Source organism: Gordionus sp. m RMFG-2023, chromosome 1 (assembly GCF_954871325.1).
Source record: "Gordionus sp. m RMFG-2023 chromosome 1, tfGorSpeb1-WG-v2, whole genome shotgun sequence".
NCBI lineage: Eukaryota > Metazoa > Nematomorpha > Gordioida > Chordodea > Parachordodidae > Gordionus > Gordionus sp. m RMFG-2023.
In genome coordinates this window covers 70,934,906-71,060,568 of record NC_088775.1, presented here as the reverse complement: position 1 = coordinate 71,060,568, position 125,663 = coordinate 70,934,906, and the positions used below count along the sequence as shown (strand labels likewise).

Here is a 125,663-nt window from a genome sequence, read left to right as displayed (position 1 = left end):
GAACTGATACACTGAGATAAATTTGTAAACTTTATTTTTTTTTCAATATATTTAAAATAACAGGGTCATCATAAAACATTTTATTCAATAGCTTCAACCTTTCGAGTTTTTAAATTTGCGAAAAATCATAATTTTCGCAAAAAAATTATCGAAAATTAATCTAATAACGAATATAATTTTCTTATTTTTCATATATAAAAAAAAATGTATCCTTCAAAACATTATACATAAAAATCAATTAATCCTAAAAATAATATAATATTACAACACGCCTCTTTAGGACAGAAACCCGGGGCAAAATGATTCATTTATCGAGTAACTATAAATAAAACAATCTGTATAAAAATTCAATAAATAACTCACATATATTTCAAGAATTATTTTTATGTTTATTCTTTTTGCACCGTTTCATAAACCCTTTCTGATCTTTAATAGTTGCCGTATCAGTATTATTGCAGTTGAATCTGTGAGTCGATTATAACGTTACTGCCTACTTTTTTGCCTTGCTTTTATAGTAGCAGTCATAGATTTGTTGTTATCTTAATATTGCGTCGTTCATCTTTTACGTTATCGGGCATAGAATATTCGTGGTCATACGGCGGTTTGACATTGATTACCGATTGTTTTCATCCTATGTATTGGTTGTTTATTATCAGTAAGATTTGGGTTCATCCGATGTATTTTGATTATCAGTAAGTTTTGGGTTCCTCCGATGTATTAGTTGTTGATTATTTTATTTTAGATCTTTTATTATTTACAATTCTCACCCAAAAAAACTAATTATAAAAATTTTATAAAAAACAAAAATTTTAAACTAATTATTTTATTTTACTCTTATATATCTTTTATTTCTAATCTCTTTTCATTTTTCTGAACAAACTAATTTCAATTTTTTACCTTTTAAACATCCCTTTATTTTTAATCTCTTTTCAATTTCTTTTAATAAAAAAAATTGCATCAAGTGAACATTAATCACCTTTTTCACAACAAAATTTATTTCTAAATCCATTTAATGATTACCCACTGATTTTTTTTTTAAAAAAAAATAAAACAAACCTCGATCCCAAAAATATATTTCCCTCAACAACATATTTCTCCTTTCATTCTTCCTAGTTCCTATAACCTATTATTTTTAATCATTAAATTTAACATGTAAACTAAATTTCAGCTATTTCTTTTTAACAACCCACAATATTACAATACTTTTTGTTAATGAATTTTATTATCCTTATATTCCATCGTAAATTTTAAACAATTATACTAATTTTAACCGAATTTACTTTAAGTAGTTTACTTTACAATACTTTTTGTTAAAGAATTTTGTCCTCGTAAATTTTAAACAATTATACTAGTTTTAACCGTATTAACTTTAAGCAGTTTACTTTATGATCCACTTTATCAATTTCTACCGAGATAACTTGAAGCAGTTTAATATGAGAACCACTTATACTTGCAAAATAACCCCGAATATATATATATTTCTTCAACTTTAATAATCTCATATATATATTTTTTAAATAATTGGCCTGTCATAACACTAAAGGAAAATTTGGCTCAGAGTATTTATTTAACTACTTATCTTATTTGACTCGACATCTTAACTGATCTCTATGGCGACGTACTTCCTCATATCTTCCGTTCTTATTTTGCACAATTTAGTACCTAAATTCTCTATAATTATCCCCTTTTCCCATTTTTTAACATTCTCAAACATTCTAACCCAAACCGTTTGACCTATTATATATTCGTATTCAATACAATTTTCATTTTCAAATATCTAGGGAACTGGTAACATATCTAAAAACATATAAGTTTTTCGTCCCAACATCTTTTCCGATGGAGATTTACCATCCCTTCCTACCCCATTATTATAATACATATGAGCTATCCAAATTTCTCCTTTGGCCTTTTTTAACAACTGACAACAACCTTTCTGCCTGTTCATTAGAACTAGGGTGATACGGTGGCGCCAACATATGCTGCACATTATTTTTCAAACAAAAACCGAATATTTCACTCACGAACCCTGGACCACCATCCGAAACCACCCATTTCAGAATTCCAAATCTAGACCATATTTTTTTTAAATGTTTTATAACAATTCCCATAGTTAAACATGTACCTCTTCAAATTCAAGACTTTGAAAAAGCATCTACACTTAAAATGAATTTTTTATCATTACACTCAAAAAAAATCAATATGCACCCTTTCCCGAATCTATTTACTCTCGGCCAAACACTTTTCTTATCCTAGCACGGCATGCTCGCCCAAACGTTACAGACTTCACAATTCTTTTCCACTTTTTCAATCTCCCCATTCATTCCAGGCCACCAAATATACTCTCTTTCCCAGTTTCATTAGCGAAGCCCCTTGATGCCCTGCGTGTAATATATTAAAAACTTTTTCTCTCAGTCGACTCGGTATAACCGCTCTATGCCCTCTCATAATGCAACAGGACATCACAGATAACTCAGTTTCGATACGTTTGAATTATAATATATGATATATTTTAATTATAAATTTTTGATTATATTATATGTAATGCAATTTGAGGCAAATAAAGTTATAAATATGTTTAGAATTATTTTATCAAGTAACTTCGAAACAAAATTTAACTAAAGGGTTAAACAAAGCTCATTATTCCAACCACTTCTCAATTTTAAATTAACATTATTTCATAACTATTCATTAAATTAAAATATGATGATATTAATGTTAAATTTGTTCAATTTTAGCCATATAAAGAGTGATAACTCCTAAACCCATGTTCATCCCAGTAGGATTTTACAAATATAAAGTAGTGTGATATCTATCTACAGAAAAAAAAAATTAAAAAAATAAAATACCTTTTTTTTCTATGGCCATTTCCGGTTTTACACATCTGGTTTTCGATATTAATAAAATGCCCATCCTATTTATTTTTATGTCATTTTAAAGAACTTTTATTAAGCTACAAAATAAAATTTAAATTATTTTTCTAACTTAATTATTTCTCGAGATATTTGAAAATAAATGAGGTAAATTTTGTCAAAAATGTTCCATTTTTCCACGCTTTAAACGGCCATTAGCGGGTAAACAGTGTTGGAAGGTAAAATTTCATTTTTTTCTTAGTTATAGTATATACTACCAGTATACAAAATTTAAGAAAAATTGAAGGGGGTCGGGTTGAAACCTTGGTTTATTTGATATGGAATTCACCATATATATAAAACAGTTATATTTTCATCTTTTTTATGTACCACACAACAATATAGAGGCCGATTTCATTTTCTGTTTAGGAATATTACTTACCTTTTATATAAATTAAGTTTATTTTATTCTATTTTATATTTTTCACACCATAATAAGATATGGAATAGAATGAATTTTACTTGAGGCACCATGTAAAACTTCAGTCATTAAACTTTATTCATTTCATAAGACAAATATATTTAATAAATAATATCATAAGGTATATCTAAAAAAAAGGTTTTAATATAATCTTCTTTCGATCTATATATTTGTTATAAAATTTTAATGGCTAAGTTAAATATAAAATAACAAGGTTACATACATCCAGGGGCGTCGCTAGCCTTTACAATCTCAGGGGTCTCAACTTAAAAAAATTTTATGGGGGGTTCGCCCCCCATACCTTCCAATTTGTGGGCCTTCGGCCCGCTTTTGCCCGGCCTTCGGCCGGATTTTATATTAATATATTATACTTTTTTAAAATTAGTTAACTCTGAACAATTATTCTGATTTTTATATTTTGTCATTTATTATATTATGCATACAAAATAAACTGGCATATAAAAAACCACATAATGCAATAATATAATTCTTAACAACCTACATTGACAAAAGGTTATCAAACTAGTATAACTCTCTATTACCATTTTAGACAATGTTTTATACAATAAACTAAAGGAAAAATTTTATAGGCCTCTACCAAATCAACAATTTTTAAAGAAGAGAGTATAAACGACCAATCCAAATCATAAAACTATATGATTGTTAGAGCTTCCTTTTAGATGACATGATGGAAGCTAGATAAGTAATCGAGAAAATTATCGTGAGATAATAAATTTAAAAAAATTATCTTCCATTTTAAATGATATATAAACGACTACACAGTTGACCATTATTGTTTATCTAAAATATGCAATCATATTCTCTCAGCCGTTGTTGTAATAATCTTAAATTACATAGCAACACAAATAATATACACTGGTTAATTTGCAGTAATAGCCATGACACTCACGATGTAAACTTATATCAGAATTTATTATGTTGGATAAATTGATAAAATAAAAACACTAAAAATTTTGAAAGAAATAATTATGCAAATATATTGCAGCCTGGAGTTATTTACACACAGCAATGCCATATTAGAAATGAAACATTTTCTAACTATAAAATAAGGACCAGAATGATATGATGAAACAATTAAGATTTTATATATTGTCGATATTATATCTTAAAATAATAGTAGTTTGTAATCATTTCAAAAATATACTTGTATTAAAAATTTAATTCAAAACTGTTTTCGAAAAAGAAAAAATAGAAAAGAGAAGAAAAGATATCAAATTTATTACATCTATTGCAGAATGAATAATAAAATGTCTAATTTTTATAATTATTTATAACTAAATAGATGGCGTTAAATACTTGAATGCATATTGTTACTATATTTATTATCAAAACCATTTATTATTAAAATTTATTATAATATTAACTGTAATATATTATATAGTTGTAAAATACGTCTATAAAAGTGGCTTTTTATCTAATATTTTATAACCAACTGTACATAATAGAGGATTATAAACTATATCTCTATTTATTTACTTTTTATAAAGTAATCTCTTATACTCAATTGGATTTTGAAAATATTTTTAGGATGAAAATTAAATTTAAAAATAAATATACAGTTGATTAGTCATTTTGAACTCGGCATTACAATATTAAATTTATTAATTTTGAAATAATATATGATTATTATTTAATTAGGGTTATATAATAATTTAAATAATAAAAGTCAATTAAACTTCAACTGTTAAAGCTAAATTAAAATTTAGTGAGTTATTGATATTATATTTTTAATACAGAATTTGATTGCAAGTTGACATAGTGAAAATATAATTTATATGTATTAATCTAATCTAATAATTAAAATAGTATTCATTTAATAAAAATATAAATAGTCTTATTAATTTCTAAATAATAAAATTAAATCTATATATTACTTAATGGAATTATAAAAGAAATCATTCAGGGAGCTATCAAAAAAATTCATTTTTAGTGAAGGGATATTAAGGAGCCATTAAAAAAAAAATTTTGATTCAGGGGGCTCTTCAAATTTTTCAGGGGGCTCGAGCCCCTGCGCCTCCCCCCTAGCGACGCCACTGCATACATAATATAAAACATTAGTTAAATTTGAATCTCATAACATTAATTATTGTAAATATTCATTCAATCTTATTTTATAAATATTTTTATTAAAACTGTTAAAATTTGTATATAGTTATGCTATGTTCTTAATAAAATTTTTATTTTATAAACTATTCTAATTCAATTGGTAATGATAATTTTATATAAGTATCCTGATATTTTAAATAAGTTAAAGATCTATTTTTTGCTATAGTTGTAAGATTATTTTTCCTGAGGACCTACCCAACTCTGAATATGATGCATAATAGTTTAATAAAATATATTTAAAGAAAAAAACGCCTAGCAATAAATATTCTAGTTTTTTAAATTACATTAACATTTATAAAATAAAAACGTATAAGGAACCCATTTAAACCTGTTTATATAATTCATAAATGTTTAAAAAGGTACGGTTAGCTTCTTTAGAAAAATTTCAAAAAGGTTCGGTTTATTAAAAAATATCAAATTATATACCAGTTCGGTTAGACACGAGCGAAATGAAATAAATACACACTATAAAAATTGTTAATTTTCAGAATGGATGCTTTCAGTCGTAGTAATCTTAGATTGCCAAAATTGTTAATAACTATTCCTTTTATACTGGCTACTATAGTGGCTAAAACATTCATGAGCACTAATAAAGCATTCATAAGCACTAATAAAGCATGAAATATTGGCTAAATTTTAGAATTAATGCCTCCGATTGATCTGTTAAATGGCCCGATTAAGAATTTAGCCAAAATAATATATAAACCTGGAAATTTTGCTGATATATGGTAAGTTAGATATCCATTTGTCAAATCTCGAGGCATGCATATTATTTTTAAAATTTTAATCAGGTGGTTTTTAAAAACCGACGTAAATCGTGCCATCTAACATTATGCCAACTTTAATGATGATATAAGGATGTCACATATTTCAAACGCAAAATAAAAACTATGAAAAAATCAATAATATCTGATCATAATTTTTCACGGAAGACCAGGTGTAATTTTTACACCACTCTTGGGTTAATGGTGGATACGCCACCATTTATAGTAAGTAGGATAAGGCGGTGGGTCTATTTATCGCTCGGCTAGAAAATATCGCTCGGCTAACCACATAATAAATCATTTATTACTAAATGTCGCTCGACAAACCACATGATAAATTATTTATTACTAAATATCGCTCGACTAGGAAATATCGCTCGGCTAACCACATAATAAATCATTTATTACTAAATATTGCTCGGCTAGTAAATATCGCTCGATTGGGAAATGTGGCTCGGTTAACCACATAATAAATCATTTATTATTTAAATTACGCTCGGCTAATTACATAATAAATTTTTTATTACTAAATATCGCTCGGCTTTTATTTATGTATTAAATTTCCAAACATTTTCCAGTGGGTGTTCACTTTCCTAATATTAATTGAGAATTAATTAGTTTATAAATAAGATAAAGGTTTGGACAGGTGTAAAAAATTATCTATTAGATATTTTAGCTTCAATACTTTTATAAAATTAAAATTGCTCATAACATTTTTTATTTATTAAAGTAAAAGAAATAATATTCTATCCGCTAGATGGCGTCCATATATTTTTTATTATAAAATTTAAAAATAATATTTTTGAATGTGTTTAATAAATTTCGCCATATTCTATCTTGATGACTAAAATATTTATGATTTTTTTTATAGCATTATCTATATTTTGGTAAAAAATTAGTAGTCTTTTTTAAATTTTGCAATTTTTATTAATCAGATAAATTAATAACGATGGTAATTCATTTTATTCATTCATATATAAATCATAATTATTTTTACCAAATTGATATATAATGTTATTATAATATAATTATTGCGTTCATAAAATATAATTTGTTCGGCAGAGAAGATTTAAATATACATTTAGGATAATAAAATTATATATATTGATGAAATAGATTATGAGCAGGGGAAAATTGGGGAAAAATAAGGAATTAAAATTTATAAAAAATATTTTATCGAGTCCTTCCTGCTTTAATTCTACGTCGCTGATGTGGTTTTTTTGAGCCTTTTGGTTTTAAAACAGATAAAGTTTTATCTAATGAATGTAATTTATCTTTGCTTTGACTATTAAGTAAATTATTTAATGTATCATGACAATCTATCGATTCGGGTATTAAATAATTGCGATATTCATTATCTAAAAAATATTCTCCTTTTCCTGAGAAGGATCTTTTAAATTCTTTTTCTTGTAACATTGTGATATCCTTAATTTTTTCGATTAATTCTTTTAAAGGACGTTGTTTCCAGTTTATATATGATTTTAAAACATGGTTCATAGATTCGCAGTTGTTATTTGTCCATAAACAATTTATTATTTTATTTTTTAGGGGAATGTAAACATGTTCATAAATTACTTTTTGAAATTTATTTTTTATATATAGCAAAAAAATATTTAAATTTTCATTATAACAATAATTGTATAAATCGTTTAATTTTTCATTATATATTTGGTCATTCCGAGAAAATAAAATCCCATTAAAAGAAAAAATATCCTGTATAATTTTTTTAGACATAACAGCATTTACACCTTGTTTTTCCGAAAATATTTTCTTATATTGTCTTTTAAATGACGTGTGCATATTAAATGAGTATTAAATTTAAATATTTCCTGAATAGGTTTTACTATAGCCTTTTCTTGGTCACTACCAAATATGATATTTTTAATATTTATTTTATTTTTTAAAAATACAGAATGCAAATGAGAGAAAAAAGTATAAGTGGTCATATCAGAATCTCCATGCAAATATATTGGTCCTAAAAATATAGGGGATTCATCTGTTTTATATCTCTTAACTGCTATATGTTTAAATACTATAGCAGTTAAGTATATCACCCAAATTAAATGTTTTATCAACGCCTAATATACAGAAGTCAGATTGGTTTGACAAAAACTTAATAGTTTTAATAATAAAATGAGTATAACAAATTATCGATGGTGTTTTCTCTTTGATGTGAATTATTGATTGGATAAATGGCGAAATATGTAGATCATTAGTAATTTGTAAAATATTAATCGCAAAATTTAGAGGTACTTTTGTATCTTTTTTAAGTTTATAATTTAAGTTATAAATTTGTTTTAAATTTTTTGGTTTAATTGGGTCTTTTTGAAATATATAATTATTATAAATATTGCGACATGTTTGATTGTCCTTTATTTGATTTCTAATGTTTGATAATAACTGATTTGAAGTCCGTACATAAGGATTTACAATTTTTTTGGAATTCCCATGGCAAGCGGGACCTGGCCATTGTCCTATATATTCAACTAAATATATATCTTTGAAATCGTAATTAGGCTTTTCAATATAATTAATTTTTAAAATTCGGCGTTTATACTCTTTACTTCTCTTTAAAATACTATAGTATTTATAAAGAACAATTATATTTTTGGTTAAAGGTTGAGGTTCTATTTTTTTAAAAATTCTAGAACCACCTAGATGAGTGTCCTGCCTAAATAGGCCATCTTTAAAAATATACGGACCTTGAACAATATCATTATATATATTATAATATAATTTTCTTGAGCTTGATTTTGAGCCTGTCCATGGCCCACAATCATCTATATATAAATTTTTATTCTTATAATTTGTAAAATTATTATTAGAAATTAAAAAATACATATTATATTTTATACCTAAAGGTATTTCGTGCAATATATTATTGGGAGAAAGCAAAATTTTTATGGATTTTACAATGTTTAAAAAAAACCCATAGTTTGGATGACCTCCTTCGGCTATAATATTGTTTAAAAAAAAGGTAAAGATTTTAATCGGATATCTTCGCTACATGGTTTTTTAGAATATTTTCTATCGAAAATGATAAATCTTTTATGATATTGTTGGACAGTTGGGGTTTTTTTGTTAATGTATTAATATAATTATTTGGTATGAGAGATACAAAGTGATTGATTCTAATATTAAATATATCATTTGGACATATGGTAGATGTCCACATGATTAAAATATGAGGCTTTAAACTCTGGCTTACACCCCTGCCATAAAGGATATCGGTAAAAGCCTTTAATGAATTTGATGGGCATTGGTTTGCCAAGAGCAGCACTTAATGCGCATATATGAATTTGCTCAGCCCAAACATTTATATTTAGAGCCGAATCGAGTATCTCATAATACTTCATTCACCCATATATTTGGATTAATTTTATAGTTTTGGAAAAAATCAGGATGGTTTTTATCATAATATTGAGGATTTATAATTATTTCTATTGCCGTTATCAGTCTTAAAAAAATATGAGTGTTTGTGGTTTATATAACGACATTGAAACCGCCCGGTAAAAGCAATTACCATCAGATTCAATTTCCTGCGGAATATAATTTTCTAAGATTGGAGATTGCGCCATTTGTATAATTTTTTCACTTAACGTTATTGGTTGTGGCTCTCTTAATTTATTTTTTTCTATTAAGGCCATAGCTGGATCTCTTTTTAATCTGCAAAAATAGAAAAAATTAATTTTTTTTCAAGTGATGAATCTTGAGTAAATAAAAAGAACGAAGATAACCCTAAATCAAATAAGATTTTTATAAAATGCAACCATATCAAGGTTTTATTAAAATTGACTAAATAAAATTTCCTGATATCAAATAAAATTGCCAAAATCTTTGATTTCCAATTTGGATGTATGAAAATGTGAGTGCTGTCTGAACCCTTGTGCGAATATTCAGAGTCGGCACACAACATTGGGTAAAATTAATATTTTTTAAAACAATTCAAAAACTACCCTACCAGTCTAATTTCCTAATAAAAACAGCGATTTGTCAAATTTTATTAAATTATGGCCCTAGAATGATATTATATAGTTCCATATTGTTTTTTTAAATGATGGTCACCAGAACTCCAAATGATAAATATTTTTACGGTGAATTCTTAAACTAAATATAAGATTAATTTTAATAAAAAATTTGTATCTGTTATTTTAACTAAATTAAGTTTTTTCTGGGCACCGAACCTGAATCCCAACCTGGTTCAGATATTTTTTGCAAATAAACTCGAACCCTTTTTTAATAGGGTCACAGCATGTAACAACCTATGTATCTTTATTTGAATAAAAAGTAAAAACCATAATAAAATAATTGACTATATTTTGTGAATCATTTCATAGGTAAAGAAAATATGAAGAGTAAATGAATATTAACCTTAATATAGCATCCTCCATTGTGAATATGAATTCGAAAAAAAATTGATATGTAATAAATAAATGATTATATTTTGAAGTGAATTGTGATTGTGAATATGTATTCGAAAAAAAAATTTATGATGTGTAATAAATGATTATTTTGAAGTGAATTGTGATTGATATTATGTTATTTTAATTTTTAACTATTAATACTTTTTGAATCCTTTTGCCGCCTGGCTGGCATCTTAAAATTTGAGTTTTATTTTTTTTAATATTAATAACTTCCGTTTTTACATATTTTTTTTTCTCATAATAGCATAACTTTCAATTGTATTTCCCTCCCTTTCCTTTTTTTCCCCAAAAGAAATTAAATAATAAAAATATTATTTGTTTCCATCTTTTTTTTCAAAAGTTGAAATCATAATTTTCATCTATTTCTATAAAAATCTATCATGTTTTCTTTCCAAGATGTCACAAATCTATACTTTTTATGTTATCTACAAAATTATAAAGTATCAAAGCTACCAACCGATTTATCAATTCTCATATTTTGAGATTGCCCTATATCGCTTAGAATTAAAACAGAAATAATGCTAAAAAAAATCCTCAAACGTCGAGAATAAATACTCAACTTTCAGAAAATACTGAATATAATTTTTTAGAAATATTTCCGTTATTTTAGCGGCAGAATTATTTTTGAAAATACAAAAATTATTTGGGAATTTTTTTCCGGTTTTTTTCAAGGATTTATTTTCCCCTATATTTAATTTAAAACTTAAAAATGGGTGTATTTGCATCTAGATCCATTTAAAAAATGTATTTTAACAACTCTGGGGATCATATATATAAAATAATAGTTTGTATAATTCTTTATAAATTTGATAATATATAAAATATTTTTAAATATAGAATCGGCTCAAGCGGCTTATTGAGCCGCACTAGTCTGAGCCGTTTTTTACGACTACGGCTCGAGTTCAGGGTCAATAAAACTCGACTATTTAACTATACTACCCTGAACCGGATTCAGAGATTTTTCACTGAACTCTCACCCGAACCCATTTTTTTAGAGGGGGGTTTACAACTCTGATATATATTGATGAAATATATTCGATATTCTAGAAATATTGGATAATTATGATTATCCTATATAATTTCTTAATACAATAAGGCAAAATTTATTAAGCGCATTCAAAAATATTATTTTTATATTTTATAATAAAAAAATTAAAAATATTTAATAGAATATGGCGATATTTATTAAACACATTCAAAAATAATTTTTTATATTTTATAATAAAAAAATTAAAAATATTTAATAGAATATGGCGAAATTTATTAAACACATTCAAAAATATTATTTTTAAATTTTATAATAAAAAATTTAAAGACGCCATCTAGCGAATAGAATATTATTTCTTTTATTTTAATAAATAAATGAGCAATTTTAATTTTATAAAAGTATTGAAGCTAAAATATCTAATAGATAATTTTTTACACCTGTCCAAACCTTTATCTTATTTATAAACTAATTAATTCTCAATTAATATTAGGGAAAGTGAAAACCCACTGGAAAATGTTTGGAAATTTAATACATAAATATAAGCCGAGCGATATTTAGTAATAAAAAATTTATTATGTAATTAGCCGAGCATAATTTAAATAATAAATGATTTATTATGTGGTTAACCGAGCCACATTTCCCAATCGAGCGATATTTAGTAATAAATGATATATTATGTGGTTAGCCGAGCGATATTTAGTAATAAATAATTTATCATGTGGTTTGTCGAGCGACATTTACTAGCCGAGCGATATTTAGTAATAAATGATTTATTATGTGGTTAGCCGAGCGATAAATAGACCCACCCAGGATAAGGAGAGCTAAATTCATAGTAAGAAATTGATTTTAAAAAATAGTCGTTACCAAATTTTCTATATAAGTTAATCATACTTTACCGTCACCTTTATCCATCCTAACCAATAACACTCCCTTTGTCTGTAAAAAATTAAGGTTGGATAAAAATACCCCTTTTCATTTTAAGGCTTATCAAGAATTATATGAAAATATCCAAATAAAAAATTAAAATCAAATAATATTTTTAAAAATTTTTATTAGTTTTTTGCCTGATAGTAATTTCTTATTTAATATCTACTAAAACCAAAATGTAAATTGAAAAATTATTCAATTGTCTATATTTATGGACATTGATTACCAAAAATAGAATGTTGACTTTATTTTTACGTACGTTATAAATTTTGCGGTAAGATGTAAAAAAAAATTTATATACTAAATAAAATATCTGAAAATATAAGTTATTTTTAAAAAATCCAATTATTCATTATTCTATTTTCTGGAGGCCTAATTCTATCCATAATCCACTTGGATAGGGGTGATTTTTTTCAGGGTTTAACATTTTGTATAGGGTTCTTAAACATGCATCTTGTTAAAATTTTGAAATTTAATCATATTTTATTTTAGCTATTTATAGTTTTACTCATGTAAATATAACCTAAAGCAGCTCCTTTCTCACTACTATAAAATACACATGCACCTGCCGCTAAATCTAACGTCGTATTTTATGACTCCAGTGGTAAAAACTAGATTTTTTTAACACTAACTACAAAATACACACAAGCAACATTTGTTAAAATTTATTAAATTTTTAGGTATTATTAGGGTCAATATCAAATATCGGATCAGATCGGCACCGATTCGATACCTCTCAAAACCCCAATCCAATCTTTTTACTTTTCTTTTTTTTGTTATTTTATGTTATGTATATTTATTTTACATTATTATAATATTTTTTTTAATTAGTCTTTTGTAGAAATAAAAAAATTAAATTAAATGGATAATTCGATTTTTTGCATAAAAAATATTGACTTCTTAATTACATTTGGATCAAAGGGGGGAGGTGAAAAATCAGTATAAATATCAGATCGGTATCGGATTTGAACTAATATCGAAAAATATCAGATTGGTGAAAAATATGTGGATCGGCACAGCCCTAGTATTTATAATGCAAAACAGTCATTTTCTCAATCTTATTCTATTAAAATTGTATAAAAGATTTTATCTCCACATCTTTGAGTTTTCAAAAAATTTACAGTTAAAAAAATGAATTTGCCATAATTTAAGTATATCTAAAAATTTTATAAAAAAATTGTCTATCAAGGAGAGTTTGGTGTTTATAAAAGTGCTTTGCTAAAAAATCGATTAGAACCTTAAAATAATCAGGCAGTGTTATAATATATGGTGGCTATTGGGGCCGTAAAACCAGGGTGATGAAGAAGGGGGCCTGCAAAGCCAGGGTGCAGAGGAAAGCCAATGCAATTTTTTAAATCCGTCTCTGCTAAGTGAGATACCGTCGAACAGGTACTAGGTAGTAGTTATATATTATTTTAATTACTTTTGAGCTTTTGTTTCTTTATCAATGCCATTCTAAATATATAATTGATCTTTATAACGCCTTTATATTATTATTTTAAAAAAAATTTAATATGAACTATTTGTACAAATATAATAAGATATTAAAATTACTTTATATTTACATTTACAAATTATGAAACAAATAAACGGCATATACTTTTTAATATATAAAGTATCTGTATTCAAAATTATTATATATTTTCAGACTAAAAAAGATATAATATTGAATATCTAATTGGAAAATAATATAAAATGAATGGGCAATTTCAAAATAATATATTTTCTTGACTATATACAAAATTATAATTAAAATCTTCTATCACATATAATTGAACTAAGATAATTACCATTTACGACCTCCGCCCCCACCATTTTTGTGATCGCTGCTTCTATGGGGTGGAGGGGGTGGATAATGAGCAGATGGGCCTCTTCCGCCACCCCCACCTCTAGAATCATAAGAAGAGGGTGGCCAGCGTCTGTCTCCCCCAGATGAACCTCCCTCATTCCGGTAAGAGGGAAAGGCAGGTTGTGGTCTACCTCCTCGACCCCGTTCACCTCCACCACCTCCGTCTCTTCTATTAAATGAGCCGCCTCTCCTGGAGCCCCCACCTCTCCCACCCCCATAAGATCCACGTCTACCACCATCATCTCGATGATTAGAATTTCCATACGACCTTCGACCACCCGAACCACCCCGAAAAGGAAAAGATGGGGTTGGTGAAGATCGATCCGTTACCTTGCTAGGATCTATGTCAGCAAAACTGGCTGAGCCTGTGCCGAATTTGTGGTTATTCTGTAAAAATATAAATATGTTATGTTGTAAGGTAAAAATAAATTTGATATAATACTTTTTAATTTGCGTCCTTTTTCATAACTAATTAGGTCTAGAGTAGTCACTTCCATATTGCAAAAGGATACAACATGACAAATTGTTAATCGATTTTAAAAAGATCGAAAATCCTTCACGATCTTTTCAAAAAAAAGGATAGAAATCCAGGGAATTTTTTTAAAAAAAAAACGCGATCACGATCCTTTTCTCATTTAAATTTCTGAAGGAAATTTTGATCGATGCAAAATTAACTAATATAAAAATAAATTAAATATGGTGTAAATTTATGTAATTGAATAATATCATATAACAATTAGATATACATTTATTTATAATTAAAATTAGTATTAAATATTTTCTAAGTTATTATCATTTAAACATCCATGTCTTTCATTAAATATAGGTAGATCTGTACACCGCCGGTATTTTTATTCACGCCGGAAAAGCCGCCGATTTTTATTATGGCGGCGGCGCGGCGTGTTTAATTTTTAGAAAGCATATTAATTATATTTATATATTAAATTATTATTATTTTAATTTGAATACTAACATTAATAAAATTAAAATATGAATTGTATTCTATTGCTATATATAATAGACTAGTGTATATCATTTACATTCATTCATACATCATTTCCACAAACAATTCATATTAATTTTTTTAATGGACTTCCGCATTTTAAACCACCCTTATACACTTATGAAATAATAACTCTCTACTAATCATAAATCAAGTTATGTCTGGAGGTACTTTGGAAATCTTATTTCGAAGAATGAAAATAAGAAAAGCACAATAATGCCTGATTATATTTATTATGAACCTTGTTTAAAATTGGCGAAAAAGATGAGGAAGAATCGAATAAACATAATTCATTTTCACAGTAATTTTTTTTAGACTTATATTTATATATTTTTTATATTTTAGTTATGAAATAAAATGTTTTAGTAAAAATATAAGTAAAAGTAATCTATCTCAGCACTTAATTAATTATCACAAACTATCAGAAAAAATGAATAATAATAAATCCACTCAAAGTCTAAAAATGTTTTTAAAGCCAACACCAAGCAGCAACAATATAAAAGATAAAAAATGGCTCTTAGGTTAGTATTATTGTTTATTATTATTCATTTAAAATTTTATTAATTTCATTAATCTTTTTTTTGAAATTGCCAGCTCTATTTTGAGACCTTTTTAATATATAAACTTAATATATAATTTATTAAATTAATTATGTAAAACTTTATTTTGAAAGTTACTACTTCAAATTCATAATTTGTTTCATTCCAACTATAATTATTATGTTTTTTAAATGTCTTTTTAATGTATAAACTTAATATATAATTTATTAAATTAATTATGTAAAACTTTATTTTGAAAGTTAAAACTACATTTATAATTTGTTTCATTCCAGTTCTAATTATTTTGATGTTTTTTAAATATCTTTTTAAATTATTACTTAATATATAATTTATTAAATAAATTATTTAAAACTTTATTTTAGAAAGTTAAAACTAAATCAAATTTATAATTTGTATCATTCCAGCTCTAATTATTTTGAAATATCAATATAAAGTATAAACTTAATATATAATTTATTAAATTAATTATGTAAAGCTTTATTTTGATAGTTAAAACTAAATCTAATTTATAATTTGTTTCATTTCAGCTCTAATTATTTTGATGTATTTTAAATATCTTTAATGTTTAAAATAAACATGAAATCTAATAGGGCGAAATTATGTTTCGATGTGCTGCTTAGATTTAATGCCATTTGATTCTATAAACAATAAAGGAATGACAGATTTTCTAAAGGTATAAAATTTATATAAAATGATTATTAAAAAATAAATTGCCTATAAAATAGAAATATAAGATAATTGATTCCTCGTGAGAATTGCTAAATAGGACAACCATTAGTCGGGGTACTAGAAGATGTTTATTTATCTATAAATGGCCATGTTTTAAATCTGATTGATTCTGGACCAAAATTTTGTTCTATCACTTTTGATTTATGGACCGATCATTTCAAGCGTCGAAATATATCACATTTAGTCTTCATCATTTAGATGAAATTTTGATTTAAAATATTTTACCTTAGCAACTAGAAATGTGACTCAAAAGCATACTGGGGAACAATATTATCTGAGATTGATGGTATTGATGAGGAGTTCCATTTAAAAGCCAAAATAATACAAATGGTAACTGATGATGGGGCCAATATCAAAAGAAGCGTCAGATTAGCAGATTATGAGCATCATTTATGCTTAGGGCATGGACTTCATAATTTGGTTACAGTTGATGGCATAAAAAAAGTTATCAAAATTGATATTCTCATTAAAAAAATTAGAGAAATTATTTCAGCCCTCAGATATCGAGTAGCTGATTTGGAATGTGAAATTAAGGCTGAACATCGTAAATGTCTGCAGTTAATTTATGAGACAAGTAATATCTTGGATATTGATGAATCTGATCCAAACCTTGATGACCATTTTGATCAATCTAATTAATGCAAAAACTTTAAAATTAAATTGCCCTACCCGCTGGCATAGCATATTATGCTAGAAAGTGTTCGCAGTGTAAACAAAATTCCTATAAATAATGTTCTAAATAAAATAGGAAAACAATCTTTAAAACTCTTTAATAATGAATAGGATATGATTGATGAGCTTTACGCAGTATTAAATCCATTCCGAGAGTCGATCGAATTTCTTTCCTCCCAAAAAGGATCGACAATAAACTTAAGGTTATTATTTTGCAGTGAAATAGAAGCTCATATACAAATCAATTGATCCGATTGCTCAGATATTATATGTAAGAAAATATCAAAAAAAAGTTTGACCATAGGTTTCCCATTACTGAACTTCAAGTTATTTTATATTTTTATTAATAAAATTATATTTTAAACATTAAATATTAGCAACTCTACTTGATCCCAAATTTCAAAATTATAAAGTTGTTTCAGAATATTTAAATTCGAATTCTACATCATTGCAATTTTTCGACATTTAAAACTTATAGAGCATGATAGAAATGCACAAAGTGAAATTCAAGTTGAGGATAATGGTCAAACATCAAGCTCTTATATAGCTAAATTAGCTCGTAAACATTCCCTTCCAAACCATTATAACAATATTAGTAATCTAGAACAAGACTGATTTTGCTCAGCCAAAATAATATCCCAGAAGAGGAAGCATTAATATTTTGGAAGAAAAAGTGACTGGAACTTCCTATGCTTGCTAATTTAGCTAGGAAGGTTCATTGTATACCTGCACAGCGAAAGATTTTTTCCCATTGCTGGTTTAATACTCAATGTTAAAAGGACTTCTTTATGTCCCACAAATCTTGATAAAATACTATTTATTCATGAATTATATTTTTGCTAAATCTGAATTCTGACTTATTATATTTCATACTTTATATTTTGCTTGCATTCCAAATTTATTTTAATTATAATAAAAATCAATATAATATTTCTTAAATGTGTTGTTGATGTGACTCTGATCTGAGTAAAAATGCAATTTCTGAGAATGAGAAAATACATAAATTTAAATTGGAGTGAGACAGGAAATAATTTAAGATCAATTAAACTATGTTAACAATTTATTAGAAAAGATCGCCCAAATAAATTATAAAAAATGTAATACATTAATTTATAAATTAAATTCATTAAAAAATAAATTGATTTATAAATTAAATTCATTAAAAAAATTTTAAAATAAATATTGCGCCGCCGCCGCCAATTTAGTAGACGGCGGCGAAATCGCCGCCTCGCCGAACGCCGATAAAAAATTTAAAAAACTGCCGCCGTTGATTGAGACATCGGCGCACAGGTCTAAGTATATGTTTAGCTTTATTAAATAAATTTTTTAAAATTCACATAAGTAAAATATTAATTGAATCAGCATTTGATTTAAAAAAATTATTAATGGAATGGGTATTTTATGAAGAATTTTTCCCAAAAAGGTATATATTTCATCCACACATTCATTAGAAGCATTTGCATGTGGTTGATCCGGTAAATTTTCTAAAGGGGCTTAACCTTTCTTTTACCAACAGATTTTGTGGCAAATTAAAGTAAGGCCAATTTAGCTTAAATTTTGGGTGAATGATTGCTGCTAATATTACTGACACCATACAGTAAATGAAATCTATATTAAGAAATGATAATTAATTTATTATTAAATAAATGTTCATTCATATAAATCAATCAGGTTTGGCCTATATCTGTATGGTATTTATATTTGGGTCATATCATAATGATTAAATTTAATATTATATTTAGACATAATATATAAAGAAAAAAGCATAATTGTAATATATTTTCAAAGAATATCAAAATATTAGCTCAAAATTCAAAAAATCTATTAAACTATTTATGCCTGTACTGGGCCATTAAAAATATTTTACTAAATTTGCCAAGATTGGAATTTTTTTAATAAATTTTTCAGATCTCTAATATCTATCAATATAACATAAATGCATAAAAATTTATTACCTTCTATCAATATCTCTAAAGAACACACTTTACAAGGGGTTGTCAATACCACAAGTAGCTAAATTTCCTTAATTAATCTATCAAAATGGTTAAAACTGGGGTTAGATATCCCTAGCCCATATTATCCTACCTTTAGAAGATATTTAATGTTGCCAATGGTTCCATAAATCATAGTTATTTAAATAAAAATATTATTGTATTACTGGTGCATATTCTTTAATAAGAAACATTCCTCTTGCCTAAACATTGTGAATCCAATTTGATCACAAACTTCTTCTATTTCTGAAATCTTTTCAGAGAGCATCTTGGCTATTAATTTTATTGCCTGGAAGTAGGAGTTCCATCGAGTCTTGCTGGGAGTTATAAGATATTCCCAATTTCTCCAATAGAATATCAGCCATTTTAGGGGACATATTTTGTTTGTCAATTAAAGCAAAATATTTAGCAAATGTTGATGATATTCGCTTAAAATTGATATCATTTTCTGCCTTCTCCGCATCTGTAGTTGCAATAAGGTTCAGATTATGACAAAAACAACGTTGATGTTTTGGTAAGTAGGATTATTTGGATTAATAATAGATAATATGTCATCCAAATTTATTAATTCCAAATCCTATCTTCTTTATTTTTCCAAAAACTCTAGAAAAAATATATCATTTACTTTAAATAATTTTAAAATATAAATATCATTTAAAAGCCTTGACAAAGTTGATGCCATTGTCGGTCACCAACCTTATTATTAATTTTATAGGTTTTGCTAATATCCACGTTTGCTTTCCAATTAATTGCCTCAGTGCCAAAGCTTACTGATCTATTCTTGATGCTTAATGGTCAAACCAATGGGTAATAACTTCGATAAAAGCCCTAAAACCATTATAAAATTAATATAAATATAATACACCTTTAATGACCACTCTAACAATCAGTAGTGGTGCATACATATGAAATTTCCGACAAATCTCTTATAAGATTTGTGGTCATATCTGTAAACGCAATAGATATTTTGTTGCCCAGTGCTTGACGACACATTATTTTTGAAGTTGGAGAAAATGTTTTAATCATTTTCTCAAATGAAGGATCATCAACCAATGACAGTGGTTAGAAGTCGTCAATAATAAATTCCGTTATAACCTTTACAGCTGTTTTTTGTGATATGCTGGCATGTTTAGATTATAAAAATTTAATTTTTGTTTGTTTGGATTTGCACACTTTGGATTTGGAGATTTATTAGTTTTGGGGTCATTCCATGTCAAATGAGCAAAAAAATCAAGATTTTCAGCCGACCCCTTTCAATTTAATAAAAAGCTGTAGACTGGTTATATATGTTCCCATTAGATCATAAACGAAATTTTAGCGCATTAGCAATTATATTGTTCAAAAAACGTCTTTTTTTGCTTTTTATTGATGTTAAATAATTAGTTTTGAATTTAAAACTAAATATGATCAAATATCAATAGCTAAGTTAATAATTGATAATTATGGCAAAAACATCAAAATTAATTTTTTATAAAATATGGGTCATCTTATGGTCAGTTGAAAATTTGAAATTAATATTTCGAAATAAATATGATCTCCAATTTTAAATTTTTTAAAGAAATATTATCCTTTTACTATTTTTTAATAATTTCTTCAACAATTAGCATGGCTGGATATTTATTTAAAAAAATATTGCTATTTTTATACTTTAAAAAAAATAGAGGGCGCTATATATAATAGTTTTAATATGGATTAAAAATATTTTAATGTATAATTATCATAAAATTCGATTATATAACTTTGTAAACCTTATTCCCCTGAGATATTCGCAGGATAAAAAATTTTAATAATTTTATTTCAATGTAAATTAAAAATAATTAAAAAATCCGATTAGCATGCGAACAAAAAAGCAGGATTAAAGGAGTGCATGAAAATTATAAAGGGAAAAATCGAAAATCACTTAATTACCCGGCCTACCCCCCATTCCCCCCCCCAGACTAAGTCATACCCATCAAGACCAAGAATGTTATGAAATTGTCATTAACCAGAAAATTTCAAAGATTTTTAAAAAAATTTTAAGCAATATAAATAACAAAAAATTAACTAGTTATAAAATTTTGGGTATCAATGAATTTGAGCATTCTCTATAAAATTTTTGATCAAAGTCTTTGAATTTTGAGCATATGTTTAACACTGAAAAAATTTATAAAAGTAAGTCAGCTGTTTTTATCTTTTCTTAAAATTATTAAAAATAAACTGATTAGCAAAATTAATTAGCGAATTTAATCGATAAATCACAGTTGCTAAAAATACAAATTGATTTCTTTTTCACAAACACCAATTCATTTCTTTTACATTTTTCTAATTGATTAAAATTATTAAAAATAAACTGATTAGCAAAATCAATTAGCGAATTTAATCGATAAATCACAGTTGCTAAAAATACAAATTGATTTCTTTTTCACAAACACCGATTCATTTCTTTTACATTTTTCTAATTGAAAAATAACTAATTTTTTATATTTTTACTTGTCGTTAAAAATAAATAAATTTTTCTAAATGAAACCTTTAAAAGATAAGCTAAAGTGTTGCAATCCACTGAATAAACCAAAACAAAAAAATTTTAAAAAAAATTTAAGATCAGTTCTTCCATGGATGCTTAATATAAATAATGATTTATATCTTCAACAAAAAATATGTAATTCGTGCCGATACCAGTTAAGTAAAATTGGTCCACACATTCCCGAAGAATTTATATCCCCAATAACCCATAATCAGGATGCCTTTGAATCGATTAATGAAACATTACACAATATTGGAGAATTACCAATTAGAAGAGTTTAATGGAGAAAAAATATCCTAAAAATAAAATTCAAAAGATTGAAAAAGCAATAAAGAGTAAGGTTTTAGAAATATCTGATTCCGAGATTGATAGTCCAATGAAAGAGGAAATTCTTATTATATTAAAGGATAACTTTGATAAATTATCAAAAAATCAACAATATCAAATTCTTACAATTTTGCCTCAAAGATGGAGTGTAAATAAAATTCAAAAGGAATTCAACGTAACATCATACATAGCAAGAAAATCTAAAATGGTGGTAAAAGAAAGTGGAATTCTTTCATTCCCAAAACATAAGGTAGGAAAGACACTAAACGAAAAAAACATTTAAACTCGTCAAGGATTTTTATAGTTCTGATGAAATAAGCCGACTCATGCCTGGAATAAAAGATTGTGTATCTGTTAAAGGCGAGAAAGAACCAGTTCAAAAAAGACTTATATTAAATAATCTTAAAGAAATATTCAAGATGTTTAAGGAAGAATACCCAAATATATCAATTGGATTCTCTAAATTTGCCAAACTTAGACCAAAAAACTGTATTTTAGTTGGAGCTAGTGGCACACACACTGTTTGTATCTGGGCTATTCATCAGAATGTGAAATTAATGACAAATGTAATAGCTGAAATTACAGCAGAAGATTACTGTATAAATTCTTACAACTATCTTTTGGCACAAATTATTTGTAATCCATCTCAGCCAAAATGTTATTTAACAAATTGTGATCAATGCCCTGGTATAGAATCTCTTAAGGGACAATTATACCAATTGTTTCAGAGAAAACGTATAGAATATGTCACGTTTAAACAATGGATCACGGTGGATAGAACAAATCTTGAAACTATTATAAAGTCCGTTGATGATTTCATCGATTATTTATTAGAAAAAGTTCAAATTTTACTGCGTTACTCGTTTATAGCTAAACAACAAAGTTTATTTTTGAAGAATTCCAAAGAAAATTTAAAAGATGGGGAATTTTTAACAATTCTAGATTATTCTGAAAATAATTCCTTCATTTTACAAGATGAAGATCAGGGATTTCATTGGAATAACGTGCAGGCCACTATACATCCATTTGTAGCATATTATAAATCTGGAGAAGATTTAAAAAATATAAATTTTGTTATATCCGAATCATTAAACCATAATACTAGTGCAGTCCACCTTTACCAAAAAATTTTTATTAATTTCTTAACAGCCAAATTTAATTCTAAACCAGAAAAAATAATATATTTTTCAGATGGAGCCGCGTCTCAATACAAGAATCACAAAAATTTTCCGAACATATGCTTTCATAAATACGATTTTAATATTCCTGCCGAATGGCATTTCTTTGCTACTGCTCACGGCAAAAATGCATGTGACGGTAGAGGAACTGTCAAAAGATTAGTTGCCAGAGCTAGTCTTCAAAGGCCAAATAAAAATCAAATCCTAACCCCATTAGAATTATATAATTATGCTAAAGAAAATATTAATGGAATTCAATTTGAATATATATCCAATCAAGAATATATCAAAGGGGAATTAGCCCTTCGTAAAAGATTTAATTTTGCGCTGCCCATACATGGGACCCTAAAAATTCACGGGGTTATTCCCATTGATCAAAATAGACTAAAAACCAAAATATATTCAAATTCTAAAAAATATAATATAAAACAAGTTTCGTTTTTAAATGAAAAAATTATATTTAAAAATATTAATGGATATGTAACATGTGTATATGATGATAAATGGTGGTTATGATATATAATCGATAAATATGATACAAATGAAGAAGTAAAAATCCGATTTTTACACCCTTGTGGACCTTCAGCCTCATTTAAATTTCCCCTGAAAGATGATACTTTAGTGTTACCTAAATCTCATATTCTTTTGCTGGTCAATCCTTCTAGAACATATATATTATCTCCTGAAGAAATCTCACAAGCTAGCCAGGCTTTGTATTCCTTTAGATGAAGTAAGATTTAATTAATTTATATGATATATATATATTAAAATATTTTTAATCAACAAAAAAAACGAATTTTAACATAATAAAACTTATATAACGCCATCTATTTTTTTTAAAGTATAAAAATGGTAATATTTTTTAAAATAAATATCCAGCCATGCTAATTGCTAAAGAAATTATTAAAAAAATAGTAAACGGATAATATTTCGTAAGAAAATTAAAATTTGGAGATCAGATCATATTCATTTCGAAATATTAATTTCAAATTTTCAACTGACCATAAGATGACCCATATTTTAAAAAAAATTAATTTTGATGTTTTTGCCATAATTATCAATTATTAACTTAGCTATTGATATTTGATCATATTTAGTTTTAAATTAAAAACTAATTATTAAACATCAGTAAAAAGCAAAAAAAGACGTTTTTTGGACCTTTAACCCCGATTATCTCCGCTAATATAGTTGCTAATGCGCTAAAATTTTGTTTGTTATCTAATGTGAACATATACAACCAGCCTACGATTTTTTATCGATGGCCCTTTGTTGTTTGGCAATGTCATTTTAAAATTCATTATGCTTTCTCTTTATAAAAGAAAAATAAAGTATGTATTAATTAATATGTTGACATTAAGATTAGCAAATAAAAAATTAAAAGAAGTAATTTTACTTCTAAATGCCTTTTGAGGCTTGAACTAACTAACCTTTGAAGAATATGTTCTTCTTGCATAAAGAGCATGTCGCAATTATAATGATTTAGTTACTTCATCAGTTTCATATAAATTAAAATACTTACGTAGCTTATGAAAAAGTAAAAAATTATCACTATGTCACATCAAAAGTAGATGTATTATCTTATTAATTTATATTGGACATTATTAAAACCTAGAATTTATTTATATAATTAAATTATAAATAAAACTTGTAGGTAAATCTCGTAAATGTTCTCGATAAAATTTGTGAAATATAAAATATGGCTGGGGATGATATATGATGTAGATCGATATTTTTAAAAAAAATTATATTTAAATTTAATTTAAAAAAATTTAAATTTTATTTATTGCTTTTTAAGTAAAAAATTAATTTTTAAAAGGATTGAGATCGTATATTAAACAAAATGATCTCGATCACGATCCTAAAAGACAAGAGCATAAATCCGGGAAAATTGTCAAATTTGTGATCAATCCATGATCGTCGATCTTTTGATCTAGATCCTTTAACAATACTATCTATAAGTATAAATTACCTCATCAACATGAAGGGCTCTTTGTATTGTAGTCGTCTAAATTCCTTGTCTATATAATAGTATGTTTAAGAATTATATAAATCTCCATCTGATTCTTGAGGTAATTTATTATAGATATTCGAAATTATGCCTGAGAAATATCGTCTATTAAGTATATTATTTATTATTTATTAGAAAATATATAGAATTTGCACGATTTTATTATTGTCATCATTATGACAATTAAAAGATATAAAATGTTAAATCGATATAACCTTCCTGACATTTACACTTAATCAGGATGTATAATATATATCAGAGACCTGCAGGCCCGGCCCTAAACCCGGATTTTAAATTTTTTAAATATACCCGGGCCGGGCCTAAAAAATATTTTTTTTAAACATATCCGGGTCGGGCCTGGCCTAAAAAATTTTTTTTTAATATATCCGGGCTGGGCTTAAGATTGATAAACCCGGGCCGGGCCTTAATATTTTTTATAAAAATTTTTACATTATGAGTTAATGGTTATAAGATTATATTATATTATAGTTATGATTAATATAATATTGGGTGATGGTTAACTCTACCTAACAATCCACAGATCGATCTAATTATTAATTTCCTGCAAATTTATTCAAAGTATTAATATATTTTTTTATAATTCATATCTAAATTTTTACAACATATTTTACCAAAATAATCAAATAAAGGAATATCTTAAATAAGCCCCAATATTCAAGTATTATTAATATATTATTTATAATTCATATCTAAATTTTTAGAATATATTTTACCAAAACAATCAAATAAAGGATTATCACTTCTTAAAGTTTGTAATTGATTTTACTTAATATAAAGCATTTTTTAATTGAAAAATTTGTTTTACACTAGTATCATTTTATTTCTCTTTTTCTCTGTCCCAAATTCAAGCAATTACGTATGTAGTCAGGGACAGATCGCAAAATGACGGAAAACTATATAAAAGATTATATTAAATTACAAGAGGCTCAGGAAGTAAATGAAATACCATCGACCAGTCAAATTACGACTGTTGTTAAACAAACTGAATCGTTTTATGACAAATGGGGCGATGGTAATTCTGGTAATATGTCAATACCCGATGATGAATATTATAATTACATAAATAATAGATAAAACATTTAAGGTGGATAATTTGTTAGAGTGGTGGGCGGCTCATCAAAGCGAATTTCCAATTTTAGCAAAATTGGCAATTCCTACTTTAAGTGCAAGCTGTGAGCAGAATTTTTCCACTACTGGGAGAATTCTTGAAGAAATAATCTTCAACCTGAAAAGGTAGATATGCTTTTCTTTCTTCGTGATAATTTGTGAATTTTTAATATCTTTCTTGAGTATAGGGTTTCGTCAATCATGCTGGTTTTTTACTTTGCAAACTGTCAAATATTTATTGCATTTATTATATTTACCTTGAGTCATGAAAGTTTTTAATCCAACATTTTTCATTATTTTTTTTTACAATATTATATAATACAATTATCTTCTTTTGTTAAAAATTTATATTATAAAATAAATTATATTAATATTGTGCAATTAGATTATATTTTCAAAATACTATTTATTATACATGCATTTTTTTTAATAGCGATTTATTTTATTTTATAAATTAAATACAATATATTATATTCTCAAAATATTTCCCATTTTTATAAATTAAATATTAGTTTGTTTTTTTTAAATGTAATATAAAATATAGTATATGACAAATATTATTACCATTTTTATGAATATTAGTTTTATTTTTATAAATGCAATATAAAATATAGTATATGCTCAAAATATCCATTTTTATAAATAACAGTTTTATAATTTTTATAAATTCAATATAATATTCTCAAAATATTAGCTTTTTACATGCATTTTTTAAATAATAAGCAATAATACTCGCTGAAAAATATGGTAAAATACCTCATAGGTGAATTTTTGTATATACCAGGTCGAATATAATATTAAAAAATTCCGAGCCGGGCCTGAAATTTTTAAATCCGGGCCGGGCCGTAAAAAATTTTTTTTTAAATATCCGTACCGGGCCTAAAAAATTTAAAACCGGGCCGGGCCGTGCAAATGGTACCTCTGCAGGTCTCTGATATATATATAAACAATAATATTCAAATTAATTATAATAATAGCATGTTAAAAAATAGAAATGTGAAAAAGAAAAAACAGTTTTTCTTAAAAAATTGAAATTAAATTTTCAAAAAAATGATAAAATGTTATTAAAATTGAACCTACATTAAAAAATCTATTAAAATAAAACTTTTTGTTTCTCTATTTTCTACATGGTGGTAAAAAAATATGGAAAAGATAAAAGAGTAAAGGGATTCAAATTTAACACTATTGACTATTTCTTTTCATGATGAAACGTTTCCACATTTAAATAATGATTCCAATGGTGCCATTTTATTAGATATAAAATAATCAGACTTAAGGGGAGGGGGGACAATGTATTAAAACATGATAGAATATTATAATTATCTTGTGTAAATCTTCTAAAAAACGATCTACAATAATTTCATAATAATTCTTTTTTAAAGAACTCCAATTGGATTTCATAATCAAACTGCACATTGGGATCGCCTAAAAAATCTTGATTTGGAGGATTTCAAAATCATAAAAATAACAGAGAAAGTTTAGCCCCCTTCACAATACACCCCTGATAAGAGAGTATGTTATCTAGTACTTTGAAAAGACCTTCATCTCTGGAATAAATATTATTATAAGTATACATTTATTGTAATACCTGCATTCTAAAAATAAATGCATCTTCCTACTTTCAGAGTCAAATATTAAAAAAAATATAAAATAAATATCCATCCAGTCAAACATTTTGAATATTTTAATATGTCTTGTTTCTTTTAAAATTTAAGTTTTGAAACTTTCAAAAATTTTATTAATATAACAATAAATGTAATAAAAAGTTCCAATAAATTTAGACTTATTTATTGCTTTGCTAGTGAAAATAACTTTATTTGACAGTAATCTAGCGTTATTAAATGGCTGGATTTGAGCCAATTTTTAAAAAAAGCTAACTTAACATTATAGCCAGGAAAACATTACCTAAGCATCAAGATTTAGCCAATAGATGTTCAATCCTATATGCCATCTATGAGCAAAATCTTTGGGTTTGCATAATATTTTTCTGGATAAAATATTGAGTTAGCCATTTTTAAAAATCGGCCCAAATTGAGCCTTTTAAGAAACCAAGAAAGACAATTATTGTTATAGTGGAACATATCAGGTAAATAAAGCGTGGAAAAAACAAAAATTAGCATTGTATTGTTTTAAACTATTTATTTTATCAAAATATTAGTTTTGGAAATACCAATTCAAATATATATGAAAATCCTCATAAATATATAATTAAGGTATAACATAAGGAATATTCTCAATATAGATAATAAAATCTATAACTAGTCTAATGGGAAGGTGCTATAACTGCTTAAATTGTTAATTATTTATTAATGATGATATGCTTATATCATTCTTGTTATAAATGTTTTTTCTAAAATAGTTTTTTAAATAAATCTAAAAATTTCATATTTATCATCTTTAATATTTTAACAAAATTATAAGTCTCACCCTTTAATATTTTCTGAGATTATATAGCAATTTAAAATTTAGAGTAAAATAGTTTCAATTAGAGAATTAATGGAGTCTTTTCCCACTTAATATTGTAAAGGGTTGAAAAACTGAAAGAATTTATTAATATTATATTTAAAAATTAGTTCTTTATTTTTGCATTATTATTTTATGCTAAAAATTCAAAACTAAAATGAATAAAAATTAAAATATTTCCATAAATAATTAATTTAATTTAATAAATAATAAGGTAATTTATTTTAGGAATATAGCCTACTTTAGTAGTGATAAACTCTCCAAACCCCATTGTGTCCAATACATCAGAAGCTTCAACAATAAGTTCTATATAATCACCTTCTAGACCTGATAAATTTAATAGAATTTTAATCAAATCATTTATATACTCTTTCGCCTAAGCGGAGATTCACTAGAAGAGTTAGATCTGCTTCTTTCAGATCGGCTCCTTTTGTGTGGAGATCTACTGCGACTTCTATGATTCTGTTCTGGTCTTAATTATATACAAGTTTAAATAATTTATAAATGCTTATACTGAGATTCCTCTTTGTCTACTACTGGAGAATTTTCATCATTGTTGTCTATCATATAATAAATATTTTGTTTTATTTTATGTTATGTTATAGAACTTTCAATCTCGGTAGTGCTCATATTCAATAATGCTTATAATTTGAATTGGTACAAAATGAGCAGAGAAAGCTCGGATTAATAAATAAAAGTTTTAATTTTGAAAAAAAAATCGCCTTTGAAAATATTTGATAATTAGAAAATAGAAATCATAAATTTATTAGAATCAATATTTAGTATATGAATAAAATATATTCGCAAATTTCAAACATTTTTTTGTGCATAAATGGGTAATAAATATTAAATATAAATTTTTTATCAGCTTTTTTAATTTTTATATACTTTACCCTACCCCCTTACCCCTTCAGAAAAATTGTAGGCAAAACGTTCTAATCCTTCCCAAAAAAAATTTCGTTTAAAGGTTACATGTAGGCAAATATATGCAGATATCGGTTGATTCAGAAATTCCACTTTTAATCGAAAATTTACTTTTTAAAAATCCAAAACTAGGACTAAAAATAAACCAATTTATAATTTTTCAAGAAAGCATCATGTATTCTGTCTATTGGGCAGCTTTAAATGAGAATAAAATATCTTAAAAATTCTTTCCAGTATATTCAAAAAGAAATCGGCTTAAGAACATAGATGCGCTAATTGGTGAAAAGCAAATAAATCTGCCAAAGATTCAAATTAGATGAAGAATAAATATAATGAGTTTCGATAATATATAAATGTATTCAGTGGCGTAGCCAAGATTGATAAATGGGGGGGGGGGGGGTTAAATTTTTAAAAAGGAGGCTTCGCCCTTAAACCGCATTTTAAAAATTTGACAATCTTTTGTGCTTTATTAGTGTCTAATCACTATAGAAGAGCCACCATAAATGAAAAAAATATTACCAACAAAATTTTGGCTAAATTTATGATTTATACGCGACTGAAGGCATTATTCTGAAAATTTTATCAATGTTTAGTCAATTATAAATTAATTCAATCCATTCGGTATAGAAAGAAGAATAAAATCGCCCCTCAAACCTCACATTTTTTATGATCACTCAATATATCTTATTCTATGTTAAAAATATTTATTTTAATTAAATTTTTGCATATAACAAAATTTTGCAAAAAATTTCATTATAGATTTTACTTATAAAATACTTTAGTATAAATAACACCTCTTTATTTAACTATGAATTTATTTTAATGATAATATACAATATAATAAATTTCAAAATGTAGAAATTTTATACCAATTATAATAAAAATTTAATCTAAATAACTATATTTAAAAAAAATTAAAATTACAATAAAATAAAATATGAGTAATTCTTGTACGGTATTTTAAAAAAATCTAATTTAAGAATTATAATTAATACAAATGAGTATATTAATGAAACATAAAAAATTCTTATTAGAGATCTGCAAAAGTAGGAAAATCGGGTTCGGGCTGTTCGGGCCTAATATTTTTAAAGAAAATTCGGGCCGGGTTGGGTCTGGCCATGTAAATATTTTTAAATATATCTAAATATATCAATTTTATGTTAAATTTTCAATGTAAAATAAAAATCTTTGATTTTATTTATAAAAACTAAACCCCATATAACATATATCTTTTATTTTGAGTAATTAGAAAAATGAATTTCTATATTTAAATAAATTCGGACCAGAACCGTTTTTTTAAATATAATTATTCGCATGAAGAAAAAATTTTTTTAAATAATTTTAAAAAAAAAATTTGTAAATTAAAAAAAAAAATTTTTTTTTTTTGGGGGGGGGGGGGAAGGGTTTAACCCCAAACCCCCCCCCCTTGTCTACGCCACTGGATGTATTAAATATTTTTAAATATCTCTTGTGTGTGTTTACTGTTGTAGTTGTGTATACATTATATATATAATTTATATAATATCCAATGTCAATCAAATAATGTTTAAATTTAGTGTTGTTAAAAAGCCGAGTTAGGTCAGACCCGAAAAATTGGCTTAGGCTCAAACCGACTCAGGAGTTGATTCAATTCGGCTCAAGAGTTGGCTCAAGAGTTGGCTCAAGCTGGCTAAGGAGTTGGCTTTTTGAGCCAAAATTTAATTATTAAATATTTTAAAAGAATATCTTAAAAATCTAGAATTCGAGTGCCATGCCAAGTTCTTTCAAATATATTTTTTTTAATTTTATTTGCCTAAAATTTTTTTTAAACAAAATAATTTATTTTATATTATGAAAATGGATTTATTTATTTGATGTTTTTTTAATAAAAAAAATGATTTACTGCTATTGTAATATTCTTTTTGTTACAATTCACGCCCAAAATTTTAAGTAAAATATATTTTATGAAGTTCAAAAAGAATTTTGAAGATATTTTGATTTGATACGAATTTTAAATCTTGTTTGTAAATAAATCTATTTTGATGAATTATTTGTGATCTTTTATAGTTTTTTATATCATTTTTGTAAAATTTTGAGTATATTAAAAGAGGTAATTTTTTCTAAATAGTTCTTTTTTAAATATTTATGTTGAACTTTTTTATGTTATTTTATATGATCTTTTTATGGACAATATTTTAGTGTGACAATTGTCATATTCGTGATTTTTTAAGATAATTAAAATTTTTTGACGCAAAAGGGTAAAAATAATATTTATATTGTAAAGATAAATTATAAATTCAATAAAGATGCTATGAAGCTAATGTATTTTGCCTTGTGTATCGCTATAGCGAGTCATTGTCTTAAGAAGAAACCTTCACGAGGTTCACCCGTAAGTTGGCGAATGTGAGAGTCAAGTTCCTTGAAAAAAGAAAAGGCATCCAAAAAGTTGTAAGGGTAATGGAAATGATGGGAATGAAAATGTATTCTTGATAAATTTCAGAATATTTCGCTATTTTAAGTGACTCCTTTTTCTCAATAATATTAAAGGTCTGGTTGGATGGTGCAAGTGGATCAATACACGAGTAATCCCAGATCAAGAATTTACCACGCTTCCAAGGAATTTGAGAAATTCCGTCAGGCCGCTTTCCATCAGATCTGGAAAGACCGGAAGGTTCAAGAATAGAGGGGATTTGAGCAGATCTCAAAGCTCTAAGGATAATTGAATTGCATTTACTATGTCTAACAGTACGACTTTTACACGAAGGACAGTAAGGACTATGTCTACCATTACCCAAAACGACAGATGTGCAACCTCAACATGTGTGGGGTTGGGTAATTATACAATTTAACCTAATGCCAATCGCGTGAGTGAGCTCGTTTTGATTCAGTTGTAATTGCAAATTAACAGAAGGAATAGCTTCAAGGAACTCATGACCTGAACCATTAAGCAGTGAGAAGAATAAAGGACGGTCAGATAATTGCATTCTGGAAATGAGTGATTCAACGCAGAATGAAATAATAGGCATCCCAGTCCTTCTGCTTATTCAATTCAGGAAGAGGGTGATCAGCAATAATTCGTGCCTTTGATTAATGATTGCATCATTATAAGAAGAGTCATATTTTAACGAAAGAGAATATATATATTTTTTGTAAAAAGACAACTGTATATGAAGGCTGTTAAGAGATCGGATGGAGATCTGATATCAAGACTTCCCATCTTGGTGAGTAAATAGGCTTGTGTCCATGCAATTTCATATAATTTAAGGTTTAGAATATTTTCGATAAGGGCTTTAATCCCATTTTCATAAACGGAGGGGAGTAGGGAAAATAAATCAGCCAACTCAAAAAGTGTTTCAAGTGTGGACTGAAGGAAGGAAGATATACCAGAGTTACCACCAACAGGGGAACCTAAATGATAAAGTCCATCAAGGGTAGTTAGTTTGAATTTGATTGAATTAGGTTCGATAAAATTGATTGGGATAACAGATTTCTCAGGATTGATAGAGAGTCCGATAGAAGACCCAGCCTCCTTGATAATATTCACAGCTTTATTGATTTCATCATTGGAACCGGATCTCCCTGTTGAATACCCTCAATGGAATGAATTTTAAAGGTATCAAATTGTATGGTGGAAGGCTGTTGATAACAAGAATGAAAGAACTTGGTGTAACTGGGAAAAAGAGTACTAGAGGAAGGATTTCCGGGAGAGTGTAAAAGCATTAGAGAAGTCTATTTTGGGTATGACTAAATACTGCGTTGCAAAACTGGGTTGCTAAAATGCCTTGCTAAAAAGCAATTAATCATAATCAATCATATTTTGATTATATAATATCTTTTAAAAAAAAATTTTCAAAAACATTTTATTTATTTTACATAAGTCAATTTTTAATTAAGTAAAAAATTGATATTAAATATCAAATAATTTAAAATTCTATTTTTACTTAATATTATTGGAAAAAAAATATATTTACTAGCTTATTACAACTTAAATTTTATTTTTCAATTACAAAATTTAACAAATTTATATCCATAAGAGAGCGTTAAATGCATAAATATGAAAATATATTCTTAGGAAACCAGAATAAATATTGGATAACGCTTTTTTTGTATTTGGGTGTAAATACATGTGAAAAACCTAAAAAAAAAATTAAAAAATAGAGGTTTCTTTGACGAAAGTTTGTAAGGAACATATTGCTGGCGTTATTGATCAAAATCTCTTCATTTTTGGTTTATACGTGTATATTTAGGTGTTAAACATTATCCTAAAAAATATTTTGAAAATATTATGATTTGACCGAATGCCGAGCTCAAAACCGACTTCTTACTAAATATTCGATCGACCAAATTTGGTAGTAATATTATTTGGAAAATGTTTATTTTTGGTTAATTTATCTATAAATACGTGCAAATCATTATCTCAAAAAATATTTTAAAAATATCGTGATTTGACCGATAACCGATTTGAAACCGAAATACTGCGTTGCTGGCGCTCTCCATGGAAAATTATTCATTTTAATCAGATTGGCCTTCATCTCAATTGGTGAGTGTTTTCTTTTATTTAAGATAGGCTGTGACATTTTGTATTCATGAAGATGAGGAGTCTTAATCAAAGCAGCATCCTTGATTTGCTGGGTAAGGGATTTATGTGATTTTTGTCAGGCACTCTGAAGGTATTATATCCATAGAATAGGAATTTTAGCCATTCATGCTCATTGCTAAAGTTTATCATTAAAGAGGATAGACATTCAGCAAAAGATTTCGTAACAGGCAATCTAGCACCTTTGGGGATCCTTGAAATAATATTTGGTTTGGGGTGGTCAAGAAAAAAAATCTGAGAAATAAAATTTGAATTGTGGAGAGGTTGACAGAATTTACTGGAGGGATAATCGAAAGATTGATAAGAGACAGAGGAACAGAGCCAGAGTGTGGAGATCTGAGTGAAGGAGGTCCATGAACATGTAAGCATTCATCTTTTCTAATATGTATAAATTTTTGACATGAGGGACAGATTTGTGGAGAAGACATGAAGATGATGATAAATTAATGATACATGTTGTTGAAATAATTAATTTGATTTTATGAATAAATATAAGAACCGAAAAACATTTTTGAATAATGAAATTATATCAGATTATTTTTGAACTATTTCATAAATAAAAATAAGAATTCAAAAACATTTTTGAATAATAAAAATTATATCAGAAAATTTTGTTGAATAAGATAATCCTGAAACATTGAAAACAATATACATATATAAATAAGAATGATCAAAGTTTTTGAATAAAGAAATTATAATTGGAAATTTTGTTGAATAAATACAACTTGAGTAAATGATTATATTTTAACTTATGTAGGTATAATAAAAAATAAATGATTCATGTTGTTGATATAATAGATTAGATTTCATATATAGATATAAGAATGATCCTAAACATTATAGATTAAGGATATTAATACAGGAATATTTTGTTTAATAAATTTATAGGGGTTAAAAAGAACATATTATGTTTAGTAAAGAATGATCCAGGTCTAATTTTTAATTATATGAAAAAAATGAATATGGAACGTTGATAAGGTAGATGATTGTATAAATACTATATTATATAATATGAATATGGAAAGTCTTATAATCTTATAAAGATAATAATAATTATCAGCTGATTTTGAATTCATAGTTAAATACTACTAAAATGATAATATAAATTATCAACAGATTTTGAATTTATAGCATACAATGGCAAAAACCTTTATCAAAATATGGAAGTAAGAAGAAATTTTTGTTACTTATCTATATTTTACAAGTGCTTTTAATAAAATATTAAAAAATTAATATTTTTATTTAAAAAAAAATTATTTATAAAAAACCACCTCTTTTAATATACTTAAAAAAATAGATATTTTACAAAGATGATAAAAACAACCATAAAAGATTTCACCTAAAAGATTGTTTATTTATAATAAAATTTACAAAAGAATTCCTCAAAAATGATTTATTTAAAGAAAATTTAAAATTCTTATCAAATCAAAATATGTTCTAAAATCTTTTTGAACTTGAAAAGATTTTTTTTTGCTTAAAATATTGGGCATGAAAATCACTAATAAATTGTAGCAAAAATAATATTACAATAGCAGCATATATTTTTTTTTATTAAAAAAACATCAAATAAATAAATCCATTTTCATAATATAATAATATTTCATTTCATAATATAATAATATAAATAGGCTGGTCTGAGCCTGAATTAATTTTTCGATTCAAAAACTGTTTGAGTTTAGGGCTAAGCTGGCTTTTCTCAGCCATTTAACAATGCTATTTACAAATAAATAAATTTCGGTTCAAAAGTCGGCTTGAGCTATTCCTGAGCCAACTTGAGTCAGCTTCTGAGCAGACTCGAGCCAGCCGACTCATATGGCTCAATGAGTTGGCTTGTTCCTGATCCTGAGTCGATTTTCGGCTCAAAAACTAGCTGAGTTTTATGATAAATCGGCTTGCCTAACACTATTTAAATGTAGATTCGTAGATTTAATATATAATTTTATACAATATCATATGACAATCTTATAAGTTATGCATGTCATATATTAAACGTGTCAATCAATTTTATTTAAAATAGGGAATGTGTTAGATTTTGACCGACGGGTCCCACCGTCAGAGAGGGGAAAACCCAGTCTGTGATCGGGGGTCCGGGATGGTCGATAATGGGATCCAGGGGGCCGGGTTTGGGTATCGATTATGTCATGGGATTACGCGGACAAAGTAGTGTAATAAAGGTAACTCGAATTTATTTTAAAAGTTAATCAAAAGTAAATAAAACCGAATTAAAGTAAAACGAATTTATTTCAAGTTAAAAAAAGAAGATAATACCATCATTCATAAAAAAAAATCACGATCCTGAATTTCATTTTTCGTGGTCTTTATATAGATAAATTAAATTTAAAAAAAAGGAATGTTAATAATCCAGGGCCATCTCGAAAACTGGCTAGAACCAGTTTTGAGGATGAAATCAAAACAAGCTTGGTATATGTGAACAAAGAAAAAAAAAGATATACATGATAATGAGAAAAACACATCACTTCTAATTGAACAAAGAAAACAAAAATATAAATGGTAAAATAAAAACATATCACTAGAACAGCGTCTACATGACAGGATTTTCACTGGATGCAAACCCCCATCAAAAACCTTTCCCTACCCCCCTAAAAAATATCATTATTTTTACCTATTTATTTATTGATACTCTTTTCAAAGAATTTATAAAGATAACTTAAATTAATCTATATCTACTACCAACTATCTATATTTTTTGATTATAAATAATTTATTTTTTAGATAATAAATTCAATTAAAACCTCTACTATTTACAATGAATTAGTTATTATGGCATTATGAGCTTGCTAAAATATCTAAACCTTTTAAATGTAATTTAAAAGGATAGTTTATTTGGAAAACAATGTGTATGATTGTTTGCAATATATAGATTTGGTCGATGAATTGTATTATAATAATACTATAATAAAAGTATAATTTTTACAGCAATAAATTTTGTCCTATTTCATCTCAAAATTTAATAGATAACCCCCCAAAAAATTTATCCTACCTCCAATAAAGCAGCTTACCTCCTACCCCCTCAAAAAAATAGGATGCAAACTGTTCCTACCCCTCCCGCTTATGTAGACGCTGCACTAGAACAAAGACATAATAACTATTATAAAATAGTTAAAACACAACAAAATGGGATTTTGATTCCCTTTGTTTTAATCTGAAAACAGGGGCGTCACTAGCCTTTACAATCTCAGGGAGCTCAACTCCGGGTTTTATATTAATATATTATACTTTTTAAAAATTTGCTACCTCTGAATAATTATTCTGAATTCATATTTTATCATTTATTATATTATGCATACAATAAATTAGCATATAAATAATTAAAACAATATAAGACATTTCTAAAAATATTTTTTTTAATACAAAATCTATTTATTACAGTATTTCGATTGCTGATATAAAAAAATTTTGCGTCTAAAGAATTACAAGTGATAAGAAAAGTTAATTATTTCATACATATGCCTCAATTGATAATGGTTTTTAAAATCTACATATTATAAAATTAGCAACTTACATTGACAAAAGGTCTAGAAACTAATATAACACTCTGTTACCATTTTTAGACAATGTTTTATAGAATAGACTAATAAAGAAAAATTTATAGGCCTAACCAAATCAATAATTCTTGGAGAAGAGAATATAAACGACTAATCCAAATCATAAAACTATATGGTGGTTAGAGCTTCCTCTTAAATGATATGATGAAAGCTAGATAAGTAATTGAGAAAAAAATTGTGAGATAATTTCTAAAAGATTATCTTCCATTTTTAATGATATATAAACAACTAACAGTTGACCATTATTGCTTATAAAATATGCAATCATCTGCTCTCAGCAGCTGTAATAATAATCTTAAACGAAGCGTCAAGTTCTCTACTAGGGAAGCAATCAAAAAAAAATTTATTTTTATTTTGGTCAAACTCAAACCATAAAAACATTAAGATTTATAAATAAATGGTATTCGTCTTTGTTTTTGAGTAAAATGTTAGTATTGCATTATAAAAGTTATTGCTAGATTTTAAATTTTTTAATAATTTTTTTTCAATCGAAATCAAAGATAGATTTGATAATCGATTTTGGCTCACAGCAATGATTTGATTCTTTTTAAAGATGAAAAACTCCGTTCTGCATTTGCTGTTGTTGAAGCCAAAGTTAAGATGAATTTGCATAATTTAAAAAACTCTTTAAAACTTTTCATCAAATCGGTGCATAAATAAATTCAAGTATTTTATTAACATTCTTTTTCTTTCTAAATTCAACATCCCGAAACACTACCTTTAATTCGGTTTCCAGCTTGTGTAAGTCAAAAAATTGAGAATAAGTGTCGTTTAAATTATCTCATAAATATTTTGGGAAATTTTGATTATTTGGAATTTACATATATCTAACAATTCGAATTTAATATTTGGTGTAAGACATATGAAATAGAATTAATCAAATCATTTTGAATATCGCTTGATAGTCCAATAAAAACTTCACTAATTCCAAATGATGTATCAATAGTAAATTATCTTCCGCGAGCAAATAAATTAATTCAATATAATTTCCTCTATTTACTGAATTAGAAGATTCATCATCACCACGGAATACGAGCTCCTGGATTCTAAGAAAACATATAGAGTTGATCAATATTTTCAATATTTCTCTATTTAATTTGACTTTAGAATTATGTTGTTCGATTGATATTTTGCGCATCGAATCTATCATATTTTCAATATGATTTTGGCCAAATGTTTTAAATTGAATTATCGACTGCAAATGAGCGGTTGATTCTTCATGCCATTTAACTGCTTTAAAAAATTATTCATATCCGAAAATCTTTTATCATACCAAATATATTTTTCCTTTGGGAATAATAGGCATGATTAACAATATAGAGAATTAGAAAATTCACATCCAGTGAGCCATTCATATTTTTCATATTTATCGATAGAAAAATTACGGATGCAACATGCAAGTTTTGATTTCTTTTTTTAAGTTTTGTAAAATTGGTTTTGATCTTCCTTTTTCAATACTCAATTTTTTAGCATCAAAATTTCTTGAGCTAAATGATAATGTTAATAAATTTTCAATAAAACAATTACAATTATTAAAGATTAATAAAGGATTTTAAAAACGAAAAATTTTTTATTTTCAAAAAGTAAGGAAAAAAATATTATATATAAAAAATTTCTTTCTCTTTTATTTATTAAAAAAATAAGCATTTTTTTTTATTTGCTTCCCCAATGCTTATTTTTTAATGGTAAAATTACACAATACCATATCATGAATTTCCCTTTATTTATTAAAAAAATAACAATAAGCAATATTAAATTAGCTTCCCTCATGTATATTATTTTTTAACGTAGTAAAAATAATAGTTAATTTTTTAACGTAGTTAAAATATAGTTAATTTTTTAACGTAGTAAAAATAATAGTTAATTTATTAACGTAGTAAAAATAATAGTAACTTTTTTAACGTAGTAAAAATAATAGTATTTCTTAATATAGTAAAATGATATTAATTTTTTACGTTAAAAAATTATTAATCTTTTAACGTTAAAAAATTAATATTAATCTTTTTAGCGTTTTTCGTTATAAAAATTATATTAATTTTTTTACTTTATAAAAATTATATTAATTTTTTTACTTTATAAAAATTATATTAATTTTTTTAACGAAGTCAGTTTAGTTTATTTAGCATAGTACAAAGATTATATTAAGTTTATTTAAAAATTTTGTGGACGCTTCGTCACTGAATTACATAGCCACACAAATGATGTTGGTTAATTTGCAGTCATAGCCATGACATCACTATATTAACTTATATCATAATTTATTATGCTAGATAAATTGATAAAACAAAAACACAAAAAATCTTTAGAATAAATTATGCAAATGTATTGTAGCCTTAAGGCAGGGATGCCATATTAGAAATGAAACATGTGTAACTATAAAATAAGAACCAGAGTGATATGAGGTTAATGATGCTTACTTTCTTAAGGTACTACCTATCAAATTTGAATTTTGTTTTTTTTTCATTTGGATAGGCACTACCAAATATATTTATAATATATATTTGAAAAATCGTGATTTTTGGAAAGCCTCTATGGCCTAGTAGGAAAAAGCTTGGCTTACTGATCCCATGGTCATGGGTTCGAAACCCCGGAATAGTCATGTTTTTTTTCTTAATCTAACTTGGTGGTTCCATCCTTGGAGGGATGATATATAAGGCCGGATTCGACCAAGTTATTCCATTATAATATATCAAATAATAAGGGTCTTATTACATTTTAATAAATTTTGGTCGGTATTTAGCAAATTAGGTTGGTATTTAGATTATTTCCATACATTCACTTGGTAGTAAGCATCATTAACCGTGATATGACAGGATAAGAAATTAATTAAGATTTTATATATTATTGTCGTACCACCTCTAGTTGGTATATTACATCTTAAAATAGTAGTAGTTTGTATAAATATCAAAAATATACTAGTATTAAAAATTTAACTCAAAACTGTTTTTCAAATAAAAAAATAGCTTCCCTAAAAACACGTAAAAAAGAGAAGAAAAGTTATCTAATTTATTACATCCATTCTGGGATAAATAATAAGATGTTAAATTTTTAAAAATATTTCTAAATAAATAGATGGAGTTAAATATTTGAAAGCAATTTATTACTTATATATATTATTAAAAGCATTTATTAGTATAACTTATTAAAATTAACTGTCAAATACGTCTGTAAAAGTGGTATTTAACCTAATTTATAACCAATTATATCTAATAGAGGATTATAAACTATATGTTTAATTACTTTTTATAAATAAATCTCTTATACTTATTTGGATTAGGACCTTGAAAATAATTTTAAGAAGAGGCATGGTAATTAATGATAGTGTTTTCTATATGGAATTGGAGAATGTCTTAAAGGAACTACTACATCGGGATGGCATCAATCTAGCATGCGATTTCAATGCTTCGGTAGGTAAATCTAAGAACTCTTCCTGCCTTGGAAACGTCACATTAATACAAAGTACGAACCCCAACGTAGAAATTTGTGAGCTTTTCAACATGAAATTGGAAATACTTTCTTCAATCATCCAACTCATCACATCATGACTTACAAGAGTCCTTCCTTTGGCACTATCTCACAGATAGATTTCTTTGTAATTTCCACTAAGATCTTCAAGTGGGTGAGAGACATCAGAGTAATCAGTAAACTAAACCTTACACTTTTTACGGACTATTATCCACTGGGTTGTGAACTCAAAATTAACAACAGTATCTTCCCAAACCACACTAGACAGAAGAGTCTCACCACTGTAAAATACATAGCTAGAAAAGACTTACTAAATGACTTAGAGGTGAAAGAAGTCGTCTCTAAATTAACATCATGGAGAAATACAGTAAATGGCATGATAAACCCAAATCTGACCTAAGCTGAATTTATTAGGTAGTATAACATCATGCTTAAGACCACGCACCAAGCGCAGAGAGTGGCTCACCCCTTCAACAATACAAATAATTAAGAATCTTACACAAATATATCCCACCACCAATTCGCAAGACATCATAGGAAGTACATTACTCACCGCATAAGAGCTGACAAAAGACTGTTTATTGCTAACTTATCAAATTCTATCCAATTCAATTTTGATAATAATAATATTTATAAGGCCTTCCAATCTCTTAAACTACTCACCACCTTTAAAACCAATCCTTTACCAAGACTACAATTAAATAACAACAAGATTATAACTGACCCTAAGGAACAATTAGACTTACGGATAGACCACTACATGAACCTCTACATAACGAGATGGCCTAGATGTGACTACCCCTTCCAATCACCCAGTCAGAATCTGAACAAGTCCGATATAGTCGGTGCCATCAAACGTCTAAAAATGCATAAAGCTGCTGGAGCTGATGGGATCTTTGCAGAACTCTGGAAGATAGAGGTAGACCTAAGTGCCAGCTTACTACTTCACCTCTTTAGGGAGATTTGGAATACGGGTAAGTTTCCTGACGAATGGATGACATCAATTATACTAAACTTCCCTAAAAATAAGTCCCCAAACTGCCTTAAGGATTACAGAGGTATTGCACTGATTCCAGTCACACTAAAAGTGTTCACATACATCATATCGGTCAGGATTTAACCAATCATTAACAGGTTCCTTTCTAACGCTATCACATCATACAGGAAGGGCAGAAATACTACGGAGTTGACTCTGGCATTTCAGGTCATTCTGGAGGGGCCAGAATGCATAAATCCCCCATCTTTGCCCTAATGATTGATTTAAGTCAAGCCTTTGACTCCATAATTCAGAATAAGATATGGCTCTTGCTGGAAAACATTGGAATAGATAAGCATCTGATAGTGCTAATTAAGATAATTTACGACAATCATAGCGTAGTTCCTCAACATCTAAATATGAAATCACAACCTTTTAAAGCAAATAGGGGCCTTAAACAAGGATGCATCCTTTCACCGATTATTTTTAATGTAATAATGAATGATATCCTAAATAAATCCCTTAAACAGGAATATGCACTCAACACATATTACAGTGATCAACAGCACCTCAATGATATGCATAACTCTCTAAACTTTCTATGTTATGCCGACGACGTATGTATTCTAGCCAACTCAGAATACAAATTAAGAAATATTTTATCATTATTTGTCAATAACTGTGATGGATATGGTTTAAGAGTTAACTACACAAATACCAAGCTGATCACCTTAAATACCGATGCGAGTAACTTAAACCCCTTTAACTTTAAGGGTAATACGATAGAATTGGTGTCAGATTTTAAATACCTAGGAACCAGGATAACATCATTAGGCCTCACTTTTTTAGATACGAACGAGAACGAATAATGCTAGACTCCGCTATCATCAACTGTCGAAATTATGGTCATCCAACCAAATATCAACTAATTTAAAAATAAGACTCTTCAAGTCCCTAATTGTACCCATTTTTACCTACGGCCTGGAGACTTGGCAGGACTCAAAAAAAGAATCACCAAAACGTATTACCCATACAACACATCAAATACAACGCTCTGGAATAGATGCGACATCCTACCAATCAATCGTCTCATACCCTTGAGGAGACTAGAATTACTAGGCCATAGCTTAAGACACTCGCAGGAAAATATGATATTCTCGTCCTTGAAATGGTGCCCTGACGGTAGGAAGAAAACTTCTAAATACTATTGGTTGGCGAAATGTTTGAAAGATATGGACCTGATTAACCTCTCGTTTGCAGATTTCATGGCACTCAGCAAAAACAAGAAACACCTAAAAGAACATTTACAATGCATGTTAAAATATGGCCTAAATTAATATTGAAACCGTTCTTACCCTTTACTTTCTTGCAATAAATAGAAAAAAGTATGTTTGATAATGATAATAACCTGAACAACAACAACATAACTTAACTTCCTTTATTAACCCACGACCTTTCTTTTCTGGACACACGATATCGGCGACGATAACATTAACAATTACGAGACTATTAGTTGTATAATGGACAATGAGAAGGTACACTGGTTATAATAATAACGCATAACTTGGACGAACACAAATATCCTTGGCACAGCACATACAAGATCTACAGGACATACGATATTTGGCACACCGAACAACAAACAAGAAAAAGACTCTTCATGCAAACTTAACATAAACTCTCAATACTTACCAAGATATAAGGGTTATTATTTTTTGTTGCCTCACTAAATACCACTTAAGGATGCAGGTACATTATTATATGACATTTTTTCTTTCCTTAACACTATTCTGCCGGTAATGGAACTAATACATCACCATTATTGTACTTCTTCCTTCTTCACTTTGCTAACTGGCTACATAGTGGTACCGTCCACTATAATAAAACGGGAAGACATCATGTATGGGATCTATATACTAGTGAAAATACATGATGCACGCTTCAACTCCTGGTGGGTGATAAAATTGCACTTCGTGCAATTTCTGGCGTGGTAATGAATGAATGAATGAATTAAATTTAAATATCAATAATATAGTTGATTAGTGATTTTGATCTCGGCTAATTACAATTTAAATTTGTTAATTTTCAATTAATATTTATTTAATTAGGGTTATATAATAATTTAAATAATAAAAGTTAATAAAGCTTCAACTGTGAATGCTAAATTAATATTTAGTGAGTGATATTAATATTCTATTTCTAACACAGAATTTGATTGCAAGCTAACATAGTGATAATATAATTTATAAGTATTAATCTAATCTAATAGTTAAAATATTATTCATTTAAGAATAATTTAGATATACTTATTAATTTTTAAATTATAAAATTAAATCTATATATTACTCAATAGAATTATAAAAGAAATCATCGAGTGGGCAATCAAAATATTTTATTTTTAGTTCAAGGGGATATTAAGGAGCCATTAACAAAAAAAAATTTGCTTCAGGGGGCTATTCAAATTTTTCAGGGGGGAGCCCCTGCGCGCCCCCCACTAGCGACGCCACTGTCTGAAAATAAAGTAATGGTTTAAAATTGTATTTAGTGTTGTTAAATAGTCGAGTTTTTACGACTCTGAACTCAAGTCGGAGCAAATTGAGCGACTCAATGTGCCGCATGAGTCGACTCGATGAGTCGGCTTCAGAGTCGGCTAGTGTTGTTAAATAGTCGAGTTTTTACGACTTTGAACTTAAGTTGGAGTTGCAAAACTCATTTCAAATTGAGCGGCTCAATGAGCCACATGAGTCGATTCGATAAGTCGGCTTCAGAGTCGGCTTTAGAGTCGGAAAAAATTTATTTTGAATCCGCCTGCTATTATTATTTACTCCACGATAAAATATTTAAAAAATTTAACCACTATGGTTCGAGAATTTAAATATTTTAAAATTCAAAATGACTTATGTATAGTGTTATTTTGCTTAGTTGTAAAATTTACAACCAAATTATGGGCTCGGAGCATTAAAATCTAACAATCATTTATCTTAATTATATATATTTGTATATAGATGCGATATCAGCTCAATAAATTTTTTAAGTCAGTTTCTGTATTGATATTCAATAGTTGATGTATCGGTATGTAGCGTATTTAGTAATTATAAATATGGTTAACTCAGTATTTTATCCATCAAAAATATTATGCAAGCCTGAAGATTTTGCTCATAACTAGAAATCTCAAGCTAGGTAATTTTTTTGGAAAATATTTAGTTGACCATTTTTAAAAATAAGCTCAAATGGGGATATTTTGCATCACAGATGTATTTATATTTATATCCATTTTTAGAAGATGAATCTGAAACCAATTACAAAGTATAGAGTAGCATAAAAAATTGTATTCCTATTAGGGATCTGTAAAACACCACCTGGCCCGGGTATATTTTCTAGTGTTGTTAAACGGCTCAATTTGAGCCGATTTTTAAAAACGGCTAACTCAATATTTTATCCAGAAAAATATTATGCAAGCTTAAAGATTTTGCTCATAGATGGCACTGGCACATAGGATTGAACATCTTTTAGGGAAATCTCGACGCTTAGGCTATATTTTCCTCGCTATAATGTTGAGTTAGCCGTTTTTAAAAATCGGCTCAAATCGAGACGTTTAACAACACTAATATTTTTATATAATGTTGGTTCGGGCTGGGTATAATATTTTTTAAATTTTCGGGCCCGGTATAATTTTTAAATATGATATCATTACATTAAATTGATATACTTTTAAATTCTTCCTGGTAAATTTAAACGAAAAATAATCGGATTTTAGTTTTTATGCTATTATTAAATTTATTGCCCACTAAAAAATAAAATACTTTATATTTATAATAATATAAGATTTAATACATACTAGAGGGGGTTAGGTAAACCCCGGGGTTTGGCAATCCAGTTAATCTCATTTTAAAATTAAATACACCAGAAGGTTAAAATTTTATCCTAATATAATTTTTATTAGTTTACATCTATATACAAAAAATCTTTTTTAATAATTAATTATTAAAAATTTTATTTAAGAAATAAAATTTCTCTTGAAAAGGCAATTTCAGGCTGTTTATGATTGGTATTTAGGATTTATAATAGGAAATCATAATCTCTCCTTAAGATCCTTATTTTTTATATATCCAAATCATTAAATTATCCAAAATTAAGTTTCAATTTTTATACATGATTAGCTTCAATTATATTTTGAACAATAAAACGATAAAACTATTCTAAACATTTTAATTTATTATGCCCTAAAAAACTAATGGTTAAGGAAGCCTCTTGAAGTGGTTTCTCACCCCGCTGGGGCTTGTTGGACAAAATTTTCACTTTTACAAAAAATAAATTAAAAAAAAATGATTATATTCTTAAAATATTTCATAAGGCATCTTTATAGAGCATAGTTTTAAGTGTCTATTCATATATTATTTATATTATTTAAAAAAACAGGGGTTATAGCCAATTTTGTAAAAATCGGTTCGACTAAACCCAATCTCTCTTACTTATATTTAAAGTGTAATAACTGTTGGTCCACTTTAGGAATTTCTACAAATATTAGGTAGAGTGTATGTCAAAAAAATTTAAAGTAAAAAAAGATCAATTTTTATTTGAGAGCCATTTAGGCATATTTTCAATAAAGTAAATTATATAATATTAAAGGGCTATTATGTAATATTAAAAATACATTATGATTATAATTAAAAATTAATCTTATCTTATCTAGCACGTAGGTCATGGGCATTTGATTTATATGTAGGCCCGCCCTCAGTGGCGTAGACAAGGGGGAGTTTTGGGGTCGAAACCCCGCCCATGGAAAAAAAAATTTTTTTTTTTTTAAAAATGTTTATTTTTTTAAATTTTTTTTTTTTTTTTTTTATAAAATAAAAAATTATTATTTTTTTATTGCGAATAATTATATTTAAAAAACGGTTTCAATTTAGAGAAATAAGATAATATATTATATATAATACAATATGAATATGAATATCACAATGAAATATATTTATAAAAAAAGGAGTTTTAATTTTAAATGATCACATCGTTTAAAAATATATATAAATTATATGAACTAAAATATTAAATAACAATAAAAGAATAAAGATATATTGTATGTAAATAATTTCTGGCATAGTTAAATTTATTAAATAACAATAAAGATATTTTGTAAATATTTTCTGGCTTGGCATAGTTAAATTAGATATTTATAAATTTAATTATTAAATATATATTTTTAAACTATATAGATAGTTTGTAAATTTTAATTTTTTATAATTTTTAAATATGGATATCCGTAAGTTTTTTCGTCAACAACAAAAAGAAAAAGGTATATAAAAATTTAAGTTGTGTAATTTGAATTAGAAATATATATAGATATAGATGTTGCTCTTGCTAGTAAAAATCAGCCATCAGTTGAGTTGGTTTTCGTTGTATCCTCAGATGACGAAGGTAATGGTATTATTTATAATATCTTTTATTTAAATCTTGCAATTAGAAAGACCAAAATCGATCAAGAATAATTATAATTATTGATGCTATCATTTGGTTAGGGAGGCAGGGCTTGGCATTAAGAGCTCATAGGATATCTCCTGGCCCCCTAACACTTTCATCCCCTTCTCACAATGAAGGAAATTTTAAGGAATCATTGAAATTTTTATGTAATAATAATGACAACTACCTAAAGCTTTTTGAAAGCTCCTCTGAAAATGCTACTTACCTAAGTCCCACTATTCAAAATGAAATAATATCAAATGCAATCAATTAAAGGAAGTTTCTTCAAAAGTCAAAGCATCACCATTTTTTAGTGTTTTGGCGGATGAAACTTCCGATATTGGTAATATTGAACAACTAATTATAAAATGAAGGAACTATTTGTTCAATATATTGAATTACCTGACACTAAGTCAGAAACGATTGCTAATCAAATTATTAAATCACTTCAAAACCTGGATTTAAATTTAAATCTACTGAGAGGCCAAGGGTACGATGGAGCTCCCTCGATGAGTGGCCATGTTAAAGGGGTCCAGTCAAGAATTAGAGAGCTTTATAGCAAAGCTCTTTATGTTCACTGCAGTTCACATTGCCTGAATTTGATGATAACTGAGGCATGTGAAATTAGAGACATCCGGAACAGTTTAGGTAAAAATATTTTGATTTAATTGAAATTTATTAGATTTTATTATGTATTATAGATATCTTTATATAATTTTTATATATTTTTCAAAATTTAGAAACAATATCGTCGGGTTGTGACTTCTTTACCCCACCCAAGAAGAGGGAGATTTTTACCCAAAACGTTCGATGAAATTGATTCAAAAAATTCAAAAAAAAAATTAAAAAGATTTTGTCCCACAAGATTCATTGAAAGACAACAATCGGTGAAGGTTTTCATCGAGTTATATGAGGTTATTTTTGCGGCACTGGAATCATACATATTACACAAAGATAAAGATTCCGCAGATGCGGAAAATCTTTTACAGGCTATTACGAAGCCTCAATTTTTAATTTCAATCCAATGTGTTTATTTTTTATTTAATTATACATAAGATTTTAGCAAAATGTTACAAAAAATTGATTTGGATTTAAGTGAGGTTATGAATAGGGCAAAGGATATTGTTGAAATATTAACAAATATCAGAGATAATGTGGATGAAAAATTTCACGAAATATATGAGAAAGTAAAGGAGATCGCTAATATGTTTGGGATTGAAATTTTTAAACCTAGAGTAGTTTCTAGACAATCCAATCGCTCAAATATTGATGCATCTACGATTGAGGATTTTTATAAAATTAACATTTTTATTCCACTTATTGATACATTTTTATTTCAATTAAAGGAAAGATTTATAAGTCACAATTTTATTTTAAAAAGCTTTTATTTTCTTTTGCCGGTTGAGTCTGAATTGTTGATTACACTTGAAACGCGAGAGGATATTAAGAACATCTCAGAGTTTTATTCTGATGATTTATTAGGGTCGTATGATAAGTTACTTTGTGTGTCGAATTTTGGTATAAAAATGTACTCTTTGAGACCAAAAAATGCTTTGCAGGCCCTTTCCATGTGTAATTGCACTTTAGATTCCCTGCCCAATATCAAAACATTGTTTTTTATTTTAGCTACTTTACCGATTAGTACCTGCACTAATGAAAGGTCTTTTTCAACTTTGAAAAGGTTAAAAACCTATTTAAGAAATAGCACCGGTGAAAACCGTTTAAATGGATTAGCCCTATTAGATATTTATAAGGAGATTATTCTAGATAAAAATTTGATTCTAGATGAATTAGCCAAATCTCAGAGAAAAGTAGACCTCTCTTTATAAATTCAAATCATATAATTGTAATATTTTCTTAGTCATAAAATTTTTAAATGTAAAACTTAATTATAATGAATTTTTAGTCATGATATTTTTATACTATATTTAATAATAGTATTGCACCTACAATAAGAATTATTTATATAATATACTCATTTGTATTAAATATAACTGTTAAATTATATTTTTTTAAATTGCATACAAGAATTACTTATATTTTATTGTAATTTTATTTTTTTAAAATATAGATATTTACAATCAATTTTTAAAATAGTAATCTGTATAAAATTTCTAATTTTGAAATTTATTTTTTGTATATAAATTAAACACATAGTTAAATAAAGGGTTTATACTAAATAAAATTGTTAAATTGTATTTTTTTAGCAAGAATTACATATTTTATTGCAATTTTATTTTTTTTAAATATAGTTATTTACATTCAATTTTTAATATAATAATCTGTATAAAATTTATATATTTTGAAATTTATTTTTTTATATATTATTAAAATAAATACATAGTTAAATAAATAAAGTTAATAATAAATTAAATATCTGCAAAATATTGTTATATGCAAAAATTTAATTAAAATAATTATTTTTAACATAGAATAAGATATATTGAGTTGATCATAAAATTGGAAGGTTTGGGGGGAGGCAAATTTTTTTTACAACGAATAGATTGAATTAATATACAATTTATTAAACATTGATAACATTTTCAAAATAATGCTTTCAGTCGCTTATTAATTATAAATTTGGCATAAATTTTAATTCTAATATTTTTTAATATTTATGCTGGCCTGGGTATAATACACAAAATATTGGCAAATTTTGATAAGGGGGTTTGGGGGCGAAGCCCCCAAAAATTGGTCAACCCCCCCCCCCCCCCCATGGATCAATCCTGGCTACGTTACTGCCCGCCCTCCATATAATTATGCCGTTCTCAAGGGTATCAACAAACCTTGTAACTTAGATGTGTTTTATCATAATGAGTGGAACTACACCCTATCTAATTTAAAATAAAGAAGAACAAGATTTTTTCTTGTTTTATATCATATCACAAAATTATCAAAATATAGTATATCTTTCACCTTATTCCCCTCAACTAAACCATCGAAAATTTTTTTGGCGTTTTGAAAAATCAATATCGCTCTATATATCAACCAAATAACGGAATCCATAAAATCGTAGCTTTTTGCTAAATTTCACTAATTATGATTTCACAGCCTTCTATTCACATACGATACGATATATCGAAGAGGGTATCCATCTATTCCTTTGAACAATTAATTTAATAGATAATTACACAAGATTATTATATAATGTAGATATATTTTTTCGTTATATTATGTGCAATGCAATACGAATAGAAAATTTTATATTTTTTGATCTTTTATATAAATAAAATAAAGGTTTCACAAGTCATTCTCGAAACTAATATAAGAAAGGTAACTTTAATAGAAAATAATATAAACAATGTAAAATAAGTTAAAAAATTATCATAATTTGACCTTAAGCTTTGCTTAAAAAGAAATTTATTTTTTCTCCAAATTTGGGTATCAAACTGGGAACATGGAGATGGAGGATATTTCCTCCATTTTTAGCGATTTTTTTAAAATTTTTAACTTAAATACAAGTCTCCCCTGGCATCTTAATATTAATTTCAAATTTACTTTAAAAAATTTTCTAGGAGATATAAGCGAGTTTGTTTTCACGATTTAGAACTTTTTAACTCATTCAAAAATTTTTCCAATACCCTTCCCTACAAAGGAGGGGTAAATAATACCCCACGACTTTTATAATCTTGATAATAAAAAAACCTAGATATTTTGACCTGGTTTTTAAAGTAGTTTAATATTTTGTTATTTTTAAATTTTTTTTATAAATTGCAAATGTGTTATTTTCATTATTTATGCAAGAAAAAGACTTTTATTTATATGGCTGCGTTTTAATTTAATCGTTAATATGTTTCATTAAATCATCACAACATTGTATATTATCTTTTATATATTTTTTTTGATGGATTTTTTTTAAAATATATTATATTTATTTTTAATATTTATTAATAACTAATTTTTTCCCATCTGGTTTGTTTTATTATAAAATTTTTTTTCTTATTTAAAATTAAAAATTATATTTCCATTTTATTTCTAAAAAATTTATATTTTATTTCTTCGTTTTAAGACTTAATATTAATTCTAAATGATAAAAAAATCTCCATTCTATCATATATAAAAATATTGACAATATTTGTGGTAATTTAATATCTTCAAATTAAATTTTAATTAATTGTGAAGACATGGGGCAGGTTTTGGTTTTGGCGGGGTACCTATTAGCCATTTTAAAGCAGGGATTATCTTGAATAAAAAAAATTCGACCAAATTTATTAAAACATTAAAAGCCACTAGTTTTTCTTGGGCCACGAATGACATTATGAAGATGATTGACTTATTTTTTGTAAATTATATGACAGTTTTAAGTGATAATAAGTTCTTCCGGCTAATATATATAATATAAATGAACCAAAAAATTTAACATATTTGACAATTTATTTCTATTTATTTAATTAGAATTAATATTTTTATATAAATTTTTTTATTTCTACCATAGAGATATATGTAAAGAATAAAACTACGTTTAAACATTTTGGAAAAATTGCTTCGTCTATTTTTTATAGCACTTCAATTTTTTATGGACAATATAACCCCGGTCTCCCCTATAATATATTTAAAAAAAATCATACCCAGGTCTGAATATTTTTTTTAAAAAAATCTTTTTTTAAATATATTCTAAATAATTGTATAGGTAGTCTTGTTAAACGGCTCGATTTGAGCCAATTTAAAAACGGCTAACTCAACATTTTATCCAGAAAGCTATTGTGTAAGCTTTAAGATTGTGGTAATAGATGGCACAAAAGTTTAGACATCTATCAGCGAAATGTCGGGGTTTAGATAATATTAATAATAACATGGTCATATTCTTAAAATAATATATTTCGAATTTAAAAATATTTAAATTTTCGAACCATAGGGGTTAAATTTTTTTAATATATTTATCGTGGAGTAAATAATAATAGCAGGCTGATTAAAAATAAACCTTAGACGACTTTGAGCCGACTCATCAAGCCGACTCATCGAGCCGACTCTGAAACCGACTTATTGAGCCGCTCAAATTGAAATGAGTTTTGCGACTCAAAACTTGAATAGATTTTTGGCTAAGTCGACTCGACAGCCAATTAACAACACTAATTGTATATATTAAGTAATTATGTAATTATTAGTATATATATTTTATAATATTAAATTAATTGTGTAATTTTATACTTTTTTCAGTGGTACACTTGCGCCCAGGATATTATTAAATAAAAAATCTTCAAAGATTAGATCTTTCTAGATCGCTGCTTAATTTTTTTTTTTAAAAATCTTCATAGATTTAGATCTTTCAAGATCATTGCTCAAACTTTTATTAAAATAAAATATCTTCAAATTTTACGATTATCAGAGATCGTGATAATTGATCTTTGAAAATCTTTGCTCAAAATATTTTAAAAATAAAAGATCTATTTTACGATCTTCAAAGATCTTGCTCAAAAATCTTTTGAAGTGTAAGGATCTTAAAAATGTATGTATATATTTTTTTAAAGTAAATCAGTAAAATATTTTCATTCTTCATAATTTATTTAGGATTACATTGATTAATATCTTGCAAATTTTTTTGACATAATATTGTACTAATGTAAAATTAATTTATATAAACATTAGACAAACAATGATATATGTATTAAAAACCTAAGGTAAATATTTAGAAATGATAATCTTAATGATTTAGCAACCAACAAGCAGTAATCACCGGGGAAAGGGGGCGCAAGACTTGAGCCACCTGTAAAATTTAAAGAGCCCCCTCAAAATTTAATTTTTTTTATACCCCTAAAAAAGAAGATAATTTTGAAAATAATCTACTCCATCGTTCATGGAGTGCACAGATCGGGTTCAGAACAAAAAACAAATTATAACACAGTTATACAACTCCGTGAAGTTGGCCGAACATTTGGAGCACTAACGATGAATCATATGTCATTTTTTAGTGCTTCGTTAGTGCTTATTAGTGCTTCAATCCGTATAGTAGCCGAATTTAAGGAAAAAAAGTTATAAGCAAAAATAAAAATTTGTGCCAACTTCACGCTTAAAAGTTGACTGAAAGCACTAACGATGAAACTTATATCATTCTTTAGTGCTTAGTTAGTAGAGGTTAGTGCTTCAATCACTTTTGTAGCCGAATTTAAGAATAAAAAGTTATTGGCGAAAAAAACAAAATTAAACAAATATTGGCGACGTGCCAAAACAAAAACTAGAGTAGTACTAAACATCCGGTTTTCGCCATTATTTAGTGCTTTATTTAAATTCCGTTATTAAATTGGTTAACCGCCATATGGGAAAAAGTCATAAGCTAAATAAAAATTATGACGTCACGATTTAAGCGTGAAGTTGGCCGAACTTTTGAAAGCACTAACGATGAAATTTATATCATTTTTTAGTGCTTCGTTAGTAGAGGTTAGTGCTTCAATCACATTTGTAGCCGAATTTAAGAATAAAAAGTTATTTGCGAAAAAAACAAAAATAAATAAATAATGGCGACGTGCCAAAACAAAAACTATAGTAGTAGTTAACATCCGGTTTTCGCCATTATTTAGAGCTCAGTTAGTAAATTTGAATTCCGTAATTAATTTGGATAACCATCGTATGAAAAAATCGTAATACGCTAAATAAATATTTAGAGGTCAAATTATGGCAAGAAAATTATGAAAGCACTAACGATAAATTTATATCCTTCTTTAGGGCTTCCTTAGTAGAGGTTAGTGCTTCAATTACTTTTGTAGCCGAATTTAAGAATAAAAAGTTATTTGCGAAAAAAACAAACAATGGCGACGTGCCAAAACATAAACTATAGTAGTAGTTAACATCCAGTTTTCGCCATTATTTAGTGCTTAATTAGCAAATTTGAATTCCGTAATTAATTTGGTTAACCGTCTTTATAAAAAATTGTAATACGCTAAAGAAATGTTTAGAGGTCAAATTATGGCAAGAAAATTATGAAAGCACTAACAATGAAATTTATATCCTTCTTTAGGGCTTCCTTAGTAAAGGTTAGTCCTTCAATTACTTTTGTAGCCGAATTTTATAAAAAGTTATTTGCGAAAAAAACAAATAATGGCGACGTGCCAAGACAAAACCTATAGTAGTACTAAACATCCTTCGCCATTATTTAGTGCTTAATTAGCAAATTTGAATTCCGTAATTAATTTGGTTAACCGTCTTTATAAAAAAATTGTAATACGCTAAAGAAATGTTTAGAGGTCGAATTATGGCCAATTATGAAACCACTAACGATAAAATTTATATCCTTCTTTAGAGCTTCCTTAATAGAGGTTAGTGCTTTAATTACTTTTGTAGCCGAATTTAAATATAAAAAGTTATTTACGAAAAAAACAAAAATAAACAAATAATGGAGACGTGCCAAAACAAAAACCAAAGTAGTACTAAACATCCGATTTTGCCATTATTTAGTGCTCAATTAGTAAATTTGAATTCCATAACTAATTTGGTTAACCGTCTTTATAAAAAATTGTAATACGTTAAAGAAATGTTTAGAGGTCAAATTTTGGCCAGAAAATTATGAAAGCACTAACAATGAAATTTATATAATTCTTTAGAGCTTCCTTAGTAGAGGTTAGTGCTTCAATCAGTTTAATAGCCTAATTTACAATAAAAAAGTTATTAACAAAATATACAAAAAATCTGTCATCGACAAACATTTTATTTTCACAATTATTTAGTACTTATTTTGTAAAATTTAAACCCTAATTAGTTTGATTAAAAACCCCAAGTAATTAAAAATGCATATTGTCTTTTTGCACTTAACCTATCAATTGTTTCCGTAGATCATCTGTCATATTTGAGTAAATGTTTCAGAAGCTTATATATATTAAGGTTCCCAAAATACAAGAATAGCTATAACCAAGTCACAAAATATTATTTCCAATACTGCCTAAATGGGTCCATTGAACTCCATTCTTGTGTAATAATTATATAATTTTTATTATTTTATTGTAACAACTACATTTTTTCTCCAGCATCTATTATTCTGAGGTGTCATTGAATGATATGATTAAAAACATTCTCAGAAATTTTTTATTCTTTATTCAAATTGTTCTTTTTACATAGTTTTATTTTATTCGAAAAAATTACGCATATGTTTATTTCTATCATAAATTTTAGTTATATTAAGATCACAATATTATGAAATACCCGTCGAACTGTGCTCAGGCCTAATTTTTTTAAAATAAATCGGGTTCGGGCTTAATATTTTTTAAAAAAGGGCCGGGTAGGGTTGGGACTTAGAAATTTTTTTAAATATATCTAAATTTATCAATTATATATTGAATTTTTTATGTAAAATAAAAATATTTGATTTTATTTATAGAAACTAGACAACATATAACATATGTCTTTTATTTTGAGTAATTTTAAAATTTATTTTCTATATTTTAAAAAAATTTCTGGTTTGGGCCGGGCCGTCAAAACTTTTTTAATAAAATTTCGGACCGGGCCGGGCTTGAAAAATAAGGCCCGATGCAGATCATTAATACTTATGCAGGAATTCTGAGAGTTACCCTGATTCGATTAATTACTGCCATATTAATCCTTCAAATTTTCTGACACCTATCTAGACGCCTAAGAAAATTTTGGCCCAAAACTTTAAAAAATTATATTCGATTCATAAATTTGACGTTCGTCTTTATTAAAGTTTTATTATTAAAAATTTTTTTTAAAAAATTATATCAAAATCAAAATGTTTTTTACAATATTATGGAAAGTTATTTAAATATATAAGAATGTTTGACATTATGGAAATGTGTTACATACTATAAAAATTTACAAGTAATCAAAAATTTTTTGAGTAATGTAAAAAATTAATTACAGAATTTCCCACATGTGAATAATAAATCAACACTCAGCTGTAAACCATATAATAAATAGAAGCCTAACAGCTGCACACATTCCAAACAATCTTGAACTATCAAATTTATATCAAGTAGATGGTTTAAGACATGATGGTATGACAACCATACCTTGGGCCCTCGGCAAATCACTCATATGGGACTACACGTGTGTCTCATCATTCCCTTCAAACATAAATTTCAATTTAATAACACAGGCAGAAATTAAAAAGACAAACAAATACAAAAATTTTAATAACTTCATATCTCCAGTAGTGACTTCTATTAACGGGCATTTTTCGCCTTCAACATTTATTTTTTTTAAAAATCTGGGTAATAAAAACGACTTTTCACAAATGAACCCAGAGAATTTCTTTTTATTCGACAAAAAATTCAAATAGAAATTTTTAGACACAATTATGGTTCCTTTTTGGGGACTCAATTATAGAATTTTATTTTTAATTATATAATTATAAATTTATAAATTATAATTTTTTTAATTAGGTTTTATTACTATTTTATAATTTTATATATTTTCATAATCCTTAGTGTATTACAATTTTTTATAAAGACGGTTAACCAAATTAATTACGAAATTCAAATTTACTAATTGAGCTCTAAATAATGGCGAAAAGGGGATGTTTAGTACTACTATAGTTTTTGTTTTGGCACGTCGCCATTATTTGTTTATTTTTGTTTTTTTCGCAAATAACTTTTTATTCTTCAATTCGGCTACAAATGTGATTGAAGCACTAACCTCTACTAAAGAAGCCTTAAAGAAGGGTATAAATTTCATCGTTAGTGCTTTCATAATTTTCTGGCCAAATTTTGACCTCTAAACATTTCTTTAATGTATTACAATTTTTTATAAAGATGGTTAACCAAATTAATTATGGAATTCAAATTTGCTAATTAAGCACTAAATAATGGCGAAAACCGGATGTTAACTACTACTATAGTTTTTGTTTTGGCACGTCGCCATTATTTGTTTTTTTCGCAAATAACTTTTTATTCTTAAATTCGGCTACAAATGTGATTGAAGCACTAACCTCTACTAATGAAGCACTAAAAAATGATATAAGTTTCATCGTTAGTGCTTCCAAAAGTTCCACCAACTTTACGCTAAAATCGTGACGTCTTAATTTTTATTTAGCTTATAACTTTTTTCCCATATGGCGATTAACCAAATTAATAACGGAATTTAAATACATAATTAAGCACTAAACAATGGCGATAACCGGATGTATATTACTACTCTAGTTTTTGTTTTGGCATGTCGCCAATATTTGTTTATTTTTCTATTTTTCGCCAATAACTTTTTATTCTTAAATTCAGCTACAAAAGTGATTAAAGCACTAACCACTAATAACTAAGCACTAAAGAATGATATAAGTTTCATCGTTACTGCTTTCAGTCAACCTTTAAGCGTGAAGTTGGCACAAATTTTTTTTCTTGCTTATAACTTTTTTTACTTAAATTCGGCTACTATACGGATTGAAGCACTAATAAGCACTAACGAAGCACTAAAAATGGACATATGATTCATCGTTAGTGCTTCCAAATGTTCGGCCAACTTCACGGAGCTCAGTTATACTCATAAATATGAGTATCCATATACCAATTTTCCTTGTTAATAAATATTAATAATTTTACATATTGTATTAGTAAACGCGTTTAATGTCAAATGAGTATTTAAAAAAAATGCAAGTATTATAACATAGATAGTTAATATATTAATATTTATTATTAACTACCAAAATGATATTATTCATTTAGCTTTAATTATCTTAAATTGAATTGTAAGTATGCCAATAATTAATAATTAAATATGTTTATGCCTATTTAAAATATAATTCAAAATTAAATAAAGGGTAGAAATGACTAAATAATATATGATGTTTTGATTCAATTGTAAATATTTTATATTATAACAGATATGAATAATCAAAATTGTAACATTAATAATAATGCTAGTCAGACTTTTAATAATCAAATACAAGATGATTGGAAGAATTATGAATGGGAAGATATTAACACACCCCAAATTAATTATAACAATAACCTTGAAGTTCATGAACAATATGGAAAATTATTAATTAATTCTGAAACAAAAGACAATGTTTCTATGATGCTCTTTCAAGATGACAAGCATACAAATATTTATGATAATAGTAATATAACTCATTGTTTAATATATTTAAATTTTTTCCTAGAATAAATATCAATTGTTAATCATATTTTTTTTATTAATATTTTATAATCTTAGTTTGCTTTAGTTAAATAGCTTATCTTATTAACATTTAAATATATTATATATGATAATCAATCAAATAATAGGATTAGTTAAGAACATATAAGTTAGAATTGTTATCTATTTATCAATACTTAAAGTTGTTTATTGATACTATTTTTAAATAAAATTAAAACAACTCTTTGATATTAAAAATTGTTATCCCAATTAATAATGAGGTGTTTGCTAGCTTAATCCTTTATTAAAAAATTATAAGTTTTATTTACTTTAATTGTTTATCATGCATTTATATAAATAAACTTTTTATAAATTTAATATAAGTCAGTAAGGTTATCAATATGCAAATTTAATATTTAAATTAGAGGTCAGTACTTTCCATCACAAATTGTCTCATGGGAATTTTCTATAAGGTTTTCTAGACCAGTCCCTAATTACTTCTACATAGCCTGTAAAATATGGTCACTGCAAATGTTTGACCTCTATAATTTTATGAAGGATGGCGACATAAATTTCCCTAATTGCCATCTTTAGACATTTTCATTACTTCATGCCTTACCCAGAAATTTTTTTTTGCCCAGTCCATGCCAGGTTACATCAAATAATTAAAAATTAGAAGTCAGAAATTTATTTGTATGGTTATTGAAATAAATTTAAACAGTTTTTTTAAAATTTTTAAATTAGCACTCTACTTTTCTAATTGAATACAAATTTTATTATCATAATGATTTTTGGTTTATGGGTCATTCTAGCACAAATGACTAAAATACCATATTTTAGCAACCATAATTGAAAACAACTGGAACTTCATATGATGGTTATGTAGTGTCTAGTTTAAATAATTATTGAAGTCTTAAAGCATAGATCTAATGGATCTTGAGTTATAGACTCTAAAATTAGAGGTCTGCAAAAGTAGGCCCAGTCCATACATGGCATAGCCCAAACGTGCTTTGGGCTGGGCTTAGGCCTAATTTTTTAAAAAAATTGGGTTTGGGCTGGGTTGGGCTAATATTTTAAAAAAATTTAAGCCAGGTCGGTTGGGCCTTGGAAATTTTTCAAAATATATTTAAGATTTATCAATTTTATTTGACTTTTTTATGTAAAATAAAAATATTAGATTTTATTTATAGAACTAGACTCCATATAACATATGTCTTTTATTTTGAGTAATTATAAAAATTAATTTCTATATTTAAATATAATCGGGCCAGGCCTGCAAAAATTAAAAAAAAAATTTGGGGTTCGGACCAGGCCGGCAAAACTTTTTTAGAAAAAAATTTGGGGCTAGGCTGGGTTTGAAAAATTAGGTTGATGCAGATCACTATCTCTAATAGTGTTGTTAAACATCTCATTATGAGCCGATTTTTAAAAACAGCTAATTCAATATTTTATTAGGAAAAATATTATGCAAGCCTTAAAATTTTGCTCATAGGTGATACAAAGGTTTGAACATCTATTAACAAAATCTCGAGGCTTAAACAATATTTTCCTGGCTAAAATATTGAGTTAGCCGTTTTTAAAAATCGGCTCAAATTGAGCCATTTAACAACACTACTCTCAAAGTACAATACAGGGGCATCTTAGTTTTTCTCAAATTATTCGATAAATATTTAGGCCAATTGTATAAATTATATATCACTTTGTATCTTTAAATTCTTATCAATATTTTTTGGGTATAACAAAAATGTGTTATGAATGAGTTCACTGTGATGATAAAACTTGCCAGATATGTTTATTAACAGTATATTATTTAACTAAGAATAAGAATGGAAGAAATAAAAGTATTTTATTTTTCAAAATAAATCCAAATATATAGGATTCGATCTTTAAATATTTATTTTTTGATGCATAATCATTATACAATATTAAATACAGTTGAATATAGCAGAAATCTGCAGGGGTAGTTATTTTAAGCATGATCTGGGTAAATTCTTTTTTCTAGCCCTGTTAGGCCTAGATTTTTTTTTTAAAAAATATTATCTTCACAAGGAATTATATTGATGTCTAAAAGATTACAAAACTTGAAAGAGAAGCTTTTTTTTGAAATTTTCAATAATTGTACATGATAATTGTTTTAACGAGTGTGGCGAAATATGATAGATAGTGCGTTACTTAGCTACTTTTTAAAAATATAATGAATATAACTATAAACATGAAAATTTAAATATAATATCATAATTAATATAATTTTTATGATTTATTTTTTAATTTTAAAATTGAAATTTATATTTTCAATTTGTATTATAAACCTAAATCATCTGGTGTAAATTATTTAAAATGTCATCACAAATGGATGTGAGTCAGACAATGATGATATTAATGAAATGGAAGGTACCTTGGAAGAAAGTATTCTTGATAACAATAATACACATTTTCCATTTCCAAAGTTTGAAAAATATTTACAAATTAACGTAAAACAAAAGGTGGCTACAAATTTATTTGTTTAAAATAAAATATACCTTAAATAAATCTAGTAGCTATAACTTCAAAAAACACCTAAAGGTAATCGTCATATTTAAATTCTAATAGTATTTATTTTATAACAATGTGCATGCTAACAGTTTTAAATAGAAAAACATTGTAATAATTTTAGTATAGGAGAAACTACATCCAAAAATACCAATTCAATTCAAGCTAAATTGATTAATAATATTGCACATGCCAATATTTCTCAGATACTGGCTGATAAAGTTATTGTCAATTTTATAATTGATACAGCCCCAATGTCTTTGGTTGATATTATCATGATGATTTAAGCTCTATCCCTTGGTATAATTTTTGTCACGAGACACTAATGATTAAGATAGCAGATAACTTTGAAGTGATGAAAGATGCTCTAATAGCAGAGTTGTCATCGATATCCTATATATGTGCCATGGCTGATATTTGGACACATAACAGAAGGTAAAAATTTATTTATATTAATAAATTGATCTGATATTAATATTTTTTAGAGTTTATTTGGGAATCACAGCCCATTGACTAGACCCTAAGACTTTAAAAAGAAGATCTGTAGCATTAGCCCTCAAAGGATAATAGGATGCCAGGCATACGATGTACTTGTATATAAAATTTATGATTCATCCCAATTTTAAACTAAAGTGGCCATATATCAATTTCAATGATGCTAAAGATCATCGTGATAGGCTCATTGTAAAACTGAATAGTCTCATATCAAACAAAGGTGCCCTAGTCACAAAAACGAATTTCACTGATAATTTTTTTGAAATAAAGGATAATAATCTAATAGAATATCCTCTAGACGCGATTTTCAATTATAAAAATACTCATTTATATTAAAAATATGTATATAAAATTAAATACTGCTTTGCCCTCAAATGTAATGTTAAAGTAACTAACTAGTAACTAGTTATATTTTTGATAAAAAATAACTGTAACTAGTTATATTTTAAAAATTGTAACTAGTAACTGTAACTAGTTATATTTTTTGAAATATAACTGCCAAAAGAAACTAATTACTTTTAAAAATATGAATTAATTATATTTTTTAATATGTTTTTTTTAAAAAATAATACAACTATTTATTAAAAGAATATTAAAATTATAATTAACATACTATATATATATTCTATATAAAAATATATAATTAAAAGAAGAGAAATTAAAAATAAGATAAAATAATATATTTAGGTTTGGTTGGCGGGGCTTAATGACCCATGTATAGATATACAGTTGGATCGACAAATTTCGATCGATATTCTTTGTCGTAGGTAGAAGCCTTCTTTTGGATCACCTATGATTAAATCTAACCTTTTTCCTATTGTTTTGAAAATTTTAGGGCATGGGGTCCAAATGATCCACATGTATCTGAGACTACCGAAACTAACAAAGATTATTAAGGTAGCTATATTTATTTGTTTTTATTTTCAGCTTTCGTGATGAAGTTGACAAAAAAAGATCTGAGAAAACGATCCACACATATATAATCCCAAGAGAGCGTATACCTTGGTTTCAAGGGACTAGCGTCATTCCATCAGGTCTGGCTTGATTATTAGGACTGAGACCAGAGGGTTACAGCGTAGAAGAAATATTTGTGGCTTTCAAGATTCTATTGGTAATCTAATTGATGGGATAGTGCCTGGGCAATCTACCTTTTGAAAAACGACAGTGTGGGGTTGGTGTCCAAGGCTATCGATATCAGTTTCACAAAGGACACATGATGTTGGCGTTACGATTTCACAGTCTAAAAGACCGATAGCTATTCTAACTTCTTCGTTGGTTAATAAACAAGTCTAAATTAGAACTAGGTATAGTTTCTAATCATTCGTAACTAAGGTGTCATATGGCTGAGGCTGGAATTATTTGATCCAGAAAAAGAGTCGTATTGTTGTCATTCTGTATACTCGTGGTTGGGTTTAGGTGGAGAAAGAGCGATGGAATTTTCTTTGAATAGCTTTGATGTGTAAGTAATCGACGCAATGCTATGTCAATGGTAAATTCCAGTCTCCTTGTTTTATGGAATTTGGATATGAGCGACTTGGAGCATTTTTGCTCCAGAGGGTTAATGCTGCCGTATAATATGGATCGATAGTATCCAAGTCTCCAAGTGTGTATTGAAATTTAGCAACTAAGGATAAAATGGCTGAAATGCTTAAGGATATGGGTGAATGGATACCTATACACCTAGCTTTGATGGAAGGACAACTTGCATCCAGGAGAGTGATGAGAATTTATTATTCAAAATAGATTCGAGAGTATTTCTGGGGACATCAAAATTGTTGATAAACGAAAGGCATGTAAAATTTTAGGAATGACTAAAAAAAATTTAAGTAAATAAAAAGCCTAATGAGCAGGTAAATGTTTTTAAATATTTTTCATTCTATTGAATTTGGCAAAAAATTTATCTCTAAGCTAGTTTTGTCCACTTCAATAAAATTTTCAGGTGGGCAGTCCGATTCAAGGGTGTGATAAATTAATTTTAAATTAAATTTATTAATTTAAAATTTTGTTTAAATGTCTGATTGTATTTGCAAATGATATGCAACAATAATATAATTTGCCGTCCAAATAAATTTTCTTTTCTTAAATTGTTGGTTTCATAATTTTGTAACCAAATTCAAGTAATAAACCAATTTTTTAATATATTTCTTTACAAATTTAGCACAATATATTCCATATTTTATCCTCAATTTGCTGGCAATAATATTTCTACACTGGAATTTCATAAGTAATAAATGTATTTTTTTTTAAATTTTACTAAACTAGATCATAAAACTTAGTATAAGGAAAAATAAAGACTTAGATTATTTTAGAATTAAATAATTTTTGTATAAAATACTAAATTAGTAATCATTACTTACTAATAAGGAAAGACAAAGACTATGAAAGAAAAACATTATAATGCATATCAAATATCATTTCCTTCAACAAGAGATTAATCAAATACCCTTCAGACAAATGAATCATGTGCGAAACCATTGATGTAGTTGGATAAGGCGAGAAAATATTATTGATATTGAACTTATAGAAAATTTTATGAAATCCAATAATAACACATTATCTTTATATGATGATTTCCCAAATTTAAAATTACTTTTTATTAAATATAATGTTGTCCTTACATCAAGTGCTTCCATAGAGCGTTTATTCAGTCGAGGAAGCTCATTTTTGAAGAGAAACTAGCGCGTTTTTTAGTAAAAATTTTGAAATCAATTTGTTGTTAAAAACAAATAAATATTTTTTAAACTCTAATTTTTATGAAAAATAAATATATATTTTTATTTCGATGTAAATATAAATATATTCTATTTCCGATATTTTTTTTCGGTTTAATTATTTTTATATATAAATTAAATTGATATTTTTTTTAAATAATTGATTATAATTTGTATATCCTAATTTTTTTTATATTAAATAATTGCGTTTAGTATATAATTAATGCGATATGAATGATGTATAAAGTAACTTATAATATAACTAGTTACTTTTGAAATATAACTGTAACTAATAACTATGAGATGTTCGTGCATCTGTTTCCTCTAGGGGTCTTAGCGGGGTGAACGCTCTGATACATGGCAGCGCCTGTCTACCTATGTCCCCACCCGCTACAGTCCCCATTCACCCGCAAGGTTGCGCTAAGGGACTTCTGTACGAAATACGACAACCAGGCAATTGCCGACAACGGAGGCTACTTCAGAAACCGATTCATCAGATTAGCCTCCAAATATCTCCCTATCATTAACCATTTGGTCGAGGCAGGCGTAATGAACAGACGGACACAACATTCTGTTCTCCCCTCTTCCTCATACCAAAGCAAGATGGGACGCCGAGGGTTATTTCGGATTTTTCAAACGTCTCGAAAAATTTTATCAAATACCCGTTTCGCCTAAAAACCATACCTATAAGTACCCTCCGTGGTCGGCAATTGCATGGTTGTCGTATTTCGGACAGAAGCCCCTTAGCGCAACCTTGCGGGTGGGACTGTAGCGGGTGGGGACATAGGGCGACGGACGATAGATCCAACTAGTTATGTTTCAAAAGTAACTTTTAACAACACTACTCAAGTGCTAGTGTTGAGAGATTACTTAGTTGGGCGAAACTTATACTTTCTGATCGTCGTTCTAGACTTGGGAATATAGTAAAATGATTTTATTATTAAAATGCAACAAAATAAATAAAAAATGAATATTACCATAATTAGTTATTTTTATTACATAAATTGTAGTCTTTTTACAAATTTTTTATAATCAAAATATATTTAAATATTTGATTTTTATGTATTATATACTATACAATTACATTATAAGCAAAAAATAAAACAAATTTATTTCTAAATTTTTTTACAAAAAGTAGCCAAAGCTACTTTTCAAAAATACTAGTTAATAGCGCTCTTACATTTTTTTTGACAAAATAGCGACAGCGCGCTACTTTTAAAAGTAAGGTTTAACAACTCTGAATAGATGTTTTTGTTTACAGTATTGAATTGTGGTTAGAGGTTATTTTACAGAATAATTAATATATTGCTTAAATATCTATAATGATTATTTATAATATAAAATATATTTAAAAAAATTTATTACCATTATTTCTTAACGATAGTGTCTCTATATTTTTTTTTTTTTATTCCCAAAATTATGATAACGAAATAATATTTAAATTCATATTTTAAATTTTTAAATATGGTATCTGATCAGTTTCATCATTATAACTCATTTTTTGCCGATAATATATTAACATCGAAGATTTTTAAAATTATTGTGTTTTCCTAAAGAGAATTTTAAGGGCTAAAAGGTGATGTATAATTTATACATTAGAACCAAATATTTTTTGGTTTGAGATTCTTAAAACCGAGATTGCACTATATTGGATTTCGAGAGCCCATAGCTCCGGAACCATTTATGCCATAGTTATAAAATTTCGATTTTATAATTTTACAACCTATATAACTATATCACTAAGTTTCATTTATTTTTAAAAAGGTCTGTCAAATTGTTGGTCTATTTGACATAGAATCACCCATATGTGGTTGCTTGGTATGGTAATAAATGTTTACTAAATTAATTGGTTATCATCAAAAAAAAATTCCTGTGTTTTGTTATATTGTTAATTAACAATAAAATGTTTAAAATTTTAGATATTCATATCGACACGATTCCCGGTGAACAGGAACAAGTAATACATTTAAAACGAATAATAAATTTATAGCATAACCCTTTGTTATTATGAAGCATTGTGAAACCACATACCATGAGATTATAAAGGGCGACTTCCAAAGCCATAACCAATACCAAAATATTATTAAAAATTCAGAAATTAACGACTTACATACGATTGGCTCCAATATTGATTACGGAAATACTGTGCCTCTCAACGCCTACAAGTACAAGAAACTTATGAAGTAATATTTGTTGATATTTTTTTTGTGAATTATTTATTTTAGCGACGCATTAACAAATATTATAAATGATGATATAATGAATGATTTGCCTATTCCTAATTTAATCACCCATCATAAAAACGATCGAATACCTCTTGACCTGACGTATTCCCCCGATCCTATATTTTTATATAACGAAGTCCCTAATACAATTCAGGAACCTTTCTTTAAGTCTAACGAATCACCCCCGGTAATCGTTCAGGATTCTAAAAAAACTCAAAATCAAGATGACCAGATTAGTAAATATGATTACAGCATCGAAAATTACTCTAATACTAATTGCGAGTTAATAGCGAGTCCTCTAGCGATGACTAATAAGTTGGTTTTTACCGAAGATAAAAAACTCATCGACTCAAACAAGCTTGGGGAAAGAGTAGTGAATGACCGCGAAATTCAATACGAAGGCGCCAAAATTTCAAACAAGTTGGACCAAAGATTCGAGAATGATGGTGATCGACATAATGCGAGAGACCATGGTAGACATTACGATAGGCAGGCTAATGTATCTTACGGCCCTAGGCGACATCTCGGTTCTGTCATTGGCCCGCTTGACAAGTATGTTATACATAATTTTTTGATAGAAAATATTATGATAATTCGTCTATGTAAAATTTTTAAAATATAAATATATTACTATTTTTTATTGTAGTGTAGTAGTGTAGTAGTATTGTATTATATATATTATATTTTAATCCATCATATGTTAAAATATAAAAGGGTTTTAAAAAAAGTTAGGCTTAGCTTCTTAGTAAGGAGACTTCCAATGAAACTGATGTAATTGGATCTATGAATGCAATGGTGAGTCTTTGCCTAAGGTAAAAACCTTCTCTGGGTTCATCAGTGATTTTACGAATAAGAGAACTGAGTTCCTTGAAGAAGGTTAAAGCACGGCTACTAAATATAGCTAATGTAGAGGGGATTATAGGTATAAAAATGTGTTCATTGGATATTTTTGAATATTTATTAATTTGGATAGCTCTTTGATATCCAAGATGTTTGTGCTAAGATGGGCGGATCTATACAGGAATAGTCCCAAATTAGAAATTGGCCTCTCTTCCAAAGATTTTGGATAATGCTACCTGGACATTTCCTTACAGATTTAAAAAGACCTTTAGCTTCTAGGATCGATGGAATCTGCGCAGATTTAAGGGCACGTTGAATAATGGCATTATTGTGTCTAGGAATACGTTCTTTGCAAGAACGGTAGTGCAGGTTATGTCATCCCTTCGAGTCAACAGGAACATTACATCCAGAGCAGAGGTAAAGTTGGGTAATTGAGCAATTGAGACGTATTTCAATGGCATGAGTGATTTCCATTTTTATGAATTGTAATTGAAGATTAACAGAAGGGATACTCGAGGAACTCGTGCCCAGAGCCATTTAGCAATGATGAAAAGAGAGGACGATCTAGTGGTTGCATGCTTGATAGTACAGTTTCGATGACGCAGTAGGCAACAACCAGGAGGATGTCCTACGACGAATCGTCCACAGGAGAGGGAAAATAGATTTTGTTAATAAGCAGCTTGAGATAAAAGTTTTTTAAGCTACATCAGAAGGAGATCTGATGCCTAGACCGAGAGAGAGGTTGAGTTTAAGCATTTTTCCGAACTTAAGATTTTATATTCCGTAAGGTCCTTGATTCCCGTTTCATATACATTCAAAGGATGAGGATATTTAAAAACAGGAATAGTTCTTAGAGTATAAAGAATGCACGGTATATTAAAAAAGTTTTTCAACAGAAAAAACTACCTATGAGAGGAGAGGAGAAGGATATCACCCAATTTGATATAAATCTCAAGGTTTGAATCCAGAAAGGTGTAAAAGGCTGATTATTTGATCTTGATTAATGACCTTAAAATTGTTTGAGATAATTTCAGAACTGTTTAGTTGGATGAATTCTGATTTATTTTTATTGAGAATTAACCCTAAAGAAGAGCCGATCTCTAAAATTAATCGATCGCATTTTTGACCTCATTGGGTGTGCCATAAATATACCATCATTTATGTACCAGATATGAAGAGAAAGAGAGCAGCAGGCATTTATTGCCTTAATCATTTCGTTGATTCCGAGACAAAATAGCAATGGGCCAAGAGGATCACCCTGTTGAATCCCTTCTATAAAATTTATTTTATATAAATTGAAAAGTGGTAGGATATCGATAGGAAGAAATTCGCTATATCCAAGAAAAAGAGTTCGCTCGAGGATTTTAAGAAAGAATTCCCAGAGAGGGTATTAAAGGCATTGGCAAAGTCGGTCTTAATTAAGATTTCAATTAAGGGAATTTCTAAATGAATACGATTTGTGTACTGCAGCCTCACAACCATCAGTAACTCCATAGATAAGTTGAAAAGGACTCAAGATAAGAGTTGCATCATGCTTAATTCTTGAGGAAATCATTTTGGCAAAGGCGCCTAAAAAATGAGTCTATAGCAATTGGCCTGATATCATTATTGGGGTTTTGCACGGCAATAAATAGTGCACCAAAAAGTATGGGGGACTTAAAATCTAACATCACCGGCCAAAATTTTATTGCAGAAGTTGGAGGTTAGGATAAAGAATGGGAACTTATTAATGGAGAGTTAATGTCCTGAGGAAATATAGGACGAATTCCATCCAGTCGATGGGCGGAATCACGGTGGAATGTAAGGATGGCTTTTCTATCTTTTCCTGTGTGAAATCAGTCGCGCTAATGGAGAATGGAAGAGGATCAATAGGATTGATGGTAGAGTTAGGATATTTAGTGCAAAGCTTGATATAGGTATCATGAGAGGCACCGGCTAGTGAATCATAAGTAGTACTAACCTAAGCGCACCTTTGATGTTTAAATTATCAATTTGCCTTGATCACTAAGGGAGAAGCTCTATTTTTTTTGCACAATAATTGGAGGATGAAATACCAAAAGGTATGGATCTTTGTTAAGGGCGGCATCTTTAATTGCTGAGTTAAAGATTTTGGTAATGATTTGTCAGACACTTTGAAAGTATTAAAACCATAAAAAAATCTGAGCCATTCCTTTTCATACTTAAAATTATGCAAGAGGGAGGAAATGCAATCAGAGAAAGTTTTAGCAACCAAAACTAGCTTTTTTAGGGATTCGAGTAATAACATTAGGCTTGGAGGTATAGAATAAGGAGTATCAGGTAGATGTAGGATTACATTATTGATGTTATCGAGTCATTCTTAACTTTTAAAACTATATCATTATTTAAGAACATATATTTGTGTCTATTGCGAAATGTTTAAGGCATTGTGGGCATCTGTTTGAAGGTTTAAGATTATAATTAATAGTTTCTGAAAGTTGTATATCACGGAGAATTACTGATTCAAAATTTGATTTACCATTATTGGGAACAAATCATTAAATAAAACAATCACAACAAATAATTTGTATATTTTATAATTATGATAATAAATTATTTTTATGGCAATACTAATTAAAATAATTTTTTTTGGAAATCTGTTATTAACAATTTTTATAAGTCATTTTCCTAGTCTCCGAACCCTGAACCCTAATCGGGTTGAGGGATTTTTCACTGAACCTAAACTCGAACCCATTTTTTTAGAAGGAGGGTTCACAGCCCCGCGTTTTTTACGTAATTTTTATTTTAACTTTTAATTTTTTAATATTTTTTATAATTTTATATTAAGTTTTTTTTACGTAAATTTTTATAATTATGTTTTATTTTATCTTATTATTTTTATTATATGAGATCACATAATAAAGCATTAGTAAATTAACATATATATTTATTTATACGTTTTTCTTCTTTACAAATGTTACTCAATTTTTTTACAAATATTATTACAATGGCCGGAAAATTTGTACAAAAAAATCGGGGCCTGATTTATCATAAAATAACTAGCCGAGCCGGGAAATTATTAAATAATTTATTGGACCGGGCTAGACAAACAAATGAATAACTGGCCGGGTCGGGCAACTTTTAAAAATCTTAATGAGGACTGATTTGCAATCTTTGAGTAATACTACTAGATACGTGGATGGAACATAATTCGGATGGAAATTCTGATAATTCATATTGAAAGACGCTTTAAAACTATAACATTATCACATAATTGCAATGATATAATAAAAGGAGAGAAATGCTACGAGGCGATAGTCGTTATATCAACTCAAACCACCATCTCTTGTCCGAGAACGAAGCCGATAATGAAAGCTACCAATCAGATGCCTCCTATTATTACTACCCACCAGGGCCCAGGGGCCACCCAGGATATTTGACGAAGTCTAGGACGTTTCACGATCAGGATAAGCATGTATTATTGGATACCTCGACAACGTCTTCTTACAATAGGCGACGACGGTCCAGGTTTGTTTTATCTTTGTATAGAATACTATCAGAATAATAATTTGATTTTAAATTAATATTCCACACAATTACAGATATCAGAGATATTTTCCTGATTCTAGGGAAAGTTCCTTAGCGCCAGCTCCAGATCTCCAAAACAGGGTCTATAACCGAAGTATTAGGGAAGGTCCGGCCAATTACAATACCGACGTTGAATACGATATGTATCACCGAGTCAAAAATAGTACGACAGGCATAAATAAGAATAGGAATGAACATTCTAGAGGGCGCGGGAGAGATTATCAATATTTGGACGATAAGTATTATGAGAGGAAAACATGCAACGATTCTGAGATTGTGGTTACTTCTATTTAAAATTATTTATTCCTTATTTTTATATGATAGGGCTTCAACGATCCGATTTAATATTTGCCGATATTTATTTCAAACGTCACCGATCCGATACCGATATTTACATTGATTTTTTTGTCATTTTTTAAAAGCGTTTTAATAAGAATATTCGCTTATTCCGGCTCTTAAAAATTTAAAAAAGTTTCAAAGCTTTAAAATTTTAAAAAATATGGCTTTAAATTTGTAGAAGGGTTTTTATTTTTAAGATATATAGGGAAAAATCTCTTATCTTATTCAGTTATGACCCTTTAGAGAATAAATAACACTGTGTGACAAGAAAAATGGGAGAAGAAAATAAAAACAAGTTTTGGTGCAGAATTTGACGCTGAGTTCGAGTCCGTTTTCCAAATTTTCCCTACACGTCAAGTTTTAAAAATATTACCGTATAAAGACAACTTTTCGAAATCTCAAAAATGGTAAAATTTAGGTCTTTATACTGATATATTTTAAAAAGTATCGAATAAAAATCCCTGAAAATTGGTGATAGTGTTAAACTTATATTTCTTTATAAATTTACTAATTTTTATAATTTTTTATCGATTGGTTTTTGAGAAAAATGGTAAAGAATTTCGTTTTGGGGGTCTTAAGTTTTCAATTTAAATTACTATCAAAATTATTAATTTTAGAAGATAAATTTTATATAATTTTGCTTCAAATATGCTCAAGATTATATATTAATTCTAATTATGTTTCAAAAGTACTCTATGCCATGAAAATTTAACCAAAATCTATAAATTAAAAAAGTCGGTACAGATATTTTCGAACTTTTTAATTTGTACTTTTATTGAATTTTCTCTGCATAAAGCATTTTTAAAGCAAAATTAAGGTAATATTTATCTTTTTTAGCTGTATTTAGTAATATTTTATGCATTTATGATCAATTTATACCAAAATCAGATATCTGTACCCACTTTTTTAATTTGTACTCTTTTTGAATTGAGCATTTTTGAAACAAAATTCATTTAAAATGCATTAATTGGTAATTTTTTCATATTTTTTATTAATATTTATCTTTTTTAGATGTATTTAAGAATATTTGTTTTTTTAATCAATTTATATCAAAATATATGATTTTCCAATGGAGTACCTTGAACCCATAGTATGGGCAATAAATAATAATGTCAAATAAAGAGTAGGAAGAAAGGAGAAGAATTATTTTTTTTTGCGGCTATAATTTTTCCTAAACATTTAATTTCATTCATTAATTTTTTTTGAGAACGAAAGCCACAATAAATAAATATATTAATATTAAAAAAGACTTTATAAATAAAGGTAAATTTAAAAAATATAGGTTGTTAAATTGAGTAAGGATTTTATAAAAAAAAATGTATAATAATAATAAGGAAGGTTTGCTGCAAAAATTAAGATATTTTTTTAGTTGTAGGGATCATTAGAACGTTATAAACCTTCAAAAAGTGCTAAAAATGACCTTTTTGGCCACTTTAACCTAAAATAAATAAAAAACCTGACGTGCTAGAAAAAAACTGACAGCGGATTTATAATATGCATAAAAAACTGTCTTAAACATGTTTATTTTATTTTCTCCCAAAAAATCAAGTCGAAATTTGTCACACAGTGTAATTATACATTGACTTCCATATCATTAATGATAATCAGAAATTTACTAATTTATTTTAACCTTAATACAAATAAGTATAAATTATATATCGAACCGATATTAATATCTAAACCTTTATAAAATTTTAAATTAAAAACTGAACCGCTATACTAAACGGCCACTGTATACAGATCTCTGATATAAAGAATGGAATAAACAATAGACAAATAAAAATGCACAAAATTTGGGTAATATTTTATGTTAGTTTATTAATATCAGAATTTGAAAGTTCGCACCGGGCCATATTTTATTTTTTTATATATACCCAGGGGCAATATATTTAAAACCAAATATTTTAATTGTTATTAACCATAAAAATTAAAAATAAATATAATATTTTTTAAAATAATCCGGCCGAAAATATAAAATCCGGATAAGCCCGAAATTTTTTTAATCCGGGCCGTGCCGTGCAAATGGTACCTCTGCAGGTCTCTAATTAATGTACTTTATTCTTCTATCATTAAAAAATGTAAGAAAAACATACATTTTTATTTTATAACATTTTTTATGGGAGTTAGGAAGATATATTACGAGAAAGGGAAATTAGTTCAAAAATAAATATGCATAAAATCGGTATCGATAAAATTTTTTAAAAGTCCGATATCAGCGATGATCCTATACCGATATTTAATATAGTACAGCCTAAATATAAAATATACTAATATATAAGTTACTGCAATTTCAATAACTTATTTGTTTATAAATGTTTTATTTTTCGTTAATTAAAATCTAACAAATTTAGCCAATTATTTTAAAGCTATAGCTATCTATATAAAATTTATTCGTGGGAAAATATTGAATTACGGATCCCCTTAATTTCTTCCATAGTTTATCCTAGAAATTAAAATTTTTTATATACTGAAAAATATTTAAGATATAATAATTCGTTTGTAATTTTTATTTTAAAAAGTTAATTTTTTTAAAAACTTTTATCCAACAGAGCAACGAAAGATACAGGCATGGTCGTCCTCTCGTCTATGATAAGCGTTGGCAAGAGGATGTTAATAATTACACAGATGTTGAAATCAGCAAGAACGATTTCGATAAACCTGGTTACAGAAAACCTAGCTATATGTTAAGGTTGGCAATTTTGTGATGGACTAAACTGCATTATAAATTAATTCTATTTGACTATTTCTTATATCTTAATTAAAATCAGTATTGGACTTCGAAATTTGCTTTTTTGAACCTTAATCGGTTATGACATTGCCCTTTAAGGTTATTGAACTTAGTAGCTCCCAATGCTTGGGTCATCTATCGGTAGCTAAAATTCTTTTAAATTTTTTTTTAAAACTAATGGAATGGCTGAGAAGCTACGTTTTCTTTTTTAAATATTTAGAGCGGCAGTCCGCTCCTTTTAAACCTCATTTTGGGAATTGGAGCTAGGTTATTTTAAAAGGATAGCATTAACAAAGATGAAAAAAAAGCATATGATAAAGTTAAGTATTTATTAATACAAAATTCTAATATTTTTTATATGAAGATTATATTTATTAGCATTATACTAATAATACAAATTTTACTAGACTGAATATAATAACTTTCCTTGTCAATATGGAGGGCTCTGATTAAAAAGAATTTTTTTTTGTCAAATGAAACTAATAAAAATTTATATAAATATTTATTTGATAGAATATGAAGGTTGTTAATTCAATATACAATTATTCTTGCACTGATTTTTATGTATACATAAATGGGCTTATTTTTCAATTAAGTTAATGTTCATTTAGTCCCATTTTAATTTTGAAAAAAATGCAATATTAAAAACTTGGTAGACATATTTTCCTACTTATTTGATAAGAAAATCTAATATATAAAAGCATTTAAATTGGGATTATTTAAGGATTTTATATTGGTTATCAGGGTAAAGAGTTAGATTCTACATTTAGATATTTAGCGAATACATGTATATTATAATCAATTATAGTAGAAGATATACATGGATATTAACTGCCCGAAGACTGGATAAAAACGGCTGAAGGCCCGCCAAGGAGCATGGAGGCTAATCCTCCCATAAATTATGCACAAATCATTTTGAAAAATTTATATTTTTTTTAAAAATAAATTTGCATTTTCTAGCACCTCCTTTTGTAAAAATTTACAACGTCCATTACATTTACTATTATTATTATATAAATATATTTAACGAATAGTACTAATTAATTTTTAATTTAAAAAAAAATATAGAAGATTCGATGAAGATGCTCCCATAAGACGGGCACCTATCAGGGAAGATAGAGAATCTATCTCATCCTCTTCATTATGGGCCAAAGAAGGAAGCTTAAATTATCGTGATAGACATCAAAATGAGGATAAAGGTTTTTTAAATTAATAAATGAAACGATTAATTTTTATATTTAAAACTAGGATATCAAAGGCGTTTATTAATTTATTAGCTGATAACCTGTCAAGAATGACAGGGTATCAACTTCTTTTATTTGATGATGGATGAAGCAAAAATTTTCCCTTTATTTGATGATGTATGAATCAAAAATATATAAATTAGAATTGTGCTAATATTTTGTTGAGAGGTGATTCGTAAATTTTATATTATTCAGAGATATGCAGATGTACTATTTGCACAGGCCGGCCCGGATTTAAAAAATTTTTGGCCTGGGCCGAATTTTTTATTTACAAGCTCAGCCCGAATTTTTTCAAAATATATTTTTAATTTTTATAGGTAATAATGGCGATTTTAAATATTTGGGTTTAAAATTTACGACCTGGCCTGGGTTTTTAAAAAAAAATTTGTTTAGGCCTGGTCCTATTATATTAAAAAACTAAGATACGACCAGACCCGTGTACCTGGGCTTAAGGCCGGGCCTGAATGTCTGATATTATTATTAAAATATGTAAGCAAAGTAAATATTTAATATTTTCAACTATGCAAAATTTATTTAGATAATAATCATATTATTTTTAAGATACGAATTTCATAATATCTCAAATATTTTCTTCACATACTCAATAAAATATTTTTGACCTTTATTTTTTCCAATATTTATATCTGTAATTTATTTTCTAAAAATATTTAATCTTGCTTAGGTTTTGAATATATTGTTTTCTTGAATTCTTAGCATAAGCATTATATATGCTGGAATACATTTACAGTCAAATCAAAATTTAAAAATAACCTTCAGTAAATTATCTGCAATTGAGACATTCCTAATCTCTTATATTCCTGCACAGCGCCATATCTTTGATTATTTCAATTGTATATATAGCTGATGAGTATTTTTAAGGAATATATTATATTAATTAAATACTGTTTATTTGTTATTTTTTAGGAATATTTGTAATGGAAAGTGTTTGAGCTGGATTTTAAAGGTTTAAACCAAACCGTTATTATTATTTATGACCCGAACTTAAACCGTATAAAATCCGAACCAACATAATATTCCTTACGGTTCGGATCTCTATGTTCAATCTCGTTAAAACTTTTAATAGTAGTATTATCAATTCGAAAAGATCGACATTCACTAAATTTTTAGAATGATCTTAAATATTTTATTATGCTACTATTTAAATGTTATCAAATCTTAAAAAATTCATACAGAATAAAGGGATAATTATAGTAAAACGATGCCCCATCTAGTGTTATTAATTTGCTTGGTCGTAAAATTTACCACCCAATTTGGTGCTCAGGCCTACTCTCAATACTAAACCGTGGTTCAGAACTGGGGTCCAGACCCGTAGTTTAGACCTGGTATCTAGACCCGAGGTTCGGATGAATAATGTTGTTTCAAATATTTTAAAAATTATTTACCAAAAGTAAAGAAGCATCAAAACGCAATGGAGATTTCTGGGGTTAGATAGTAAAGCCCTGCAAGCAACTCAGCTGCTAAAAATTTTCTAATCGGGTCGAATTAGAGCTTAAAAATACCAAAAAATAGGATTAAAATGAATTATTGTGTTGGTTAGCCGAGCGATTATTTCCAGCCAAACCACTTTTGCAACGATTCGAAAAATCGCTTTTTTTCTAAATAAAGGATAGATTAGAATTTTTCTGGGATTAAGACAAGGACAATTAGTATAAATATAACTTTTTATAAAAATTAAAATGCTTTTTACTTATATTTTTAAATTTAAATATTTTCGGACTCAGGGCTAAAAGGAAGATTTTACTGCATAGATGGATTTTGCTTAAAAATCTTTTTTGAAGATATTTTGTACGACTCAGAACAAGATTCCAAATTTTTAGTGATTTAGAACTTATCCCTTAACATTTATTTTTAATATATTTCTTTTTAAAAAAATTTTAAATATAAAAATAAGCAAAAATACCGAATTTAATTTATTTATGTTTTTTGTTTTATATGTATGGTGCCACATATATAGAAAAAATAACTAAATAAAATTATTATATTAGATTTATTTCATTTTTAAAATTATAGATTAAGAAAAATTAATTTTGGTTTATATACAGGGGGGGGGGGTAGCGTAGGGATTATTATTTTGTGTTTTTTAAAATTTATTTAAGTTATTTTTTTCTTAACCCTTCCCTCAAATATTTATTACAATAAATAATTTAGAAGTGTTTTTTTTTCTTCTATTCATTCATATAATAATTTTTTATTTTAAATTATTGTCTTTATATAAACTAAATTATCCTAAAAAAATAATGATCACCATATAAAAATATGATAAATAAAAATGAATGTCAAAACTCAAAAGATAACGCAGTCTAACAAATTTTTATTAAGTTTGATGATTAAAATATCGTCTAAAGTACATTGGTAGTTCGTAATGAGGTTACTTACTGCTAGTGCACTGAAGGATCACTCCACCGTTACTTGCAAGCAAGGAGCAGCTAGAACTACTCGCTAGAAGGTGTATAATAAGTTTATTGAAATTTTTTGGATAGCCAATATTGCTAAATATCTTGATCGAAAGGCAATTTTTGGCTATTTATTAATTAATGATCGTCGTAATATCTATTAGCGGATAAGGGTTAAATATCAAATAATACATTTCGGCTCAAAATTAAATCGAGCCTACTATTGGGACGACTAGAGCCACCCAAGTTGTGATCGGGAACCCAAATTAAAAACTAGAGGACGAGTAGTCCAATATTCACATAGAAATAATTATCGTATTAAAAAAAGATAATATTAGATTTCTTTTTTTATAAAATGTTCTTATCTTTATATAAAAATATTGTATATTTTTACTTTACACTAGCAAATCGAGTCGCAAACTCGAGTTGTGATCGATAACCAAATTTAAGAAATACAGGACGAATAATTCATATTAATTTATAATTAACATCGAATTCGAAATAATTATTTTATAGAAATTTATCGATTTTTAGATATTTATAATTCATATATCAACAAAAAAAAAATGCTGGTAATATATATTGATTTAATTAATAATTTTCGAGGTATGGCCTAAAGTCGTAAAAATTGGCTAAGGCTCAAACCAACTAGATGAGTTGGCATTGGTCAGCTCAAGAGTAGGCTCTAGTTGTCCCAATAGTTGGCTCGATTTAATTTTGAGCCGGAATATATTTATATGTTATTTAGTTCTTATCCGATAATAGATATTACGGCGATCATTAATTGCTTAATAAATAGCCAAAAATTGCCTTCCAATCGAAATATTTAGCAATATTGACTATCCAAAAAATTTCAATAACCTTAATTATACACCCTCTAGAGTAGTTCTAGATGCTTCCATCTCGTAAATAACGATGGGGAGGTACTTCAGTGCACTAGCAGTAAGTAACCCCATTACAAACTAGATTGGATAATGTACTTTTGACGATATTTTAATCATCAAACTTAATGAAAATTTATTAAACAAAGAGTATAATTTAGTTTATATAAAGACTATAATTTAAAATAAAAAATAGATAAATGAGAAAAAGAAATTTTAATTCCTAATATTATTATCTGAATGAATAGAAGAAAAAAACACTTCTAAATTATTTATTGTAATAAATATTTGAGGGAAGGGTAAAAAATCTTGATAATAATCCCTACGCTCCCCCCTATATAAAAAATCAAAATTAATTTTATTTATTTATTATTTTCTATATGTGGCACCATACATATTAAACAAAAAACATAAATAAATGAAATTCGTATTTTTGTTTATTTTTATATTTAAAATTTAAAAAAAAAATGAAATATATTGAAAATAAATGTTAAGGGAAATAGGTAAAAATTTGGAATGATCTAAGAGTTGTATAAAATATCTTCAAAGAAGATTTTTAAACAAGATCTATCTGTGCACTCACATATTCCTTTTAGCCTTGAGTCCGAAAATATTTAAATTTAAAAATATAAATAAAATATAAAGTTAATACTAATTGTCCTTGTCCTAATCCTATAAAAATTCTAATCTATCCTTTATTTAGAAAGAAAGTGATTTTTCCAATCGTTCATTAGTTGTATGGCTGAAAATAATCGCTCGGCTAACCGACATAATAACTCATTTAATCCTATTTTTTTTGGTATTTTTAAGCCTAGGTAGACCCGATTTATTTTTTTAAACCCGAAACTGAGTTGCACGGCTTTACTATTTAACCTCAAAAATGCCACTGCGTTTTGCTGCTCTTTACTTTTGGTAAATAATTTGTTTTTGAACTATATGGAATGGCATTATTCATCCGAACCTTGAGTCCGGACACCGGGTCTGTGCTCGAAGGTCATGCTCAGAGCTGATTTAGTCAATTTTGACTCAAACCCCGGGTCTGCAATTACAATTAACAATACTACATCCATCTAAATTAGTAAATAAAACTCCCGCTCAGCCTTTTCAATGAATCAATGTAAATTTAACTATTATACTATGTCTAGCTAGCAAGAATTCTCAAAATTTTTATCGGATCAAATTGGCCCCATCATTCATTTTTTAAATAATAAATTTCCCAATTATATATATATACTAGCTGATATCTGGTCAAGAATGTCGGGGATTCAGAATTTTCTCTTTTATTCAATGATGGATGAATTGAATGAAATTAATTGTTAGGATATGATAAACTAAAAAAGAAATATATCTGCTTCACTTTACCCTTATGACAGCAATTCTTGAATCTGCCATCTGAGGGTTTTTCCAAAGAACAATTTAGAGAATCACAACATTGGCACTTAGTGTTGAGCAAGCCACGATAATGTTCTTGTACCAATGATTGTTGTGCAGGAATATCTCTCTAAAATAAAGGATATAAATTATAATTACAATTTAGTACTTTTATAAATTAAATAAATCGGAGGCCTACTAAAAATTATACATACAATTTAATATTTTTGTAATTAAAACAAATTAGAAACCTGACCTGGCTCTGTTTATAAACATATGCCAGGCCTATAATAATTTTTTTTTAATATTCTTGCTGGGCAATTTCTGATTCCCAAATTTATTATTTATCCATCATTGAATAAAAAAAATATTCTGAAAGCCCGTTATTCTTGACTATTAAAAATAAAATAAGTTTAAAAAAATATTACTCTGTCTAACTCCTATACTATGGTGGTTATCTCTATTATTCGATTTATTTCTCAAAAAATGGAAACATTAAAACATTTTAAATATAGCGAGTTATCATGTGAAAATGAATTGTCATGTGATAAAATGTTATTAATAATCATGGGTGTTAGTTCTAGTATATTTTACTAAATATCAAGGGCGTTAGTTTCAGTCACGGCATATAAGATGTTTATATGTGAATTGAAAGTAAATGAATGAATGTTTGAATTTGGTATGATATTATCATTGGACAAAATAAGCTATGAGGATTTTTATTGGACGAATTTTTTAAAAGAACACTATTGGTTTGATTGACGTTGTGACACGGCTTTTATATATTATAGATACACCACATAATATTATTATAAATTGGATTTCTTCATATCAATCATCGGCCGATATCAACGTGATATCAGATTGAATCGGTTAAATATTGGTATTTGTAAAAAATTCACCTTAAAATGAATATATGTTTCTTTTGTTATATAATATTTGTAGCCGATAACTTTCAAAACATATCTACCAACCAATCACCTCTTAAAAAACCAGTCAGTACAGCTAACAAATCTAAAGGCAAGCTCGATAAAAAACAATTTCCCTATAATAAAATTGACGACGCCAATAACCCCAATGTTTCCAATTTTTTCCCCAATTTTGGTAATATGAGCAACTTAGACCCCAATTTCAATTTAACCGCTATGACCAATATGTCTATGTCTATGAATCAAGGTGGTGAAACGAATAATAGTTCACCTTATTGGCAACAATATCAATTGATGGCCCAAAACTATTATTCAAATTATTATAAGATGATGGCCTCGAATTACCCTCAAGCTATGAATTTTTATTTCCCCAATGGTTTAAATCCGTAAGCATTTTATTAAATAATTAATGAAAATGCAAAAAATAATCTAGTGACAACATTTACATGCTGGCGACAATTTTTAAGATCCTAAAAATCTCATTTTTTTGCAAAACTATTCTTAGGGTTACCAATTTGATGTCGTTCTAGGAAGATATAGTTATTATTTCATCGATTTTAAGTCTGCTTATGTTTTTGAAATATGAACCGTTTTACTAAAACAAAAGTAAACAATAATAGGATAAATTTACTAATTGACAATTTTTTATAATCAAAGTTAACCTGGATAAAAATGGTTTCGGTTCTGAATATTTGTTTTTAAAGGGGGTTCTGGTTCTTAAAATTTTGGGAAATGGGTTCTAGTTTCGGCTCTCAAATTTGACACGATTTTTAGAACTCCAGGTTCTAGTTCCAGCTTCAAACTTTGTTAAAGCAATAAAAAAAAATTAACAAAAAATAAACCCTAGAACGAAAGGCACATTGATACAAAATATTATATTTGTTAGAAATCCATAACTGATTCTTATAAATTTTAAAAGAGGGTTTTAGGTTCTTATTTCGGATCCTAGATTTTTTCCAATTTCAAACTCTGGTTGTAATTAATTATATTTTGTTGCACCAAGATTTCTCTCACTATTACATTGGATAATCATTTCTTTATGCTTTAAATTTTTTCACATATGATTAGCTCTATAATTATATTTATATATTAGAATTAATAAAGTTGCATGTACATTGTTTTAAATATTATACAAAAATATTTATCGCAGCCTCCACATATACATAAAACGTTTTAAGTAAGTTTAGATACAACATTATCTGTGATATTTTAACATGTAGTTAGTGGGAAATTTTGGTTCAAATTGTATATATTTATATTTGTGCATGTTGAAAATATTTATTTTGTGCATCATAATTAATATTAAAGTATGACCATTAATTATAGACGCTCCCACGGAGTTTATTGCTTATCTTTCAAAAAAAATTTGTAGGATATTTAGAACGCTTTAAAATTTATTTTGCTTTTATTAAATCATAGAAATAGCCTTATTAATATAGAAATGATTTGTTTAACTAGCTATAAACAAGTGTGTAGTATTGTTACAAACATAATGTTTAAATTAGAAACAACTATCTTTCAGAATATAGTTTTGGCCTGAATTTTATCAACTGTTAAAACAATGTTAAATTCTGTATTGTATATGATAGTGCTAACAAAGATTTGTTTTTAGATGGGGTTGATATAAAATATTTAGTTACATATAATTATAATATATTGCATCTCATGGTATGGGTAGAGTGACTGAATATCTTTATAAACGTTTTATATTTCAAATTATTCTAGGATGGATAACTTAAATGAAACATTGGAGGAAGGTATATTAAATTACATCATTTATAATACAACTTATTTCATTTAAATCAGTTATATATATATATATATGTTTATCACTTTTTTATTAAGAGTGTAATCAAATAAGAATTTAAAAAACTCGATTTTATATTAGAATCGGAAACGGAAGATGACAGCGGGGAGGAAGAATTGAAAGTAGAAACTACATGCCAGGAACCTCATTTTTACACTAGACCCCACACGATAGCTAGATTTTGTCCTAACGGAAAGTTGATTATTTATACTCCTACCCTTAAATATGATGAAGGCTTAGTAAGTTCACTTGATAATCAGGAGCTTAAGGAGGAGGAAAAGCTGAGCTCCAGTGAAGTACCGATAGAAGGCAGAAGTAAACTTTTATCTCTCGAGTCGGGCCAGACTCTAAAGATTATCGATATTCAGGTTATTGATTTTTTTAAATTAAAAATGTTACTTTTTTAGATCATAATATTTAAATCTAGCAAATAAAACATTATCATTTTATATTATTAGTTTAATTTTTATAGCAATATTATTATTATATTATTTTTTTTAAATATATAAAAAGGCATTCTTTAAAGATATAAATGGCTTTAAAAAATTTCCTGGACCATTGATAAAGTATGTTTATTTAATTTAATTATGTATATTATAACTTACGAATTTAAATAATAATTCAATCAGAACATTTTACTTTATCACTCAATCAATATAAAAATTAAATCAAATTTATTTGTTTCAACAATTACTCACCCTATATCATACTTTATCACCTTTCTTAAGAACCGAAACTCATAAAGATGACTTAATCAGATATTGTACAGACCTTATCCCAAGCTTTCCCTCTTTCCTTTCTTCCCACATTAACGCAAGCAGATCAGAATCGACAAGTTCATCTGTAAATTCGTCGAGGCATAATATCGCCTCTTCTTTTAATGCTAATGACGAAAAGGAATCACAAAATCTTAACGCTTGTGCTACCAACATAACTTCAAAAATATCTCCCAATTTTAGAGAGTCATTCCAGCTGTTGGTACGGTATTTGTGTCTATCCGTTAGCCAAAATGGGGTTATTTATTTTATATACATAATTTTTATCGATTGCTTATGAGATTCTTCAACAAATAGCATATTATAACGATTAAAAATGTTAGCTGAACGTGAAAATACACTGTATCTGACCTCCCGCGGAAAAAATTAAAAGGACAACTACTTACTTTCACAACTCTTCTTCCCATAATTGGTGTAGGGATTTTCTTCTGATTAATTGAGATTTGTCTCAGATTAGCTTTGAATGTTATTGTATTTCATGATCTAATTATTATTCAATTAAAATCAGCTTAATTTTAGAAATTTCTAAATAAGTTTATTTGCATAAAATAATTTTGTGCATCAATGGGATTACATAAAAATATATTATAAAATAATCGAAATAATTATATTTTTTTCTTTTTAGCTTTCATCTTTTTCAGGTGGTAAGCTCCTTCAATATCTCTCTACATTTATGTTATTCATGTTATCTCTTTTATATAATTTATATCTTCATATTGGCTCTAATTATGACCTCATTGAAGTTTTGGCCTTCCTCTTTTACATTTGCCCATCACTTCCAAACTCTTAACCTTATTTCCTATATAGTTTATAGGCTTTATGTGCTCATACCATTTAAGTCTGTTCACCATTATCGTTTTAATAGGCACTACCTTTAAACTTCCTAGTATTCATGTACTTCGTACCTTATCTTTTCTTGATACCCCAATAATCATCCTCAGCATTCTCATCTCCATAGTTTGTAGACTTCTCTTGTCTGATTCTTTGGTTGGTCATGTTTCCGGATTATATAGAATAGTTAATGGTTCTATGGAACTGTAATTTTTCCCTTGAATTTGTGTGGGATGCTTTTGTCAAAGAGCACTCCAGATAAAGATCTCCACTTTAACCACCCTTGATTAATTTTACTCTTTATATCTTTTTCTATTGTGCCGTTTGTTTGTATAGTGGAGCCCAAATATTTGCAGCTTTCAATTGCCGATATCTGTCATTCATTTATATCAATGCTCTCTGTTTCATCTCATCCTATCGCCATATACTCCGTCTTTTCTTTATTTACTTTTAGTCCGTGCTTTTCTAGGATATTTATTCAACTCACTAATCTTTCTTTCATTTCATCCTTGGATTCGGCAAGTATCACAATATCATCTGCAGATATCATATTCCACCTGGCTATTTGCGTAGACTGTGATAATACATCTATTACTGTTATGAAGAGAAGTGGGCTGAGAGCCGACCCTTGATCAACTCTCTCGGCTATTGTGAAGCCTGCTGAAGTACCAGTTGTGCTACGGACCATTGTTTTATGGCCCATATACATATCCTGTATTCTTATATATTTTTAGGGAACCTTTTTGTGGTGTTGCACCCACCAGATAAGTTTTCTTGGGATTCTTCGAAGGCATTTTCTAGATCGAGGAAGACCATGTGTAGCTTTTTGTCCTTTTCTCTGTATTTTTCACTCATTTGCTAATTGCGTGGATTGCATCAGTCCTTGATATTCCAGGCATAAAGCCAAACTGAGTCTCTCCTATTTCGACTTTCTCTCTTAACCTTTTTTCTATTATTTTTCTTAAACTTTAAGACAGTTTAACATTAATTTTATTCCCCTGTAACTTTGACAATTGTGTGGATCCCCTTTATTTTTGAAGATAGGAACTAGATAGCTCTGCCTCCATTTTTGAGGAATATCATCGTTTCCCAGTATTTTATTGTACAGATTTGTGAGGAAATGTATACCTTCATCTCCTAGTGCTTTAAGGTTTTCTATTGGAATATCATCAGGACCCCTAGCTTTGTTGTTTTTCATATATTTGAGGCATGTGATTATTTCTTGTTCCGTTACTGGTTGTATAAGGTTTTGACTTGGGTAGTGTTCATCTAGATGTAGTATGTGGGGATTGAAGTTGAGAAGCTCCTGAAAATATTCTTTCCATCTATTCATTATTTCTTTTTCCTTTATTATCAATTTCCCATCTTTATTTTTGATTACTTTCGGAGCTCCATTTATATCCCTAGAATTCTTTTCTCGCTGTTTGGCCTATCTGTATACTTTATTTTGCCCTTAGTATGTAGTTCTTCGTACATGTCATCGTATGCCATTGCTTTGGCCTTAGCCATCCCCTTTGTAGCTATTCTCTTGGACTTTTTGTATTTTGTCTTGTCATCTGGGTTTTTGGATTTGTATAGAGGGCTTTTTTTCTTGTATAATAGCTTGTACCTCTTCATTTCACCACCATAGTTCTTTGTGTGATTTGTTGCCTCTCCTTGTCAAGCCTAGTGTAAATTTGGCAGGAATCTAGATGAAAGGTCTGTCCACATTTTTTCACTAACTTGTGAGGAATCTATTGTTTCGATGTTTGCATTGATTGCAAAGGCATCTGTCATTGATTCTAATCTACCCCATTTGATGCATGGTATTTGTGAGGTGTAAATCCATGACTAGTAACTTGTGTTGCCTAGCACCTGGGATGACTTCGCAGTCTATTACATCTTTTAATCTTCTGCTAGAGATTAGCATTTAATCTATCTGGGTTTTCCTTGTACCTCTTTCATATGTTATTAAGTGACTGTCCTTTTTCTTATAGTAGGTGTTGGCTAAGGCAAGGTCGAAGGCTTGCTCAAATTTCAGTACATGCTCTCCTTCATCATTTTTATTAGTGTTGTTAAACGGCTCGTTTTGAGCAGATTTTTAAAAACTGCTAACACAATATTTCATTCAGAAAAATACTACGCAAGCCTGAAGATTTTGCTAATAGAAGGAACAAAGGTGTAGACATATATTAACTAAATCTCGAGGTTTAGGCAATATTTTTTCTGCTAAAATATTGAGTTAGCCGTTTTAAAAAATCGGCTCAAAACTAGCCGTTTAACAACACTAATTTCTATCTCCATATCCAAAACCACCATGATGTCTTTTTTAGCTGGCTCTTGCTTTCACATGCGCATTTAAGTCTCCACCTATTATGACTAGGTCATTTTTAAGGATTTCCATTATAGCTTCATCAAGGATAGCTACAAAGTTATCTTTCTCCTCTTCTTTGCAACACGTATGAGGAGCATATAGTGAAAGAATGTGTAGTATTGATTGACCAATGCAGAGTTTTTTTCATTAGTCTATCAGAGATCCTGTTAACTTCTACCACTAAGAAGGTTAGATCTTGATTGAGGATTATTCCTATTATTAACAATTTATAGTACAATTTATACCCATCTCCAATCATCTGACCATTCCATTTCATCTCTTGTATGCATGCTATATCAACTTTTCTCTTGTTCAACATGTATGCTAATTATCTCATTTTACCTTTAAGTGTACCAATATTCAAGCTTGCTAACCTTGTTTTCTTTGCTTTGACCTTTATTTTACTTAGGATGGAGGTCTACACCCTGCGCGTCGCTTAGGGAACTTCCTAGCTTTCATATTTATATTTTTGTTTGATTCTTTCATTTGGTTTATTGGACAAGTATTCTAGCACCCGGCTCTCCAAGCCTGTCGGAGGCCCGGGTGGCATTTCTAAGCTCAGATATTCATCTTATCATATGTCTTTACACATCAGTCATCGAAGAAAAACCTGAAAACTTTTAAAGTTCCTTATCAGGATTGAACCTGGTACCTTCGGCTTCCAAGCATACATCATAAACCCACTAAGCCACCCCGGCACAAAATAATAGAAATAATATATTTTTTTTAATAAAAAGAATATTTATAAATGAATAAAAGCAAGTTGTGATTTGTTATAGAAAATATTTTTTTCATATTAAGGAATATATAAACTTGCTTAGCCATGACGCCCATTAATTATTAAAACAACAAAACATTTTTTTCATATATATTTAAATATTAATTGCTTAGATATAAATTATTCTTATTAAGATTATTTTTATTATTTTATAATATATTTTTAAAGAATGGTAAAATAGGGAATTTTTTAAATTATTTTTTTAGTATGATGTTCAAAAATGGGAACAAAATATAAAAAGTTCCTATTCGAAAACAACGGCAAACCCTGTATTTCGTATAATTCGCTAATCCTGAATATTTGCAAAACTACCCAAACCTGTGTCATTTAATTTTTTTCACCCACTCTTTAACCGGCCTCTAAATTAGTCTGTGAATCTCTTTTCATATTCCAAAAGTTTTAAAGAATACTATCAATCAATTTTAAATGGTTGATCAGTATCAGTTGCCATTTTTACAGTAGATATTTTTATATAGATAATGAATTCTGGTAATTTCTGTAATTTATAAATTAGGATATTTATATGTACAAAAAATATATAGTTGCTTTATATAAAAGATTTAACGAACCGAACCTGACCATAACTCTTATTTTATCTGAACCTTAACCAAGTTAAAATTTTACTGTTCAGATTTAAATTTGATATTTAAGGCAAATTTTTTATGACTGGTCATATTTCTCTCATTTTTGGTAGTTCACTAAATACATCATTTATATAGGCGGTAGTGGGGGCAGATGTTAGCAAACTCTTGATTTCTTCTCTATCCGATAAAATATCTTTCGAAGATCTGTCACAAATGAATAACCTGACTTTACAAGATAATTCTACTATTACCACCCTAAACTTTTCCAACAAATTTAGAGAATTATTGCTTTGTGGACATCAAAAGGTTTTATTTGTTTGTTTATATATATCAGAGACCTGCAGAGATATCATTTGTACGGCCCGGCCCGGATTTTTTTTCAAAGTTAATTTTTGGCCCCGGCCTAGGCTTTTTTTTAAAAAAATTTTCAGGCCCGGCCCTGATTTTTAAAATATATTTTATTTATTTTTGATTTTTATAGCTAATAATGGCGATTTAAAATATTTGGTTTTAGAATTATTATTTTTTTAAATTTCCAGGTCTGGCCCAGCCCGAGTATATTTAAAAAAATTAAAATACAGCCCGGCTCGTGTACCGAGGTCGGGCCTGCAGGTTATATATTTTTAAAAAATGAAATTAATTAAATTACATTTTAATTTTTCCAGGAAGCTTTGGAATTCGCCGTTAAAAATAGTCATTGGGGTCACGCTTTATTCATGGCATTAAAAATAGACAAATCTTTAGTGAATAGCATTTTTAACAAGTAATCAACAAAATATAAAACTATAGTTGTTTTTGTTTGTAAAATTTGTTCTACTTCAATATAATATGTTCTTTTCTATATTCACTAGGTTTATTAATACTATCAGTGCCAAAGACCCTATCTTAACCTTTTATCAAACAATCGCTGGTCGAGAATCGACCTATTTAAACGTAATTTTTTTTTAAATTTTATTTTGTTCCCTGGTTCACATTATTTTATAGTTTGTACAATAAAATATTGAAAATAAGAATTTAGAAATATTTTTATTTTATTTAACATTACTATGAAATTGTTAGATCTAGTTTTAATGTTTTAACCGAGGATAGTTTTATTTTTAAATTAAATTTTTATTTCCAAAAAAATTATTAATTATATATATATATTTAATTGTAAAATTTTAATCAAATATTGTTTTTTATCTTAATGAGGCGTTTAAAAAAAATCAATTCCTTTCTAGTTTTCTTTCAACTTTTTATTTTTCCCAAAACATCTTGCCCAGAGAAATAATTTAAAAAAATAAAGCAGATCTGGAAAAACGACAACTGTTTTTATTTCGTTTTTTTATCTATATATATATATATCTACTATAAAAGAAATATAAATTGATTAATAATATAATTAATCTGAAAATAGCAATTTTTATAATATATTAAAAGAATGAATATGCAAAAAAATCAAAAAAATATTTATCACAAATAAAATGCTTAGCATACAAAATGACTTCACATTATACCTAAAAAACGATACACATAACACGCCCCCACTAATTGAAAACCAAACTTTGCATTTCACCTCTCACTCGGCATAATTATCGTCCCTTTATGGTGTTTTCACGAATTTAAACGGTGGTTAGCTCCATGAGTCTCCTCCCTTTGTGTGCCGCTATTGTCGATTCCTTATATATATCACGTCTTAGTTCGACCTGGCTCCCATTAACCATTTGGTTCAATTAACCCTTATATGGTTGATTCCCCTTTATTATTATTATCAATCACCCGGCATTTAGTTAGCATACCTCTGAAACTGTCCCCTTCAAATTTTATATGAATATTTTTCCACTATGAATTTTTGATCAATTATATCCTTCAGTTTATAATCCCTATCGTAACCTCCCAGGTTCTACGCCCCTTTTCAATTTATCTCGATGCTGTACTCCCCTCTTCCGTCGATGAATTTCACTCGATTTAATTTGTGTTTCATGTTTTCCATGATCACCCCAGATCCCCGCATTCTTGTACTTCCATATATTCTTGTCCACACGGTTTGTCCCACTACAAACTCGGGCGTCTCCATTATCTCCTTTTTCACTCTTGATGTGGTTTCGGCTTTAATAAATCCAATCATATCCTGGTTCATCGCCCTAAAAACTTCTCTGCCGGAGACTGTTCATCTCCCTTTCGACTATTGTTATAATATGCCACACCTATCCAAATTTCCCCATCTCCATACTTTGATTTTTTTAACCAGTTTTTGACAATCGACACCATCTTCTCCGCCTGACCATTTGAACTGGGATAATATGGCGGCGCTAAAATATGCTTTACCCCGGTTTCTACGCAAAACATCTTAAACTGTTCATTGATAAAAGCTGGACCTCCGTCAGATACTATCGTTCTAGCTACTCTAAACCTGGCCCATAGATTTTTCAACGTTTTCACTACCATTTGCATCGTTAGTCCCCTTACTTCCTCGTACTCCACCCACTTTGAGTAAGCATCTATCACGAGTATATAAATTTTATTTTTAAAGTCAAAGAAGTCAACGGGTATCCGCTCCCACTGCTGAGTAGCCCTTGGCCAAAAACTTTTCTTGTCTTTATGGGGCATCTTGTCCCACGTATTGCACTTCAAACAACTCTTACTGATATTTTCGATATCTCTATTCATCCCTGGCCACCAAACATATTTTCGGCCCCATTGCTTCATCCTCTCCTCACCTTGATGCCCAGCATGAATCATTGTCAACACAGCATCCCTTAATTTGAGCGGCACTACACCTCTATTCCTTCGTATGAATTCATCTATTATGGCCAAATCTTTTTCTATATATTTGAAAGTTTTGTCTCCATCTCGCCATGTCTTTCGCCTATTTATGCATACTTTGATACGAGTTAATTCGCGATCCTTTAATGTGGCATTCCTTTAGATATTCCTACCATAGCCCTAATCAATCCTTGCTCATCCTCCTCCTCCATACCCTTTGACTCACTATCCTCATAATTCCTTCCCGCTCCACATCTAGAAAGAATATCCGGTAAATAATTTTCTCTTCCCCGCCGATATTTTAATTGTTAGTCAAAATTGCCCACCAGTAAGGCGACAACATTAGCTCTTTATTATCCTTCTTGAACAGATGCACCAGCGGTTTGTGGTCCGTATATACCATGAATCTACGCCCTATTAAATACTCTCGGCATGTTTTTTATCCGAAAATAACGGCCAACACTTCTTGCTCGATAACCGAATATCTAGTTTCCGCCGCCCTAAAAATTCTTGAGAAAAACAAAACAGGTCTCTCCAGGCCGTCTACACAATGTAATAACGCTCCTCCTACACCTTTACTGGACGCATCTACCGCCAAAACCACCTCCAAATCGTTATTAAAGCATACTAGAATAGGTTCTCTCCCAATTCGACATTTTAGCTCCTCAAACCTTCTTTCCTGTTCCCTTTCATTCAAATCGTTCTCTCTTTTTCAGTAATTTATACAGGCGCCGCGGCGCTATCTGCGCAAAACCTTCCACAAATCGGTGATAATAATTTACCATCCCTAGAAAGGCCTACACTTCCACTTTATTTTTCGGTCTCAACATATTAGTTATTCTTGCCATATTTTTATCCAGCGGTCTCACCTCTCTTTCATTAATCTTGTGTCCTAGATACACCATCTCTGATATTTCCAACACACTCTTCTCGGCACTTGCCCGCAATCCTTTACCCTTAATTCTTCGGAATACCTCCTCTAATCTCTGGGTATGCTGCTCAGGAGTCACCCCCGTTACTAACACATCGTCCATGTAGTGGAAAACTCCTTCTAGGCCTTGAAAAACGGCAGCCATAGTTCGCTGAAAAATAGGAGCTGATACACTAAGTCCAAAGGACAATCTACAAAACGTAAACAATCCTTTCGGCGTCGTAATGGTCAATAAATTTTGTACTTCTGGCTTCACCCCCAATTGTAAGTAGGCATTTGAAAAATATATACTTCCCTTTAGACTGGCTAATATCCTTAATTTGCGACAATGGATATTTCACTTCTACAACCCACGGGTTTAGCGTGACCCGCAAATCTGCTCACAAACGGAGCTTTCCATTGGCCTTCTTTACCGGCAACAGCGGTGTTGCCCACTCACTATATTCCACAGGACATACAATTCCCTTCTTTACCCATTGATCCAATTCTATTTCCACTTCTCTTCGCCACTCAAACGGTACTCGCCGCAATCCACAAAATTTTGGCACACAGCCCTCCTTTATTTTATATCTACTTCATAATCTTTCAGACACCCCAATTCTTCATCGAAAATTTCCTGATAATTATCCGCTAATTTACGCTCTCCTTCTCGCACTTTAATCATTCCTAATTCCCTCTCTTCATTCTGCAATTCCGCTCCGTTACTCAGACTCATTTCCATCTCCACTCCTCGAATACCTGCTTTTCCTCCACTTTTTCGTTCCATCTCCTTTTTAACCTCTATCGTCCATTCTTTCCCTATTTCTCCTCTGGAATTATTCTCCCCGATTTTCTCCTTAAACCTATTAGCATCAATTATTCCCCTAGAACTATTCCCCCAAATTCCTCTCCTGATATTCCCCAATGAGTCTCCCCTATTACTCACCAATTAGTTCCCCCGATAACTCTCCAATGAGTCCCCCCGATTTCTCTTCTAGAATTATTCCACTTTAGTTCCCCATTAAACATGGTCTCAACTCCCCGCAACACATTCTCACTCAATGCCATAATCGTATATTCCTCACTAGTTATTGGCACAATACCCCCTCCCCACACCATGAAAATACTCCCCCAAAACTATACCATGGACCTATTCGGGTGATCTAATCCCACCCAATCACCGCTTCAACCCTCCTATTAATAATCCATAAATCTAATAATTTCCACTCTTTCTCCCAACACTGCTTCTATTTGAAATCTCCCCATTACAGATACTTGAGATCTATCGAATTGTCGTATTCTCAATCCTTCATTTTCAATCATCTCATCAGGCCAAATACTATATTTATTGTATCCAATTACCGAAATAGCCGCTCCCGTGTCAAATAACATTGGTACCAAACTCCCCTTAAAATTTATCATTACTCTTGGACATGGGTCATGTACTATTCTTTCTTGTATCATATTTACACATCCCATTATTTTTATTTCTTTATGAGAACCCACTTTGCCCATCTTTTCTAATCTCCTCGCCCGGAACCGAGTATTTTTATTGCTATCATATAGTCACCATATGTCCTCTTTTACAACATCTAAAGCACTCCACATTTTGTTCCTCGGTTTCTTTTACACTAAATACCACGATTCCTTTGCTTCTCTCACTCTCAATAGTCGGCACATTCGAAGTTTTTTGTCCCATTCCTTTTTGTGGGAAACCCTGCCTGGTATCATAAGTTCCAGTATTACACTCCTCTTATTGTGTCCATGCCCAAATCTTCCACAACCCGCACAACGCAATTTTTCTCGTTTACCCGGGCAATATAAGGCTATATGTCCATATTTTCCACATTCAAAACTTAATAAAATTTGGGCAGCACTTCTGTGTAATAAGTTAAAATAAAACAAATTTCATAAATTTTTATAACTATTTTAAATTTGATAAAATTTGGGCAGCACTTCCGTATAACTGGCTTATATAATTGGGTGATTTTCGTCTAATAGGTTTATATATGCAAAAATTTGGGCAGCACTTCCGTGTAACTGGCTTATTCAATAAAAATTTTGCACTTCCGTGTAACTGGTTTTTTTAATAAAAATTTGGGCAGAACTTCCGTGTACCCGGAACCTATTAGTATAGATAAATTCCTCGAATTTGTTCTGATGCAAACCTGCCCTTATGGCCTTTCTATTAATCCTCCTATTTGCGCTTATGCAAACCTGCCCCTAAGGCAATTATATTAATCACTGGAATTTGCTCTGATGCAAACCTGCCACTATGGCCTTTATATTAATCCCTGTACCACAAACTTTATTCCAAAACGAGAATCGTAGAACAGTCTTGGCCACCACTTTAATGTTTTAACCAAGGATAGTTTTATTTTTAAATTAAATTTTTATTTCCAAAAAAAATTATAAATTATATATATATTTAATTGTTAAATTTTAATCAAATATTGTTTTTTACCTTAATGAGGGGTTTAAAAAAATATCAATTCCTTTTTAGTTTTCTTTCAACTTTTTATTTTTCCCAAAACATTTTGCCAGAAAAATAATAAAAAAAAATCAGACAATTTGCACGGCCCGGCCCGGATTAAAAAATTTTCGGCCCTGCCCGGATTTTTTTTTAAAAAATTTCTACGGCCCGGCTCGGGTTTAAAAATTTTAGGCCAAGTCCGGCCCTGATATTTAAAATAGAATTTTGAGAAGCCCGGCCCGGCTTGGATTTTAAAAAAAAAATCTCTGCTCGGAATTTTTTAAAATTATATTCGACCTGGTATATACAAAAAATTCATCTATTTGGTATTTTATCATATTTTTTGGCGAGTATTATCATTTAATAAGCAAGCATATTAGCTAATGTTGTTAAACGGCTTGTTTTGAGCCGATTTTTAAAAACGGCTAACTCAATATTTTCGCCAGAAAAATATTGACTAAGCCTCGAAATTTCGGTACTATATGTCTAGACCTTTGCTCCTTCTATGAGCAAAATTTTCAGGCTTGCATAATATTTTTCTGGATAAAAAACTGAGTTAGCCGTTTTTAAAAATCGGCTCAAAACGAGCCGTTTAACAACCCTCATATTATTTATTTTTTTATTCTAAACAGATATTTAGTATATTACAAATTGATACTATAAAAAATTTGGGTAAATAATATTTTGAGAATATACTATATTAATTGTATTTATACAAAAAATAAAACTGATATTTTTATTAATAAAATATATAACATATTATATAATAATGTATTTAATCCTCTGCATATTTATTCCATGGCAGGAAACCTATATTTATATTATGTAATAGATACTATGAGTGTTAGATAGTGTTAACTTTCACCAAACATTATATTAATCATAACTATATATAATCATTATAACCATATCTAATTGCCGAATATTATAATTCATAGGGCCGGGCCTGCAGGTCTCTGAAAAAAATAAAGAAAATCTGGAAAAACGACAATGTTTTTATTTCGTTTTTTTATCTATATATATATATATATATCTACTATAAAAGAAATATAAATTGATTAATAATATTAATATAAAAATAGCAATTTTTATAATATATTAAAAGAATGAATGCGCAAAAAAATCAAAAAAATATTAATCACAAATAAAATGTTTATCATACAAAATGACTCCACACTATACCTATAAAACGATACACATAACACTAGTATTTAACAATTAAAAATGGTATATTGTATTTAAATTTTTTAGCAGATACAACTTGCTTCCTTTTCGAAAGTCAACGCTTTTGAATGGCGATCACATTTAGCCATGATATTGGCCAACCCAACTAGTAACCCTATCAAAGATAAAAAAAATGTGGAAGTTATGGGAGACGTATTAGGTATAATTTTTTGGACTCACTGAAACTCGGGGAAAATTTTAATATCATTTTTTTATTTTTAAATTTTTTTTTATTTAAAAATAATAAATATGCGATCGTATGGATATGGGTGGAAATTTTTTTATGTAATAATAATTCAAATTCACATATATATAAATAAGAGGAAGATTTTCTTCCAATTCTGGGGATGCTCCTCAATAGATTCCTCCATAAACGCTCAATACGTTGAGTAGGCCTATTCAAAAACGAATTCGAATCGAATAGTGCATTAACGAATTGAATAATTTACTATTACGAATAATAAAATATACCCCTTGCCATTTTCGAGAGTATGGGGACCCGATATGCATTTACTTTCCACCACATTAACGGGTCAGTATCACTCTTTGCTCTTGGTTCACTCAGATTAAAATCTATTTCACACAGTTGAATATAATTTTGTTTAAAAACAATGTCTAGCCTGTTTTGTTGAATTTTATCCTTATTTGTTTGATAGTTATATTTATGAGCTTATAAAATAAAATCATATCTAAATGGGGGTAAATTAAATACCTGTATATCTATTGTAAATCTCTTTAAATTTGTCCATTAACTTGGATATATCAATATCATAATCAACAGATATTGATTTAAAATATTCTAATTTAAGCCTGGGATCTAATATTGTGGTTATTATTGCATCATCGGCAGTTAAATTATAATAGCCCAACAATTTATCACATACTACTTTGAAACTATTGTTAAAGGATTTATGGAAACCAGGTTTTTCATTTTTTAGATGTTCAAGAATTAAAATATAATAAGGTATAACCAAATTATAAGTAGGATAATTCTCCCCACATACCATATTTATAGTTTCATATAGAGGCAATAGTATAGCTTTAATTTTTATAAGATCCTCCCATTCTTCCTATTTGTTACCAAAGTATTATATTATTACCTAATTATAAATTTTAGTTTACCTCTTATATTTGTTTTTCTTGAAGAATTTTAATATTAGTTATTACTTCATTAACTAATTTTGTTATAGCAGGCTTTAACAATAAACCCCTTTCAATCATTTGGTAGGTGCTATTCCACCTTATTTCACAATCCAATTTTGGTTTTAAAAAATTTAGGGGAGGGTGTAGGGAACTACATATATTTTTTAATAAATTTAATATTTTTTAGGGGAATTACGAATCATTCTAATAATGTTTCTTAGTTTTAGAATTGAAGGATCTAAAATTTTTAATATTTCTTTGGATATTAAATTAATTACATGGGCAAAGCATCGGATGTGCCCTATTTTTATTAATGGATATTTTAAAGAAAAGGTATCAATAAATGTTTTATTATTAGTTGCATTATCTAAAGTTATGTAAAAAATTTTATTCTCTAAATTATAATTTTTAATTATTTTAACAAAGGCTTTAAATATATTTTCGCCTGAATGTGTTTCATTTATTGGACTGACATCCAAAATTATGTTATTTATTTTAAAATTATCATCAATAAAATGGGCTGTTAGCCCTAAAAAAGGAACCTGTGTTGGGCTAGTCCAAATGTCAGATGAAAAATTAATCTGACTTTTATTTTTATTTCCTTTACCAACTGTTCTTTTTCTGCAAATGTATTATACATGTGCAATTTAAGAGTATTGGAGCATATTGATTTTACAGAACAATCAAGATCACTTATAAAATTTTTAAAATCATTTAAATTAATAATTTTTAAAGGTATATTATTATTTATAAATAATTATAATAAATTATCCTTAAAATTAATTTTTTTTGAAGAATTTGGTGTAGACTTTAAAAAAATGTCAATTTTATTATTTTTTTTACTAAGGTATGAATGAAACCGATTATAATGATTAATAAGAGGAGATGTTGTTTTGCCTTTACATTTTATAATACTCTTGCAATGATTGCAAGCAGCCTTTTCACCGTCTTTAAGGATTTGATATTGATCTCATATGATTGCTCTCTTTTGTGAGGAAATTTTCTCATCTTCAACATCAAGCATAATTTCATCAGAAGCATTCTCCTCTAACATAATTAGGCTAGCTAACAATAATTATTGTAGAGATGTAATATATTTTTATATACCTCTGGTTTGTGAAAATAATATAATTTATTATGAGATTCAAAAAATAAACTTTTCGTGAGATTCAAAAAATGTGGCAAATAAAAATTTAAATTTTCATTTCAGAAATTTTTAAATTTGTGCTAGAATTTTTATAAACACAAACACATCACCTGTCAGATTGGCAGGTCAACAAATATAAATGACAAATGTTAGATTTATTAAACAATTTATTAAATATTACGAATAATAATGATTATTCGTATTCAGATAAAACAAATAATTTATTATTCGTATTCGTAATTATTCGATTAGATTCGAATTATTTTTGAATAGGCCTAACGTTGAGTATGGATTGATATATCATTTGGGCCTATAAAGTTTCTATTGTGATTGACCGATTAATGATCATATCCATTTTCATTAAGATTGTTATAACTTGAAAAATATTAAATTTTAAGATTTGTGCTATCGCATATTTATTATTTTTTAATAAAATAATATTTAAAAAAAATTCTTATTGCATCAAAAAATTTCCACCAATATCCAGACAATGGTATAATTATTTTTAAAAAATAATATTAAAAATTTCTATAATTTGTGGTGATGAGTAACCAAACTTAAAATTTTTATTTAAACGAATTTTTTTTATATATGAACATTCAGTTTTAAGTTTATATATATGGTGTCCACAAATCAACAAAAAAAACATGGTTTTCAACCCGACCTCCTCAGATTTTTCTAAAATTTTTACAAGAGTTTGTATATATTATAACTAAGAAAAAAATAATAAAATTTTAGCCCCCTACTCCAAACAGCGGCTGAAATATGGACCTCTAATGGTCGAAAAATGGGGAATTTTGGGCAAAATGCTCTCCTTTTAATTTTAATTGAGCTAGTAGCGTCATTTAAATTTATTTATATAGCCTAATGGTATCCTTTAAAATAATATACAGTGTTGATTAAATTTGATGGAAAACATTTCCATATTTTTTAATTTATTTGAAGATAAAATTATTTGATAAATTATTTTATTTACAAACGAATTAAAAAATATGGAAATGTTTTGAATTAAATCTACACAACACTGTAATGTTTAATATTGTTAAAAGAATTATAATGTCAAAAACCGGAAATGTTTATAAAATCAAATCGGTATTTTTATTTATTTATTGTGTATAGGATTAATGAATAAATATGCACATTTTCAAGTTGGGCCTAGCTCAAGTTTAGGAAAAATGGCATTTTAATTACTAATCTAATGCAACTATTTTATGTTTAATATTAAGAATAGTGATGTATAATCTGGGAATTTTTTTTTTGGGGGAGGTATGGCTTCGATTATTTATTTAATGAATTGAATTCTCCTCATCAAAATAACTAAAAAATACAAATAAAATTTTGATTATAATATATTGAAAATAAAATTTAACAATATGAAAATAACTTTAATTTAATTTTCCCTAACATAGCACGAAACTTTTGTATTTTGGTAATGGGTTTGATCTTTTAACAAGATATTTCTTCATACTCATCATCTTTTACATATGTGTAATTAATTCCAGTGATATTAACTTTATAAAAATTAAATGAATTTTAAAATGTTTAATATTTGATTCTCATATGTACGCTGAAGGTAGTTTTTTTGCTAACCTTTTTTGTTTTCCATGGGCTATTACGAAATAATGTCATTCCACTTTGATTCCAAATTCAAGTTCATGATGGCTTAAGACCAATTATATTAGTTTAGAAAAAAAAATGGGCCTTAAATCTGTAAATTTTTTATAGTTCACTTTTTTATTAATATGAGTTTCCATAAAACTAGAATATAATTCCTTATGATAACATATAATTAGTATTTTCTTAAATTGGTTCTCTCTTTTAACCTTTATTGATATAAAACGGTTTTTACCAGGCATCATACGACTCTTTTAATCGGAATTATAAGATTTTCAAATAATATATATGAAACAAAAATACTACCAGCCTTTATTATATTTGTATTGGATAAAACACCATTTCGCTATCCTTGCCATGGATTCAATCGTAGAAAATTCTTTTTGCTTTTAAGGTTCACGAATTTGGTAAATCCGTCAATATCTGATTTTTTCCATTTCGAGAATGTGTTTTTCAAATTTATTTTTCATTGTGATGATTTCACATTCATCGTTAATATTAAAATTATCTTCTGAAAAAACTTCACAAACATATTTCTTAATTTTTTATGTCATATAATGCAAATTATATCTATTTTCTAGATAATTATGCACGCATTTCTTAGGCCTTCACAAAGTATATATTCATCCAAATTGTGCGAATTTTAGGAACGAAGTTTACAATAGCCCCCCCTTCCCCCACCTTATTTTTTATTTAAATAGACCTGCAGACCCTGCCTAAGCCCTTCCCGGGAATACTAACCGTGTCATAATTTAATTTTTTAAATATACGCAGGCCGGGCGTGAAAATATAAAATCAGGACCGGGCAAAATTTTTAATCCGGATCGGGGGCTATGCAAATGGTACCTCTGCAGGTCTCTGATTTAAATACATAAAATATTTAAAAGATTTTATCTTAAATATATTACAATTAATTATTTATCAAATATTTATTACGAATTTTTACAATTGATCAACTATTAAAATGCCATATCTACTACACCTGAACTTGGCCTAACTTGAAAATTTGCATATTTTTTCATTAATCCTATATCTATATATAAAAAAATAAGAGAAAAAAATACCGATTTAATTTTATGACCATTTCCGGTTTTTATTTCCCGTTTTTGACATTATAATTTTTTAAACAGTATTTAATATTATATAACTTTATAGGCCAACCATTAGACTATATAAATAAATTAAAATAGCGCTTCTAGCTCAATTATATTGAAAGATATTTAAAATTAGAAAGCAATTTGCCCAAAATGCCCCATTTTTTTGATTTAAAGGCCCAAGGGCCTGGTTGAAACCATGTTGATTTGTCTTAGAATTCACCATATTTTTATATAATTTATGATTCGATTTTTAATTAAATGACATTTTTATTCTTCGCCAATCTAACAGGGCAAATTGGGGATATTAGTGCTTCGCATTTATGCTACATACTTGCTCGTGAAAAATTTGGAGCCTACACCGATAAAATAGCTAAGCTCGTTCTTCTCACCTCTTCCAACAAGTTTTATATTTTATGTATAATATGCTACCTTTATAGTTAATACTGTTCAATATCCATTTATATTTTTTATTTTGAGATATAAATAAATAAACAATATTGACCAAATGATAAAAAAAACATATTGGCTTTAAGTATAAATCCCTAAAATTTAAATATAGTTTGGTATTATTTTTTACGATAAATTAGAGTGTTTAAAATAATACTAATTAGATAACTTAATTCGCTATCCACGCAGAGAAAGAACCCAAATAAAATTTATATAATAAAGAATTCAGCTATAAGTATAAAAAAATATGCATGTTCAATTAATTTTAAATATTTAAATTGATGAAGATCACGGTTCGGTCTAAAACCTATTTTCAAAAACCAAACCTAACCATAAAATAAATCACAAGAAAATAATATTATAAAATTAAACAGTTTTATTTACTAACAAATATCTAAATAATAAAATATGATAACTAACACAACCAAAACACATTGACGTTATAAGGGAGATACAAGATAATGCTTGGTCTCCCTAAAATAAAATCTGGCACTTCAAATTTTTAATTTATTTTTGAGCACGCCGCCTTACGGCTATTTTTTAAAAAATATTTGGTTTCTTTAAGTTTCGAAGACATTTATTAGCAATTATTATATCAAAAAAGAATATTAATAAAATCATTTTTATGGGAACCCCATAATAAAAAAACCAAGCTTGTAACTTTTAAGTACCCCCTAAATAAAAAGCTAATGATGCCTCTGGTAATAAAGAATAAGTTCAGCTTTACTAAGATTAAATTGAATATTTTCTTCGTATTCATTTTTTATGACTAAATACATGTGATAAATTGTATCATTTTGCTTTTTTACTTGAACACTTTTGCTTGGGAAAAAATTGTTATTCGATTATTGTTTATATTTAATTTGTTGATTATAAAAAAATAATATATAATCAAAAATAAACGGAACCAGGGAACCGATACAAAGGACCAACCAGATCGTTGATCTCCACTAATTTAAATGTTATTATTACTGATAGTTACGGTTTCATATCATGATTTTAAAAATCCCATACTGATTATTCATTCATTATAGTAAACAAAAAAGATGGGTCCCCGAACCTCTTATAGCCTTTTGTATATCATTCACTGATTATTGGCACTATTATTACTTAAACCATATCCTAATTAATTGTTTCAGAATTATAGAATTTCCTCAATATAAATCCCGATTTATTGACTTAACATTACGAGAATTATTTTTAATTAGTTTTTTATTTAAATTTAAAAAAATTAGATTGCCTTTCAATAAATTTTTGAATGTCGAAGCTATTAGACTTACAGAAATATACGAATACATCGAACAGTTACTCACTCCTACCAAAATCAATTGCTTGGAAGGCTTTATAACACCATTTCAGTCTTATAAATTTATTTATTCTACTTGGTTAATTGATAGGGGGATGATTAGTGAGGTAGAATATATAAAATTTATGACCTTGTTAAAAATTCGACATTTTTTTCGAAAAATTATATTTGGGCTCGAAGGATTTTGAACATATTTTTTTTAATTTTTTTACATACATTTTTTTTTGCCAAAATTTACTTTATTCTTTAATAAAAGTTAAAAAAAATTCTAACATTTATATAATATTAATAAAAAAATGAAAGTATAGAAAATATATTTATAAAGCTATTAATATGCTAATTTATTACACTTGCATACAACCAGCCCAAAAAAAAGTCGGGTGGACTAAGACAGAATTATTATTTTAATTTTTGGATCGGAAGGCCGGACATCTTTAACACTATATTGCATATGCCTATCTATAACTTGTAAACCTAAATAACCAAAGTGATTCCTTATCTCTATGGTATGGTTAAGCAAAACCATTTTAATTTTTTTCTCGCTTTTTTTATAGAAATTTTGAATGTGTATTCAAATGCACATTATACATTAGAGTTAAAATAATCCAAATTTAATTTTTTTTTGTTCAATATAATAAATGATATACAATTGTTTAATCTAATCATATAAATAATATTTAGTTCATATGAATATCTGTAAAACAATTATGAATAGGCCTGAACCAAAGAGCCACGCTACATTTTACACACTATTTTTTGTAGAAAATCTGCATAATGGCATTTTGTACCTCGCTTTATTTTCATTATACTTTGGCCAGTGTGCCGTTAGATCTTCCTTATTTCCCTTTGAGGAATCGCATATATATTGTTTCCTTGTCTAGATTTTTTCGGAACCCAGTCTCCACCGATGTACACATACCATTTTTTAACGACTTGTTTTCTAAATCGTATTAAATTTTCTGCTACTGAAATGTTAAATATCAAAGATTGGAGTGCCACTGAGTGCACGTTTAAATATTTAAATATAATATATAATGAAAAATACTTAAATATAAGATTATGATTTCACGATGTTTTATATAAAAACAATAAAAGGAGGAAAATATATTTGATTATATATAATCTTCTTTATTGCAACTTGTTTTTGTAAAAATTTAGTTAATTGAAATAATTATAAAATATATTTTAATAGACATATGTCATTTAATATTTTTTAAATATATTTTAGACATATATCGATTAATGACATTTTTTAAATATATCTTAGACATAATATTCATTAAAGGTAATAAAATGAACATATGATTATAATTGATTAAATGAGCGATATGCAACATAGGGTTATTTTTTGGGCTCGACTTGGCGGATCCAAATTTTTTTAGCCCGAACACTGAAAACAGGTAGGTCAAATATTAACTATCGTCTTCAGTTCATATATTACGAATACACGCTTATTTGAAGCAAATACGACAAAATGATGCATTTATTCAAATCGACTAAAATATAATATGAAATATTCGATTAGACTATACTGTATTCTATTCTAATATAATAAAATATTATGAATACAATAATGAAATATTCGATTTATATAACAGGCTTACAGATATATAGAGACAATATCGAAGGCTATAGTTTATCAACCTCAAACATATGATGCATTATTTATCAAAATGGTTTATGAGGTAATATTCTCAAAAATTTTAAGAATGTTGTAAAGTAAGTAAGGTTTTTGCTATTTTAACCAATTTTTTGTTTAATTGTACGATACTATATATAAATTATAAGGATGGACTTCGTAAATTTATTTTATATTTTTAGTAATTAATACAAATAGGCAACGTCATGTAAATTTTGGTTCTTTAATTCGGCCCAACACAGGCCTTGGATTGGCCGCGTTCACATCTAAAATATATTATTAAAATTTAACTATAGTTGGACTAATATCCGCATGATTTATTTTATTTACTTTATAAGAATGCGCTTGAATTATATTTCAACTTTAATTTCGTTCAAGGATAAGGCTTAAAATTAAAATAATGAGCCGGACTCAGGCTTAGAAATAAATAAATACTTAAGCCCAGAAAAAATTGAATTTGTATACCATCATAACCTGGCAATAATTAAGAACTGCTTCGAAATTTTTTTTTTCCTTTATTAAATTTAATAATGTTAACTTATGAGTTACACTTCACTCTTATTACATTTTTTCCTAAGATTGCTTGTCGATTGAAATACACTGATGCAAATTTATGCTTTACCCCAGACAACTTAAATACTATTAATCAAAATGAAAACGAATTTTATTATCCTTCTTCACCTTCTTGGTTGTTTGATCTTAGCAATATATTTAGACCTTTATGGGTAAAAAATAATAATATTCATTACTGTTTATAATTTTTATTATTTATTACTTATTGTTCATTCAGTTCTTTTTAAAGGCTTACGCGAGTAGGCCAAATGATTATATTTTACATATTCCCTTAGAAGGAAAGAAAGAAATACATAAACAAACAAACTTTGAACGATATTATTTTATAATTTTAATATTACCTATCTCAATACATTTCATTTTTGTATATATATTTTTTCAATTTAGCAAAAGAATCATTTTCACTCATTCAATAATTTAACTCAGAGCGAAGAAGGAAAATTGGCAAATAATATTAATGCTCAAATATCGAATATTCACAAGTCGAATGTTAATATTGAAAATTCCGGCTTTCAATTGAGAAAAATGTTTGAATCCAATAATGCTACCCTTGGAGGACAGGAAATTGTTAAGGAAGAAAGCCGGAAAGAAAATAACGCACTCCCTCAAATATCTTTATTTAATATTAACACGAATAAGCCAACCTTTTATGGTAATTATAGATTCATTTTTAAATTTAAAAGTAACTGTAATGTTGTTTTATTGATATTGATTTTATGATGTTTATCCTTTTATTTAGACCATTTTTTTTTTGAAATGATAACTTTAGATAATCGTAATATTGTTTCAGAACCGCCCAATGTTGAAATATCTCAAGCTAGCATCCCTAATTATTTTCATCCCAAAGAAAATACTAATTTTGCACCTCTAAACACTAAACCATTAACAAATAACCTATCTTATTTCCCTAATTCCTCAATATCATTTCCCATCCAACAAAACACCTTTAATCCTACACAATTCAATCCATCTTCCCAACCTAATAAAATTAAAACAATAAACACTATATCCATTACTCCAGATAGCGATCCTCGTTTATATTACCAACAAAATAATCAAAAAAGGGAAAATTTTCATATTGATTCAGCCTATTCAAATCCTGATCATTATAAAGCGGATGCTATTAATTTTGGCAGATCAGAACCAGGTAATATTGTCAGGCCCTTAGGAAGTTTTGGTAGTTTATCAAGCATACAAAACCTTAATCTTCCGGTAAATTTTTAGATGATTAAAAATTTTGTAATGTGAACATAATAGTCTTTATGTAGATAGACTTATTTAGAATTATTCTATTTTATACATTTAAATCTCTTTGATTTAAACTATTATTTATTTTCTCTATCAAGATAACCACTTTTCCACAATTCAATCAGCCATTGTTAAAGCAACAAAATTACAACTCTCAAAATTTTATTTTTGATAATAAATCACAAGGAATCAATAATATGGGAGAACCATATCTTACACACTTTATCGCCGATAATAAAACACCATCTATAAGTACAAAAGAAGAAAATATTCATTCTGAGGAACCTACTTCAAAAAAGGTCCTCTTCTTTCATTATAATTTTTAGGGTTGCATAAGTTTATGTTAAATTAATTCCAAAAAAAAAATGATGTATTGCTTTTTTAGTCACATGAGTATTTTCAATAATAATTAGATAATTTGATCTATATAATTTGCTATATTACTATCCTATTAATAACTTGTGTTCTACCATTTGCATCATTATTACAAATTTTTTAGGTGACTAAAGAAGTCAATTCTGCATCTAAAGGTTGGTTCGGTGGTATTATCAACAAAATTCTTCCAAAAGGTCCGAACGAAATGATATTACCTGACGATTCTAAGAAAACTGTAAAATCATTGGTTTTTATTTATTTACTAATTCTGTAAGTAATCAAAGAAATTAATAGTTTGTAATCTTAATTCATAGGCATATTATATAGAGATTTAATGAAACGATAAATAATCTTATTAAATATAACATTTAATTTGCAATAATTACAATTATCATATTTTTCACAACTCACTGAAAGATCTTATGGAACGAAGATAAAAAACGATGGGAAAATTCGGATGGAACGGCCCCCGAGGATGATATGGTCCCACCTCCTCCTAGCGATGATCAACTTTTTATGTATTCTACAGCTACATCTCCGGTGTACCCCTTTAATCAAAATCTCCAATTTTTACCTGGCCCAGTTAACGAAATTGTTTCCCCCAATCAAAATTCCAACTTTTTAACCGGCCCAAATAGCAATGCTTCTTTTAATCAATATATTCCTGGTAACACTATTTCTCCTCAATCGTTTAATCAATACGACAAAAATCAACATCTAGCTTTCCCATTTGCGAATAATTTTCAAACTGCACCAGGGATCGGTAGTATGATGGTGGGAAATAAAAGATGTAATACATCTTTTTGTGATTTATTTATATATGAAAATTAAGATATAATAGAAAGATAATGTTAAAGGCAGGAAGGAACAAGAAATTATGATGAAAATAATAAACTGGCTATTTATGATAAATTAAACATATAAAAATCATAAAATTTTTGCCAATTTTTTTTAATACTAAACATTACTTTTTTTAAAAATTAGACATTTAACTTAGCCATATCTCATTTGGTGTTCCTTGAAATTTGGCGGGCTTTAATTTAATAACAAAAATCCTGTGTTCGTTACATTTTAATGGCATCGTATATCGTTAGATGAGATTACTAATATAAGATAGATGATTCAGCCTATTGTTTTAATACAAAGGGAATTATTTGCCTTTTTTGTTTTCCTAGCGTCAATAATTTACAAGAAGCGCCTTCAGGTGATTCACAATGTATCATTTTCAAATCTGTGAAATGGTTTTTTTACCAGCTAAATATAATTGTGAAGATAAAAATGAGAATATTAGTATATGGTTCTCCCCTTGGGATGTATTCGCAATATAAATACCTCAAGTTCCTTAGGCTAGTGTTAATTTATGATGGCTTGGCTAGTTACTTTATTTATTGTTCAAAGTTATGTGAATATTTTTTAAATCCCGCACGCTAAACCCACTTGCTTTGTTAACGTTTTTATGTTGTAGCTGTAGTCGATTATGCTATCTTATTTTATATATTTATAGCTGTTAGGAGTCCATACGTTGATGTTTTTGCAAAAGCTCAAAACCAATCATCTTCGTCTTCAATGATATCTCCATAAAAAGAAAATTTCGTGTATTACACAATACCTTTAAAAATACAGTTGGTTTCCTAGAATTTTGCTATTATTTTATATAATCTTACTATATTTTGATGTCTAAATCTTATTTTTGCTCACTCTAATTAACTTTATTTGTATTTCGATTCTGATTTCGGTATATATATATTTTTTTTAATACTATTTTTAACTTGCGAGTGAAAAATTAATAAAGATTTAACCATCATTTATATTTATACCACATTTTGCAAATCCAATAATTTAATATTGCATTTCTCTTATATTTTCATAATACATTTAAAAATTGCATAAATATGTTCAAAAAAGGTAATTTTTTTAAATTTATTTTGTCGTGCGTTTTTTTTACATAAGTACGGTGGAAACATATCATACAACACATGACAATATATTATTTAAATTTGGGTTTTATTTATATTTATTTATGACACGTTTTACATTCCTTATTTTAGTTGATTTCTGAAGATTAATAAAATCATACCGCTATTTTTATGATGTTGTTTTTATTTTTATCTTACACCTATTTACCTCATTTTAATAAAAAAATAAAAATATATTTGAATCTTGGATTTAAATATATTCAAATCGATCAAAAAAGGCACATTTTCGGCCTACCCCTTTTAAAATTGTTAAAAATTTCTGGAATTATTTAGATAGGTATATAAATGAGAAAGCCGTTTATTTTAGCTCGTTAGCACACCTGGTTCCCGAGATATAGGTGTTCAAAAGTGCAAAAAAGAGCCACTTTGGAATCTGTAAAATTTTTAAAATCTTATATCTCAAAAACTATTTACAGTAAAAAAAGTATAAAATATCATATTGTAGGTAAAAAAATCTCTAAAGGGCTATCAAAAAACAATAAAAATTGGCGCCAATTTGAGCCATTAACTTCCGGTTTACCTATTTTGCTTTACCTGTGTTTTTAAGCAAAAAAGGGAGTTTGTTTTCGAATTTTTTTTATTGCTTTTTATTTAGACACCTTTGCTAAATATATATATGATGTCAAAACTTTGGCGACGCTATCGACTTTTCCGAAATATACATTTTTACCAAAAATGAAGATAAAAGTAGATGGCGCTAATGGTTGAAAAATATTATTCTTAAGGAAAATGAAAATATTGATACGTTTATAAGAAATGTGATAAAATTATCCAGTTCTGCCCCCACCCCCTCCCTAAATAGTTTTACATTTTTTAGATACTTTGCTACTATAGCGAATGACTTCGATAATATATAACAGCTGCAGTAAAAACGAATATTTTATTAGGCATATTATCGATTATATTTTACAAAATTAACTGTTTAAAACGATCTCTTTCTGCGTAATATTTTTAACTTGTCCGTTCGATTAATTTTAAATAATTCAACCCGTCTGTAACTTATTATTTTATCGTCTGTCTACCAATAACATTCTGGATTTGGAGAGTGCAAAATCATATATTCTAAGTGCAGATCAATTAAAATTTTATTCTATATCAAAAAAATTTACCATTCAATTTAGATTATTAATGACGCAAATAAAGAATAATTGCGCTAAAAAGAATCGGAAGTAGAATAAGAATATGTAAGTCTGGTTGCGCTAAAACGAATAAGTAATAGGATAAGAATATGTAAGTCTGGTTTCGTTTGCTTTAGAATAAATAATAACGATATCTCCAAATAATAATAAAAATGCGATTAAATTTATTCTTTTATTAGTGTTTAAATAAAACGCAAATATATATATATCAAGTCGTTAAAAAAGTAATTTTTATTAACAAGTAAAATTATCGCGTACTTAGTAAGTCAAAAACTTTAAATATATATATATCTAGAAAATCAATTTTAGGCAAATCAATTGATGGTTTGAGGCTTCGTATGTAGAAATAAAATAATGTGAATGTTTTTGTATATGTAAATAGTCATAGTTTAAAGCTTCAATTGACTTTGTATATTATGATATTAAATTATATTATGCAACAATTAATATGCTCTTCATGCCGACAAAAATTAGCAAGCATTCCTTATACTTCAAATGACAATGTAGATATTGATTCTCCCCCTCATATAATTAATCAAGAGGCTATTAATAACATAAATATATCCCTACAATCAAATGGGGAATCTCTCATTAAAAGAAAACGCTTATGTGAGAAGAAATACTCGAAGAAAAAAATATCTAAAGTGAAAAAAGTTTTAACGACTAAAATTATACCATTATCTTCATCAAATGAGGAAAAATTCGATGAAATTCTAGATACCTTAAAAATTAAAAAAATTATATGAAAGATATTTATTATTGGAAATTTGTTACATTATTAAGTGTCTAATGAGCATTTGCCCACTCTGCTCCTCAGTTTAATTAGTATATTAAATAGAAATTCAAAATTTTTTAGCATAAAAAAATATTCGGTTATTGATAAGTTAGCAGCAAAATTTTAACCATAATCCGTAATTTCATAAAGCGCCATCTATTTTTTTCATCAATTTTTGGAGTCGATAGCGTGGCCTAGGTTTCTATATCATATATATATTTAGCAAAGGTGTCTAAATAAAAAGCAATAAAAAAATTTCGAAACCAAACTCCCTTTTTCGCTTAAAAACACAGGCAAAGCAAAATAGGTAAACCGGAAGTTAACGGCTCAAATTGGCGACAATTTTTATTGTTTTTTGATAGCCCTTTAGAGATTTTTTTACCTACAATATATACATTTTTTTACTGTATAAAGTTTTTGAGATAAAAGCATTTTAAAAATTTTACAGATTCCAAAGTGGCTCTTTTTTGCACCTTTGAGCCCCTATATCTCGGGAACCAGGTGTGCTAGCGAGCTAAAATAAACAGCTTTCTCATTTTCTTAACTATCTAAATAATTCCAGAAATTTTTAACAATTTTAAAAGGGGTCGGCCGAATCGTGATCGATTTGACGGGGAGTGTGGCCCTTCTATGGAATTCTCAGACATTCACAATGTAAAACACCTAAAGAATATAAAATGAACAGTATTCGGCGGCATTAAAACTCACTGCTATTTTTTAGCCATGATACATGATTAGGTTGCGCCGCTCTGCTAAATGCTGTCTCGTGAAAAAATGTGACCATATATGTCCTACGCGAACTCGTTAAAATCTAAAATAAAACAATTTATTTCTAAGAAATTTAAAAAAATATTAGCCACATTTATTTTATCAAATTTATGATATTTTTAGCCGTCTATGTAAATTATAACATATCAGCCGGAAATTTCCTACTCATCACTTATTTTTACCGTCGATTTTAAAATAAATATTAATTGCTTACTTAATTTTAACATAATATCAAAAATAACCAGAACATTAGAGTTCATTTTTAGCTTGATGAATAGTCAAACAGAATTAGTTTTCGACGTAGTCATGCTCGCATACTCACAAATCCAAACTGATTTTAGAATATGATTATCAATTAACAATTTTCAAAATATCAGTTTAGGTAGTACAGCCAACGATATATAGAAAAGCAAATAATTTAAGGAATATATTTTGTTTTAATTTCGAATTTTTATTACACATGAAAAATTTGTACAAATTATATATATAACACTATTCAAATAATATATAATTTATTGCACAGTCGACCTACATCTACATAATCATAAATAATTTATAAGATTTAAAATAAAACATTAATATATTTTTATATAAGTGTAAAATTATAAAAATTAGAGATTCATTTCCCTCAAATTAGACAAAGATAAGATAAAAAGATCAATTTCTAATTGTTATTTTAAAAGTTATAAGAAGAAAATTTATGAAAGCCATAAAAATTATTAAAACTGCTCGATTGTGAAAATTTTATATAAAATTATTCTAATATCAATATAAATTATATAAGATCGAAATTTAAAAAACGCAATATTAATTTTAATTATTCAGCGGCTTGGGCAGTAGCAGCACCTGGAGAAGCGGCCCATTCCGGTTTAGCTTTAGCCTTAAATAAACATAAATTTATTTGTTTTTACCAACATAATCGTTAATTCGGCTTAAGAGCGCATTTTGATAAAAAAAAACCTTTAAGCATTGAGGTACAAGTTAATTTATTTATGATTTTTTTAAAGTTTGACTAAATTCTCAATAAAAAAACCGATTACCCAACAATTGTAATAAAAAATCTTTTTAAAAAATATCAAAATAATTCATATTTACTCTTTTTTTAAATTTTGTGGAAAAAAAATAATCCATATTACTTCAACTTCATCAGTGATGGCAAATCGATTAGTTTCAACTTTTTTGAGGCCAGATAACCAATCAGGAGCTTCTGGTTTGTTGCTCCTCTGCATTTTTTGAAATCTTAATAGTATAAAAACATAATATATTCGCAGGTGCATAAACGGGGGGGGGGGATTCCCTCCCCAGTAGCAAAATTTTTTGAAAAAATATAAAAGGGCTCAGGCGCGTAGCCAGCAGGAGGGGGACAATTACCCTTGAAAAAATATAAAAGAGCTTCATGAATTGAATTATAAAGTACTCTCTATTTCAAATAAGTTATATTCTATTTTAAATATTAGAAAAAGTTAAAATTTAATTTAGATATTTATTTCTTGTTATTAATTTCACGAAAATTAAGTTTATTTTCTTACATTTTTTTTAAACCAACACTGAAGGATATAAGAAAATTTTCTTAACCAAAAAAAATTCTATTTAATTTATCTGTACTTATAACTATAATTATAAAATTTCTTAAGTATTTGAAACGTTCAGATATCCAAATAGACAGAATTTACTGTATAGTGATATAGGAAAAAAGTGCAAAAAGCCGGCATGGCACGATGGAGGCTTGACATCAAGCTATTACAGCATTTTTTAGATCTAGAAACCTATTTTGTATGCTCTTGGGAAATATCAGAATCACCTGAAACTCATATTTCATCTGATGCTGATATATTATTAGATTTAATATGATTGCCGATTTTTTCATTAAATGTATTAATAAATTATTTATTACTAATTTTATGCAATATTTTTCAAAAAAATGGATTTGGCTGAAGTTATGAGAATCGTGTAAAAAGGTGGACGCGGGTCTAATTTTTAAATTCACCCCCCCCCCCCACCCCCCTCATGGTGATAATAAAAAAAATTCACGGCCTTTCAACGCTTACTAATAATAAAATTTAACCCGCCCGCTCACGAAAGACAATATTTTGATCACGCCCGGAAATTCACGGCATTTTTTTTTGAATTTATTCTATCAGTTTTTATTTCACTAATTTCATATTAATAACACAAAATAATTACAATTTAAATCAAAATTTTTATTTAGAAAAAAGAAGTATCCATGTTTTTTTAATTCAATTATGCTCGCCTTTCTAAGCGATTAACTATAGAAAATAACCTTTTACTAGAAGCCAAGTTTGCCGTGGCCTTACAAATTTTTTAATCTCAAAAAAAAGCTTTAAAATATTGTAACTTCTATTTGTTTTATGTGCGAATTTTTTAAATTCATCCTCACAACTTTTATCGGTAGATGTTGATGCTTCATCAGAATCATCTAGAAATTCTCTAAATATTTCATTTAGAATATACGGCTTTTAGGTTTTCAGGATGTACAAAAGTTTTAAATAAGAGTTAGCATTGACTTAGCATATCAACTAATTTTACATCATTTTTAAGGTTGTTTTATATATATCTTCCTTTTCTTCGTCCTTTAAAAACTAAAGACTTTTGAAATTCTCTAGAATTGAGCCTACCTTATGTAGTGACTGCATAATAAATCTTTCCGTTAAAAGAAATGTTGTACTGTTTTTATAGGGTTTTGATTATTATTGTATCACCTTCAGAAGGTTGACAAAATTTTACTTATTTTTAGTTTCCACATATAAACTTCATTTATTGTGGGACGAGAATCTGCGCTCAGATTATCCGAGCATTCTTTGAATATTGATAAAAATTTTAAAGATAAATAAAAAAATTATTGCTGAACAAAAGTTGAGAGATCTATTAATTTTTATTCAATAGAAATTTTATAAGACGGGAAAAAAATGTTTATAAAATTAAGAAGTTTTTTTCTTGTTTTCAAAAATTATTCTCTTTTAAAGGAACTAAATTAAATTAGAAAATATATATTATAATTATAAAATTGTAAATATAAATTCATAAAAAACCATTTAAATTTTCCGTGATGCACGGGAAATTTATGTTCACGCCCGGCAAATATTTTAAAGGCCCGTCACGCCCAGTAACGCTTAATAATTTAAAATTTATTCACATTCATGTCCTGACCCATTATGTCACGGGTCATTTCACGGCCCACGCCCACCTCTGATAGCGAATATTATTACATTACAACTTAGAAACCAAAAGATATTATCACAAGGAATTTCCTAAGATTTAAATGATTGTTGAGGTGAAAAGGGAAATTATGCGATTTTGAGATTCATAAGCCTCAACTTTCACCGATAAACAAATCGTTTTAATATTAACAAGGACTCAATTTAGGATTACTATGAAATAACCGTTTTTATTCCACTTTTGATTTAATTTTGACTCAAATCAATGAACTATTTATGATTTATCAAATGCCTCTATCCAATTTACATATAACTCCCTCTGATCGGAGGATATATCAAATCTTGATATTGAAAAATTAAATATTGCTAATTCAGAGTATATAAATGTATCTGAAGGCCAAATTAATTTCAGAATTTAAATGGTATGAAGATTCATTTTTATATAATCATCCAAGAAATACAGCGAAAGCATTACATCTTTAAAATACATTTTATTAGTTTTCATTTTTTAGATAATCCTCCAAGCGAAAGCATTACATACTTTAAAATACAATTTATAAGTTTTATATTAAAATTACTGTATATTTTGACAATTGATTCAATAGACTAGCTTTGCTCATCGAGAAATCCCCAACATAAAATAAATTAATAAAAAATTGGCGCAATCGCAAAGAAGATTAAATTTCCATTTATGAACATATTTGACTAACTTTTTAAATCATTATAAAATGTTTAATTTTATATTTTATTGTGATTTTCATACAGGTTTATATAGCTCAAAAAAATTTTAACCGTATTATATTCGCTCTTATTATTTGATATTTTCCAATATTTTATTATTTGTGTTCGAAATTATCCTATTTTCAAATATGATTGTTTCGTTCTAATAAATTTTAAATGATAATTAGTTTTAATAAATTTTTAATGCTTCAAGAAAAATTATTTCAATATAAAAAAATTACCCCCACCAGTAGAAAATTCCTGATTACGCGCCAATATATTCGTGATATTTATTATTAGTTTGAAATAATTCAAATAGCAATACGTTATTCATATCTGATGAGTACTAATAATATAATATTCGATTCAATTTTATGGGAACTAGATTTAAGAATTGGTTTATAATATTTTTTCATACTTGGCGTCGTATTTGGAAATTTTTTTCAAGGTTGGTTTGACGCTAAAAAAATTTTTTAAATATATTTTAAAAATACTTAAATATTAAAACCAAAAACTGAAAATAGAAATGCTAGTTTAATTTTAAAAAATGGGGGTTATATCATAAGGTATTTATTTTAAGGCTCAGCACGACCCCATAAAAAGCCAAAATTTAACATAAAATCCGAACCCGTCTAATTTGATATATTATTAGCAAAAATTTTTACTATCTTCCTCTTAGGTTGTTGACTTCATTGGTCATAGAGTTGATCTAATAAAAATAGAGAATAGTTCATAAAAGAAGCCACAAATGATCCTAAGTATCGTGTCTTAAAAATAAAAAATTTATATGATCCTCCTAAAAGGAATCAAAATTAAATTATGTCCCTTCAAAATAATACATGAAATAGGTGATTATTTAGAATGGACGCAATAATATTAGTTAGAATTAGTGTTGTTAAACTACCTATCTTTAGTCAATTATAAAACAGCGTAGCTCTATTTTTATCCAGAAATATCCTAATCAAACTTCAAGTTGAGACTCAACATAAATTTAATTCAATTTTTTAGTCTAAAAGCTTAACTAAGACACAATAGAGATGGTCAAAGTTAGGTAATTTAACAACACTAGTTAGAATGCCCTGCCATTTTTAAAAAATATATAAGTTATACAATAAAATAATATCAAATTGTTCATCTCCAGCTGATGAATAATTAAAATATTGAAGCCCCTAGCTTATATCAGCCTTTATCAAGAATCATTAAAATCAAACAGATGCTCATGGTTTGGTTACAAACAAAACATATTCTTCTGCTTCCTATTTTTAAAAAGTGACGTCTCTTCAAACTGAAAAAGCTAGCGATACAACTGCTATAAATAAAAAAAATATAAATGGAACAATCATTTGAATGATTAGATATGAATTCGTATTAGATCTTATATCACTGGTGGAAGCGGATTGTTGGCCCGTACCGTATAAAGAGATTAATGGGATCTAAGCCTCTAAGTTTGAGCTCCTTGTTAAACATATTCTAAAGACCCTTGGCATCCAGGTTCGCTACAATTGGAGACTTAGGGATTAAGGAGTAGAAAACAATTTCGACCCTTTGTGTTGTTAATACTATTGTCAAAAACCTCGATTTAGTCGATAAAATAGTTTACCAAGGCAAACTAATAAAATCTATCATGATGTGTTTTAAGTAGTATGGTTTTATCAAGGCAAACTAATACAATCATCTATCATGATGTTTTAAGTAGGTTTCTTTTGACAAAATCTCGAGACTATGGAATATATTATAACTAAAATCCTGATTTTACAGTTTTTTAAAATTGGCCAAGTTGAGATGATTTTATTGGGTCATGACATAAAAGAAAGTATGGAATGAATAAAATTTTTAGTCTAATCTTTATAAAACTAATCTTAATAATATAAATCAGAGACTGCATAGATCAAAATTTATCAAGCTGGCCCATAATTTTTAAAATATCGTTATTTGAATAATTTTGATTTTATTTTGCAAATTATTTTATAATGAAATTTAATATAATTTTAACTTCTTAGATATATTTTATGGGTTGGTCCTTAAATGATTTGCAGGTTATTTGTTCTTTGAAAATCGATTACGAGTTAAACCGAACGACCTTATGTGTTATTTATAAAATTTTCAGGTAGTTTTTTCCCAATTTTGAAGATTTAGGCTTTTTGGGGTTTATATTTATCTTACTTAGGATATTCTTCTTAAAAAAATTGTCTTTCACTATTTATCTAAGTGTTATTTCAGTGATTTCTAGAGGTTTTTTCTTTCATAAAGATTTATATCAATATTTGAATAATTTTATACCTTATAATAACATTTCCACAGGCAATATGATTTTTATATAATATTTTTTGGGGGATGTTAAAAATTAGTTAGCTAGCTAATATACCAATCTTAACCTTGATAACTCAAATTTTTATAACATGATGCTTTTATAAATGATAAATATAATATAAACTTGTTCATCATTTTTCCTAAGAGTAGAGTCCCAATCGTATCTAGACATTTCTAATTCTTTTATACTATGTATAAGTTCTTCACATAATCTTCTTACTTCATCTAAAAATTCCGAAAGAGTTAAAAAAAGGTATATAAGTTGTAACCATCGCTCATTGTGTCTAAATTAGGTGGTATAGGTTTGACCTTCTGTTCCAAAAATTTCTTCTTTTCTCCCTCTTTCTTTTTTAACTCAATTAGCATTTCTTCTCGGGCCTTTTTCATAATGTAAGCCTAGATAAAATAATAAAATTAGTTTCAAATAATGTTATAAATAAATTATGAAGATTATGCCTTTAATTTCTTTTTTCGTTCGGGTGTTAAAAATCCTTTCTTGCTTTTACTTTGCTCCTCTAATCGTACTCGGACCTCAGCTTTCCGTCTTTCCTTTTCATCCATTTTTCTGGTGTGTTGCTGAAAAAAAACAAATAATATATTGTGGTGGTATCAATATGCTGCCGCTCACTTATATCAGAAATACAATAAAATTATGGGAAAAGTCCCTTAAAACATCAAATTTCCTCTTTTGTCTCTATATGGCTTATTTTAAATACAATGTTTATAGATATATCAGAGACCTGCAGAGGTACAATTGCACGATGACCCGACCCGGATTTTTTTTCCAAAAATTTTTTACGGCCCGGCCCAGCTTTTTTTTTATAAAAAAATTTTCAGGCCAGGCCCGGATTTTTTCAAAATATATTATTTTTTATTTTTATAGTTAATAATGGCGATTTCAAATATTTGGTTTTAAAATATATGGCCCGGCCCGGGTATATTTTAAAAAATTAAAATGATATATATAAAATTAATTCCATAAATCCGATTAATCAACAGGCTTTAGAAAATATGACGAACCAGAGCAGGGCCTATAAATTCCATAAATTTAATTAATCCAAATGCTTATAAATTCTTAACAATATATAAACAATTTGATTAATATAAAATCAAATTCATTACAGATGCAGCACTTTCATTCGTCGATGTTTTGCGTGGAGCCTCTTGTTTTTTGACTTGAGGTTTCTTCTCATCTTCTGATGACTTTCGTATTTTAAAATCGTATTATATTTCATTTTTTTAAATTTTACTTCAGAATCAGAGCTGGATGAACTTTCAGGTTAATAAAAATAAAAAATGTTTAATAATGATTAATATTTTTCATAATTGAATTAATTTAATAGATTTGAAGAATAAGGCATATAATCCTAATAATAATCAACATTGAAAATAATAAACTTGTTAAAACATTCAAAATTAGAGAAAAGAAAACTGATAAAATATTCAGCATATACGCTTAATCTTGGTAGAGGCTTATTATTTGACATTTTCTATGTACATATATGATGTTAAAACTAGATATTTCCATACTATTTTCACACCATTTTAAAATTTAAAATATGACCATTATTTAAAATTTTTATATAAAAAATTATTCAATGGGTTCCCGCATCAGCCCCATACCAGGCCCGGATATGCTTTCCCCAAAAGCCTTGATAAATGAAATCTCGAAAAAAAAGTTTCAATATTTAATTTTGAAAATTAACAATGCGATTCGCTTTTTCGGGCATGATATGATCTGTCTTCACTGTTAGGCAGGCATTTTAAGAGCGAGGATGGGTAATTAGTGAAATATATAAATTATTTTTAAAGCTATAATCTCGATAACTCATTGCCCTTTAAGATGTATTAAGCGTAAAATCTTAAAAAATTAACAAAAATAATTAATAAAAAAATAGTGCAATAATTATTTACATATATCCGCCAAATATTTAGAAATCATAATTATAAAGATATTGGTAGAGGTCTGTAAATGGGTAAAAAAATCAACGTTGAGCGGGCGGGTTAAAATATTTTAAAAATAAATGGGCGCGAGCGGGTAAATTATAAATATTAAGGGTGGAATGAGAAAAATAGGCTTACATTAAAAAATTATTTTTATTACAAACTTATAATTTAAAACGGGAAATAAAATTTTTAAATAAATAAATAGGCGAGGGTTTTAAAAAAAAATTGAGCGAGGGGGGGGGGGGGGGGGGGGGTTTGAAATAACATTGGAACTAAACTCTAACGAGCTTGCACTCTCCAGACGACATGAAAAAAAAATACATAAAATCATATATATATTTTAATTTTACCTGGATGACATTATGGAATATTAGAAGCCAACGATAATTTTTTTCTACAAATAATTAAATAATTTATAATTTACACAAATGGGGACCCAAGATCATGTCTCAATGAAAAGGTGGTCATTAGTGAGATTAATAACTAATTTTAGAAAAAGTAAATAAGGAGTGTAATGTAAATAAGGTAAAACAAATCAAAATTCCTATTTTGGTTAAATGAGATTATGGTCATTTTACATAAAATACCCAAATTACTTTTATCCAAGAAAAGGGAAACTTGATTGAAAAAAAAATGTTGGAATAAAAAATATTGATTGGATGTTTATTTATCAAAATCTAAATATTATATTGTTTAAAAATTCTCCAAATGCTTTCACCTTAAAAGGATTCGTATCTGTGTATCATATATCAATCAAACACATATTATATAATCTCTGATTAATTTCTGATTATTATTTCGATATTATTTTTCTTATATTTATTTATTTATATTTATATTTTTTATGCATACAAATATTATATTATCATAAATATTAATAATAGAAGGTTTTATTTAAATCTAAAGTTTAAAAAAAATTCTGCATATACATCTGTTATTTTTATTATTTTGTATCAAGAAAAGTCAATTAAAAAATTTTTATTTTATTTTAAATTTAGAAATTTTGATCTTAAATTAAAAATTAAAATTTCAATGTTAAATGATAATTTGCAAGATATATGATAAAAATCTTTAGTTTAGTGAATGGTTATAAAAATAATACTTTAGATATTAAATTGGCCCATTCATCAAAATTAGGTGAGAATAGTTTCCTTAGGTGGGTCGAAAAAAATATGTTTCTCAAGCAAACTTGAAAAATGTTAGCCCTTCTTTAAAATTAAAATTTTTTTCTCAAATCTTATATGTCCATATAGAAAATATAAAATAAGATGGAATTAAATTTTTCGGAATGGTTTTTAGAATCCTGGTCTTATTGCAGTTGATTTTCACTGCGGATAGAAATCCTGAAATACCTGTTTCCCAACCTCATAAGATTTTCCATCCTAATTATTTTCTTATCAAATCCTGAAATCCCTATTTCCTAATCTCATAGGGTTTTTAGCTTACCATTTTCATCTCAGTTCAATTTGGACCGATATAAAATTTATATATCGTCTTTTTATAATTATCAAATATATATATAAATAAAATATCAAGAAGTTTCAGAATTTATTTAAGTTTAATTTATATATCTATTTTTATTGATATTCCAATGACGTTTCATCTACCTTATTTAAATTTAATGATAAGATATTTAAATGTTAAATTTAGGAAGTCCGAATGGTTAAATCATTTCAAAATCTCACCTGCCAATAGCAGGCAATGCATTTGTCGTTTAATAGGTCAACAGGTATATTGGATTAAATTAATATTATGATTTATAAATTTACTATATATCTTATTCAACAATCTTATATTAAAAATAATTCTTTGCCTATAAATTAACTTGTATATCTCGATGAAAGGGAAGAAAAAAAATCAAGAAATCTCAGTTCCTTATGAAAAATTATTTTCTAAAGCAGGTGAAACTAAAAAAAGAAATAGATTATTAAGATATGTATTCATACGCTACAGAATATCTTATGGAAAAAATTCTCAATCAAATCTTATTGAAGATAATAAAAAATAATATTATTACTATTGTCTATTTATATTTTATTCTTATATAAGCTGAAATTTTTAAATTTTATATAAGTATTCAAAACCATAAAAGAATCTGTACGAAAAACTGTCCGGTTCGGTCTTGAGTCAGCTTTTAGGTTTGAAAACCGGATTCGAACCGGATCGAACGATGACCTTCATTTATATCACTCCCATTCCAAAATTCTAATTTTCCAATCCGCAGGTCGAATCGATGAATTGGATTTTGAAAACCTCGTTTGCATCACAACAAATTCTACTTCCGCATTTCTAATGCATTTATTAGAGATCAGAAAATGGAGTCCCGTTCGGGTTGTCGTTTGATAGTTCGGTTGTAATTCCACTAGATTGATTCAGGATCAAAATCCTATCAGAGGGACACGTTTTCACTTATTTACATTTAGAAAAATCCAAAAAATTAATTATGTAAGTGGTTCAGCTCTTGCACTTAAAAATCAAAGTGTGTCTAAGAAAGTAATACTTATATTATATATTATAACAATATTACATTAATATAAAAATATTCGAAAAGGGTTCTAAAATATTTATACTATGAAAACAGGGATCTGAACCATAAAACCGGTATAAACCATGATTATTTACATAACCTGAACCTTTAAAAAATTTTCCACACGAACGTGAGCCTCTAAAATGGTCTGTGAACTGGTTTGAACCTTTTGACATTCTACCTGTGAAGATTATCATCAATTTTGAATAATAAGGACAATATTTTGACAACTACGGTTATTATTAATTTTTAAAGTATATATTTTTTAAAACATCTATTTATTCCAAGATTTATTTTAATTTTTTGGCCTAAAGATGGCAGATGCCAGAAAAATAAATTAAACATGCACCGAACGGTAGGAAAAAAAATCTCAAGAAGAAAAAAAATTCTGGGAAAAAGCCTAATAATAAAAGACGGAAGAAAAAATCTGTAGGAGTAAAAAGGTTTTCACAAAAAAAAGATACATATTTAAAAATAATATAAAACCACTTGGGTAAAATTTTGAGGTCAATAACTAATGTTATATCTTTAATTGTGTATGCATATTCAGTGCAGCGCGTCAGCAATATTTGAGGGGGAGGAGGGTGTAAATAAAGCTCGGACATATTTAGGATTAACTTTAAAAACTAATGCCAGAAATCTCAGAATTTCTTTATTTCGCAGATAGATTAAACTATTATGGCAGATTATCATTTTGCTGTATGATTAAAAACAAAAATTAGTAAAAAAACAAAATCCTTGCCAAATACTCCCGATCTCCGTAATAGAAAATTCGTGTTTGGTAAACCAGTGTTCATGGTTAATAAAGTTGACAAATTTATTACATAGAAAAAAGAAAAACTAGAGATCCGCTATAGGCAGGATTTTACCCCGACCCCCACGTCCGCCCATCGAAGTGAGCTGACGGGTTAAAAATATTTGAACAATGGGAGGGCGAGTTAAAAAAATTTCAACATTTATTTGTTATTTAAAATCATTTAAGTAAACATTTTTAAAAAATAGGCTACATAAAATTTCAACATTTTTAATACCAAAGTTCCGACAACTGAGGATGTTGTTGTCGGAAGAAATTAAGAAGTAAAAAAAAGCATATCAAAAACATGTTGAATTTGATTTGCATGGAAGTATATAACATCGATGTGGATGAAAATTTCCCCCCCCCCCAAGGCAAAAGAATTCAACTAATAGGCGGACGGGAATATTTATTTAAAACTATGGGGGTAAGGTCAAATTTATCTAAAACAGCGACTTTTAAAACAAACCTTACTTTAGAAGATACGAATAATTAATATATATAAAATTATTTCGAATCAGAAAATATATTTTGAAAGGTATGAAATAGTGGAGGTGGTGTGGGGTGGGGGGGGGGGGGTGGTTAGTTCTTTTATAAATGTTTACTATATCATTAAGATCAAGGGAGTAATTCTTAGGGGGTATTTTGAACAGTAGTAAGGTACTATAGAGTAGAGGGGTTTTTAACCAAAAACCAGCTGAATTTTATCCGCCTCCAAATTTCCCGCCCAATTAAATTTTTCCATTTTTTTGACCCACCGCTTCTCGACCTCTGTGGTATATTTTTGCTATCATATAGTCATAAATACTGACATTCTCTCGCAACATGTCCTTCCTTGCGGCATCGAAAACATATATTATTTAAACTTTTATTCTCATTTAAATTGGATATTTCTATATCCTTATTTTTCTCGCTTTCAAGAATTCTTACATTTGGAGCAATTTGAGCCATATCTCTCTGTGGAAAACCGCCCCTTGTATTGAAATTGGCAACATTACAATCTTCCCTATTATGACCAAATCGTCCACAACCCGCACAACGTAATTTATCACGTTTTCCCGGGCAATAAGGAGCTATATGTCCAAATTTTCCACATTCGAAACATTTCGTTTCTTGGCAATCTCTTACCATATGGCCCTGTTTTCCACAATTATAACAATTTAGATTTTCTTTTCCCCGTGGATTAAAACCTGGCCTTATTTCCATTCGTCTTCCCTGCGAATTTTCTCTTGACCATCTATATGGCCCCAATTGATTGTTCCCTCTATAACGGTCTCTTTTTTGCGTGTTATCAATCCTATCATTTATATTCAACTTTCTTAGGCTACTATCAGTCCATCCTTTGATCAATTCCTGTACAGGTAACCAGGTTACCTTACCCATCACATCTTCTTCTCCATTATGTCCTTCGATGGTCAATGTTTGACCTTTAATCCTTACATTCCTACTCCTTCTAATTCTTCTTCCAAAAATTAAACTACATATCCATATTATTAAAATGACAAGTGCTCCAAGAATATTATACTGGATCTCCCAGTATTTTATGAATTTCAAACTTTTCATAATCAATTCACAAGAAATTAACTATAACTTTTATAATAAAAATTTTTATCACTTGGAGAGTTAAGAGATAAGATATGATCAGGACTGTGAATATTCCAATAAAGCACATATTATTATATAGCATATTAATTAATTATCCATTAAAATAAAAATATTATTACTTGCACGTCCGCTTGCTTAATGTTTAAAAATTATTTTAAGGCTGGTTTGGCTCTTTATTATATATTTTAATGTATTTTTAATTAAACATATATAATATGCAATATTATGATATAAAACTATTATTTTTAATAAATTGAAATCTGTTCTGCTCTTTTCCCCTGAAATTAATTAAAAATTCACCCGCCCACCTATTACTTAAAACTTTTTTAAACCGCCCGGCACCAGCCCAATGTTGAAAAAAATATGAACGGGCGTAGGCGGGTAGGGTAAAAATAAAAACTCGCCCAATGCATACTTCTAATAGATTGGTCACTTAATATATCTCTATATATATTTCGATTGGTACCCCGAAAAAATCCTGTGGAAAAAACCCCATGGAAACCCCATGAAATAAAATCTTAGAAATTTCAAATTAAAATAGTAACATTCTTCTACGAGATCTTCTTCAAATCAAAAATTGAAGAGTGGTGATGAATTATTAGAGTATTAATATCTGGAGGTTGGGTAAAGTAAGGTAAATAATGTTTTAATTTTTACTTTTTTGCTAATTTTTATTTGGAATTTTGTTTTTACAAATTTGAATTTATATTTCTTTTAAGTGGAGGATTGTTTTTATACACTCTTATATTTTAGTATAACCTAGCAATAATTTATATAGATAAATAAATTTATAAGCGAATGCCCATGGTAATCTAATATATAACAGGGTAAATTAATATAATAAAAGCAAAAAATTAAAAAGATTTAACCATATGTTTTTTTATTTTTACATAATACTCAAAAAATAAATGACGATCAAATATATTAAATAATGCATTAAAATATAAAAAATTGGACCATTTGATTTTCGTTTTTTCTTTATGTATTCCGATTTTCTATATTCCTTTAAAATATATTTAAATATAAATCATACTTTTATAAATTTACCTTAATCCAATGGTTGTCCTCGATAGCCACTCTCCAAATATTGATGCATCTTATTATAATAACTTGAAAAGTCATAAGGAATAGTAAATTCATTCAGAATTGATGTTACATTATGAACGATTTCGTTTCTTGTATTTGGTCGGGGATTGATTGACCTATATTTGTTTTTTAATACCCCAAAAAAATTCTCTATTGGATTTAGTTGCGGCAAATAGGGTGGCAAATATTCTATTCGCTCTTTAAAACTATCAATGTGACTTTTATGGATCAATGCATTGTCCATAACAATAACTGCATCACTTGGTATGATATTAATTAGTTCTATCATATATTCTCGAAATAGTAGGCTATTATAAGCTCCCTCGATGATGTGATAAACAGTTGGCGTAACGTTGTATGGTGCCCAGGCGTAAACAGGTACAATATGTAAATTTATGCCTGTCTCGTCGAAGAAAAATATTTTTTCTCTGGCAATATTCAATATTTTTATACAATAAATTTGTCGTATATTGACTGTGTCGGGTGTGTTCCTCCTGTCAGGTTCCTTTTCTGCACGTTTTTTGGACCATCCTATTTTTTAAATATATCTTATTGTTCCTTCATTTCTAGGAAA

General features: G+C 27.7%; 3 protein-coding genes across 3 annotated transcripts; 1 reads left to right on the top strand and 2 right to left on the bottom strand.

Moving 5' to 3' along the window:
• Nucleotides 1–14,088: 14,088 nt before the first annotated feature.
• On the bottom strand, nt 14,089–29,656 carry LOC135931749 (uncharacterized). Its single transcript, XM_065469037.1, has 5 exons — nt 29,580–29,656; nt 29,486–29,531; nt 29,340–29,443; nt 29,213–29,298; nt 14,089–14,796 (listed from the first exon to the last, which is right to left on the bottom strand). Exons 1-5 carry the CDS (start codon nt 29,599–29,601, stop codon nt 14,347–14,349), a joined length of 708 nt encoding a protein of 235 aa, XP_065325109.1. The 5' UTR covers nt 29,602–29,656; the 3' UTR covers nt 14,089–14,346.
• A 28,643-nt stretch (nt 29,657–58,299) lies between these two features.
• Nucleotides 58,300–108,258, top strand: LOC135931494 (uncharacterized). Its single transcript, XM_065468647.1, has 28 exons — nt 58,300–58,386; nt 58,692–58,928; nt 66,600–66,637; nt 66,694–66,863; nt 66,906–67,457; nt 70,998–71,231; nt 71,306–71,570; nt 74,180–74,319; nt 75,427–75,557; nt 81,214–81,583; nt 82,923–82,954; nt 83,086–83,372; nt 83,518–83,570; nt 83,733–84,018; nt 88,462–88,632; nt 88,992–89,089; nt 89,178–89,259; nt 95,706–95,838; nt 100,969–101,080; nt 102,362–102,539; nt 104,031–104,117; nt 104,650–104,796; nt 105,032–105,296; nt 105,414–105,856; nt 105,991–106,191; nt 106,392–106,502; nt 106,685–107,057; nt 107,772–108,258. Exons 2-28 carry the CDS (start codon nt 58,694–58,696, stop codon nt 107,846–107,848), a joined length of 5,271 nt encoding a protein of 1,756 aa, XP_065324719.1. The 5' UTR covers nt 58,300–58,386; nt 58,692–58,693; the 3' UTR covers nt 107,849–108,258.
• Nucleotides 108,259–111,461: 3,203 nt separating this feature from the next.
• Nucleotides 111,462–119,685, bottom strand: LOC135931737 (troponin I 4-like). The gene is made up of 11 exons (XM_065469014.1): nt 119,676–119,685; nt 119,429–119,472; nt 118,382–118,403; nt 118,254–118,334; nt 117,588–117,707; nt 117,401–117,527; nt 117,256–117,356; nt 115,487–115,530; nt 115,240–115,281; nt 112,062–112,164; nt 111,462–111,805 (listed from the first exon to the last, which is right to left on the bottom strand). The coding sequence occupies exons 2-11, from the start codon at nt 119,437–119,439 to the stop codon at nt 111,743–111,745; spliced, it is 714 nt and encodes a 237-aa protein (XP_065325086.1). The 5' UTR covers nt 119,440–119,472; nt 119,676–119,685; the 3' UTR covers nt 111,462–111,742.
• Nucleotides 119,686–125,663: the final 5,978 nt, after the last annotated feature.

What these genes read in the sequence shown, in the direction of transcription:
- LOC135931749 (XM_065469037.1), bottom strand. Translation starts at nt 29,601, where the DNA reads ATGAGCACTACCGAGATTGAAA. An exon ending in GTAGACAAAGAGGAATCTCA is followed by an intron (nt 29,444 to 29,485) that starts GTATAAGCATTT and finishes TATATAATTAAG; the next exon opens with ACCAGAACAGAATCATAGAA. An exon ending in ATCTCCGCTTAGGCGAAAGA is followed by an intron (nt 29,299 to 29,339) that starts GTATATAAATGA and finishes TAAATTTATCAG; the next exon opens with GTCTAGAAGGTGATTATATA.
- LOC135931494 (XM_065468647.1), top strand. Translation starts at nt 58,694, where the DNA reads ATGAATAATCAAAATTGTAACATTAATAATAATGCTAGTCAGACTTTT. An exon ending in AATAGGCGACGACGGTCCAG is followed by an intron (nt 71,232 to 71,305) that starts GTTTGTTTTATC and finishes ACACAATTACAG; the next exon opens with ATATCAGAGATATTTTCCTG. An exon ending in CTTCTCACCTCTTCCAACAA is followed by an intron (nt 101,081 to 102,361) that starts GTTTTATATTTT and finishes TAAAAAAATTAG; the next exon opens with ATTGCCTTTCAATAAATTTT.
- LOC135931737 (XM_065469014.1), bottom strand. An exon ending in AACGAAAAAAGAAATTAAAG is followed by an intron (nt 117,528 to 117,587) that starts GCATAATCTTCA and finishes TATTTTATCTAG; the next exon opens with GCTTACATTATGAAAAAGGC. An exon ending in AACAACCTAAGAGGAAGATA is followed by an intron (nt 115,282 to 115,486) that starts GTAAAAATTTTT and finishes AAATTTTTTTAG; the next exon opens with CGTCAAACCAACCTTGAAAA.